Consider the following 144,179-nt stretch of genomic DNA (forward strand, 5'->3'; position numbering starts at 1 on the left):
ATAAAGTAAAAGTATGCACAATCTCCTGTGAGGGCTAGGTTTAGGTGTAGGGCGATAGAAAGCACGGTTTGTACAGTATAAAAACCATTACGCCTATGGAATGTCCCCATAAAACATGTAAACCCAACGTGTGTGTGTGTGTGTGTGTGTGTGTGTGTGTGTGTGTGTGTGTGTGTGTGTGTGTGTGTGTGTGTGTGTGTGTTTGTGTGTGTGTTTGTGAGAGTGTGTGCAAGCAGCCCTAACAATCATGTTTTCTCAGCTTGTTCACCTCTGACCTTGTTTTGTAATGGCCGTGTCTGTGTCTATGAATGAGTGTGTTCTCAGACATACCTCCATGAGTAACCTGTAATCTGGCGGAGGCAGACACCTCTCCGAAGGCGTTCCTGGCGGTGCATGTGTACACACCTGCATCGTTCGGACCAACTCCTTGAATCTGGAGCCAGCCGGTCAATTCAAAACGCCGCGGACCTCCACGGGCCTGTAATTACACAAACACACACCATCGCACATTTAACAAAACCAGAACTGTTTGAGATAATGAGACTAAAATGCAAACCTGCAGTTTGAAAGGTCATTTAAAATATTGTTTACTAAGAAATAATTGAAGAACTGTTCACTTAAAGGATCTTTGGGGAACCAAAAATGGCTCTCCTATTACATTAACTGTGTGTTTTTTTGTTCAAACTTCAATTATATGGACAATGCATTGAAAAATACTAAAGATTATGCCACTATCATGCTGTGCAGACTAATGACAGTTTAAATGGTGCTTGCCAGTGTATTTGTTATTATGTTTTTATATATATTTTCCAATTTTATTGTCTATCAGGTACAGATTATTGCATGTGCACATACCTGTACAGCTGTGCTTGAATCATCAGCGGGAAAAGAAATAACGTCCCCTTCTTTACTCCACTGGATGGAGGCCAATGGATACGACGACACCTCACAGGAAAAGATGACATCACTTCCTTTGGTTGTGACGACGTCACGTGGAGCGTAAGTGATGACTGGTTCTGTAAAGTTCACAGAAGATAGACAATGTTGAGCTTTTTAAACTCTAGAGTAAATATAAAACATATTTTAGGGTAAAAAGCATTCTGCTACTGGATGCTTCTTTCACACCATCTTCTGTATTTACAGTAGCCATTTGTGCTGTGTTTTCTTTAGCTTGGTTAATTATTTTAAGGTGTGAGATTGGACACTTACGAGCTGCTAATCTTAAACATGACTTAACGGCTGACTTATTATTCCCACGGCTGAACAAATGGGTTTTCATTTGGCCTTTTCCATGACAAAACTTTTAAATGTGGTGATTATGTTGGCACTTCTGAAGCACTTCTGCACTTCTGTCCATGACAATGGTTCCTCCTGAGAGGACATTTGCATTTATATGTACATTTACATTCGCATTAGCAGATGTATTCATACCAAACTGATGTGGCCGTTACTTTGGCTGAGGTTGCTGAGTAAGTACAATTACAATTACTGAAACTAAACATCAAATGACAATGAGATAAACAGATGCAATACAATTAAAAACATTTTAGAAGGGTAAATCTCTGTCAGGACTTGTCTTGGCCATACTGTCGTTGCCAAAAGCAAAAGAATAAATAATCATGTTTGTAATAGTCATAGAAATTATCATATTTTGTTGAAAGAAATTGAAGCCTATTTTAGGATGGTTGTAGTTGCACATTATTTTTTTTATTTACTTCAATGTTTAATATACAATATTTAATCATTTAATTTTATCAATGTAATATTTAAAGTAATTTATAAACTATAAAATGTATATTTTAATATAAATACACAACCAGTCAAAAGTTTTTGAACAGTAAGATTTTTTGTGTTTTTTTTTTTAAGAATTCTTTTTTGCTCACCAAGCCTGCATTTATTTGTAAATAAATAACTGTAACTTATTCCTGTGATAAAAGCTAAATTTTTAGTGTCATTACTCCAGTCTTCGGGAAATCATTCTAATTTGCTGATTTGCTGTTCAAGAAACCTGAAAAAAAACTACTCAGCTGTTTTTGAGCAGCAAATCAGAATATTAGACTGATTTCTGAAGGATCATGTAACACTGAAGACTGGAGTAATGCTTCTAAAATTCAGCTTTGAAGTCGCAGAAATAAATTACATTTTAAAATATATTAAAATAGAAAACTGTTCTTTTAAATATTATAAATATGTTGGACTGTTTTTGCTATACTTTAGATCAAATAAATGTAGGCTTGGTGAGCAAAAGAGACTTTTTTATAAAACATTAAAAATCTTGCTGTTCAAAACCTTTTGACTGGTGGTGTATATATAAATAATGTTGAAATGTAATAATTTTTAAGTGTTTATACATCACTGTAGTATTAGTTGTGCTGCCTTAAATCCATATTAATTTTAATATTATCTGTAATGAATATGCACTTTAAAAAGTTAGCAGTAATGAAAATCACCATTGAGAATAACAAAAATTACAATTAATCTGCACATGGATATATTAACATTTAATCATAGTACATTTAGAGATACTTACTTGTCTTGCAGGGTCCGTGGTGCACCATTGTCAGCATTTGACCATTGCCTTGCTTGTGTTGGGCTGCCCGAAACTGGCATATGTTTTTATATGTCTTTCCATCAGAACCGCAGATTGCTTCCTGCTTGCTGCACACGCAAATGGCTCTGGGTTCACCTGAAGGGTTTCTGCGTGGAGCTCTGCAGCGCAGACCTTCAGCACAGCGGCCGTAGAAAGTAGACCCAGATCGGGGTTCTGGGTCACACAGTTGCCCTTCATCATTTCCACATTCCAAGCAACACCCACACTGGTCACGAACCAGCCCAGCTGGACAACCCTGCAGCTGCCTAACATCTGGACACCGCTCGGGGTGGCACTTTTTAGGGCATCCCTCACCTGGTCGAATGCTCTTTTGCCAGTCAAAGCGACCGAGGTGCTCCAGATGAAAAGACTCAGATACTGAAACTAGCATCAGTACTAGGCTAACTAGTAAACAAGCCATTGTCTGAAGTCAGATAGATTTAAAAAGTCTCTGATAGCAGAAATAGCTTTTATATCAGTGTAGAAGACCAACAAATGCACTCTGAAAGGGCATGAGTGTTCCTCACCAGTCACTAGGCCTGAAAATCCGAAAATATAGTGTTTTCAGGATTCCTGTGATTACCAGCCAAGCCTTTTCTCCTTGCGCAGTTCTTGAAGTATCCTTATAAACTGATCTGTGTTGGAGTGTCACAAAAGTGCAATGAGCTTGAAGGTGGGAAAGAAAACACAGAGGCAGCTCTAACTTTGGTGACCCCCTCTTAAACTGCAGGGTGCCTCCCCCCATTTGCCCAACAAAAGTGCAAAAAAGGTGTGAGCTGGGAGATGAGCAACAACCAATCAAAGCGCTCAGTTCTTGAGTTGGGGTGGGGGTGAAACTGTGAGTTTGAAATTGTGGGTTTTAAACCAAACTGGACACAGAAAGGGTCATAAATTAACCCTCACAAACTTAGTCTCAGGTAGTAAGTGATTTTTTTGAATACCTCACACTCCCCAAGCCTGTTTTTCCACATAATATGTGAGATAAATGGTGGGATAAAACAACAATTTATAAAAAAATATTGTATAGTTGTGTAACTCATCAGATTACTTTTTTCAAGTAACTAAAGTAATGCATTACTTTTCAATTTACAAGAAAATATCCAAGTTAATTTTTCAAATAAGTAACTCTTTGTTTTCCCATTTATTGAAAATGAAAAAAAATCGGGTGTAAGTGCAGGGGGATGTTCTGTAAAAAATGGTGTTACTGTAGTTCTAAATGTATTTACTAAATGCATTTACTCATCTCACTTGGACAAAAATAGATTTAGTATTTCTCAAAATGAATAAAAAAGTGAAATGCAAACTCAGAATATGATGCAAATCTGCAATAATCAAATATTTTAAATGACACAAATATCCTGCATTCAGTCCTATTTTATTAACCAGTGTCTCACCATGCTAATAAGCAAAAATGACTTTAGATAAACATAACATTTGTGTTCTTCATGCAATCCAGAAAGACTGAAGCTTATTTATGTCACTTTTGGTGTGAAAATGCTTTTACATTTGCTAACGTTTATTTTCTTTAAAACAAACAAACCCAGCCCAAATGAGAAAAAGTAACGCAAAAGTAACGCAACGCTTGTAGTTACTTTTTAGGGAGTAACACAATATTGTAATGCATTACTTATAAAAGTAACTCTCCCCAACACTACTCGGAGCTTAAAGCTCACTGACACAGTCAAAGCGTTCCAAGTCACTTAGAAATATTTTTAGCCAATCACAAGAGCCGTAAATATCATGTGACTGATCACATTTACTGGCTCCATTTACTGGTATTACAATATACGACACATTTTACAGATTCGAGTGCAAGTGACTGAGGTAAACTTTGTTGGTAACGCACGAGGATATATAAAAACAAAAGAAAGAAAGAATCTCACCGTTTTAAAATGTCACAAACGTGAACTGTAAGTTATTTTAGAGATGTACCTGTGAGGAACTGAACTTAATGTGATTCACATGACCGTCAAAGATTTTGAGTGAAATCTTGTGCGTTTATATATAGGCTACGCGCTTCTACTTCAGTCTTGATTATTATGTTTTTCAGTAGGCTAATTATTTTGTTATTTTTAGATGGTTATTGTTAGAACACCGGCAAAGTGTAAACCCTGCGCGAGTGCGCGGTGATTGATTGACAGGTGAGTAGACGCCACTTTACTGTTGCTCAAATGCTTTCGACCAGCTGGTTATTTTGACCATATCGATGTTAAATTGCTCTGGTTTAAAACGGTTTTGAACCCTGTTTGTACTTGCACTTTAGTATAGAATTTGTGCTTGAATCTTTATTTTTCCCTAGTGACCCCATGAAATTGCGTGATAAGTGTAGTTTTCTTCATTTTATTTTCTATAGGCTAGAAACAGGAAGATATACCATGATTTGCAAAGTTGCAGGTTGTATAAAAGCAATGATGCACTCTGAATCTAGACAGCACCTAATGTATAAAAGCAATGATGCACTCTGAATCTAGACAGCACCTAAAGGTGAGTGATGAATATTTTTGGTCTGTTTTCCCAGAAGAAAAATTGTGAACTTTTAATTTGTATGTTTGTGTGTTCTACATACAGTTGAAGTCAAAAGTTTACATACACCTTGCAGAATCTGCAAAATGTTAATTATTTTACCAAAATAAGAGGCATCATACAAAATGCATGTTTTTTTTTTCATTTAGTTCTGACCTGAAGATATTTCACATAAAAGATGTTTATATATAGTCCACAAGAGAAAATAATTGTTGAATTTCTAAAAATGACCCGTTCAAAAGTTTACATACACTTGATTATTAATACTGTGTTGTTACCTGAATGATCCACAGCTGTTTTTTGTTGTTGTTGTTTTTTGTTTAGTGATAGTTGTTCACAAGTCCCTTGTTTGTCCTGAAAAAAAAAAAAAAAAATCCTTCAGAGCGCACAAATTCTTTGGTTTTTCAGCTTGTTTGTGTATTTGAACCCTTTCCAACAGTGACTGTATACTTTTAAGATTAATCTTTTCACACTGAGGACAACTGAGGGACTCAAATGGAACTATTACAGAAGGTACAAATGTTCACTGATGCTTCAGAAGGAAACACAATGCATTAAGATCTGGGGTGAACACTTTTTTTAATTTAAAGATCAGGGTAAATTTAAAGTGCCCCTATTATGCCATGTTTAAGGTAGTTAATATTGTTGTAATAGTCTCTTAAAACAGGTTTACATGTATGCAAGTTCAAAAAACACTTTAGTTTTCTCCAAAATTAGATTTAATTTTACCCCGTTTCTAAATGATTCGTAAACGACTCGTGTGAAGCAGTTCGAAGAATCAATCTCTCTAAACCCCTCCTTTCAGTGAGCCCTCACCGCTGTGATTGGTCAGATGGTGCAGTCCTTTTGGATTGGTCTACCGCTTCAGCGCAAAACGAAACGCCCATTGGCATAACTGAATGACAGCTGTGGAGACCTGTTAATGCATAGAAAAGATAGCCTCGATTTTACCCTATCAATTCGAGCCGGAGTCTGACGATGAAACGGTTGAAGTGGCACATCGACAAGAAACTGTTTTGCAAGCACGACTGGAGCAGGACGTTTCTCAGTGGGTGTCATATTATAACTGTGGAAAGTGCTTGCAATTTGCTTTTGTAAGCGAACCGGGCACACCTCTACGTTGTGAACTTCAACACTGTAACGTACAACCCATAACACTGTGTTAAGCCATCGTTTATCATTATCATTACAGTCAAGCTGCATCAATCACAATTTTTAGACTACATTGCACTCACAACAGAACTACAGAAACGCAAGTTAGCCGCTTACCAAGACATGTGCGGGGTTGTTACACACCATAACGTACAGAAAGACGTATTTTGAACGATCGCTAGAAAATACAATCATCAATTATTAATCATACTTACAGGTAGAAGTTCAGAGGAGCAAGCCGGTCCAAATAAACTGGGCACTGATCCATTTTTTAAAACCAAGCGTTTTGGTGAATCTCGCGTTGTAACGTTACTCCCCAAGATTGGAAAAACAGTCATCAGTAAAATGACGCGAACACAACACAAGATTGGCATTGGACTCCTGAGGTGTTGAAAAAATTAATGTTAACCACTCATTCTTGGTAGTTTCATCTTTCGGAAGGGCATACAAAACAAATTCACTCTCACAGTGCAGGGCGTCTCCTTGACATGATGTAACGTTAATCCACGTGAAAATGGTAGGCCTACTGTTTGTGGGCGGGCAAGTTGTTCGCGAAATTGAACGTGGGCGGACATTACCACTGATCTATATAATTCTCTATTATAGATCAGTGGACATTACGCAAATGTGTAGCTCGTGACGTGTGGCCGTTACAGAAAAAAGATTCGAATTGCTGACGACTCGTTTAGGCAAATGTGAGCCGACTCTTTTTTTTGTTAGACAAAAACTTAATTTATAGTGCACTGTCGGCGTCACAACTTTGCAGATAGTTTATGTTCACATACAGCTACATGACACACTACATGAAATATCATATTTGAAAAGGCATAATAGGGGCACTTTAACTTATTTTGTCTTCTGGGGAACATGTGAGTATCTTCTGTAGCTTCTAAAGGGCAGAACTAAATGAAAAAATATGATATTTAGGTAAAATACGAAAAATGTACACATTTTCACCCCCGGCTCTTAATGCATAGTTTTTCCTTCTGAAGCATCAGTGAGCATTTAAACCTTCTGTAGTTGTCCTCAGTGTTAAAAGATGTATCTTAAAATCATACAGTCATTGTTGGAAAGGGTTCAAATACACAAAAATGCTGAAAACTAAAGAATTTGTGGGACCTGAATAATTTTTCTGAAGAATAGCAGGCAGTTTAACTGTTCAGGACAAACAAGGGACTCATGAACAACTATCACTAAACAAAAAAACACAACTGTGGATCATTTAGATAGCAACAGTATTAAGAATCAAGTGTATGTAAACTGTATGTATGTAAACAGGGTCATTTTTATAAATTCAGCGATTCTTTTTTTTTTTGTGGACTATGTAAATCTCTTTTATGTGAAATATCTTATTCAGGTCAGTACTAATTAAAAAAATAACATGCATTTTGTATGATCCCTCTTATTTTGGTCAAATAATTAAACTCAACTCAGCACTGACGTTATAAGAAGATGACCTCAAAGCTAACAATTATCCAAAGTGATTTACAAATTATAAACACATACAGAAGCAAAACCAACACTGTGACATAATATATTGTTATGTATATATATATGGTGACATATGAGTAATGGTACCACATACCAAAGCATCAGAGTAGTAGCTATTATACCACTAGTGCAGAAGTGTAAGTGTGAAGTGTGAAGCCACAGAACTCTCAGTTTGATTAAGAGGGGACTAAAAAAAACATTCAGCAGATTTGTTGTTGCGGACCTACATGAAAAACAAAACGGTCCTCCATTACAAACGAGCTTATCTGTGCTGTGAAAGAAAGTGAGAAGACATTTAGCTCCTCGCTCTCTCACTAATGTCCTTAGTTTATCTGCTGCTCTCACCTCGCCACGTTAAGCCAAAACAAACAATTAGACGGCCATTAAGGGCCCATTGTTAATTGTAAATAATCCATCATTAATATTGATTAGCTGTGGCGAGCAGATCTCATTCACTTCTTACCTCCTAATGAGTGGGTCTTAGTGGGCTAATTGCTTCAGGCCATTTTCATTCAACACCGGAGAGGCTGCAGCGAGCTCTGGAGTGTGCCTCGAGTTTTACTATTAACTAACGCAGATTGAACGTCCATGATAAGATCAGACCCCACTCCAATTAACTTTCTCTGACAATCTTTCCCAAGGTTACAATGTGCTTTTCATATATGCTGTGTATATGTCCGAACATCACCATAAAAGCAGGACTCACACAACTCAAAGTCTTCTGCATCTATATGTAAAGCACAGAACATATAGAGCATTTTTATAGTGATTCGACAGCCTCTGGTTAGTGTGTGAGAACATTTTCATTGTTTGATATCCTTTAAGGGCTTTAACTGGACAATACATGTTGTCACGTTAATTAGACAGCCTTCAAAGACTGCATCTACAGTTTTTGTTAGAAAGTGATACGCAACCTGAAACTGTAGCGTCATAGGTTTTTGCATGAAGGCAAACCAGCTTTCTGTAATTGTGTGTGAAGTTTTCTTAAGATGACAGCAACAAAATATGTCATATTGTCTCTACATATATGAGTTATACACTACCAGTCAAAAGTTTTTGAACAGTAAAATTTTTTATGTTTTTTAAAGGTTGTATCGGCGATTCTAGGCTGAAACATGAAGTGTCAAATTCAGCTGACCTTTCTTCACGATCCGCTCGCTGCCTGCCCCATAAATCGGCTGTAAAAAAACTGCGTCTCTGTGGTCAGCCTAGGGTCCGAGATATGCCAAAAAAACAATCGGTGCTACGATTCCACAGAAAAACAAACAGTGTTCCAACCAATCACCGTCAGGGGGTTGGTGTTGTGGACTTTCGTTCTGCCTCCCTCACATCCCTGCACCAGTACGAAAGTCCACAACACCAACCCCCTGACGCTGATTGGTTGGAACACTGTTTGTTTTTCTGTGGAATGGTTGGTAGCACCGATTGTTTTTTTTGGCATATCTCGGACCCTAGGCTGACCACAGAGACGCAGTTTTTTTTTTACAGCCAATTTATGGGGCAGGCAGCGAGCGGATCGTGAAGAAAGGTCAGCTGAATTTCACACTTTATGTTTCAGGCTTGAAATCGCTGATACAACCTTTAAAGAAGTCTCTTCTGCTCACCAAGCCTGCATTTTTTTTGATCCAAAGTACAGCAAAAACAGTAACATTTTGAAATATTTTTTACTACTTAAAATAACTGATTTCTATTTAAATATATATTTTAAAATGTAATTTGTTCTGTGATTTCAAAGCTGAATTTTTAGCTTCATTACTCCAGTCACATGATCCTTCAAAAATCATTCTAATATTCTGATTTACATATAAAAAAAATAATAATAATAAAATGATACTGACTCCAAGCTTTTGAATGGTATAGTGTATAATGTTACAAAGCTTTTTATTTCAGATAAATGCTGATCTTTGGATTTGTCTATTCATCAAAGAATCCTGAAAATATTTACTCAACTGTTTTAAATATTAATAATAATAATAATAATAATATTAATAAATTTTCTTGAACAGCAAATCAGCATATTAGAATGATTTCTGAATGATCATGTGACACTGAAGACTGGAGTAATGCTGCTAAATTTGTAGCTTTGATCACAGGAATAAATGACCTTTTAAAATATATTCAAATGGAAAACAGTTATTTTAAATAGTAAAAATATTTCACAATATTACTGCTTTTGCTGTGTTTTGGATCAAATAAATGCAGGCTTGGTGAGCAGAAGAGACATTTGTTTTTAAAAAACTAAAAATCTTTTGACTGCTAGTTTATTTGTTATAGTAGTCAAAAATGTAAGCAAAAAAATCTAACAATGAGCTTAATTTCTTTAGTATTTCTTAAATATATTGATATAAAATATATGACACTTTCTCACAAAAGAACTGTATGTATATGTCTTTTATATACAGATTGCAAATATTAAAAGAATAAAAAGCCTTAATATCTATATTTATTTAAATATGTAATTTCCTTACAAAACAAAATATGTATGCCATATATTTTATCTACCAACTGTAGATATTAAAAAAATTAAGCTTATTTTTAGGGATATTAAGCTCTTTGCACTATTTTTCATGACAAGACTTTTTTTGTAATTTCAGTTATTCTCAGTGTTAATTCTTTTTATCCTTGTTAATGTAATGCAGCATTTTTTCGTATTATCTGTATTAGTGTATTTTTTTAATTATATAAAATCAGATTAAAGCACTAGAACAAATATCAATACTTCACCTCTGAATTTATTGTGCTTTCATGGAAACATTGTAGTGGCTAAAATATTAAAATATAATGTAAAACATAGGCTACCCCCGGTTTCACGGACAAGGCTTAAGCCTAGTCCCAAACTAAAATGTAAGTCTGAGCGGTTTCAACTGAAAGAAACTTGCACTGACTGATCTTAAAATATATCAGTGCTTTTGTTTTGTCTCAAGATAGACACCAGTTATGTTCTTTTCCAAGGCACGTTTATACAAATTACTTAAATGTCCTAATTGAACTACGGCCTAATCCTGACTTAGTTAAAGCTCTGTCTGTGAAACCAGGCCATAGTTTCTTATCGTGTTAGTCTTATGTTAGTGACTGAAGAAATGTATACCAGCAGTGTAAATGTAGCGAATGATAACGCAATAGATTAAAGTGATTACGATTAAAACAGCATTTATCAATGAGAATGATCAGATTGGCTCACCCAAAGAAAAGCAAATCTTCCCAGTCAAATATTCTTTAGAAAGCCTTTCATCGCCATTAGAGACCCACGAAAAGACAGCAAAACTTGATATGTAAATCATTCTTATTCATGTCAATTTCTGTTGTCTGTTTTGCAGTGTAATGGGTACTTTGCTCCTGTGATTTATTTCCAAGTGGACAGGCATGTCAGTTTCATGAAGATCAATTGCCGTATCCTGTCTGTCTGTCTCTCTCATGTGTCTCACACTCACACACGCGCTGTCTCACAGTCTTCATGGAGCCTCCGCAAATTCAATTCCTATAACAATGATGTCACCAAGCGGAGGTCACATATGGAGCAAATGCTTGTAAATCCAAATGGCTGTATAGTGTATTAAACAGGGCCAGCAATGGAATTACACGAGGTGAAGCAGGGGAGAGATTCAGCTCACCTCGGGGATTAGATATATTGGTTTGTGATAACACTGAAGCCATGAATCAGCGCAGTGTGAGCTCTTATCACGAGCCTTTAAATGATGATCAATAAGATCTTTATGTCACCAATTTACAGATTTACATGCTGTAATTCAATAAGTTTCTCTACAAAACTGAAATCATGCACCTCACGCAAGAAAGAGTCAGGGATTGTTTCAATTTTGTATTACATAATTGTGTATTTCTTGTTTCTTGAGAGAGATGATAGATAGATTTGTATATATATATATATATATATATATATATATAATATATATTTTTATGTATACACTTATAAATATAACATACACTACCAGTCAAAAGTTTTTGAACAGTAAGATTTTTAATGTTTTTTAAATAAGTCTCTTCTGCTCATCGATCCTACATTTATTTTATCCAAAGTACAGCAAAAACAGCAATATTGTGAAATATTTTTGTTTGTTAAAATAATTGTTTTCTATTTAAGTATATTTTAAAATATAATTTATTTTTGTGATCAAAGCTAAATTGTCCAGTCTTTAGTGTCACACGATTTTTCAGAAATCATTCTGATAAGCTGATTTGAGTATTATCAATATTAAATTAATAATAAAACAGCTGTGAACATTTTTTCAGGATTCTTTGGTGAATACAAAAATCCAAATATCAGCATTTATCTGAAATAAAAAGCTTTTGTAACATTATACACTAAACCATTCAAGAGCTTTGAGTCAGTATAATTTTTCTTTGTTTTGTTAAAGAAATTATAGAAATTAATACTTTTATTTAGTGTTTTAAATTGATCGAAAAATGATAATAAAGACATTTATAACGTTATAACATTTATAATGTTACAAACGATTATGATTTCTGATAAATGCTGTTCTTTTGAACTTTCTATTCATCATAGAAACCTGAAAATTTTACTCAGCTTTCAACATAATAATAATAGTTTTTTTTTTAACAGCAAATCAGAATACTAGAATAATTTCTGAAGGATCATGTGACTGGAGTAATAATGCTTAAAATTCAGCATTGAAAATCACAGGAATAAATTACATTTGAAAATATATTCAAATAGAAAACAGTTATTTTAAATAGTAAAAATATTTCAAAATTGTACTGTTTTTGCTGTACTTTAAATTAAATAAATGCAGGCTTGGTGAGCAGAATAGACATCTTTAAAAACCATTAAAAATCTTACAGTTCAAAAACTTTTGACTGGTAGTGTATAATTACATAGTTTTTACCAAATAATTCTGGCAGCTGTGGTTGCCAAATAATCTTGTAAAAAATACAGAGAAACACATTTATAGAACAAATTGTAAATTAACATAAAACCCTAATGTTATCTAACTGATAAAAAAAACTATTAAGAAACATGATTATTTAAACAAAATACTTTCAAATGTGGAGTGCCATGCAGGGAATTCTGGAAATATCAGTTTACAGTCTTTGACTATAAATTATACGTTGATTTGTTCTTTTTTACTTATAAAAAACGTACATATTAACAGCTTATTACTTTAAAATTACATGAAATGTCCGGTTAGATCTTTTTTCCCCCTGTATGTACTGATAACCTATTAACAGTTTTTTTCTGTAGTGTTTTTACAGTATTTTACAGTTAAATGACACTTTTTTTTACAGTGTACACGTACACACACATCTATTTATTGCAAAACCAGGGTTGTATCAGAATTCCAGTTCAAATTAGATTTAAATTTAAAGCACTTGAAGTTAAAAAAAATAAAGTAATTGCTAGGTAATTACACAAACTGACACAGAAACAGCAATACATTGAATTAAACATGACATTTTAAACTAGGAAAACTTAATAGTATTTAGTTGTAAAACATATTCCAATAATATTTGTTTCTTTTTTCTTTTAGAGCTGCTTTAATATCTGAACTGTTGATTGACAGCTATTTTGTGTACAGAACTTAATCTGTCTGGGAGCTGGAGATGGGCCTGTGAAAGAATATAAATCAGCCATTTACTACCAGATCAAACAACCTCGCTGGATGGAAACTTTTAAGGTAAGACATAAGGGAGACATTCAGCCTGTTACCAATAAGTCAATGGATTTAGTATCAACAAAATCCATCTAAACCAATCCGTGAAACTAAAGCCAGTTGGTAGCAGCAATTTTAACAATTTTATCCATCTATTATACATTTATGGAGTTTGGTGACTTGGTGGGGAGTGTTACAAACTAAAAGCACCAGTAAGAGCATAATTGTTTACAATTAGACCAGAAACATGTCATTGGATGTTGACTCTAAATTTAAAGAGATAGTTCATCCAAAAATAAAAAATACCCCATGATTAACTCAGCCTCAAGTCATCCTAGGTGTATATGACTTTCTTCTTTCATACGAATACATTCAGAGTCTCCATAGTTGAGTTTCCATTATTGATCCTGCCTTTTTTTATTACTGTAAAAATAATACAACACAAAGCGCTATATAAATAAAGGTGATTTGACGTTATAAAATATACTTTTACAGTGTGTATTCATATACCATATAGTTCTATTGTACTGTAAGGTAGTTGTTTTTGTCATGGTGCTCTTGCTAAAGCACATATTCATAACACCCTTTTGTTTTGTTCTCCCATATAAAGATGCATTTCCTTGAGAAAGCAATATAAATCCCATTCAGCACATCACCTGCTGTGAAATCACAGTACGGTGTTTTGTCGGGCTGCGTACGCATGCTGTGTTGAAGGTATTGAGTTTAGCGTAATGGATTTTGGAAAATATTTCCGTTGACGTTTTTGAACTGTATCTTAATTCACTTGCATCGTGTAGCCTGTTAGCGGAGGAAACAAGACTATTAAACAAAACAAGTCAAATACATGAGCGCAATCATTTTCTCCAGCCCATCTTTGCAAAATACACCAATCCACATTTATTGCACTTTCATTATCCATTATTTCCCATATTATGAAACACCTTATAACCTGTCAAGTCTTTTATCTCACCAGGCAGGTACTTAACTTCGGCGTTATTAACACGATCCAACTGCCGTAGACTCACCACAGGATGCTTTCCCTGCAAAGCGCACCCCTTGATTTCTTTTTAAATTGTTTTAAAGTGCCTTTATTTTCCTCTGACAGACATTAGCCTCACAGCGTTCGCCACGACTTGAGGACTTGGCACGCTAGGACATCGAAATGGTCAATCAGAGCAAGTAATATTGGTCAGGGTGGTTGATTCGGTCTCTTTGCAATCTTCCAGTCGGCATGAATTGCTGAGACGGACCATTTAAGCAGCATAATTCCATCATTTTAATAGTTTTAATGCTCAACAGGTACACAGATCTGGGCAGCGTGTGCTGTGTTTCCCAAAAGTCACACCCTGTGCCAAGCTGGACTTGAATAATTGAAGTGGTTTTGTGTGCACTCATTCATCTGAAGTGCTCTCTCATAAGTTTTTCTCCAGAGACGGATTTGAGCGGGAAAAGGCGGCACTCTTCCTACATTAATGAGAAGCTCTTTGCTCCATCCCAACCGTTAAAGAATGGCTATACGACCCAACATTGCACAGTTTTTACAGTCATTTATCACATAAATCAAAACTGACATAGGCCTACGTGTATGTGTGTGTACACATTTTGGTCATAAAAACTTGTCAGTATACATATTTTGATTCAAAGATCAAAATCTTTATCATTTAGGTGCAAATAATCAACTTTTTCACTTCTCTATGACAATAGAAATTACACATCTCAGATGCTTAGAAGTGCACTTCATGGCTTTGGTGCATTGAGGAAAGTGTGTTTAAAGAGACTTAATTTTCTAAAAGGACATAATGTGGCCACCATACTCATAAATGGATGTTTTATACAGTGAGGAAAACATAGCCTCATATTAAGGCCTGTAAATATACCAGAATATACCTTGGACCAGAAAAAACAGTCATAAGTAGCACATATATTTGTAGCAATAGCCAACATTACATTGTATGGGTCAAAATGATCAATTTTTCCTTTATGCCAAAAATCATTTGGATATTAAGTAAAAATATGTTCTATGAAGATGTTGTCAATTTCCTACCGTAAATATTTTTACTTAGTAATACGCATTGCTAAGAACTTCACTTTTCTCAATATTTAGATTTTTTTGCACCCTCAGATTTCAGATTTCCAAACTGTTGTATATTGGTCAAATAATGTCCTATCTTAACAAACTATACATCAATGGAAAGCTTATTTATTCAGGTGGTTTTTAAGTCTCAATTTCAAAAAATGGACGCGTGTGATTGGTTTTGTGGTCCATGGTCACATATGTGATAAAAACAGATAGAAATGAATAAATATCACTTGTGAACAGTGTGCGTGTGGTGTTCAGAAATGAGTAGGGAAAGTCCTCAAAGTTTTTTTTTAATAAACATTACTTACACTATCAGAAAAAGAAAAAAAATATATTTATATATAATCAATATTCTATTTATTAAAGTCAAGTATGAATCTAATCAAGTTAGTATTTTTAAGAATTTTACATTTATTCCAAAATAATAACTCAAGACAGCAACAATTTGAACAATATATTTTATTCGTAAACTTACATTCAGCTTTTCTTTTTAATAAGCTAGTTAACCTTTAACTATTAATACATTTTTTGGATCATCAGTCATCAAAGATCAGTAAATATTGGTCATAGACACAGAGTTTTACTTGCCATGTCATTTTAAGCCTTATTTAGAGGTAACAATGTGGTTATATGTAAGTGTGTGAGTTGTTCACTTTTTTTAATTAGTCTTCCCATTAACGCCAAAATATTGTTTATTCAGAATGATTTGTAAATGCAAAATGCACAAACACAAGAGGCGGGATTTATCGCATGAACCAATCAAAGCCGATCAGAACCAGTCATATCCAATTATATCGCGATGGAGGCATTGTCTCCTCTTAGGTGACTTTCCCCCATTCATTCTCAGTTAAACTCACTGAAAGCTTTAGGGTGTCTGTTAAAACATCTTTAGAAAAACAAGGATGTAACAATATGCGATTGCGATATGACGTCCACAATACCATATTTATTGTGATATTTAAAAAAAAAAAAAGACAAATTAAGACTTGAAAAAATAATATATATATATTTTTTTATTTTAAAGTTAAATTCTTCTAATGCACTTTGAGAGTTCAAAATTATAAGCTCCAGCCCATTGTCACAGTTCTGTCAGTTCATGTCTTTGGTTTATCCCATTTGTTTTTCCCCCCGTTGATCTGTGTCATTTGGTTTAGCCCTCATCATTATTTCTAGCACCTGTCCTTGTATCATTAGTCATCTGTGTCACCTGTGTCTGTTGATTAGTGTGTCTTTAAAAGTCTATCTGTTTTATGAGTTCACCGTCGGTCTTTGTTAATGTTATATGTTACTCGTGTGAGGACTATCATCTGTGTTCCTGCCTTGTTCATCTTTGAGAATTATATTAAAATAGTGTTTATTGTGTATATCGTCTCGTCTCGTCTCATCCTGCACGTCAAACCGTAACAGAAAGACCGACCGAAACAGTTTTTTCCGGCACCTTCCCCTACGTTTATTTTTTCGTTTTGTTAGCCTCAGTGTTTTGTTTTTTTTGGTTTTTCTTCATGGACCCCACAGTTCTCCTGATCCTCCTGAGGCAGGGGGAACGCTCTCTTGAGGACCACACACGTGAGTTTCTCTTCCTGGCTAACCAGTCACACTTCCCGGATAGCAGCCTATGCGTCCACTACCGCCTAGGACTGAACTCTGCCACCAAGGCGCTGCTATCCGGGGAGGGTCCTCAAGAGAGCCTGCCGGATGTCATCGAGTGGGTGTTGGCGTCCTGCCAGTCATCCTGGACTGTCGACATCGTCAAGGAGGACGTCAGCCCCACTCCAGACCCAGAACCCAGCCAAACATCACCCCGACATGCGGAGTTGCAGCCCGAACCCACCGCAGATGGAGAGCCAGAGCCGAGAGCGACAGAGCCAAAGCCTGACCCATCTGACCAGGTGCGAGAGCCGACTGCAACATCGGCGACGGTGGATTGCCACGTGGAGCGAGAGAGGGCGATAGAGAGCCCTGCCCACTGCACCACCACTGAGGGTGAGCTTGGACCTAATTCTGGGGACTTAATAGACTTTTTCTTGGATCTCATCGAAGATAACTCTGGTAACTTAATTGACTTTAATATGGAAATATCCGTCTGTCCTGTCTGCCCGGAATTCCCACCCACCCACCCTCTGTCATCTGATGCCATGTTCGTCTGGCCGCCGCTGTCCCCTGACAGCCCCTCAGCTCACCCTCAGCCCACCACCTGTGCAGTGGGCTCGCCGCGGGACTGCCAGCTACCATCAGCGTCTCGGCTGGAGGATCCCTCAGCTCCGCCTCCAGCCTCCGAGTCCTGGACTCCGCCTCGGCCCTTCGACCCCGCGGTTCCACCACGGCTCTCGACGCCCTCCTCTACACCGTCGCCCGTCGATCCACCAGCTCCACCGGGCTCCATCGTCTTTTCGGCTCCGCCCTGGTCAGTCGTCACCCCATCGTCACCTCAGGACTCTGCTCCTCCGGCTGTGCCTCGTCGCGCCGTCCCACCGGCTCCTTGGGACTCCTCCTTCCTGCGGGCACAGCCTCCATCCTCTGTCGCTCCGGCTCCGCCGCGGATCTCCGGGACTCCGCCTCCGTCTCGGGCGCCAGAGCCTGTTCCACCTTGGCCCTCCGGATCCTCGGCGTCACCCCGGATCATCGGCTCTCCGTCTTCGCCTCGGGCTCCTTCTCCATCTGCTCCGCCTCTGTCGGTCGGCCCCATGGAGTCGGCACGCCTTCATCCACCATGGTTCCTCCCTCCGTCGGCTCCACAGTGGGCCGTCATCATGGCTGCGGTCTGGGTCAGTTCCTCCTGCCTTACGCCCCACCCATGTCCTCCCTGGCTCCTCCCTCCGTCGTCGCCCCTCTGGACTGTACTGTCTTTCACCTGGACTTTTGTTTTGGTCCCCCTCCTGGGGTGGCGTCCTCCGCCGAAGCCACCATGGACATTTTCCTTTTTTTTCGCCCCTCTTTTCTGTTTTGTTTTTCTTTTTCTACGGCGCGAGGACGCGCCTATTCGGAGGGGGGCGTAATGTCACAGTTCTGTCAGTTCATGTCTTTGGTTTATCCCATTTGTTTTTCCCCCCGTTGATCTGTGTCATTTGGTTTAGCCCTCATCATTATTTCTAGCACCTGTCCTTGTATCATTAGTCATCTGTGTCACCTGTGTCTGTTGATTAGTGTGTCTTTAAAAGTCTATCTGTTTTATGAGTTCACCGTCGGTCTTTGTTAATGTTATATGTTACTCGTGTGAGGACTATCATCTGTGTTCCTGCCTTGTTCATCTTTGAGAATTATATTAAAATAGTGTTTATTGTGTATATCGTCTCGTCTCGTCTCATCCTGCACGTCAAACCGTAACACCCATGTTCTTAACTAAGAAAACTTAAAGGAGTAGTTCACTTTCAGAACAACAATTTACAGATAATTTACTCACCCCCCTGTCATCCAAGATGTTTATGTCTTTTTTTTCTTCAGTCGTCAAGAAATTATGTTTTTTGAGATAAACATTTCTGGAAATTTCTCCATATAATGGACTTAAATGGTGCCCCGATTTTTTAATCTTCAAAATGCCGTTTAAATGCAGCTTCAAATGGCTGTAAACAATCCCAGCTGACGAAGAAGGGTCTTGTCTACCGAAACATTCGGTCAATTTCTTAGAAAAATATATTTTTATATAACTTTTAAGCACTGAAACTCGTCCAGCACTAGGGCTTGTAGTGCGCGTTCCCGACTTTACGTACTCACGTCGAAAGGTCACACGTGACGTATGCGAAACTACAGACCCAGTGTTTACAAAGCGAACTTGAGAAGAGAGAAGTGCAACGCAATCAAATACTCTTTAGCAACAAGGTACAACATAAAGTACAACAATGTCGGACGACTTTGAAGCTGGAGGAGCACATGAGATGGAGTTTTTCACCGTTTCCTACCTTTTTGAGCCGGAATACACAGACGATGAACTCTGTCAGAGAGAGAAAACTGCGACAGCCGCGGCGGCGACACAAGCCTCGGGCAGACCGCGTTCAAACGAGACGAGATGGTGGTGCAAGTGTGGAAAATGCCAGCCATTTCCAACGGAGCAGGAATCTCAGTGCTGTCACGACTGGACCACATCTGTTCACTGTTACAAACAATCGGCTTCAAGCATTTGCTGCGTTGCAGAGCACGGTGGACGCAGTAATATTACCCGTTTAAAACCGCATTCAATTCATATTGCACTTTTTTTAAGCTTTTATTTTGACGCATTTATTCACTGTGAACTGAGCCGTTCTGAGGCGCAGAAAACACCGGAACACGAGCTGATCGCCTGAACGAAGTGTGCGCTTCACTTTGAAACGCACAGCGAAAAACAGACTTGATGAAGGGATTAAAGCATATTGTGCTTTCAGTTTTAGTTCATTTGACAAATACTTTGCCAAAGCATAATAGACACAACTTTAAAGACATTTTATGTTAGATTATTTAAAAATCAACACTTTTTGCCTGGAAGACCTATATTGTTTCATATTGTCATGTGACCACCTTAACATCAAGACAGTTTGCTATTGCGATACCACGATATTGATAATATCATTACATCCCTAATATATGTCTATCTATATAGGCACTGAAACAGACACAAGCCGCTGAACGCAGAACAGACACAGAGGACGTACTAACGCAGCACAACAGCAGAACTTCTACGGTTACACAAACTTTGCATTCGCCCCCTCTAAATCAAACCCCTTTACCAGCATCTGCCATCTGTTCCAGGAGAATCTGTTTCACTCCCCGAGCCAAGCAAGGCCGTTATTGGTCCTAATGGCGCTATCAGCTAAGCCGCTAAACCCAATTACTGCTTAAAAAGGGAGGCCACCCCAGCTAATCATGGCCGCCTAACCTGATTTGGCTGTGATGAAGAGATGGGATAAAGATCAGTTAATGCAGGGAGAATGATCTCACAAATACAAAAAACTCAATTCATTTCTCTGGGAGGCCAATCTGTCCGATTCAGCACTAATGGAGTGGAGTTTCATTAGACTCGAGGCGTGCTGCTCGCTCTTATCAGCCTGATGACAAATAATATCAAATAAGGGTGATCTTCATTAGTGACATGTGTCTCAAAAAGCTTCGATTTGTGGGGGGGATAAAATAAAGTATGTTGATATACTGATTGAGATATCATCATGGTGGGACATGACCAGCTAGGACGTTTCTAAGGTGTATAGTGAATATTACTACTATTGTCTAAATGGAATAAAAAGCTGACTTTTATTCATACTTAGACTTAGGGATTTGAGCAAAGCCTGTTTTATGTTTTAGCATGCATTTGTGTATAATTTGTGTTACAGAAAAAGCTTGCACAAAAAAAGTCAAGTTTTGAAGTGACTTTTTATGATCCATATATAAATGTTTAATTAAAGCAACAACCACTTATTTCGTAAAAGTACTTGAGAGAGGCTTCCAAAAACTCAGTGTCCTTATTTTGCCTTATGGTGAACATCTCAGCTTTTCCTCTGCGGCCTTAAAAGTCAAGTCCGCTTAACACACTGTTAAGCACACCATCTGTTAATAGGTCTGGTCCGACAGCGCGCGTGCGTGCGTGTTCACCTGAGGCTTCAAATTCATTTATTGGTCCGCTCTCATCTGCAGCCCTGCAGTAAGCGTGAGTTGTGCATGAGGCCGCGGGGCTGAAGGGCAGGTCTGGCCTAACAGAGCCGGGCCAGGCCTTACAGACGGACATTAGGCCAAACCGGAGTTAAAATCCTATTAGTTTCAGCTGGGAATCAGATTATCGTCGTCGAGAATCACTCGTCTGGCAACTAGGGTCTAATTTACGCCAATCAACAGCAATTATTGAGGGGAAGGGGAGCATCTATTAGGGAAGCTCATCCACTTAGGCTAATGAATGGGGCAGATTCAATCTCTTACTGAAGAGACGTATTTGGGAACTGCAGCTGGGAGCGAATGCACTGCATTCAAGGGGCACCACTGTTATCTGACTCTGTGAGTGTGTGTGTGTGTTTGTGGACCACATTCATTCGTATAGTGAGTTTTATTATAGATGGCAGCCGTATAGATCAGACGTTTCAGTTTTTAGGATTGCGTAGTATATTACCTTTGCAGTATACCTGGATCAATATATGACAAACTGCATTATTCGCTTTGTCAATATACTGTCAAACTGTTCATGAGAGAGATGTGGTTTGCCACAGTTAATGTAACCCTGCTAGACTGTGACTTATTACTGAGAAAGGAGAAAAAGTAGGAAAAATAAAGCGTTTTATTGTTTTATTAATTGATTTAATGGTTAAATAATATGGAGGGCCAACAAAACGGCATTGACATGACAGCTGAAGTTCTGTCTAGAGAGTTTGAGAGTTGGAAAGATGATGTTTGGAAATAAGAAGGTTTGTGGTGCCCTCTGGTGATTGAAAACAGTGTTTCCAGCACAAAATTCATTTCTGACGAAATAAGGAGTTCCTCACTATAGAATAAAAAGTTTGCACGCCACGATTTGATCAGTTGCCAGATGTGCAGCCACATTGTTCTGCTAATTTATGCTGTCTAACACTGGTGAAAAAACAGCTAAAACCAGCCTAGGCTGGTTAGTCAACAAGCCTGGTTTTAGCTGGTCAGCAAGCTGGTCTTAGAGGGGTTTTGGCCACTTTTCCAGCCTGCCCAAGCTGGTCTTAGCTGATCAGGCTGGGAAACCACCAGCTAAAACTAGCCTGACCAGCATGGCCAGGTTGGGAGACAAACTAAAACCAGCTACTTACAGCTTAAACTAGCCTAGGTAAAGTGGCTAAATCCAATAGAGAAGAACTTAGTAAGCAGGAAAGGGTGTAATATTCGGGCAAACTAAAGCTAATAGGTGGTTAAGATACGTACAAGCATTATTAATTAAGATTTTAGCCTAATATTTCACCTACCTGACCAGAAATGATCAGAACAAACACAAATGTTGTCAAGATTCTTGCCCTGGAAATCCTGGTCAAGTTTGGCCAACCACAAACTCATTTTATTAGTACAGCTGATTAGTACAGCCTAAAACATGACAATAATTGATCATATTCAGCAGCAATAATCAGCTAAATATGCGAGTTTCGTTAGGTTCAGTGGCATTGATTACATTCAGTGCCGCCAATATGACCGATTGATGACGCCTCATGAAAACACTCTATTCTGCATATTTTTAATATTTTTTTAATAATATTTTTTCGATTTTTAAGTCTGTCTCACACAATTGTGACTTTATTTATGACAAAATTTCAGGACAAGAAAAAAGTAAAATTGTAAGCGTAACCCAGAATTGTGAGGTAGTAAGACATACTTAAAAATGATCTCGTTTTTATCCTAATCTGTAAAAAAAAAAAAAAAAAAAAAGTCAATAAAACGTAAATACCTGCTAAGTTGTTAGTTTTACTGAAGGCTTTTCAGACTGAATCGTAGTTCATATTCCATAACGCAAGATGTCAGCCTACAACTAAAAAATGCGCCAAAAAAAAGCAAGTGAATAAGATGAAGATGAAAGGTGAGTTGTCCTTTGAAAACTCAAAAGGAACATAGATGCTGTACTTACCAGCTCTTCCACTCTTCACCGTTTAGTGTTGGTTTAACAAACGTGCAATATGAGGACGCTGGACTTTTACCTTAGGGCTTACAAATCGAAATGGTTAATACATAACAGTAATTAAGATTTATTGTACAAAAGAACACGCATTGATAAATATTTATAATATTTATATTGAATACGATATCGTGGTCTGTATCCAACAAAAGCTCTTTTGAACTGTATTTGTGGATAATTACACTTCTCCGATATTTTATTTTAGTTGGTGGTGTACATTAGTAAATTTTGAGTATGCCTATTATGTACAAGCAGTAAAAGCGATCCTCAACATCTAGTGACTAGTTTGATGCACTACTGCGCAACACGTGACCCAAAACGGAAATAGCTCTGGGGTGTCTAATTTCGTTTCTCTCGTGAGGTTCTTTGCTCTCCATCGAGAAACATCAGCAGCGTCTCAACATGGCGAATAACAGCACAGGCTAATAACGAGCTAGCGTTTCCCCTGTTCACCTACCGCTAAAGTCTGAAGAATAGTATGCAGCAGCCTTTGAAAATATCCCAGAAAGAGTTTAAATAATGGAAACGCGGGGGATTGAGCAGATGTTCGACTTCCAGCGGTAACTTATTCCCATTTCAAGCTTGAAATGATAACAGTTGCAGAGCTAATGTAATTAGCCGTAGCATGTTCAACATCAAACTCCCAAATACACAAGCGTATAAAGTCTGTAAAAGACTGTTGAATGATCTTCAGATACGTTCATATGAGAATGGATAGTATACATGAATGTTTTCTGATTCCTTTTTGTACTTATGTGATTTAATACAGCATATTTGCCATGAAGATTAATCATAGTTTAGGATAGTGCTATATGGTTTATGAGAGTATTGCAGTACTGTTTATAGTTCATTAAAATATGCTGTGGAATAACACGGTGAGTCTAATATTTGTAATGATTTATCTCAACAGTAAGGCCTGTTGCATTAAAAAGCTGATCTACATTAAATTCATAGTGCATGAATCGTATGTTAGCTGATTTTCCCACAGAAACTAAAAGGTTTTTCCATAACTCATGTTTCTTAGGTTTATCTTAGAGTAACTCATGACAGACATGACAGCAGAAATGATGCACTAGTTAGTAATCATCAGTTGAAATGTGTGCACTGCCCAGGTCTCTGACATGGAGAGATGGATGTGGTTTTTGGCTAATGGCTCTTGTCAGAAATAGACCCTGAAGCTAGTTGCTATTCCTGTCATCTCTTTCCACAGGTTACCAAATGATCGCTTCATCCTGCTGTTGTTGTTGCTGTACTCCCCTGTCGGCGTGTGTTTGATGCTACTGCGAATATTTATTGGTGTCCATGTGTTTCTAGTGAGTTGTGCATTACCTGACAGTATTGTCAGAAGGTAAGATGCCACACTGGATCATTAATAGTACAAATCAGAATAGCAAAATATTAGTATCAGAAATGAAATAATATCTAGTCGATATTATGTTGTTATAGTGTTATTTTAGTATTATTTAAATACTACTATAGTATTTATTCATATAAATTATGAATTAGCTTTTATTTTATTTTTTACTTCAGATTTCTTTGCAATTTAGCAATTTCTTCTATTACATTGGTATTAGTATTTTGTTATTTTAGTTTTTTGAATTTTTTGCCGTAGTGTGTCAGTAGGAAATATCAGTTTACATTTACAAACATTCATTTTGCCATTAATTCTAATAATCCAGAGACATTTGGAGTCTGTCAACAGCCAGTTCCCCACATAGACATCTAGTCTGTCTGGAATTGGAGACATTTCAAATTAAATCCAGAAGAACTGTGGCAACGTCTCCAAGATGCTTCAAGAGACCTACCTGCAAAGCTACCTGAAAAACTATACCCAAGTGCATCTAGGGCAAAAGCTGCTTTAAATGCAAAGGATGGTCACACCTAATGTTGATTTAATTTAATTAAGTTAATTGATAAACAAAATCTATTTATGCTTTGCAGATGGGTTTCCTGAAGCATCTTGGAGACATTGCCACAGTTTTTCTGGTTTTAGTCTTTGTTTGTTCTGTTTCTTCATGGCATTCCAGACAGACTGGATGAGGATGAGATCAGATCTCTGAGGAGCACTGGCTGTTGTCAGACTTCTTGGGCAAACGAAAATCTCACTGGATTATTACAATTAATGGCAAAATGAATGTTTGGAAATGCAAAATGATGTTTCCTACTGACACACTACAGCAAAAGACTCAAATAACTGACTTAAAACCATTTTTAGCTGGTGAAAATACTAGTGTTCTAATAATTTTGGCCACAACTCTAAGTGCTTTTTTATTTTACTAATTTTGAGTGTTTTAAAATATCTGTTTAGCTTTAAGTATTTATTTATTTATTTTTTCAGTTTTATTAATGTTTGTACTTAACTTATTTCAGTTTTTGACCAAAGCAGCATTACTTTTTTATCTACTGTTTACTTTTTATTTCCCAATTTTTTTTAATAGTTTTAGTTAACAATAGTGTGACATTCTCCAGATTTTTTTGAACATTCATATATATTTATTGCACATTCAGATTTACACTACCAGTCAAAAGTTGTTGGACAGTAAGAATTTTAATGTTTCTTTTAAAGAAGTCTCTTCTTCTCACCAAGCCTGTATTTATTTAATCTAAAAGTACAGCAAAAACAGTACAATTTTGAAATATTTTTACTATTTAAAATAACTATTTTCTATTTTCTATTTTTTTTAAACATAATTTATTCTGAATCTTTAGTATCATTACTCCATGATCCTTGGATCACATGATTCTTGGAATCATTCTAATATTCTGATTTGCTGCTCAAAAAACATTTACTGTTATATTGTAAACAGCTCAGTAGATTTTTTTCAGATTTCTTTGATGAATAGAAAGTTCAGAAGAACAGGATTTTTTTTTTTAGAATAGAAATCATTTGTAATATAAATGTCTTTATCGTCATTTTTAATCAATTTAAAGCATCCCTGCTAAATAGAAGTATTCATTTCTATCATTTCTCTTAAAAAAACATGCACTCAAAGCTTTTGAATGGTATAGTGTATAATGTTACAAAAGCTTTTTATTTCAGAGAAATTCTAATCTTTGGATCTTTCTTTTCATCAAAGAATACTCAACTGTTTTAAATTTTGATAATTATGGTAATAAAAAAATGTATATTGAACTGCAAATCAGCAAGTTAGAATGATTTCTGAAGGATCATGTGACACTGAAGACTGTAATGATGCTGAAAATTGAGCTTTGATCACAGGAATAAATTACATTTTAAAATAGAAAGCAGAAAGCATTTCAAATAGAAAGCAGTTATTTTAAATAGTAAAAATGTTTCACAATATTACTGCTTTTGCTGTATTTTGGATCAAATAAATGCACACTTGGTGAGCAGAAGAGACTTCTTTAAAAAAAACAGTAAAAATCTTACAGTCCAAAAACTTTTGACTGGTAGTTTATATAGAACGTAGGATTTTTATACATTTGAAACTTAATTAGTCACAGATAGGATATTTAATTTAATTGAACTTCAAACAAGCTAAAAGGTCTGTAAAAATGTTGACTTAACACCTAAAATAAAAACATTTCCTAATACATGTATATAGTATTAGTAAAAAATTAAATCATATCGCTGTTATTTGTTAATTTTGGTTTGGCAGATTTAGTTTTTGTGTTTGTATGTTTTTTCAGTATTGCTGGTTACACATTTGTCTTTGTTGTTATAGGTTCATAGTGAGAATAATGTGTTCAGTGCTGGGTCTGCATGTCCGGCAGAACAGTCCACGCTTACGGGACAAAACCGCCCGACTTTACATCTGCAATCACGTTACACATTTCGACCACAATATTGTCAACCTTCTGACCTCCTGTAACACGGTGAGTGCACCTCAGTGTTTTCCCAGCATGATGTAATCTCTTTCTCCTCCTCCTCCTCAGCTCTGCCCTTGACCTCTGTGTCTTTGGTTCTTTCATTGGTTTACTCACACAATGAGGTCTATTTCTCCTTTGGCAGCTGTGCTGACTTAATGTTGGGCCTGAGGCCAGTGAGTGAGGTTTAGTTCTCTCTGTTTGCTTACTTCAGATGATTCACTTTGTTTGGTTGCAAGGCAGCAGGAGTAACACAAATTCAATTTTTAAACGTTAAGTCATCCTGCTCGTCCTGAAATTCCAGTCTGTATGAGTTGACCTAGGTTTTAGTTAGAAAATAAATGTGTTTTTAAAAATATTTTAAATGTATATTACGGTTATAGATAATTTATTGTAAGTACATTACAATAAAATTGAAGATTCTCAGTTAGTCTGTTAAGTCATTAAAGGGATAGTTCACCTCAAAATGAAAATTCTGTCATTAATTACAAACCCTCATGTTGTTGCAAACCCGTAAGACCTTCGTTCATATTCAGAATACAAATTAAGATATTTTTGATGAAATCCAAGAGCTTTCTTACCCCGCATAGACACATTAGTGGTTCAGCCTTATTGTTATGAAGCTGGGAGAATACTTTTTGTGTGCAAAGAAAACAAAAATAATGATTTATTTAACCATTTCTTCTCTTCTGTGGCAGTCTCTGCTGCACGGTCATGAGAGTACCATGACACAACTATTAAATTAGCATTAAATGCTCAGTTAAAAACAATACAAATTTAGCTTACTAGCGTTCAATTTTGGGGTCAGAAAGATTTTTATTTATTTACAGCATTTTTATTCTGCAAGGACACATTAAACTGATCAAAACTGACCAAAATTACAAGATATTCCCATTTCAAATGTTGATTTTTAAACTTTCTATTCATCAATGAATTCTGAAAAATGACAGATTTCACAGATATATTAAGCAGCACAAGTGTTTTTAACATTAAAAATAAGGATCAGCTTTGCATCACATGATTAAAATTACATTTTAAAATACACTACCAGTCAAAACTTTTTGAACTGTAAGATTTTTAATGTTTTTTAAAGAAGTCTCTTCTGCTCACATATATTTTTACTATTTAATTTTTTTTTAAATGTAATTAATTCCTGTGATCAAAGCTATATTTTCAGCATCATTATTATTATTTGCTGTTCAAGGAACACTTATTCTTATTATTGTCATCCATATTTAAAACAGTTGAATAACTATTTTTTTCAGGATTCTTTGAATAGAAAGATCCAAAGATCAGTATTTATCTGAAATAAAAAGTAACATTTATGCACTACACCATGCAAAAGCTTGGAGTCAGTATATTTAGAAGAAATTAAAGGAATGAATACTTTTTTTTAGCAAGGATAATTTAAACTGTGGTGATTATAAAGACGTTTATAATGTTACAAAAGATTTCTATTTCAGATAAATGCTGTTCTTCTGAACTTTATATTCATCAATAAAACCTGAAAAAAATTTACGCAACTTTTTCAACAATTTTTTTTGAGCAGCAAATCAGAATATTAGAGTGATTTTTGAAGGATCAGGTGACTGGGGTAATAATGCCTAAAATTGAGCTTTAAAAGTCACAGGAATAAATTACATTTTAAAATATATTCTAATAGAAAAGTTATTTAAATATTACAAATATTTCAAAATGTCACTGTTTTATTGGATCAAATAAATGCAGGCTTAGTGAGCAGAATCTTCAAAAGCATTAAACATTTTACTGTTCAAAAACGTTTGACTACTAGAGTGTATATTAAGATTTTGATGTTTTTGATCAAATAAATGCAACCTTGGTAAGCAAAAGAAACTTAAAAACATCATCATTCTAAAATATTCTTCCCAATCACTTTCTTTTAGATGGTAATGTTTGATTTTACTCAGATGTATTTTAAAATGTACTTTTACCTTCTTCTCACAATGTTCCCTGCTCAATTCAGTTTCAAAACTAAAACACGATACATTTAAAGACTATATATCCCTTTGTATTCAGCTACATGTAAACATGTTTTTCTGTCTGTCTCTGTGTGTTTAGCCACTGCTGGAGGGCCCTGTTGGGTTCCTGTGCTGGGCGAGGGGTTTTATGGAGCTGGGTCAGGGTGTACAGAGCAGGACGGAGCTAACGGAGACACTCCACAGGTATTGCTCATCTCCTGCCGCTTTACCCCTCCTGCTCTTTCCAGAGGAAGACACCACCAACGGCCGAACCGGCCTCCTCAAGTTCAGGTACTTCACCATCACACATCTGCCATCACAACTATTTTCTTTCTTTACATTTGAGTAGTCAAGTCAAATGTACTTGTTAAGCTTTAAACAGAATTGTAATGTTAATACTTATATATAAATGTCTTCATGCTTTATAGTCACATGTAGCAAATTACAAGCCATCAAGTAGCTAATTGCTTTCTCTCGCTTTCTCTTTCTATATATTATGTATAATAAACGATATGAACTGCCATTTTAAAGGCTTCTCATACTGTATGTAACAGTAAAATCTAGGGATGCACGATATGAAATTTTTTTACCGATAGCCGATAAATAAGTCCTTCTTGTGGTCGATACCGATACCCAATACGTTAATATTTTTATGATAATTTTGTGCACCCAGGAGAATACAAAATCTAAGATAAACTAATGAAATGTATATTATATATCTGGGTCAAACAATCATAGCAAACATCAGTCCTGACTCTTCAAAAATGTTTTTATTTTTTGTGTAAGGCACCACAATTCTAAATAAATAAAATGCTTTGACATTTGTCAACCTGGAAAAAATGAAAAGTGCATCATGGAGTAACGTCAGATGTCCAAATGTCCGTTAAAGCTTATGTGTAGTCCAATTCTTATTGATCATATTATGAATGTGTGCAACAACCAAATCGTACAAGACGGGGAATAAAACATCAGAATCGAGATTAAAACATCTCAACTTTTCAGAATGCCGCAAGCCAAACGCAGGTCATGTGACATGAACCAACCAATCAACTTCATTCTTTCCCTTCATAACATTGAAAGCACTGCCAAGGTGGAGAAACAGCTTATCATAGCTGTACAGGAATAAACATTTTTAAATAAATTTAATAACAGAGCTACTGCAAGCGATTTTTAATGCTGAAAATCCATTTATCCTTTGCTGAAACTTCTGCGTCTTTATGGAGAGCGCAGGTCATGGTTGCTTAGCAACGGCAGACGCCACAGCAGACACTACAGAGCGGTTTGGAAAGAAAGAGAAAGCGGCGCACCTAGCGTTTTCCACGCATTTTTAAGGGGCGACATGTGAACGGCCCCTAAAACAGATTCACCGCGATGACGACCTCTGAAGTGAGATATATAAGATTTGTTGTGTTAAAACTTGACGGCTTTTTACCTCCTCTCAGAATCCTTGCTAAACATGTGTTGCAAATAGCAATAGCATCGTCCTCCTCTGCCACAGTGAAAAACTTCCAGACCGGCCAAGGCGATGATGACGACACAGATGATGACGTATTACACCCGACAAAGTCCGAGAGTCACTGCAGTCACTTGCACTCGGAAAGCAGATGAATCTCAGATAAACCAGACTGATTGATTGATTTACCAGCAAGAGTACTTTATCGGATCGGATTTCATTTATTTATCGGAGCAATAAAAATGACATCATTTTTACCCATATCGGTCGATAATTTATCTGTCCGATAAATATCGTGCATCCCTAGTAAAATCACTAAAAGATATAAAAAGTTATTTGTTTAACCAGCAGCCTTTCATTTATAGTGTAAAAATTAGGGGTGGGCATAGATTATTTTTTTTAATCTAGATTAATCTAGATTAAATTTTGGGATTAATCTAGATTAAAATGGCTAATTTGAATTCTGCTGAAGGCATTCAGAATATGCGTGCTACCCAAATAATGACTAAAAGTAAGTCTTCGAGAACGGGCCAGGTGGCGCATTAGATCAGGCGCTCATCTCCTGTTTTCAAAATGCATCACAAACTGCTTGACAATTGCATTTACAACATAATTACCTATACAAACTTGTGTAACCAAGTACTTCTGCGCAAAAGGCTGCACGACGTGCGCGTTGCCGTTAAATACACAGACGCGCACCGGCATGGATTTCTGCGTGCATAGTCTTCCATTAAACTGCGTTGCTTTTAGAAGCGTCAGTTCAGTTGTTGCATATAGTTTAATGTCTTTATTTCGGGATTATCAAAGTAAATTATAACTCACGTGCCCCAGTAAAAAGGGTCTAGTAACGCACCTGCCCTGAAGCGGCTTCATAGCTGCATCCATGTTTGCACGTCTCATTTGATGTGGTAATTTCACAGAAGTTGAAGACTCGTTCTCGCTTCCTACAGTGCAATTCGACTAGGTATACGTCATCCGTGCTAAAATATCAAGGTGAAAGTCATCATATCTTGCGTAGTTTAGACCCAGCTCCCAACCCAATTTTGAGAATAGATTAACGGCGATATTTTTTTTATCGCCCGATAAGAGTCTCACGTTAACGCAGCACGTTAACGCCGATAACGGCCCACCACTAGTAAAAATACTCTGAATACTGTTTATGTTATATCTGATCTGGTTTTAAATGACCATACTGTACACAGACAGTCAGGTGCCTGATATAAATAATGTCTGGTAAGGACCGCTGTAATGCTGAGTCTCTGGTGATTAAATGCGGATCTGTTCTGGGAGGGTTGCCAGGTCCTCTTTAAGCCGCCTTGAAGGGTCTAAGATGTGATCAAGCTTTACTGATCCTCAGGTTTAGCCTTTACTGCCTGTAAATCAGCTGACATGCTCTTTGCCATTAGCTTTTAGATGACAACATTTCCCTTTCTTTTTTTTAAAAAAAAGACGCCCATTTTAAAATACCAACTTCTGTTCTCTCCTCAGCTCTTGGCCTTTCTCTGTGTCTGACACCATCCAGCCTGTGGCATTGCTGGTGAAGAGGCCTTTCATAGCTTTGGTAATTACATTCAAATCCTCTTTTGTAATCCACTGTTGTCAAATGATCGGTCATTATGAATGTGACTCTTGCGGTTGTCGGGTATTTTTCTTGTAACCTTGTTAAATTCTCAAACAGTACTACAAAAAAATGTCATGTCAGTGCTGCAGTGCTTGTCATTTCTGTAAATCACTTCGCTGTAAAACCATCCACACAGGCATTTAAATGAGACTGAATAATCGCGTATAGAGTTTCCATATCTTTTTTTCATCCTCAAGTTCCTGTTAAAGCACACAAGAGGGTCTTTGTGAGAGTGTGGCTCATCAGGAGGATATTTATAGCAGCACTGATAATAAGTGATTCACAGTGCAATAGAAAGACGAACTGTCAAAGTCGACAGATCGGCTCATAGTGACCTCTTGCTCATATTACAGCATTGAAAAATGGGTTTATTTATTTTTTGGTGAACATTGGAGTATGCATACATTCCATTCCCTCAGCTGCTGTATAGCATCAGTGTTTTCAGTGTTTTAGATGCCACATACCCCCACTTAAGGTCATTTTAAAATTTAAAAGGCTTTCTTGCATCAATAATATTCTTTTTTTATTTTTGACTGACCATTTTCGGCCTCTTTGACTCGCTTTTACATGATGTTTGCATATAAATGTGTCATAGCAGTGTGTGGACACAACCACCCTACAATGACAAAAATCTATTTACTCCTTTTTTTAATCCCCAAAAAACCTAAATGCAGGGCTCTACAGTGCAACCATTTCACTCGCATTTGCAACTGAAAACTACTGCGTGCGACTATGAAAAATATTTAGGAGCACCATGTGCGGCTGACCCGATCAGCATATTTGTCTTTGCGATGAGGGGAGTTTCAAAGGTTTCTATGTGTTTTTGCAACGTTGAGTAATGTATCACGGACATATCTCATGAATCCTTTCATAGATAAGTGACATCTTTTAATGATTTTTAAGGGTGTTTGTAAATTATATATTGATTTAATACAACCGTTAAATAAAGTATCACAGATATATCTCACAAATCTTTTCATAAACAAAATGTAGAGAGAGTGTAAATAAGAGTTTGTTGAATGATAATTATGGAACTTTAGTGAGATCGCGATGAACTAAAATGAGTGACAACTTTTAATGATTTTTAAGGAAGTTTGTAAATGATATTGATTTAATACAACCGTTAAATAATAAGTTAATATTAAGTGGCTTACATTGTCTGACTTTAACACTATTGCTTGATTTTGCTCTATTTCATCATCAAAAATGGTCTGAAACAAGTCACAACTGAGCCGCTGCACATCTCCGTTCAAACAGCGATGTTTCGTTTTATGAATGAACGCGCGTTTTTAAACGAATATAGTGAAATGATTCAATTTCCCATTCATAAAGACAGTCACTTGCTTTAATCACTGAATGAATCAGCTGTTCGAATGAATCAAATGAATGATATGATTCAATAATTAAATTAAATGCTTGTCGCCACCTACTGGCAGATTTATTTTCATTTTTAAAGTATCTTTTCAGTTATTTAACTTATTTAATATTTCTCTATTCAAAATTTTATATTTTAAACATTAATCTCAACATGAATTCATGAATTTGATTAAACTCATGCCACCTCTGAGCCACATTAAATATATGTGACCCTGGACCACAAAACCAGTCATAAGGTTAAATTTGACAAAACTGAGATTTATACATCATATGAAAGCTCAATAAATAAGCTTTCTATTGATGTATGGTTTGTTAGGATAGGACAATATTTGACTGAGATACATCTATTTGAATGCAAAAAAATCAAAAAGACTGAAAAAATCACCTTTAAAGTTGTCCAAATTAGGTTCTTAACAACGCATATTACAAATCAAAAATTACATTTTGATATGTTTACAGTAGGAATTTTACAAAAAATCTTCATGGAACATGAACTTTACTTAATTTCTCAATGATTTTTGGCATAAAAGAAAAATCAAAAATTTTGACCCATGCAATGTATTTTTGGCTATTGCTACAAACAAACCCCAGCGACTTAAGACTGGTTTTGTGGTCCAGGGTCACATATAAAAATACAACTACAAGCCACTTTTGTGTTCTTCTGTGCCACCTCTGTAGTACAAATTAATTTTGGTAATACTGATTTTATTTGATTGGTAAAATTAAAATTTTTAAATAAGCTTAAAAATCTGTCATAAAAGATTACATATTTTTTTATAAAGTTAGAAAAATGCCATTACAAAGGTAAAAGCAAAATTCCCCTGTAAATCACTTTTGACTGTGCTCCTAAAACGAAAAGTAAGCATCTCGATTATCAAGCCATTTTGGTTTTCTGAGTAGTGTGACATCATATTGCTCAGGCCCCGCCCATGAACACTGACGGACTGTCCCGTATTCGCAAATCTCCGCCCTTAGCCAGTTGTATGGCGTCCGCCTTTTTCACAGCGCTCGAGCAGCTGTAGCGACAGCGATGTCTCGTAAACAATGCAGGTGTTTTGTAGTTGAATATAAAAGTAAACATAACTCTTCATTGTCTCCCGACATCAGAGTCACTGAGGACGCAGTGGATTAGTTTTGTTTTTGATGGTAACGCACTACCAAATACAAAAAGTGGAAGAGAGGGGCAGGGTGAGCAGTAACTCATTATCATTTAAAGAGCCATGCACTGAAACAAGTCGCTGTGAACAGAGCGGTTTTTGACAAGGTAAAAAGGGTGTTTTTTTTTCAAGACCGTTGAGGAATTTTAACTAAAGTATTTTGCAGATTTACGAAGGCTCTAAGGAATTATACCAACTTGTGGAAAATGGGCATCTGATGTCCCTTTAAAACACGTTACTGTAGCTTTAAGTCTGATATATGTAAATGACCTCTGTTACGATTTGCTTACCTATTTGCATCTGAAAACAGCTGGCGCTGCTCACACGGTCGTTCAGGACAGGATAGAGCATGTTGCTCAATACTGTATAGGTGTTTTATGTAAATGTGGCTGGTCATATGTTGATGTTTATGGTTGTGATGGTAATTCCCAGAAAATTTCTGAATGAGGTGCTTTTGCAACTCTGTAAATGATATCGGTCATCTAGAGAGGGAGATTTGCATTGTGAATGTGAAAGTATAATGAGTGTCAAGCCGTCGACTTGCACATAACTGTCTTCTGTCCAACATTAACATCTGGGATGATATAAAAGGTCTTTCTTGATTTCTTTTTTTCAGAACACACCAGAATCCTCATGGCTGACTGAGCTGCTATGGACCTTTTTTGTACCGTTCACAGTGTACCATGTAAGGTACTACATATTACAGTCTCTCCTTTGTCCAGTGGCAGTATTTTAAATGTACAATCCCCTATTGCTGATCTCGACAGACCAGCACTGGTAATACGACTATAATGAAGCTTTTTAGTATTTAATAGCCTCAGGAGTCTTAGGCATGCAGCTTACAAGAGCGACAGTTTCAGTTTTAGTCATGAATGTTTGTGCATACCGGTTGCTAAGTATGCTGAAGTTCCCTTCCAGAATAAAAATGTCCTGATCATTTACTCACCCCCATGTCATTCAAGATATTCATGCCTTTTTTTTTACTTCAGTCAAGAAGAAATTAAGGTTTTTGAAGAAAACATTCCAGGATTTTTTCTCCATGTTGTGGACTTCAATGGGGATCAACAGGTTGAAGGTCCAAATTGCAGTTTCAATGCAGCTTCAAAGGGCTCTACACGATCCCAGCCGAGAAATAAGAGCCTTAGCGAAATCATTGGTTGTGTTATAAAAATAAAAATTGGAATACATTTTAAACACAAATGCTCATCTTGCACTAGCTCAACCTCACGCATCACATTGGAAAGGTCACCCGTAACATAGGTATAAGCATTTTCAAAGTGAACGTGCAAAGAAAAGTCAATCTTTCTTTGCAAAAAAGTAAAACAACGATGCAAAATGTTTTTGAAGTTAAAGGAAATGAGATGGAGTTTTTCACTGTACCCAACCTTTTTGAACTGAAGTGCACAGGTGAAGAACTAACCATTAACGTGAACTTTCCAACGTAATTACCTCATTTTTAAAATCATTTTAACAATATAGCTGATCGTTTTGCTAGATAAGACCCTTATTCCTCATCTGGGATCAGGTAGAGCCTTTTGAAGCTGCAGTTTGGACCTTCAATTCGTTGGTGCCCATTGAAGTTCACGATATGGAGAAAAAAAATATTCCTCAAAAACCTTAATTTCTTTTCAACTCATGAAAGAAAGCCATGAACTTATTGGATGACATGGAGGTGAGTAAATTATCAGGAATTCTTTTTTTCAGAAAGTGAACTAATCCTTTAGTTGCATTACTGTCAGTATTTGGTGAGTGTTTTTACAGCATTGCAAACATTTTGTTTAATATAATGTTAACATTTAGAAGTAGATACTAATGTTTAATGATAATGTTTCATGTTGTAAATGTTAAGGGAATATAAGGAATCAGAAGCATTGTGTCTTCCTGAATAGATACATGTTCTTGCTCACTCTAGTTAAGTGTCTGAAACAAAAATGTAAGGTGTATTTGTTTTGAAATGCTCTCAACCAGATGGCTTCCACCATTGTCTAAAGAAGATGGTGAATCCCATCAAGAATTTGCCGGCAAAGTACAAGAGGTAAAACTCTTTTCTTTTTCTTTTTTTTTCTTTTTTTGTGTTGCATTCTGTGTGTTTTTAGATGTCATGGCACTTTGCCTTGATTGTTTTTGTTATTTAAACTAAAAAGTATGTTGCAATGTGCATTGATTGTAGTCACAAATAAATGCTGGAAGTCGAGCTACCATAATATTATCTACATTGCTATTCAAAAGTTTTAGATTTTTTTTTACCTTAATAAAAGAAGTTAAATTGATTAAAAGTGCCATTAAATATATCTACACTGCTGTTCAAAAGTTTGAAATCAGTAAGAATTTAAATGTTTTTTAAAGAAGACTTCTGCTCATCAAGGCTGTGTTTGTTTGATTAAAATACAGAAAAAACTGTAATATTGTGAAAAATGATTGCAATTTAAAATAGGGGGTTTCTATTTTGATATACTTTAAAAATAGAATTTATTCATGTGATGCAAAGCTGAGTAAAATCCAGTCTTCAGTGTTGAATGATTCTTCAGAAATGAAAATGCTTGAATTTTAATGTAGTGTTTTCAAGGTTTGAAAAATGCTTGGATTTTCCAATCGGGCTACAAAAATGTTTCAAAAAAGTAGAGGAGCTCCTGCGGGTCCTTAAACACTCCTCCGTTTAGTTGTATCAAATTTAAGGCCATAAAATATATAAATATTAAATATTTTAAATGTATTAAATAGTATAAGAAAAGGCTTAATTGTAAGTTTAAGAGGTCTTACAGTTAGGGACGGAAAGACGAGAATCACGATAGGGCTGGATAAAACTTCAAAAGGCAATGATGTCACGAAATAAATATGCACGCTGCAGGTTTCAAAGTCCAAACGCGGCACGGATGTCTTTATATGAATGTATCTGAAGGGAACCGACTGTCCTCAGAAACGTGTCGTTGGCATTTCCATTTAATGCCTGATAAAACAGCGTTAATGCTGCTTTGTGTGCAGCAGTTAGGCTACTAGGGAAACCGTAATATTTCAGAGCTCCTAAAGCGCCCCCTCGGGACGAAGAATGAATTTGCGAATTTTCAGCTGTTTGCAGTCTGATTATTATAAATATCGACCCATGTTTTTATGCAGCAAACACATAAGAGTTGTAAATGTGAAAGAAGTTAATGTGCTTTCTAAAAATCTAAACAATTAAGACAGTAATATTTATGCTTTAATTAAATATAATAAAATATATACTTGATTTATCCCTTTTAATAGTATAAAGGCTGAAATGCCATCGTATAAAATGTTTTGTTTTTGTGAAAATCTGAATTATAAATCATGTCATTTTATGGCTTAATATGTTACCGTACATTGTCCAACCCGCTCATACTGTGTTCATTTTACTTGTGCAGCTCTTAAAAAGGGTCATAAATTGCCTTCAATTGATATTTAAAAATTCTGCAGATACACTGTAAATAGTGAAAAAAAATCATTCCTTGATATTTGTTGATATTTGTGAATTGAAAATATTTTTATTGACATTTAGACTCCTATCTGATTTTCTATGATTAAAAAAAGGTATTTTTTATTTGGGCTAGTTATTTTTTTCTTTTTGACTACATTTTAGTAATTTTAGGCTGAAATGTAAATGTATTTGTGAAAAACTTTCAAGTTTTAGAATTTTAGTTTAGTATCATATGTTTTTACAGTCATTTTATACAAGTCATTAATATGTTACCATAGACATTGTGAACTGATAGATTAAACTCTTGCCGTATCCAGTCGGCAAAACAGCAAAAACGTCCTTCTTGCAGAGGAACGATACGAGTTTTCGGTTTTCTGTTCCTCTTTTATATGGAAAGCCAAGTCTAACTCGTTCATTGTAGCGCCCAAAGCCGTTTCAAATAACTTGTTGTTCATCTGATTCTGTAGCGACAGCGATCTTTCAAAGTTTACTACATGATTCGGACGTAGCAGTGCTGTCATCATCAGCTTAGCTCGCCTCTGGCCCGCCTACATCAGATACACCGATTTGATTGGTTCCCACAATTGCTTACGTATTGCAGTAACCTGCATCATTGCTCGATGCCAGAGTGTCTTGCAGAGACAATTCAAATTGTGCTCTCGCGAGACCTCTGGATATCCAGGGTAGCAATATACACTACCGTTTAAAGTTTGGTGTCAGTAAATGTTTTCTTTTTTTCTTTCTTTGAATGAAATGAATACTTTTATTCAGCAAGGATGTGTTAAATTGATAGTAAAAGTGACAGTACAGACTTATATTGTTAGAAAAGATTTATTTTTGAAATAAATGCTTTTTATTCATCAAAGAATTCTAAAACAAATATCACAGGTTCTAAAAAATATTCAACACAACTGTTTTCAATAATTTAGTATATTAGAATGATTTCTGAAAAAGTCATGTGACACTGAAGACTGGAATATAAATAACGGCTGAAACTCAGCTTTCCATCACAGAAATAAATTATATTCTTAAGTATATTAAAAATAGAAAACTGTTCTTTTAAATTGCAATAATATTTCATAATACTACATTTTTCTGTAGTACGGTATCAGTGTGTCCACGAAAATATTACACACATTCCCTTTTACACAATGATAATAATAAGAATGTCTTGAGCAGTAAATCAGTATATTAGAATGATTTCTGAAGGATCATGTGACACTGAAGACTGCAGTAATGATGCTGAAAATTTAGCTTTGACATAACAGAAATAAATTACATTTTAAAATGCATGCAAATTTAAAGCATTTATCTTACGTCGTAATAATATTTCATTGTTTTGTTAAAGCATTCCTAGAAGAATTATTGCATCATTCCTACTGAAACATTTGACGTGAATGCATTTACCGATCCTCTGCTTATAGCTTGTTTAAAGTCTGTGTCATGCTTCTGTAGCAATAATTGCTTTCTGAAATGCCTTGAAATTGAATGGATTTGAAACTACTTTCCAGTAATGACATACTTGGTTGAATTACCGTTAAAAACATGTTCAAACAAACCATTATCTTATTGTCCGCTGACACAGCTTTTCATCTACCTAACCTTCAGATCTGTTTCTTGTCCAGTTCAAAGCTTTGACTTGTTTTGCTGTGTCGTTTGAAGTAATGTCCATTGTGTCCCCCATCAGCTGCTGGCCACCGAGCTGGGTGTGATCTCCACGCAGATCACTAAAGCAGACAAAGCCGAGCACATCAAAAGGAAAAGACACACTGCCTCTCAGACTGCACATTCAAGTAAGAACGGATTCAATGGTGAGAAAGAAATTATGATGTATATATCCATAAAGTTAGATCACTGGATCTAGTAGATGTATTTAGTCTGGTAATGTAACATGAAACTATATTTTTGTCTTCAGATTTGGGTGCCAGACCTCGCACAGTGGCACAGGGTTTCCTGGGCACAAGTGCAGGAGCTGAAGACTCACGAATAGCACGTATGGCGCAGCAAGTCAAAGAGGTGCTGCCTGACATCCCTTTATCGGTCATCACCAGAGACTTGTGTATGTCATCCTCCCATAATGCTTTGCATTAACATGAATTATTAGGAGTTATTGAAACAAATAATGAAAAATTGCTGGAAATGTATTCACCCTCAGGCCATCCAAGATGTAGAAGACACCAATGGATCCTCTGCGGCGAATGGGTGCCGTCAGAATGAGAGTTAAACAGCTGATAAAAACATCACAATAATCCGTATGACTCCAGTCCATTACCTAAAATTATGTGAAGTGAGAAAAAAATGTATCATTAAGATGCATTTAACTGTTAGAACTGTTACATTTAAACAATAGAAGTCCATAATCCATAATATTGCTTCCTCCAGTGAGAAATTTCATCTTCTGTTGTCCTTTTAAATCAAAATCTATCAACATATTTGTTTAGTACTGTTTCTTTTTACTGTTAAGGTGCTTGATCAGTGCAGATTTCTCTCCTGATTCAGACAAGATGATCTGTTTCACTGAATAAAACAATATTATAGATAGAGGACTTGTATTTTTGTTGCAAGCAACAGTTTGACGTTAAAAACGTCTTAATGATAAATTTGTTTCTTAGGAACATGCAGCTTTTTGCTTCGCAAGATGTTAATTGAGGACTGAAGTGGTGTGGATTACATATGGATTATTGTGATGTTTTTATCAGCTGTTTAGACTCTCAGTCTGACGGCACCCATTCACTGCAGAGGATTCAGTGGTGAGCAAGTCATGTAATGATCCGTTTTTCCTAATGTGTTCAGATAAATCTGAATCTTAAGATGCTGTTTTAGTGCCACGTTCAATTTTTTTTTTTTAAACAAATCTAAGATTACAAGATTAAAGTCATTATATTTTGAGAATAATGTTGAAATTACAAGAATAAAGTCAAAATATTAGGCAATGAGAATAAAGTCAAAATATTTTGAGAATAAAGTCAAAATTACGAGAATGAATTTGTAGCAATTACAAGAATAAAGTTATAATATTTTGACAGTATATTCTAGCCTATTGTGCATGCAAATGTCCCGGATTGGGAACATCTGGAGAAATTCCTAAACATCAGCTTTCAAAATCTGTCAGTTTTATAGCGAAATACAAACAACAATGTGGTTTTCACGCTCTTTAATGTGGCGTGACAGATCGCTGTATTCGCCTCAGTTTATGCGGCGTGTGAATCATTCATCTTTCCGATTACTATGAGACATTAGGCTATAGTGTTTTTTTAGTTTCTTCTGATGTTTCTTCACACTTATATTTTGCTATAAACTTGAAATAAAGAGGAAAAACACATTTATAATTTGCGTTTTGTGATGAAACTGACCCAATTTGAAAGCTAAGCTGTTATATTAAAAGCAACAAATCACAAAATTATTGCGATTACTGGGTGGTTGGCACACTACAAATAATGAATGGAAGATATTAAATATTATTTCTAATCATTTGCTCATTTACATTACATTTACTGCATTATACCTGAATAAAACAGCTTGTAAATAGTCACTTATAGACCTCAGAAAAGACAACAATATAACTTTGTATGTTAATGAGTTGGAGTCCACTTCAACCTTTCGAATGTTTTATTGTTGTTTTTAATTAAATACTTATGAGGAATGAAAGATTGGACAACACAGACATTTTTGCAGAGTAGGTGGTGGAATTTTCACAAAGAAAACAGTATAATTTAATAAAACAGATGTCTTATTGTAATCAAAAAGACTTGATTCACATGAATACAGTGATCTGAGACTTCGTTTTATTTTAAAATTACCAAAAGCACAAAGCTTATTGCTATTATTGGGTGGCTGGGACACTACAAATAGGCCTAATAAATGCAATTGGAGATGTGAAATATTATTTGCAAGCACACTGTCCCACATGGTATGATTTCTGATGATAATCCCACATATATTCAAATCAATTCTGGTGACCTGGCAATTTCTCCTGGTGCTCCCAATCTGGTCCATTTGCATAATATAACTTTAATTGCTACGATTTTATTCTCGTAATTTCAACATTATTCTCTAAACATTTTGACTTTGATATCAAAACACATAAACTTTATTCTCATAATTTCGACTTTATATTTGAAACATTTCAACATAATTATTGTAATTTTGACTTTATTCCTGAAATATTTCAACTTTATTCTCTAAACATTTTGACTTTATTCTCAAAACATTTCAACTTTATTCTCTTAATTTTGACTTTATTCTTGAAACATTTCAACTTTAATCTCGAAACATCACAATTTTATTATCAAAATATTTTGACTTTCTTGATATTTTCTTGATATAAAATGGAATCCAGAAAAGTAATGGAAAAAGAATTTGCTAAAAATATAACTGTAAAACATTAATTAGACAGACTTTTTGATTAAAAAAAAAGAAAAATTATAACGGAAAAAAATAAATTTGAAAATGAATTGGATTTCATAGTACCCTATAATTTATCATTATTTTTTGTGTGGTAATACAAATAGATGTAAGTGAACAATAGCCTTGAAAAATTAAAATACAAATATAATACCAATGAGTTAATAATAATTAGTTCAAATAAAGAATCAAAAGCAAGAAATCATGGTTTTATTGCACATAACTGTTAAAATATGTAATGTATTATAAAGAATAGAGCTAATGTACATTACACATTACAACAAAGGCCTGCAGAGGGTGCCAACGGCCTGATGATTGTTTTTACATTTAACTGCGGGATCTAATCCTTGTTTAATATTGACTAAACAACATTTAAGTCAAATGTCCATTTTAATCTTTAATATTTGGCCATCTCTTTACCACAGAAACGGGGTCGAGTAAATATTCAGCAAATTGACATTTGTGGGTGAACTATTCCTTTAAGACTAGCTTCATTTGCTTCAAAAAGCATACGTGCCATTATACACTTCCGTGGCTCCTACATATACGTACAAATGCAAAGCTGATTCCTTGGGTTTAAGCAATGCAGTTTTAGCCAGTGTGGATTTGGTTAAGTAACTCCTTGATATTGTCTCTGTACAGTGCAGACCAACTGTGTGGACACAACCATAACCAACCTGCTAGAGAACCCTGACCAGTTCAGCTCAGAGGCGGCTGTGGGCACACCTTCAGCTCCAGCCAAACAAGCAGCTTCCTCCACCCCGCCTGTAACAGCATCCACACCCAATTTAAAGGTACAGCTGACCCTCTCATCATCCTTTCAAAAAAATGCAGGAGCAAATGAATCAGTTCTTTGGTCAGGATCTGTCTTGTCCCATATTAACAAAGCATTTCTTACACAAAATGAATAAAATTTTCAATATTCTATACCACATGTGTTTTGGATTTGACTTCATCCTGTGTACGAATAGCACAATGGCCTCCTTCTCGCATGACCTATATTAGTAAATGTACCTATAAATAGTACCATCAAAGCCTTTGTCAAACAGGATATTTATATAAATATGTCTATGTATTCATTCCACAGCCAGCTGCCAAATCTTTTGCGAGAACACCCATAGACAGACACATGTCTCTACAGGAGAGAAAAGAAGCCTTATATGAATATGCAAGAAGGTGATTGTTTTAAAAACCGTTTTTGAAATGTTCTGTGCCTGAAATCTGTTGTATGCCAGTATCCGTTACGTTTGTTGTATAGTAAAGGTATGTTGCGCTTCATTTATTTTGTTGAGTTGAGTAATCTGATTCTTTTTCTGTTCACCCCACCCGCAGACGATACATTGAAAAACATGGACTGAACAAACAGGACGATCTATGACCGTGGACAAAGACACACCTGAGGGATTGTTTAGAAAAGACAGCTGCTTCACACGAAATCCACATAGACAAAGAAGAAATTATAGAGTTGACCCAGAATGAAACAACATTTGTGTTCACCAAACTTGCTGAGAGAAGACTGGATTTTTTCCTTTCTTGTTTTTGTTTCTTTGTAAATCTTCTTGCATGGCAATCATGCATGTCTTTTTATTATTTCTCTCTGCAACAGAAAACAATTATTTTGGTAAATAATTTGTATTAAGACCCAGTGACCTTGGCACACTTCATATTATTTTTATAAGGTCCTTGGGTAGAGAATAGGGGATCGGAAATATGACGTGAGCTAAAACACAATTTGAGGTTCATTATGTTGTCAAGGATACATGTTGATGCAATATCAGCTTTTAAAGACATTAAAAATCATAGAAATGCAAAGACTACTCTCATTGTGTTTCTTAATACATCATCTGCCATCTATCTATCCAGCTTTTTCCATCTCACTGAGGGACTCATATGCGACTATTACTGGTTTAAATGCTTACTGATGCTCCAGAAGGACAAACGATGCTTTAAGAGCCGGGGGGTGAAAACCTTTGAAAACAATAAAAATGTGTACATTTTTATTATTTTGCCTAAATATCATATTTTTTTTATTTAGTACTGCCCTTCAGAAGCAACAGAAGATACTTACATGTTTCCAAGACAAAATAAGCTACATTTACCCTGATCTTCAGATTCCAAAAGTTTTCACCCCTGGCTTTTATAAGCATCAGTGAGCGTTTGAACCTTCTGTAATAGTTGCATATGAGTCTCTCAGTTGTCCTCAGTGTGAAAAGATGGATCTCACAATCATACAGTCGTTGGAAAGCGTTCAAATACACAAAAATGCTGAAAAACCATAGAATTTGTGGGACCTGAAGGATTTTTTCTGAAGAACAGCTGGCAGTTTAACTGTTCAGGACAAACAAGAGATTAATGAAGAACTATCACTAAACAAACAAATAAAACAGCTGTGGATCATTCAGGTAACAGCACAGTATTAAGAATCAAGTGTATGTAAACTTTTGAACAAGGTCGTTTTTATAAATTCAACTATTATTTTCTCTTGTGTGGACTATAAGTATTTTATGTGAAATATCTTATTCAGGTCAGTACTATATAAAAATAACTATATATGCAAAAATATGCATTTTGTATGATCCCTCTCATTTTGGTAAAATAATTAACATTTTGCAGATTCTACAAGGTGTATGTAAACTTGACTTTGACATACTGGTGCATATTTACCTTTTCAATGAAAATGTGGTTGTGAGAGATGGATGTACTATGATTAATAGATATGATACAATGTATATACAATGATAAATGGGTATATAGCTTGTCCAAACTTTAAAATACAAAGATTTATTATTATTATTAAAGACTTTTATTTCTTTATTGCGCCTATATAAATGAATTATCACCTTGTAATGGTCATGAAAGAAAAAAAATTCTAGGAGTAAACCATCAAAATAGCTCCAGTCCTGATTTAACTGTTCTTTATAAGCAAGTACGTTTTGAAAAACACCCCTGCAGCCCCTCCCGTTTCACAAAAATCTTCTGATTTTTTAGATACGGTGGCGTTTTGAATGTCGAGAGCCGTTATTACCGCGCTTCCAGCCAATGGCCATAAACCCTTTCTAGTGATGCTAGCGCCTGCGCGAACCAATCAAAACAATGAGCACACAAACGAGCCAATCAGAATGCTGGAGAGGGCGTATACCAACCAATCAGAATGATGGAAATGTAGGTGATTTCTCCAGACTGAATAAGTAGGAGCACATCTCATATTACGACCTCATTGTCGAGGGTTTTGAGTTAGAAGGGGTTCGTTTGGTTATATTTGTGTTACCAAGCAAGCAAATAAGCAACAATGAGGGAGATCGTGCATTTACAGGCTGGACAGTGCGGCAACCAGATTGGTGCCAAGGTAAGATCTGAACATATATATATATATATATATATATATATATTAATTGTAACGTAGTCTATAAAATACCATTTGGGATTTGGGGGGTTAAAAAAGATAATCCGCGACGTTTAGAACTGCAATCTGTTCTAGTTAAAGCAATTTCTCTTAGAAATATATTATGTGACGTACAATATGCTGGCATGGGTTTTGGTTATTTTTAAAATGTGATTATTAAAAGCTGTTTTGGTCTAAATACGGTTCTGGATTAATCTCGCACGCAACAAGTATTTAAATAAAATTGTGTTTTTAAGTCCTCAACCGAGAAGCGTCAAAACCCGACTTGAATTTGTAAAAAGGACGTTTATTTTATGCAAAATCAGAACGATTTGAATGAAGTAATGCTGAAACAATGCGTTAGTTTTAGGGTGTTGGCCGCGCCGGACCGGCGTAATATCCGATTCGCAAGTGAATCGATTCTTTTTGATGATTCGGTTGAGCCGAACTGCTCTGAATATTCGCTCCTCTGCAGATGTTACTCACTGTAGGGAGTGGTGACGCAAGCGATTCGCGAGCCGTTCAAAGGAATCGATTCGCTTGAAAGAATCACGTGTCGTAATGTGGCCGGTTGTATCTGGTTCAGCTCATGGAAAGTGCGGGAACGCTGATATCATGACGCAAATACCGTTCAGGCCCCATGCAGAGACATGTTTTGAATCATTTTGTACTACTTCGCAAGAACCTCAGTTAATATTCGCGACGTTAGTTGTCCGTTTCTTTAAGCTCCCGGTGGTGCAAAATGGCCCCGGTGACTTGGCAAACTCCATTTTACAAGTCTGGAGCGCATGTAACGGGAAGCGCCAGCCATTCAATAATGGATTAGCCCTTTTTTTTAATCGCTTCTATTTATTTCTTATGAACTATTTACATTAAATAAATTTGTCCAATGTCTAAAAGCGTCTTAAATCTAATCTTTCTTGTTTCAGTTCTGGGAAGTCATTAGTGACGAGCATGGAATTGACCCAACAGGCAGTTACCATGGTGACAGTGACCTTCAGCTGGACAGAATTAATGTTTATTACAATGAAGCCTCTGGTGAGCGGAAATCTGATGTATTTCGTAACGTTGGTTTACTTTATGACTGGCATGTAGACATTATAGCCTTGAATTTGTCTTATGGTTTTGCTTTGTTTTAAGGTGGGAAGTATGTTCCACGTGCCGTGCTGGTGGATTTGGAGCCTGGTACAATGGACTCCGTGAGGTCCGGTCCATTTGGTCAGATCTTCAGACCAGATAACTTCGTTTTTGGTAAGCTTTAAAGGGTTGGTTCACCCAAAAATTAAAATTTACTCACCCTTACGACATCCTAAGCGTCCTTTCAGAGGGATTCAATTGGAGTTGTATTAAATTGTCCTGCTCTTTCAAGCTTTATCATTGCAATAGGTGGGTGTTTCAAAACAAGTCCGATAAAGTACATCCATAATAAAATGCCTCTCACTGTCGATGCACTTTTTTATTTATTTTTTTTAAGAAAGACCTTTTAAAACGTAATTGTTGTTTTAATCTAGCTTGTGCTAACGGTCGTACACTGAAGCATCTCCAGACGGATAACACTGACACTGCGTATGCTCTGCTTGGAGTTGATTAACATTACAAGTCAATCTTTAACTTTTGGCCATATCTTTATATCTTTACCACAGAAGTATAGCCACAGTAATCTAATGAATATGTGAACTTTTGAGATCACTGTGCACTAAAAAGAGCTGGACACTTGGAGGATTTAAAACATCATCAACAAAATATAATACTATAGTGCATGTTTTAATATCATTGCTAAGTAATTTTGTTGACTAGATGCTGCATTAGTAGAGAAAGGACAACTGTGTTTGCTATCAAGGCTTAAAGTATGCGCACATTAACGGCTCCATAAGAGGTTACGTCCGACCCTAATGTTTAATTCTCCCACTGTATTGCCATCCAATTCATACCACGTCCTTTATGACATTTACAAATTACACAAACTTCTTTCATAATAGATTATACTGAAACAAAACTCAAATATTTAAACAAATGTAAAACAGAAAATTCTTACTTAAATGGCTACAACAATATAGATCGTAATACCTGCGAGTTGTACTTGCAATGCAGCACTGAACTTTGTGTGGCTAACATATTTTGTTATTTTGATTGGATAATCACAAGTGTTCTAGAATTAAAGCAGTTAAACTGAGTATACTTGCAAAAAATACTATGGTATTGTGTAGATATTTAAAGATGGCCATCTTTAGCATGACTGTTAATATGAAATGACACTTTACAATGAGGCCATTTGTAACATCAACTAAGATTGATGAAAGCTGTAGAATAGAAGTGGTGTTCCTTGTTAGTGTTAATTTCAACATTTACTGATATTAAATTTAGAAGTTTTTGTTAACATTAATGAACTATGAAATAACTTGTGTATCTAAAATATAATTAATATTAATATTTCTATTCATTTACAAAGTAAAAAAAAAAAAATAGAGCATTATTTTAGTTGCTGTTCAGTATCCATTTTCAAAAACTATTGGTTAATTAATCGGTACCTAGCTATCGGTAAAAAAAACAATATCGGTCAACCTCTACTGTGAACCGAGCTGCAGTGAGACGCACCTACACGTAAGTACATAATTGACGTGTATAGTAAACCTGCATCGCATATGTTTATTTAGCTGAATCGTAGCATTTGTGAATTCACGGTTATACTTAATGAATTTTAAACGGGCTTAATGTGTAATGCAGTGTAGAAGAAAATTTTGGATTCTTGTCCGTGAAGTGCGCTCTTTCGGATTTAAAATCAAAGAATTGTAAATATCTAATCGTCGATTCAAATTAAGAAATTGTGACAGCCCTTGGTGGATGCACTTTATTGGATTTGATTTGAACTGATAAAGAGAAACGCCTGCCTATTGCCAACTTTAAGTCCTTTTGGATTTGACTGTAGTCTTGCACACCTAGGATGCCTAGAGGGTAAGTAAATTATGGGCTAATTTTCATTATCAGGAGAACTAACCCTTTAATATTTGACTTGTTTAGCTAGGGCATATTGGAACATCTGATTTGGAAAAAATTGATCTTGCACTGGCTCAGAACAAAATTTGAATGGCAGATATAGATCTGGTTCCCTTTTGCGTAGATGTAACTTAACTCCCAACATTTTTTTTTGTTTGTTTTTTGATAGGCCAGAGTGGTGCCGGAAACAACTGGGCCAAGGGCCACTACACCGAAGGAGCCGAGCTGGTTGATTCCGTTTTGGATGTGGTTCGGAAAGAGGCGGAGAGCTGCGATTGTCTTCAGGGCTTCCAGCTCACTCACTCCTTGGGTGGAGGCACTGGCTCCGGTATGGGCACCCTCCTCATTAGCAAAATCCGTGAGGAGTATCCTGACCGCATCATGAACACTTTCAGCGTGGTGCCCTCTCCTAAAGTCTCTGACACCGTGGTGGAACCCTACAACGCCACACTGTCTGTCCATCAGTTGGTGGAGAACACAGACGAAACCTACTGCATTGACAATGAAGCCCTTTATGACATCTGCTTCCGCACTCTCAAACTCACAACCCCCACATACGGCGACCTCAACCACCTGGTTTCCGCCACCATGAGCGGTGTGACCACCTGCTTGAGGTTCCCCGGCCAGTTGAACGCAGATCTCCGTAAACTGGCGGTGAACATGGTCCCCTTCCCTCGTCTGCACTTCTTCATGCCTGGCTTCGCTCCTCTGACCAGCAGGGGCAGCCAGCAATACCGCGCCTTGACCGTTCCCGAACTCACCCAGCAGATGTTCGATGCCAAGAACATGATGGCCGCTTGCGATCCCCGTCACGGCCGCTACCTGACCGTCGCCGCCGTCTTCCGTGGCCGCATGTCCATGAAGGAGGTGGATGAGCAGATGCTCAACGTTCAGAACAAGAACAGCAGCTATTTCGTCGAATGGATCCCCAATAACGTGAAGACCGCCGTCTGCGACATTCCACCCCGTGGCCTCAAAATGGCCGCCACCTTCATTGGCAACAGCACTGCCATCCAGGAGCTGTTCAAGAGAATCTCAGAGCAGTTCACGGCTATGTTCAGGCGCAAGGCTTTCCTGCATTGGTACACCGGAGAGGGCATGGACGAGATGGAGTTCACTGAGGCGGAGAGCAACATGAACGACCTGGTTTCCGAGTACCAGCAGTACCAGGATGCCACCGCTGAGGAGGAAGGAGAGTTTGAGGAGGAGGGCGAAGAGGAGCTTGCTTAAGTTAACCATTCTATTTTGTCTTCCATGTCTTTTTCCTTTTTCGAAACTTGTCACTTCATGTTTTGTTTTTCGTACTGCATTTCCTGTCACTTAAAACCTTCCGTTGTAACTTTTCATGTTAATAAAACAAATATGAGAACCTAACTGATTTACTAGTGTTTCTCTATTCTTTGGAGGAAGATAACAAATCCAAATGGGTTTAAAAAAAAAAGTGAATTAGAATTTAAAACATGGGAAGGGTTGGTTAAGGCAGCTGTTTAGTGATTCTTTAGTGGCTACAAAACATGACCATGAATTCAAGGTGCACTTTTTCATTATGCAAAATGCACGTTATAAGCATTTTGGTCTTCTCACAATATTAGCACCATGTTACATATTATCAAGGACCTTTGCAACAAAATATGCAGATTTTTGTGTGCGCGAGAACCATTACACCTAAACTATATGACAATGCACAAAGAGCTGCCTGTTTTGTGGTAAAGTTTTTTGCGACCCAAGGCCTTGATATTAAAGGTACTACCATAAGGAAAGCCTAATTTTGAGCAGGTAGATCTCAATTTATGTGCATCCATGCTCTCCTTTTATTCATGGTAAGCTGGCAGTGATACAAAAAGAAAATGTGACCCTGGACCACAAAACCAGTCTTAAGTTCCGTGAGTATACAACCTCTGGCAAAAATTAGGGAATCACCACTCTTAGAGGTTATTCACCCATTTTTTTTACTTCATAGCAAATAAAGGAATCAAATAAATGAAATCATTCAATGTTGAGAAAAATTATAGAATCATTGACCAAAGAAAACAATTAGTATTTTGTTGCTCATTTATGAGGGCCTGAATTATTTAGGGCATGGACTTCACTAATGAATAACATTATTCTTTGTCAAGCTGGTTACAACAGATCAGCTTTGCAAGATTTTTTTTTTTTTTCAATTTTCCAACTTCTTTTGCCACACTCCATGATAGATTTCCATCTTGAAGGAGTTTTATAATCCTTTCCATCATTTCAACTGACAGCTTTCTTGTTGAGGACATGTTTCCTTACAATTAGCCAAGTTCAACAGCTCGTTAAGGTCTCTATGTACTCCCTTTTAACTGCTGGCTAATTAGCTTTTTAGATGTGTTTCAGAAATACAAACTACAAGTTGATTCAATATTTTTTTCCTCAACATTGAATGATTCCATAATTTTTCCTTCTACTTGAAATGGAAAAGAATTTTCCATTAATTGAACTGTTTGAATTTCATTTGTTTGAGGTTTGTTTCACATAACCAGTGTGTTGTATAATTAATCAAAAATTGTTTTTTGTCATATCTGTGATTAGTTTATTTGTTATAAAGTAACAGTGTAGTGTAGTGATTCCATAATTTTCGATTCCATTGATAATTTTATCAATTATTCTTTTATGCCAAAAATCATTAGGATATTAAGTAAAGATCATGTTCCATGAAGATATTCCTATACCGTAAATATATCAAAACATAATTTTTGATTAGTAATATGCATTGCTAAAAACTTCATTTAGACAACTTTAAAGGCAATTTTCTTAGGTTTTTTTTGCAACCCTTAGATTCCAGATTTTCAAATAGTTGTATCTTGACCAAATATTGTCCTACCCTAACAAACCATACATCAATGGAAAGCTTATTTATTCATCTCATCATTTATAAATTGTAATGAGTAAGCATTGTTGGGAAATTAACGTTCTCATTAAGAGGCAATATTTCCCCGCTGGAATTGATTTCTGGGGCATTTTTTACATTTGTTATAATCAGATTATAAAAAACCATACTATGTTGTCTTTAATGTCAAACACTTAAATTTACCCAGCTTTAGTAATATAGAGGGATTGCACTTACATCACAGTTTGGTCAGTTACCCAGATGCGCAGCCATATTGGCAATACTCGGATGTCAGTTCTGTATCAGTGTAGGGTTTTCAGTAGCATTTCCTAATGTCATCTGGCTTTCATTTGAATCCAACTTGTCCAGAAACAGCAACATGTTTAAACTTGATGTTTTGCATTGTATACAGTTTTTTTCCCCCCTAGTTTAGATCTAAATGTAGGCAGAGAAGATGATTTAAGTGGCACCAAGGTTTTAAAAATGCAGATTTGTATATTTTACAAACATGATTATAGGACATTCCAGAAATATACAAATATACACATACATAGCACACGCAAATCCTGCCTGGGTATACATATAAATGCACATACTGTGATGAAAGACGCTTCTATTCCATCTGCAATCACAGTGTGTAAACATTCATAAAGCATCTTTTGTAATTCCCTGATGCGTGTTAAATGAAACGGGTGTTTCACGTGAACGTCCGCTCTGAGGTGTTCAGTATTCATACAAGAGGAAGTGTGTATAGCCACTGTCTTCCTCTACCAAACACTTACATTTGCATGGACAAAAGCCCAGGCCACAATCACAGCTTTGTTCTGTCTTTAAGGCCCGTGGCTACATAATCATTTCTGATGACCTAATCTAAAAGTAAACTCAGCATGACAACATTTGATTGGACCACAGTAGCAATGGATTCAAATGAGAATAAATAGTAACGTTACGTTAAGTGATTAAAGTTTCTCTTTGTCCAGAGTTACGTGGTTATTGCAGTTCCTGGGTTACCTGGGTTCATTGGCAAAAATGTTAAGAGATCTTGTTGTTGAGCTGCCCGGGATAATGTTCAAACTCTTTCTCAGCCTCCTCGCTGAATGAATCACCTGGAAGCACAAATAATACAAATTAAGTTAAAATTGCCAGCCAGCAAGAATAGGTAAGGATTAAGCAAGCATGTCATTTCAATCCCATCAGATGTTTAATAGAATCAGGCAGGTCTGAAGGACCCAGCGAACAACAGGCCATCTCACCAAGATGACATTTATGCAACCAGACACGGTTGCCGTCGTATTTGCAGTTGCACCGCATAGCGTTGTTGGTGAAGTCACTCTCAGCTACCTCAAAGTTGGGGTTTATTATAACCTAAAAATGAGAAAAAGATAAGAGTGATATTGTTAAACCTGGTTGCATTGTGTAACCAAACTTGATCTAGCTAACAGAGCATAATCAGCAAAGTCTGTGGGAAAAAAGTGGACTTTATCTTAGTACATCTTAATCTGGGAGGGTCTTTCCCAGTAAAACCTCTACCCCCGCTCTGTGTACTTAAGGTTTATTACATCATTAATCAATCCAAATCCTATTACTCCTCTAACTCTTGCATTCCTGAACATGTTGGTGAGCGCTGTGACACATCTCCACCACTAGAGAGCAGAGCTGCAACAGCTCTTTGACAACTATTTGACCCGCTGAAAAGCCCAGACAATGGGGTCCTACGGGACCACGGTCTGCTCATGTAACAGTCTCTCTTGTTAGTGTGCTATCTATCTTATGGAAACACATTTCTAACAAAGTACCAAAGTGATTACTCTTTTTGAAACAAGGAGCACCACAACTGAATACCTGTAGAATGTAGTTTCCTGGCTTAACGTCCGTGATGTCAATCCACTGGCAGTCGATATCATGTCTGTACAAGTCCCAGCAGCCCACTGTGATGCCCTGCTCACCAAAGTTGGCACATTCGTAGTGTTTTGAAACACCTGGAACAAGGTAAGCAACACCTCAGTGGAGACACAAGGCAGTATTCCAGCTTAGGAACACCTTGAACTATTCTAAGGTGTTGTTCACACAGAATGTGTTTGTTTTTTTTGTTTTTTTGCCATGGCTTTTGCTTTCCACCGCGCTTCTTTTCCATAGTTTTTTTTTTCTATTTAAATATGACGGCCGTCTTTGACCGTTATGCTCGTGTCTCGCATCCTTTGCAGAATCTGTGGATGACACTGCATTCAAAAAAAGCGTTCGAAAATACAGTTCAAGTTTGAAAAACGCCCCTCGAGACTTTATGCGTTTTGTTTGAAAACATTATATTCTATACAAGGGCTATTCAATTAGATTCATCAGAGGGCCGATTATCGAACCGAAAAATTAAAGGGGGCCAAGGGTGGGGGCCGTCCCGATCTCTTTCTAGGAGGGGCCTATACAATTTAACTGAAATGCATATTCACTAAATTGAATTAATATTACCAACACCAACATCTATAAAAGGTTAATATAAGAGCTGTCTGTCAATCAATAAAAATAAAAAAAATCACACATTTTTCTGTAATTAATCATGATTAATCGCATATTTATATTGTCATAATTTCACACTGAACCTCCAAATTAAGGTAGAAACAATATAAATTTTAAATATGTGTTTAATGGCATCTTTTTACCAAGTAGCCTATTATTAAAGAAGTATTGATACTGCTACTAGTGTCTCTATTAAATGAAATTTTTCTCAGTTTTACATATTATGTCCATTCAACATTAATGTATAATTAAAAGCCAATATTTTCAACATTTAATAGGCTCTGAAATATATAACAACTTTTAATTTAAGTGATTTTTAAAACAATCTTCACATAAACTATAAATTGTTTATGCATAAACTACAGATTATTATTGCCATATACTGGTTAAAATTGTGATTTGATGTTATTTTTAATTTTACATAAGTGTTTGTTTACCACAAAGTATATTTTGGCCATCAAAATAACATTCAAATTGGATCATAAGAGCTTTAAAGTGGTAAAACTCTTGTGCAAAATGCTTGAAAGTCATTGAAAAGTGCTTGAATTTCTCTCTCAAAAGGTTGTATAAACCCTGAAATTAATACTGTAATAACATTCGACTTTGCTTAAGTTGGCGTTATTTCTGGTTTTCTGACATACATCAGCACTGTTTATAACAGGATTCTGAGCAGAATTTGAATGATTCTCACTAGGTCTTGCAGCAACCTTAATTCATTCTGTGCGAATTCAAACACTTTTCACTGGATCTCGCAGCACTGTGCAGTAACAGTGTCGCGAAATCAACTTTGGTTCCTGAGTAAAGGCTGTTCTGAGCTCGCACAAGTGTGTTTGCGTTGGGGTCTGAGCTGATAAACGCTTGGTTTCTCTTTCGTTTCGCCGTTTTATGTTTCTCATATGAATCAGAAATAGCAGTGCTTATGAGTTGAATAACGCGCTGGTCGCTCCAGTGCGACCGCTCACAAAATTTAGTCGCACCGGCAGAAAAAATGCGACCATTTGGTCGCAGTCTAGAGTAGGGTGACCACCCGTCCCGCGTAGCGCGTGCGCGCACAGCGTTTGAAGCCCAATTCATGCGTCCCGCAAATTGAGAGCATGTCACGCATAATCAATGCTTGCTCAAAAAAAAAAAAGTTGATCACTCTATATCATCGAGCCCCAGGCAGCCAAACGAACATTACTTGACAGTTCAGCACACTACTGTTGCCTCACCCACCCCTCACTTGAACTCCTGAGCCTGAGGGCTGCGTTTCCCAAAAGCATCGTAAGCTTAAGTTCATCGTAGACCCATTGAAACCAATGGAGCTACGATCAACTTAAGCTTACGATGCTTTTGGGAAACGCAGCCCAGGTTGTTGTCAACTTTTTCGTTGTTGTCATGACAGCGCTCTCACGTGCATACCAGACACACTGGGAAGGAACTTTTAGATGCGTGCTTTTCAATTTGAAAAATGATGAAAGAGACTTGCTGCGTCCCAATTCGCATACTATCCGTATTCGAAAATAGAATTAGTATGTCCCAAATCATATTATGTTAAAAAAAAGTATTCCAAAGTTTCGCGGATGGTCTACTACTTAACTTCAGAATTCGAAGTGCGGATCAATGCGCACTCTCTAACTGCTACAACACATTGCGCGGTGAATGAGGATTCGGTTAGAACTACAAACATGCATAAAAAGTGATAAAAAAACTACAAACATGGCGGATATGCGCGACCAACAGACAGGCAGAAAAAGGGGTTTAAGCACTGATCTATATAATGACTGGATTGCTCAATGCGTTCTAAACTGCCGTTAGGCAGTGAAGCCACCGGAAGTGTTCGATCCGCCATCTTACTATTCCCTACCTGCAGAGAGCGCCATTGAGTCACATGTAAATTGCTGACCTAAAATCACCCGATTTGAAGCGTATCTTTCACACAGGATTAGTTTTTAGGATATGTGTATGTAAATTAATTTAGATGTTTTCTGGAATGTTTATGGTCATTTCGGGCTGGATAAGCGATATATTGAAATCGTTCAGGTGGGTGTGTCAGCTGCGCACTTACAGAGACGGGTAACTGATCCAACTCTAAATATATTTCTTTATGTACCTAATTATGCAGGAAATAATACACAGTACCATATATCTGGTATTAGTATCTGAAATTGATTTGATTATACAGTGAATAATACAATACAAGTCTCTGTTACTATATTGCTCGTTGTATTGAAATTCAAATCTTTGAAATAAAGCTTCATGTCTTTAAGTCCGCACCATTTGTAGTCAGTGATATATTCTCCGAGTCATGGTGTGTATTTTTAATGTGCCTGACTGAGCAACATCTATTTCAGACTCTTCAGATCAGCAAATTCTGTAATGATTTACTAACATTACCGTTTCCATCTGAGTAAAATGCTGTGTATGTTGAATTAATTATTAATTTAACGAACAAATCATTAACGTTACCTGCTTCGAAATGAATAACGTTACTGTTAAGTATTGTTGAAACATGCAGTTAGTCTACTGTACGAATATAAACAACAAAACAACATAAACCGTGAATAACTGTACTAAGATCGTCCGATGTTTATGTTTATCTGATGTACGTGACTGTAATGTAGGCTATGAACATACATTTTTAATAAGCAGAGGGAATTCCCAACAGTAAACAAATAACCGTTTACATGCTTAGGACGTTTGCATTGTGAAAATGTACAGTGAGACTTCAGATATAAAAACGTTGACTTGTTATGCGATGTTTTCTCAATAAAATATTATAATTTCCTATTTATTCAATAGAATGTATGCGAATACTAGGGAATACTAATATGGCGGCGCGGTGGCTTCACTTTTATGACGTCATGAGCAATCCAGTTCTCTATAGACCTTTTTCACAGAAACCGGAAATACGCAATCGCAGGGTATGCAGACTTCCTATGTAATGTCAACACAGCAGAAAGCCGGGTAAATTAAAATTAAAATGGAGAGAGTCTACACAACTTCCCTCACTGTTGCCAAAGATAACTTTTGCCGACGTGATAAGAGTCGTGGAGGAAAACTCCGTCACAAAGAGGAACGAATTGGATAAAGGATATACATTTTTCCACGAAGAGTTTATCCGGGACGTTCTAAAACGCTTAACGTGAAACACGCTTAACGTACGAAAAAACGACCAGGACACCCCAAATTTCTGTCAAACCTTACTTGGAACAAACACTAACTACTATCAAAAGACAAACCCTTATTCCACAGATAAAGTGAATTATATCACGTTAAGCGTTTTCTCCCCCATAGAAGCCCATTATAAGGAAACTGCTTAACGTGGTTTAACGTACCTCAACAGCGACCAGAGAAGACCAAATTTATGTTAAATTTCACTTATAATAAACACTTGCTGCTCTCAAAAGAACGAGCTCTTATTCAGCATATAAAGTGATCGCCCCCCATAGAAGTACATTATACAAAAAAAAAAAGCTTAACGTGGCTTAAAATTTTACTTATAATAAACACTTTCTGCTGTCAAAAGAATGAGCTCTTATTCAGCATATAAAGTTAATAATATCACGTTAAGCGTCCCCATAGAAACCCATAAGGAAACAGTTTAACGTATCTTAACAACGACTGGGAAAAAAAACAAATTTCTGTCAAAAAATACTTATGTAAAAGTACTTGCTGCTGTCAAACGAATGAGATCTCATTCATCATATAAAGTGAATTATATCGTGTTAAGCGTTTTCTCCCTATAGAACTCCATTAAGGAAAAAGCTTAACATGGTTTGTTATAATGGACTTCTATGGGGGGCGATAACTTTATATGCTGAATAAGAGCTCGTTCTTTTGAGAGCAGCAAGTATTTATTATAAGTAAAATGTAACATAAGTTTGGTCTTCCCTGGTCGCTGTTGAGGTACGTTAAATCACGTTAAGCTGTTTCCTTATTATGGGCTTCTATGGGGGAGAAAACGCTTAACGTGATATAATTCACTTTATCTGTGGAATAAGGGCTCGTTCTTTTGATAGTAGTTAATGTTTGTTCCACGTAAGGTTTGACAGAAACTTGGGGTTTCCTGGTCGTTTTTTACATACATTAAGCCATGTTAAGCGTTTTTCACGTTGTTTAACTGGTTACCGGCATACCGGGGCGGAAATAGGTTTACACAGCAATTACGTATTTCCGGTGCAAAATACGGAAGTTGTGAGAAAGGTCTATTATAGATCAGTGGGTTTAAGTGATAAATAATCAATGTGTAACTTAATAGAAAACATGTTTTTAATGTTATCCACGGTATATTTCATGTGCAGCAACTTTTTGTCACCTTTGCAAAACGCCCTTCTCAATCGGACATGGAGGGGAATTGTGAGTTAAGACTTTTTTTTTAAACTTTTCCTGTGGTGTTGAGCAACTACAATTCCTGTTATTCCTATAATTTTATATTCTAATTTATTTAAAGTGAATAAATTGTAATGAAAATAAATAAAATTAAATAGCTAAAGTAAATCGTAAGTGGAAGTGCATCTGTCAATTCATTGATTGTTCAAAATATTATGAATCTTTATTTTGAAAAAAATACACATTGGTTGGCCTATTCATGAGCATACATCAGCAATCACACATGTTTAGGGGAATAGGGCATTATTAATATACCATTTAAGGTATTTTTAATATACACTGGTATATATTTAATATACCAGTGAGTCTGCCCATGGGTTGGGGGCACCGCCGCGCCAGGCAGTGTCCCACATTGTCCCTCAGAAACATACCCCTTGTCCCCCCTTGGGCTTATTAGCAGGTGGTCACCCTAGTCTAGAGCCCTATGAGCGCTTGTGAAATCTGCCATTGATGTTGCGGTCTACGTTAGATTGTTGTTGTTCTTGGCTTTCTTGCTTTTCTTTTTTGGCTGGCCCGGGCCAGTGTTGCCGCCTAGTGGACAAACTAAAAAACAATTCAAGCCATCTGCGCGTACTTCTCCCTCTGGCCGGTCGAAGATGATTGGCGGGCCGCCAATTGAATAGCCCTGTTCTATACTCTTTGACTTTGACAGTACTGAGCGCACATCTCAGAATGTGATTGTTTCTATAGCAACCGAAACTTCTAACGGCCGCTGCAGTGATGTACTGACTTTACTAATCAATGATTGGCTCTTTCATTTAGAAGGCAGGGCTTCGCGGCCATAATGAGCATTGCATTTGTCCCCATTCAAAACTATAGACCTTTTTCCTGAGTAAACGATGAGCGCCGCCATTACGAATTCTAACGTCAGATTGAATGCTTTTCTGTTCCGGTTTCCGTAGGAACCCATTCAAATAGCATCCATCTGTTTTTAATGTAGCTAACGTCCGCTGCTTCGTGTCATCTACACACTCATTAAAGTGAGGCACTGACAAATGACGGTCATTGCGACATTGCCAAGTGATGGCGCTATGGAGCCATGCGCTTTTTAAAAACATTTTAATAGCTTTAACATTAGTTTATTAGCTCGGAATATACCCTAATTTGACTAGAAACAATGTAGAGCGGAAATGCAAAGCATTCTTTCAGTTAAGAGTCGGACTTACTTCCGTGTTCAGGAAAAACGTCTATAGGAGTGACAAGTCTTGGGTATTCTATAGTCTTTGCTTCCGCCAATATGAATCAATGACATCACCCTGCACTTCAGCTTCTCATTAAAATTTCTGTCCAATCAAATGCTTTCTAGAATCCGCAGCGTCCCGCCCCTTACACTATAAATAGATGGTAGATAGTATTTTCTGTGCGGTGAATGGGACATAGTGCACTATATAGGGGATAGGGGACGACTCAGACAGTGTAAATATGCTTTCCTTTGGGGCGGAAAAAGTCTGGTTTCACACTGTGTCACGCAAACCGCTGCAGCACGCACACAGTCTGCACCAGTTCAGAAAAACAATCATACACAGAGCAGATCATATGCGTGATTCGGCACAGACCATAGATTGTAAAAAAAGATGGACGACGCATCTCCGCTTCATTCCACTATAGAAAAGTGAAGCCAAGCATCTCAATATAGCCGCTGCAATCTTGGGGGAAATTATGTCATTTGGAGCCAGAGTCTGCGCAGTAGTGTCGTGAGGCGGAGCTGCGGTAACAAAGTCCCGCCCAAACTACTGCAGACCCAATCGCAAGATCACAATCATGACACCACACCCCGTTTTTATAGTATCAAATAACCACCCTAAAGTGAACTAATTATAAAACTAACACTTGAACATGAATCAATCTGTCAAATGAGGCTTTACTGAGCACAATGTGATATAAGCGAAACGCTATTGGTTGAAGGGTGTAGGGAAGTTTTGAGCACTTTGGTTTGGAACGACACTTCAATATGGCAGCCATGATTGTTTTCACTTCGAAGTGCCCTTCGGAGGGCGATATATCCTGTTTGGAACGCACTGTATGTCGACACACAGAATAACGAGGCGTGTTTCAAAGGACTTCACTGGATCTTTAAGTATAACTTTTTAAATGGCGTTGAAAAAAGAAATGAAAGTGTGGCTCTCGTGTACAAGACTCTGCAAAAGACCCCAGATGCGAGCACAATGGACGAAATGGAAAACCAGTGCTGAGAAAGCAAAAAAAAATCTGTTTGAACAGTCTAGCTTAGCCTAGGTGGTTAGAGTGAACTGTTTTACTGGTTTTAGAAGGTTTTTAGATATTTGAAGACTTAGATCAGCTAAGACCTGCAAACTACCTTCGGTGGTTTAATGTCTTTAATATTTATTCTTCAAATTTAATGTATTAAATAACATACCAGATGTTTAAAGATGACAGAGCAGGTTTAAAGTATTGGTCACTGTCCAATAGAGATGCGCGGATGGGCTCAATCGTCACCCGAATCCGCAGCTTCAAATAAATTATCCGCCCGCCACCCACCCGCACCTATATTTTTCTCTGATTTAGATAACCGCACCCGACCCGCACCCGATCGTCATATTACACTTATTGTAATTCTTAGTTTTGCATGATGATATGATAAATTGATGGTTCATGTTAACAGCAGATTGATTCAGCTGATCTGCAAATCGCTGCACACTTATACGTTTATCACTCATGATTTTAAGCCAAATCCATGCAGAAAAGAATAACGTTAACTGACATCTGGATGCGACTCTCCGCAATCTCTGACGAAATCGGTCGGGTTTTCTCTCTATTAGAGCCGCTCTGAACTTAGTATTTGAACGCATGCTTGGACTGAAGTTTGCAGGGGTTCACCAGTTTAAGAAAGGTCTGAGCGTAAAAATCTGCTTCTTTTCATTTTTAAGGTATTGTTTTCATTATAATCTACTGATTCAAATAAGTAATCAATAATAATTATAGCCTACCACTGCGCGCCTAGCCTGACATGCTTTCGCGTAAGAATGAACAGGCAGCATGGACGCATCAGGCAAAATCGTCAAATATATTTCAAAAGAAGCTGGCGCCACGGTCCTGACCACATCACTGTCTTTACTGGGTGTTTTTAGGGAATATTTCAATTTATTAACATGCGACTGAATTAGCTATTCATGTGTTGGACTGTCATGATTTTGGCTAATGCAGGACACTTCTGAATGATGCGCATCAGAGACGTGGGTAAACGCAAAGCGACCAATGCACTACACCGCTGCATTACCGTGCTCAATAGCATTAGCACAGGCATAACTCCCTTCAAACTTTATATGGAATGTCAACGTTTCTGTCACCAAAAACTTAGAACAGGCAAACACACACACGCACACAAATGAAATCGTCTCTGCCTGATGAAAAACATATTTAAAACACGTTCAAGTTTTAGAAAATGTAGTTAATATTTGCATCATTATTGATTTATCTCATCCACCCGCGACCCACCCGCAAATAATCAGAATGCATTTTTTTATTACCCGACCCACCCGACCCGCGGATTATCCGCAGCGCCCACGGATATAACCGCCATCCGCGCATCACTACTGTCCAATAATTGTCAAAATAATTTGATTTTTATATAGAAGTTTAGGGACCCCTAGTGGATAAACAACTGCTTTGACATTACATTACTCCAAAAAAGTAAAAGGGTTCATATCATTGATAGCACATGACATTTTTTCTTAGATCTTTGGAAATAAAAGAGTTAGGAATGAAACTCTATTCAACAACGCCACTCTCTCGTGAACATGCACCATTAGACAGTTAACGGAAGCTAGAGATTGTGGTTTATAAGGTTTTATATATAGATATATTTCTGAAACAAACACATTTATTCACTTCAGAAGGCCTTTATTAACTCCCCAGAGCCGTGGGGAGTACTGTTATGATGGATGGATGCACTTCATTGGACTTCGAAATCTAAACACCCATTCACTGCCATTATCAAGCTTGGAAGAGCCAGGACATTTTTTTTATATAACTCCGACTGTATTTGCCTGAAAGAAGCAAGTCATAAACACCTAGGATGGCTTGAGGGTGAGTAAATCATGAAGTAATTTTAATTTTGGGGTAAACTATCACTTTTGGTAAAAAAAAATAAAATAAAATTTTAAACGTTGTGTCTTCATCATACAGACACAGCCAGCAAATGACCTTTGACCTCTGTCTTACCTTCATGGCACTCCGTGTCCTCCAGGCAGAAGCTGGCTTTGTGTCCATCTGCCACTTTGGTCCCATTTAGAGACAGCAGGTCATAATAGGTGAAGATATCCATACTATGATAGTGCCTGGAGGTTATAAACACACTCTGCTGAAATCTAACAGGGTTAAACCATCCAAAAACCATCACATATCACTGAAATATGATTGGCTGTACGGAATATCGTTTTTAAACCAATTTCAGCTTAACAATATGTATGTGTAGGCCTACAGTAACTGACTGAAAGCTATCCTGAATCCTGGATACAGCAAACTACAAATCTGTCATTTTCATAGACATAAAATGATTTAAAAGGCCTTGGAGAGCAGATTCAGTGCTGTAGGCCTACAGGAGGGAACTGAAGCCATAGAGTAAACATCAGCCTCTCAGACACTGGCCTTAGTCCCAAATCCAGCTGTGTGTGTGTCCTTTTAGCCTGAGCACATAACAGGTTTCCTCATCATCATTGTGTCGGGCAAATGCATTGGGAAACCTGATGTCTGCCAGGAAGCTTGCAGTGTAAACACAGACCACCACAAAGAGTTAAAGGAGACTATTCGGAGCTGCACTAATTCATGAATCACTGAAAAAAACTACGAAACTATGCTTCTACACAAACAAATGCAGACAGTGAGCAGTTAGTAAGACCAATGCACAGTATATCTGACATTGTAATTATTGTTATGGTAATCATTTTTTTCATCATTTTTTTCACTTGAACTTGTCTTGTGGTTGGACAACATCAACAAACATACAAAAGTAAATATAGCTGCAAGCAGCAATTACAACGTATTTGGAAACCTGTTCCAAATGTTGGAAAGGCATATGGCAGACCATAAATAACTATTAATCATCATATTCTAAAGCTATATGGAGCAAGCATGATATCAGGCTAAAAACTGTAATGTTATTGAGTATGCTTTATAAACTTTGGCCAGTAGGTTGTGCATCCACCACGAGATATACAGTGCCTTGCGAAAGTATTCATACCCCTTCATTTTATTTTCACATTTTATTACAATGCAGCCGTTTGTTAAACTGCTTTGAATTACTTTTTCTTCCACATCAACTACACTCCATAAACCATAATGACAAAGCACAAAACACATTTGTAACAACTTTGCAAAAAAAAGGTTAAATAAAAAACTAAAATGATTCCATTGCATAAGTATTTATACACTTATCTGGGACACTGACAATTCAGCTTAGGAGCATTCATATCGCTTGTAGATGTTACTACACTTCGAGTGGAGTTAACCTGTGGCAAATTTATTTGAATGAGTATGATTTGGAAAAGGCACATGCCTCTCAATAAAAGGTCTAACAGCTGAAAATGCATATCAGAGCTAAAACCAAGCCCTGAGGTTAAAAGAACTGCCTGTAGAGCTCAGAGACTTGATTGTGTCAAGGCACAGATCTGGGGATGAGTAAAAAACAACTAGGACACTTCCTAGGCATTGCTCATCATCTGTACAGTAGCATCCCAACAGTAAAGTGTGGTGGTAGCAGCCTCATGCTGTGGGGCTGTTTTTCAGAACCTGGTCCAGAGCTTTCAGAACCTCATACTGGGCAGAAGGTTCACCTTCCAAAATACAATGACCCTAAGCACAAAGCAAGAGTGGCTTGTAGAAAACCCTGTGAATGTCCTTGTGTGGCCCAGCCACAGCCTGGGCTTCAACCAAATCAAACATTTCTGGAGAAAAGTTTCTGACAGAGCTTGAGAGGTGAAACGATGATGAGAAGAATGGCAGATAATCGCTAAATTCAGATGTGCAAAACTTGTCACATCATACCCAAATAGACTTGGGGCTGTAAACGTGCTTTAACTAAGTACTGAGTTAAGGGAAACACTTATGCAATGTACTTTTTTTCAGTGTTTTACTGTCCCAAATGTTTTGTGCTTTGTCATTATGGTGTATGGAGTGTAGATGGATCTGGAAAAAAAGTAATTTAAAGCAGTTTAACATGAGGCTGCAATATAACAAAATGTGGAAAAAAATGAAGGGGTATGAATACTTTCGCAAAGCACTGTACAGTATGTGGAAATTGTAACTTTGGTTTGTCACCAGGCTTTTTGGCCCTCAGTGATTCTCAATAAGAGTAAACAATTTAGGAATTTCATTTTAAGGACTGCCATAGACTTCAATGTAGAAAGCAGAATACTACATTTTACAAATGCAGTAGTTGCTTCAAAATTAAGGAAAGAAAACAAGGAGAGGACTTTATAACCATGCAGACATAAAATATTAATATTTAAGCACTTAGCCCATGCTTTACCTCTGCATAGTTAAATGTTAGAACCGTGACGAACAGGAACCACTGTGAGACTGATATAACCAGCCCTGGATCATGGCACACATGTGTTCATTTAAAGCAGAGACCACTAACATGAACTTTCATTCACCCTGTAGGTTGTCCAGGGTCTGAAAGCTTCTGCTTTGGTTTGTAGGAAGAAATTTTATCAGTTTATGACCTCTGGATTCAGACGTTCAGCCAACATGACCAGTGTTAGTAAAGCCATATGGGTCCTTGGGGCTGCAGCTGGATCAGGATGGAGCAAAAGAAGATTCGGCAAAGCTGCCAGACGCTCAAAAGAAAAACACAGTTGATAGATCCCTGTTCAAACCAAACAAACCAATCCAAGTGCTCTCTGCGAACAACATTAGCATGAGTGAACATGAATCTATTTATGCATATTTCTGTCTGAGTTCAAGTGTTGATGCTGTCATGCTTAGGCCTGAAACAAACTATATGCAAATACTCAGATTTAGACATGAATGGTTGGCCAGTGTATTGAAACAGATTTAAAGGGATAGTTCACCCAAAAATGAAAATTCTGTCTTTAATTACTCACACTCATGTTGGCCCAAACTTGTAAAACCTTGGTTGATCTTCAGAACACCATTAAGATATTTTTGATGAATAGACAGCAATGCAACTGACACATTCAAATTGTTATTTTTGTTTTCTTTGCGCACAAAAAGTATTCTCCAAGCTTCATAACATTATGGTTGAACCACTGTCACATGGACTAGTATTGTCCTTACTACCTTTCTGTTCCATTGATTGTTTCAGTTGCATTACTGTCTATGCAGGATCAGAAAGCTCTCGGATTTAATCAAAAATGTCTTCATTTGTGTTTCAAAGATGGATAAAGGTCTTCCAGGTTTGGAACGACATGAGGGTGAGTAATTAATGACAGAATTTTTGGGTGAACTTTTTTTTAACCTCATGTTAAATGAGCATTTGCATACTTGTTTAGTGTATGTTTTTGGGTGTTGCACCACATGCAAGAAAAGACAAGATCTAGATCTGAAAATCAGACACAGTTTACCTATGGCATTCGTGCCAGACCCAGGAGTGGCGTCCGAGTCGTGGCCGAAAGTCAGCCTTGCCAATGTTGTGTATCTGAGAGGAGAAGCGTAGCAGGCGGCGTTGGCCGTACGGCCAGTTGGCTTGAGCAGCTGATTTGGCCAGGCAGTTTTCCTCTGCTGCGCAGTACAGCAAGTGCAGTGGTCGGTCCTCGATGTAAACAGTCTGCTCCACCAATGGAGCGTTCAGCACAAGGTCCGAAGCCGCTAGGGATTGTGGAGGAAAGGCATTACTATGATACCCAAATAAGATGGAATAACATTAACTATTGCTAACAAACTTTTGTTACAGACTTGCATGTCACTTACTGTCTGCGCAAATGACTCCAGCGGAGAACTGTGCTCCTGCTCTTTTACAGCTGACAACAGAATGATGCTGACAGTCGGTCAGAGTCATCTCATCTCCTTTACACTTCACTCCGCTCAGGACCATCTCCGTCACATTACTGCTGTCCCAGTACCACGTTTCCTTTACACAGGAGAGAGCTCATTAGTAGATGAATGAATATAGTAAATACTTAATTACAAATAAAGCAAGAAACATAATGCAAAGTATAATCAAACAGAATAGCAAAAATAATGGAAAATGCTTTCATTGGTCAAACAAACAAATTTCACACTATTGGTTGAGTGTTGCTGGTTTGCCATATTTTAAGCCACAATGTTTACAATTAAGTAAATGAACATGAAATGAATTGCTTTTCATATTTCCAACATACTGGACACACCTCAGTGTTTTAGTAACCTGATCTGGACTATTTTAACTTTCACTGCTTATTTGTCTGCTTAGTGGCAAAGTCTCTCATGTTAAGTAAGTTTGTATTTATTTGATCAAAAACAAAATAAAAACAGTAATATTTGATTTTATGTTATTGCATTTTAAAATGTAATTTATTCCTGTGATGCAAAGCTAAATTTTCAGCCTCATTACTCCATTCTTTGGTGTCACATTATCCTTCAGAAATCATTCTAATATGCTGATTTGCTGCTTAAGACACATTTTTTATTATTAACGTTGAAAACAGTTGTGCTGCTTAATATTTTTGGGTAAACAAAATATTCAAGAATTCTTTGATGAATGGAAAAAACAAAAGAACAGCATTTATCTGAAATGGAAATATTTTGTGACATCTAAAATGTGTTTACTATAGAAGAAAACAGTTTCACAGTTCTGACTTTTTTTTTTTTAATTGCATGATATATACTCACAATTGCGAGAAAAAGTCAGAACTGGAAGATAAAAATTTGCAATCCTCACAAATGCGAGTTTTTATCTCATAATTCTGACCTTTTTATCTTAATTCTAAGAAAAAAGTAAGAATTGTGAGTTTATATTTCACTTAATTTCTCAGATGTCTTTATTTCTCAGAATTGCGACGATGTCTCACAATTCTGACTTCATTTCTTAGAATTGTGAGTTTATATCTCACAATTCTGAAAAAAAAGGTAAGATTTGCGAGATATACAAGCTTCCATAGTTTACCGCCACATTTGATCAATTTAATGCATCTTAGCTGAATAAAATTATTTAAAAATTCTTATTGACCCCAAACTTTTGAACGGTAGTGTACACTTCACACATTAATAACTCACATTTCAGGCTAACATGGGATTTCACAACCAATCAGTCTCCAGTGCTTGATTAGCCAGTCCCATAGTGCCTTTCTTACTCACAGTGATAGCATGCAGGCAGTATCTGAGGCCTAACTGTCTGCATGCCACTATGGCTTCTCTTGTTGTCCAGTTGTCACTGCATACAGTTCCCCACCTGGACTTGACCTCAACCTCCACGCGACCCTCGTGATCCGTCCTGCCCCCCACTATACGGATCTGCAGACAGACCCCCACTGCAAGGGCTTAGCATGCAAAGTAGACTAAATACAGTGCTAACCAGGTATGAGCCAGCTATGCTAATACTTGAATTACAAAGTTATTTACTATTTTATACTATCTATTTGTAATTTTAGTGGATTACTGTGATCAGTCGCAGAGGCTAGTGAGTATCCCTGTTGAAAAAACAGCATATGCTAGATAGGTATGTTATAAAGCATGGTAGCTGAACAGGAGCTAGTTGCTTAGGACCCGCTTATCCAACTTTGTTTTCTGATTAAGAGTGGGTGTGGACATTTGTAAATGTTATGGGTATGGCTTCCAGTCTCATCCACATCTAGCTATTTTTAGCTATACAAAATAGCTTGTTTTGCTGCTTAATATTGCAAATTGGTGTGTATTATCTTAATTATGAACACATTGGTAGTGATTTTATATGTAAGTTAATGTACTGCTGGGCTAAGAGGTGTTAGCGCTGTTTTGAAAATGTATTGTTATGGTAATCAGTTGAAAACTTCCTGTCACAGCTGTGTGAACACCTACGCTGCAAAAAAATGATTTTCATCTTGTTATTCAGTGCAAATATCTGAACATTCCTAAATCAGGATATTAATTTTGATAAGCAAAACCATAGATATTAAGTTTTCCGGAGGGGAAAAAAATACAAAAATAAGTGTTTTTTTTGTTTGTTTTAAAATTAATTGTAATACATTTTCAGAAAACAATACTTAATATAATTAATATCATTTAGCTTCTTAGGTCTTTTTTAATATTGTTTAGATATTTGTAACGGAAAACAAGACTGTATTTCAGGGATGGCAAACCTATGGAAGGCAGTTTCTAACACTGAATAAAAAATAAAAAAGGTAACTGCAACTTTTTTCTCACAATTGCGTTATACAAATTCGCAAATTCGCATTTGCAAGAAAAAAAGTCCAAATTACAAGTTTTTATCTTGCAATTCTGACTTTATTTTTTGCAATTGCAAGTTTATGTCCAATTATTCTGACTTTATAACTCGCAATTGTGATTTATATTATGCAATTCTGAGAAATAAATTCAGAATTGCAAGTTTATATCTTGCAATTCTGAGAAAAAAAAGTCAGAATTGTGAGTTTGTATTATGCAACTGTGAGAAGAAAGTCAGAATTGTGAGATAAAAACTCGCAATTATACGGTGGCCGACAGAGGCCAACGCGCTGCAAACAAGAAAACACATGCAAACAGAAAAAAACGACAACAAATTAAGAAAACATCTTCATCAGTTTGACAACACAGGCGCTGCAAATCCTCGCAACGCAAACACAAATACGGAAACGCGCTGCAAATTCTCACAACACAACCAAACTCAGAAACGCGCTGCGAACACACGAAGGCGCTGCGAACACACGAACGCGCTGCATATAGCACGGACCACAACGGAAATGTTTCAGGGGGACCTCAAAAAGTGACGAACCCATCTGGGACCTGATTATTTTTTCAGTGGCTGTTGGTCAGAGCAGAGGTGTTATCGGTGAACTATCACCTTTTAGTGATAGTATAGTATCACTTAAAGGTGATAGTGATATAAATAATCAGGTAATATAGTGATATAAATAATCAGGTCCCAGATGAGTTCGTCACTTTTTGAGGTCCCCCTGAAACATTTCCGTTGTGGACCGAGCTATATGCAGCGCGTTTGTTAGTTTGCAGCGCCCTCGTGTGTTCGCAGCGCGTTTCTGAGTTTGGTTGTGTTGTGAGGATTTGCAGCGCGTTTCCGTATTTGTGTTTGCGTTGCGAGGATTTGCAGCGCCTGTGTTGTCAAACTGATGAAGATGTTTTCTTAATTTGTTGTAGTTTTTTTCTGTTTGCATGTGTTTTCTTGTTTGCAGCGCGTTGGCCTCTGTCGGCCACCGTACAATTACCTTCTTTATTTTTTATTCAGTGGCAGAAACAGACTTCCATACAAACCTGTGCATGAAGAAACAAATCTTATCACTGCTAATAGCCACACATCAGATGTGCAAAGCACTAACTTTTATGCCTAATTACATAACACAAAATAGTTTTCATGGATTTGAATTTTTCTATCAACCTACCTTCCTTTACTACTGGCAAGAAGCAACCTTTTCTTTTCAGATGTTAAGCTCATTCGGCAATCTTGTGAATTCAAAGCCTGCACAGAATTTGCGCCCACATAAAGTTCCACAGAAAACACTCACCAATCGTAAAGATTTTTTCCATATTTTCCTACATAATCAGCACAGAAAATGTGGAAAGTGTGCAGATTTCGTCTGGGTCTACTTATTACTAATGCACTGCAGATTAAAAAATATGCCAAAGCATGCAGTCACCACTTGATCTGTTGGAACTGTTTAAAAACATAATTTTCAGATTTTGAAAACCCCTGCAACAAACTGCCTGTCTGTCCGCCTTCCTGCCTAACCGTCTGTCTGTTTAGCTTCTCCTTACCGTGACACATTTCAATCTGATTGCTCTGTGTCTCTGTAGCTTTGATCTCTGTAAATGCAGTTTTTTATATATTACTTGAGATGCGGTTTCTGGCAACTCCTCTGACCTGAACTATCTATCATAGGTGTGTGCATGTGTTCTATGTTATACAGCGGTTATCTTACTCTCAGGCCACTGCTGGCATGTCCCAACCCCAGCTGTCTGCACACTACCATGGCCTCCCGAGACGTCCATCCATCCCCGCAGACCAAACCCCAGTCCCTCACCCCACTGCCTGTAGAAAGCAGCAGCTCAACTCTCCCTTCCAACCGCGTTCGACCCCCTGTCAGGCGAATCTGTGATGGGTTACAGAGCAAGCATGAGAAGGAATTAAAGGACTTAAGGACCTTGACTTTGATCATTTAACTTGATAAGCAGTGCAGATCTAGGGCTGTGAGAACTTGACTTTACCATGCATTGCATCAGCTATTTGAATAAATGCATGCTCGTTTTAAGCGACTTTACAGATTTCGGTGGAGCAATGCTTTAGTTTAGACCAGCCTTGAAAAGCATTGTTAGTTTTTAAAGCTAAGCTAAGAAAACGTTTATAACGTTTAATTATATTAATAGTTAAAAGCAGATTTGAGGCAGTTTTTTCTCAGAGCACATTATAGTTTACTTTAACAGTAGAGTTATCATGTATGTGTCTGACCGATTTCTCAAAGCCCATGTAGGGGATGTTGCAGATGACGGATGCATCCTCCATGTGTTTGCAGTCTTCAGCAGTGATGCTCTTATGTGGACAGTCCCACAGACTCTTCTCATCACCACGACACTGAATTTCATTCATGTAGATGGGACCCATACCTGTGGACAAGAGATAACAGGCTTTGAATAGTGGAGTGTATCTGTCTATCAATCTATTAGTCAGAAATGTAATTAAGTGTATCATCAAAATTCATTTTATTTTGTGCTGACGTAAATAAGATTTTTCACAAAAAAAAAGTTTACATATAGTCCACAAGAGAAAATAATAGTTTCATTTATAAAAATGACCCCGTTCAAAAGTTTACATACACTTGATTCTTAAAACTGTGTTGTTACCTGAATGATCCACAGCTGTGTTTTTTTTTGTTTAGTGATAGTTGTTCATGAGTCCCTTGTTTGTCCTAAACAGTTAAACTGCCTACTGTTCTTTAGAAAAATCCTTCAGGTCCCACAAATTCTTTGGTTTTTCAGCATTTTTGTGTATTTGTGTATGATTTTGAGATCCATCTTTTCACACTGAGGACAACTGAGGGACTCATATGCAACTATTACAGAAGGATCAAATGCTCACTGATGCTCCAGAAGGAAAAGCAATGCATTAATAGCCAGGGGTGTAAATTTTTGAACAGAATGAAGATGTGTACATTTTTCTTATTTTGTCTAAATATCTTGTTTTTTTCATTTAGTACTACCCTTCAGAAGCTACAGAAGACACATGTTTCCCAGAAGACAAAATAAGTTACATTTACCTTGATCTTTAATTTAAAAAAGGCACCCCCCCACCCCCGCACACAGATCGAAATGTTTGAACCTTCTGTAATAGTTGCATATGACTCCCTCAGTTGTCCTTAGTGTCAAAAGATGGATCTCAAAATCATACAGTCAGTGTTGGAAAGGGTTCAAAATACACAAAAATGCTATTAAAAAAAAGGATTTGTGGGACCTGAAGGAAAAGATTTGTGGGACCTGAAGGAAAAGATTTGTGGGACCTGAAGGATTTTTCTGAAGAACAGCAGGCAGTTTAACTGTTAAGGAGAAACAAGGAACTCATAAACAACTTTTACTAAACTAAAAAAAAAATACAGCTGTGGATTATTCAGATAACAACACAATATTAAGAATCAAGTATTAATAAATTCAGCTATTTTTCTTCTCCTGTGGAATATATGTAAACATCTTTTATGTGAAATATCTTGTTCAGGTCAGAACTAAATAAACAACAACACATTTTGCATGATCCCTCTTATTTTGGTAAAATAATAAACATTTTGCAGATTCTTCAATTGTATCTATCTATCTATCTATTAGTTATATGGAAGCCTACCTTGGCCCATTCTTGCTCCGGTCAGAGCCTCTTTAGCGGTGCCGAAGCCCAGCTCCCTACACACCACACTGGCAGACTGCAGGTTCCAGTGGTCGTCACACACCGTACCCCACTCACTCCCCTTCAGGACCTCCACACGACCCTCACCTGTCTTTGCCCCGCCCTTCAGACGCACCTGAGACTGGAGAATGAGAAGGAGTATGGTCAATGGAGGCCATAATGCAGGTGTTCTTTGAATAGGTGTTGTTATAAATCCTAATGATTAGGAATCAGTTCTTAAAGTGAGCTTTATCTGATCACCATTGGATGCAGCTTGGCTCTGTGAGCTCTGCCCTGTGTGAACAGCGGCCCAGGCACACAGCTGACAACAGCAGCTCCTCCATCGGGACAGGAGGCGCTAGAGTTTGCCTTATTGAACTCCATATCGCATACTGAAAGATGGGCCTCATTTCCTGTGCAGGCCACTGAGTGGATCCTGTACACACTCTGGAGACTGGAGAAACACAAACCAACCAATCAAAACAATAAGAATTTATTTCAGTCGCATTCTGTGGAAAGAATAATTACAGTTGTATGTGCAAGGCAACAATAACAGCAATTTATTATATACCGCATTCAGTATAATACACCATAAGATGAATTCTGAACTTTGCAATGCTCAGAAAAAGAACCCGAACAGAAAGCATGATGGATGCCTCACATTTTATCAGCTTGCTGAGAAATATTGTTCAGTCCAGTCTGAGCAAATAGTGCATGCTGACATTGCTTTTCCACTAAAGGCCTTGCCATGTGATGCAATGCTGAATTTTCAGCATCATTACTCCAGTCTTCAGTGTCAATGATCCTTCAGAAATTGTTCTGTGCTAATTTTCTGCTCAAGAAACATTTCTGATTATTATCAATGTTGAAAACAGTTGTGCTGCCTAATAATTCGTGAAAACTGAGATCAAGATGGCGCAGGCCAATAGGTTGTAACTGAATCTGATGTAATCTCATCATTATTCACATGGCACAGCTGATTGGTTTCTTTCGCAGCAGCAGCCAATGAGCTTGCTGCTCAACATTCAGATACTTGGTTAGTGTTTGCTGTAGCAGTTTCAGTGCACTTCAGAAACCTTCCACCTTCCCCAGCTCTACCTGTATAGATCTGCTATGAGGTGAAGTCAAACATTTACATACACCTTTCAAAATCTGCAAAATGTTAATTATTTTACCAAAATAAGATTGATCATACAAAAAGCATTTTATTTTTTATTTAGTACTGAATTCATAAAAAAATTACCCTGTTCAAAAGTTTACATACACTTGATTCTTAATACTGTGTTGTTGCCTGAATGATCCACAGCTGTTTTTTTTGTTTAGTGATAGTTGTTCATGAGTCCCTTGTTTCTCCTGTTAAACTGCCCACTGTTTTTCAGAAATCCTTTAGGTTTCACAAATTTTTAGTTTTTTCCGCATTTTTGTGTATTTGAACCCTTTCCAACAATGACTGTGTGATTTTGATATTCATCTTTTCACACTGAAGACAACTGAGGGACTCTATTACAGAAAGTTCACACACTCATTGATGCTACAGAAGGGAAAACCACACATTAAAAGCTGGGGGGTGAAAACTTTTAGAATTTGAAGATCAGGGTAAATTTAACATATTTTGTCTTCTGGGAAACATGTAAGTATCTTCTGTAAATATAATATTTAGGCAAAATAAGAAAAAATATACACAGCTTCATGTTCAAAAGTTTACACCCTCTTAATGCATTGTTTTTTTTTTTCTTCTGAAGCATCAGTGAGCATTTGAACCTTCTGTAATAGTTGCAAATGAGTCCCTCAGTTGTCTTCAGTGTGAAAAGATGGGTCTCAAAAATCATCCAGTCATTGTTAGAAAGGGTTCAAATACACAAAAATGCTAAAAAACAAAAAATGTGTTGGACCTGAACGATTTCTGAAGAACAGCAGGCAGTTTAACTGTTCAGGACAAACAAGGGACTCATCACAACTATGACTAAACAAAAAACAGGTCAGTACTAAATAAAAAATAACATGCATTTTGTATGATCCCTCTTGTTTTGGTAAAGTTTTTGGTAAAATAATTAAAATTTTGTAACCTTTTGACTTAAACTGTATACTTAGGTTATTTTATATATGTTATATGTGCAGCAGCAGCATAGCAGATCTATTCCACCAAGACCAAACACATTAACATTGCCATGTAAACTACCATCCTAAACTCTCTGAGAGCTGTCAAGACGGAAATACGTTTTTTTTTTTTTTTTTTTTTGAGCTTGGGGTGCTTTATTGGTCCTAAATGGGTTAACTTTCTTGCAAAAGATAATCTCTTATTTCTTTCTATTATCTGGTGAAATATGATCCAGACATGTTCTTAGCAGCTTTCCAGAGATTCACTCGCCTAGCATGTCTAGCTCACGCACGCTGCAGTATTTGCTTTATGAAAAGCTAGACTTTTACATTGGTTTGCCTGGTTTATGACACGTTCTAGACTCTCACGCAGGCGATGACAGGACCATGAGAAGTCTGGTATTGAGTAATATTACTGTACTGAGTGGCAGTATGAGGTCTCTGAGTCACTGAGGTTTTAACACACTCCTGAGAGAGAGGATACTTTCCGCTCATGCATGTGTGTGCGTTACATATTCTTTCCAGAGCACAGCTATCTGTCCAATTAAATGACAAAATAAAAAATTAAGTAAAATATTGGAGAATAAGATCTATGTGCATTGGCCCCAAAAAGTATTTAGACACTTAAAAATGTCTGAATGTCATTTCATAACAAAATATAAAACCAAGTGGCATAAACAAGTAAAATATAATATTTTTTGAACACTGACTTTGATTCAGAGATTTTAGGTGTGCCTTTAGTCTCTATAAATTGTAAAATCAGGCTTTTGTATTTAATTTCATCCACAGTCTTCTAAATGTGCAGAGTAAGCTAGCCAAGCACTTATGGCACAAAACCTGATATGAATGTCATAATTACAGAGATGAAGAGAAGTACAGTATTTTACACATTTCCTTTCAGTAAATTGTCTGAGCCTACAATCATTTGAAAGCAATGGAAAAGATAAATGGTAGCTTTTTTATCCACTGAAGATTACTTCTGTTTAGTCAGCCGGTAGACTTTAATATTATGCGACGTTAAGTGTAAATAAAATGGCTTTCTGTCAAGAGAAGATTTTTCAACAGTCAGAATGAAGAACAGCTAGCAGGAGTGTGTTTTTGGAGCTTAACTTCAGCATGCTGAGGACTTGAGCTCATGTCTAAGGAGGTATGAGTCACTCATTCAGTTTAATACACACAAAGAGAGCTCATTGGTGGAAATCATAGCTATTCTCGCAAACAATCAAGATGCACACGTGAATTCTCAGATTCTGGCCTGTTTTTCTGTCACAGGCTGCTTACATTTCACCATCTGCTGTGAATCGGAGTAAGTGTCACAGAGTTCAGATGTGGATGATTGTTCCAGTGCAGATGGAGGAGAGAAGCCGTACAAGCAAAGCAGAACAAAGCAATGTAATCACATTCAGCCTTATTACACCATCATCAAAAATCTGCCGCCACAAGCTGGGGTGTTTATTTATGGGTAGTTGCCAGAGCGTTGCTATGTGGTTACTAAGGTGTTTGGCCTTTTTGTTTAAAGGAATTCATTCAATAAAGGATTTTAATAGATTTGTAATCAATCTGAACTATTTGCAAATAATATTTTTATTTTAAAACAGGCATATGTGTATAAGTGAATTTGTGCATAATATGTTGAAAACATTGCAAAATGATCCTTGTCTCACCACATTCTGTTATATATCTCCATTGCATAAGTATTCATACCCTAATCTGGGACAGTTCAAATTGAGCCCAGGAGCATTCATATTGCTTGTAGATGCTACTATTAGAGTGAAGTTAAAGGCACACACATCTTAATAAAAGGTCTAACAGCTGAAAATGCATATCAGACCAAAAATCAAGCCCTGAGGTAAAAAAAAATGTCTGTAGAGCTCAGAAACAGGACTGCATCAAGTCACAGATTGGGAGAAGAGTTTAGAAAAATTCTGCTGCCTTGAAGGTTCACAGAAGCATGTAGTCTTCGTTACCCTTAATGGAAGAAGTTTGAAATAACCAGGACTCTTCCTAGAGCTGGCCTCCTGGACAAACTGAGCAATTGATGGAGAAGGGCTTTGGTTATAGTGGTGACCAAGAACCTGATGGTCACTCTAGTTGACCTCCATGATCATATGTGGGGATGGGAGAAACCTACAGAAGAACAAACATTACTGCAACACTCCACTGATCTGGGCTTTATGGCAGTGTGGCAAGACTCAATCCTCTCTTCAGTGAAGACACATGAAAACACACTATCTTCCAAATAAACACCTGAACGACCCTCAGACTGTGAGAAACAAGTCTCTGGTCTGATGAACCTCAGTTCCAATCATCATGTATGGAAGAAACCAGGCTCTGCTCATCACCTGCAGAGTACCATCCCAAAAGTAAAGTGAGCTGGTAGCAGCCTCATGCTGTGGAGCTGTTTTTCAGTGGCAAGGACTGAGGGACTCGTCTGAGTAGAAGAAAAGCTCAATGCACAAACATATTGAGATAGCCTTAATGAAAACCCACTCCAGAGAATTCAGAATCTCAGACTGAACACACAGCAAGAGCGGCTTATAGACAGCTCCTTGAGTGGCACAGCCACTGCCTGGGCTTGAACCCAATCAAACATTTGACTTGATAGGTGAAGAGCTAAGGAGAAAAATGGCAGATAATTGCCAAATTATGATGTGCAAAGGTTGTTGCATTATACCCAAAAAGACATAATGCTACAAATGTGCTTCAGCTAAGTACTGAGTTAAGGGTTTGAATACTTATGCAATGCACTTATTTCAGTTGTTTTATTTTTAATACATTTACAAAGTTGTGACAGTTCTGTTTTTGCTTTGTCATAATGGTGTATGGAGTGTAGATTAATGTGGAAAAAAGGTAATTTAAAGCAGTTTAACATAAAGCAGCAACATAAAACGTGAAAAAAATTTGAAAGGGTATGATTACTTTTGCAAGGCACTGTATAATTCTATAAAAAAAATGGTGGTTACAGCCTGGTTTGCAGTACAAATGGCGCAGGATCACATCAAATTATAAATTATTACTCAGTACATATCACTATGATATTAAATCAGATAAAATCAGAGAGACTAAAACAAAGTATGGAATTCCCATCAGGCCCTCCCTGATCCATATGGTACATTCTTCACTGGCACAATGATATAACTTCCACATCCCTCACACAGTTAAAAACACGTTGGCCAGCGGCCCAGTGGCCACACATGGGATTGATTTCACTTTCTTCAGGACTTTGTAAACATTTGTCATTACTTCATGCGACAATGCACAGAAACTGCTGTACGGATGGCCAGCAGAACAACATCATCCATATGACCCCACGAAACACTGGGCTCTGCAAAAATGAATCATTCTCTGACACTTCATTTATCCATCAGAATATGTGTGTGTGCATTTGCTGACTTGCATAAGCGGATTCTTGCAAAAGTCTTTTTGGCCGCAGCATGGGAAGTGTAGGTTGATCTATAATGATTTATTGGCAGAAGTTCATGAAATAGAGACACTTTCCATCTTTTTAAGAGTGCCTGAACACATGCAGTAACTATGCATCTTCTTAATGGTGCATGAGCTTCAAGGAAAACTATCTATGTGGCTTTGCAGTAAAAAGACAAGAAGACAATACACATTCAATCTGTTGAATGGATGCTTTGGCTAAATGCAAACATAAAAATAGGTTTCAAATAACATATACATAAGAAATACACAATAACGTCCCCTAAGAATCCAAAATAGTCTAGATCACACAGACAAATGATAATTTAGAGGAAGCCAGCCAGCCACAAATTAGACAGTCAGCTTCGAGGAATTCAAACCAAGATGCTTTTAAAAGACTGTTTTGATCGCAATCTGGCTTCAACTGTTGTGAAACACAATATTTATTTTGGTTTACAGCTATAAAATACCTGAAACTACCCCAAAAAACATTGAATTATATAAGAAAATATCAAGTGGTATTTAATATAAGGAAAGATACCATAAGCACCCTGTTTGAGAAGTTGTTTGAACAATAGTAGAAGGGCAGTTTTTAGGCATATTTCATAAATTAATTCTATTCTGAAGCACAGTATAAAAACTTAAATTAGATATTTGAAAAAGAGCTCTGATCAAAATCAGAGAACACTTACAGATACCTACAATTTTTTGGTATTAATCTGGCACCTGGTGCTAATTTCCTTAATTATATGACAAACCCTATTTAACTGGCAGCATTCCTCCAATTTCCACTAAGATTGCAAGATGGTGGGCCGCTCTAAGGTGACTGAAACCCTGTGACAGGAGGTTGTCAAGATGAAGACCAAAGGGATGACCCTTTCATCCACTGCAAGAGAAGTTGGTCATTCCAAATCTGAGATTTCTTCAATATTGCAGCTTTACAATGACACTAATTCATTCAAGTCCTTCAAAAAGGCTGGTCGTCCATGTGAGGCAATCCACGAGAAGACGGAATAATTCAGAGACTCTCAATGGGGAATCAGTTCAACACTGTAGCTTGAATTGCTTGCCAGTTCAGTGCTGAACAGGGTAAGGATCCATCTCAGCATGTTTAAGAATAGTCGAACTGAAAGCACACTCTGCAGTGACCAAGCCACTCATCAGAAGAAAGAATCAAAAGGCTAAGCTCACCTTTGCTGAGGAGCATATTGTGTGGACAGAGAAGAACTGGTCTATGATTTATTTGGGTCAGTGAAATGTGGAGGAAGTGTCATGGTTTGGGAGATGTTTTCTGCAGCAGGAGTTGGGCCTCTTATACAGATACATGGTAGGGTGCATGCACGTTTATCAAAACCCTATTTCATCAACATGTGGTACCTTCCCTGCAAGCATCTCCCAATCAGCTTGACAATGCCCCGTCACACTGCGAAACAGGCAAAGCAGTTTTTTTGGACAACCTAAACTAAATGTTATTTACCTGCTTGGCTTCTTTCCCATAGTTCTCGGTGAAGGGAATCCCATCATGCCACACACCACACGAGAGTTCTTGATGGTCCAGCCATTGTTGCAGATGTGACCCCATCCCTCCTTAAACTTCACCTCTATCACTCCCTCCATCACAGGCATACGGCCGGCATGACCTGGGAGTGGACGCAGACGAATCTTCTCCATTCGGTTTTCATCCACCTGCATCTAAAACATATATGCAGAACAGGTTAATTGGATTTGACATCAGTATGTACGTGCATGTCTGTGGTGAAGAACTCATCTAGTATGTCTTTCTGATGATTATAATAAGCCTAGGATATGTTTAAGAAGTCAGCTACAATCTCCTAATTCAATTTCATGCAGTATTCGATGAGTTTTTCATGAACAAGCCTGTCTCTTTGCCTCATGTTAATGTGTTTGGTCTTGGCGGAATTTATCTGCTACGCTGATGTTGTAGATTATTGCTGCTGCTGTGAAGCAAGTACAAGAACTTGCTACTGTCAATACGTACGCCGATACAGTGCTGTGAGTATTTAAGACATGCTACTGGTGCACAAATAGCTTGAAAAATAACCTGTAGCAGATCTACACAGGTGGAGCTGGGGAGGTGGAGGGTTATAGAGGTCTCAAGCAGGCTTGTGCACAATTCAGAATTGAATTGAGAATGACTCCTAAATTCCAATTCAATTCTTGAATTTGAATTGAATTTGAATTGATGTCAAAAACAGGATCTAGAATTACAATTCGAATCTGAATTAAAGGAAGCAGAATTGCAATTCAATACAAATTCAAAGAAATTCATATACATAAGCGAAGTGTTTAACAATGAAGCTTTACAATATATGTCAGATCGTGATTAATCGCATCCAAAATACAAGTTTTTGTGTTCATAACATATGTGTGTGTACTGTGTATATTTATTACATATATAAATACACGCACATGCTTGTATTTATTGAAGAAAAATGTTACGTTTACATATTAAATGTATTTATATAATATAAATTATATGAATATAAATATATACATGTAAATATTTTCAAAATATAAAACTTTTATTTTGAATGTGAATAATCGACCAGCAAGTTAGTACTTTTATAAGTGATAAGTGGACCAAATTTTTTACAATTAAGTTGAAAACCGAGTCATCTATAGAGACAAGATTATCAGTAAACAACCACCCAGCAACCAACCAGAAAAACTTATAGCAAACCCCATAGCAATATGCAAAAAAAGTGAGGTAGTGAGTTTTGCATGCAATTGTACCACTCACTATTTTTTCCCCCCCAGAAAATCTTTTTTAAACATCTGCATGTGTGAATACTCATTGCACAAAGATGCAGACAGTTGAAACAATGCCAGAGACTGAATGTTAAATAGTGAATCTGGTGCTCCGACAATTCTTTTGTCTATTTGTTTATTCCATCTGCACGTGTTTCTGGCTGTGTGTGTGTGGTTATGTCACATGCCTGCACTAGGAGTTAGATAACTGAAAACAGCCCCAAAAAATTGGCATTTCTTTGAACCAAATAGTATGCTAATTATAAAGTTCTTTGAGAAGAACATTCTTCTTGTCAATCTGTGTTATGAAAAACATTTGTACTTTGTAATTTGGACGTGAAATCATTCATTTGCACCATTCCAGTAAAGTCTGACACATCTGTAGTGAAACACACACACTGCAGAGGTTGCCAGAGGTTCGCCTGACACCCACTCGTGTTCTCTGTGTTCCCTCTGCCTTCGGGACAAGAACACAGAGAAACTTGGCACGTAAACTGAGCAGCGGCACTTCTGCACATACTCAGCTCTTCCTTCTCTTCTCTTCTCTCCTGCTGTTCAGTCTCGAATTCTCCAAGCTCTCATATCTCTACATCTGTCTCCTTTTTCTGGTGAGGTTCCAGTGCACAAGCAGCTCATCAGAGACTAATTTACAACAGAGCAAAGACTTTCAGTCGAAGCAGAGTGACATTAGCTGTGGACTTCATTCTTTGCATGTGGATGAGGAACGGAGAGAAAGAACATGGAAAGGGAAAGTGGCTGTCAAATGGAGAGAGAAGATGAAAAATGAAGTAGGATAAAACAGGTGAAGAGATAAAAGCAGTGCATGAATGTCAGAAATAAATGCATTTTAAACAAGGTGTCATACAGTTCTGGGTGGTGCAGGGTGGTTGTTTACTGATCCAAGACATAAAAACTGTTGCTTTTAAAAGTAACAGCCCACTTCTCCTTAGGATTTTAAACACCTCTCAATCTCAGTAAGCATTTTCATATTTATCTTTTTTTTGTAAGCAAACAGTTTTGAGAAAAACCACAGGCAAAACACATCAACAATAAAAAACAGTAAAATGGCTGAGATAGTTTTGTTATTTGACAGCAGCACATACAGTGGAGTCTGTTAAATCAGATTTCATTACAACATTATTATGGTTACTTGATGTGATAGAGTGCTACAAGGATGCCGTTATTTTGTAGGCCAAAACCCAAGTATTTTAGCACTTCTGGTTCCTTTATCCTGAAGTCAAAGGGTTTTTTTGAATAGATTTTTGGTTAAATGCCTGAAATAAGCCCTGTGGTTAAAACAAACTCAAGATATTTTCATTTTTAATCTGACACAAAATATATCAGTAATACACCCTTGTGGTTTCTTAAAGTCTTAATTTGTCTTGAAAAAGGTCAGTTGCTAACTAGTGTTGAAATAGGATAACATACGTTTCTGAGAACAGATAAACTCAATTCAAACTTTCATTGAAAATGTTTTTTTTTTTTATCTAGACTGAATGAGTTGTGACTGTAGTATAGTTTATTTATTGCCTACATTAAGCTTCTTTGTGTATGTAGGTTTACATAAATAAAATAAAAGCTGTGTAAGAATCATGAACTTTTGTTGGTCCCAAGACCTTGGTTTCTACAATAATCCAAAAGCCATTGAAAAAATTCGATTGGGTCATTCCATGTCAACTTGATCAGAGGTCCACGGCTCAAATTTTTGATTTTGCTTATATTTTTTCTAAAGAAAGATAAACCCAAATGATAAAAGCCAAAATATTAAATGTCACGGACGAATATTTACTGAGTCTGATTTTCACCTGAGATTCAGAGCCAAATTACAAGGAGGTTAAAAATGACTTCAGAAAGATGGCAGCACCATAATTTTATTTTTACACAGAGATCGGTAGGTCTGTTGACTTTAGCAATCTTTGTTGCATTATGTCCCAATGGTGACCACTCAAAAATGGGGAAACAACACTTTTCAAGTTTTTCTCCAAAGTTTGCATGCCTGAAACTATTAAATATATCTTAATGCCCTTTTTAGGTATTGGGTTTCAACAAACTTTCCTTTTGGCATCTTCATTTTTAAGGCCCTGTATGGTTCGATTCCAAACATTTTGGAATTTCAATATGGCTCCGGGAAAGACTTCTTTTCTTTTAAAGAGGAATGTCTGAAGGACAGATAATGTTGAAACTATCTTGTTTCCTTCTGTCAAAACAACTGCATTGAACATAGCTGTCTGAGTGCCATAAATATTCCAATGTTTCCAATGTTTCCGTGCCTGTAACTCAAGAAGTATTAAAGATATTGTTATGTGATTTTAGATTGTAGTTATTAATACATTTTCTTTTGGAATGTTTATTTTCAAGTCCCTACATCATTCAGTCCCTGAGATATGTCCAGATTGTTGAATATTACCCATTGTCAGTGGTCGAAAACTTATAGTGGATTATTAGTTTTGGAAATTTGGCTGATTTGACACAGAATTTTTTTTTTTTTGGGGGGGGGGGGGGGGGGCTTGTTGAGGAAACCAGGGTGATGATAACATCCAGCTGCCCGACAAAAATACACTCTATGAAATGGCATCAATGTTATTTATCGACGGCATTGCATTGGATGAAGGTGATCATCTACCTCAATGATGTTGGAGTCTGCAAATCCTGGGATTCTCTCATCTTTACAAACCACCCCTGCATCCTCCTGGTGCGTGCAGTCGCTGTTCCCCCAGCCACGGGACACACATTTCTCAATGCTGTTTTCCGATCCTCCACAAATTACATTATCCAGCCAGATTTTACCTGCAAGAACATGGATTTTTGACAAGTCAGGTCAGCTTACAACAGCACTTTCATACACTCTCGGAAAAAAAGGTATAAACTGGGGGGATTTCTTTTAAAAGGTAATAATATGTACCATTTAGGGACTGTTAAGGTCAAAGTTTGTATACACCTTGCAGAATCTGCTAAATGTTAATTACTGTACCAAAATAAGAGGGATCATACAAAATGCATGCTATTTTTTATTTAGTACTGACCTGAATAAGATGTTTCACATAAAAGACGTTTACATATAGTCCACAAGAAATAATAATACTTGAATTTATAAAAAAGACCCTGTTCAAAAGTTTACATACTCTTGATACAATGATTGTATGATTTTGAGATCCATCTTTTCACACTGAGGACAGCTGAGGGACTCATATGCAACTATTACAGAAGGTTCAAACGCTCATTGATGCTACAGAAGGAAAAACGATGCATTAAGAGTCAGGGGTGTAAACTTTTGAACAGAATGAAGATGTGTACATTTTTCTTATTTTACCTAAATATCATACTTTTTTCATTTAGTTCTGCCCTTCAGAAGCTACAGAAGATACTTACATGTTTCCCAGAAGACTATATAAATTAAAATGACCCTGATCTTCAAATTCAAAAAGTTTTCACCGCCGTCTCTTAATGCATTGTGTGTTTGTCTGAAGCATCTGTGAGCAGTTGAACACTTTTGACTTTAACTGTATATGTACATTAGATTCCTTTTAAGGTGCTAATATGCAATACCTAAACTGCACTCAGATGAAAATTACATGTTGCTAATAAGAATTTTAAACTAACCAGTGCCCGGTCCATACTTGGCACTGTGGGACCAGCTTAGTGCCTCCACAAACCCTAGATGGCGACAGAGAACATGAGCGTTGGCCAAGGTGAAGTCGTCATCACAGATAGTGCCCCACTCTCCGTCGTAAAACACTTCCACTCTCCCTTCGTTGTGCTTGCGGGGGTATCCGGCCAAACGAAACTTTATGTTTCCATCCTGAGATGGTGAGGTGGTCTGGGCGAGACAGGAGGGCAGCCAGACGCCCCATAGCATCATGGCAACCACCATATCCCACAATCCTTCTCTCAGCATGGCTTGAAAGTGTGAGAGATGAAAAAAGCAAGATAAACTGAAAGAGAGAAAGTGTATATACATTCATTTGCAAGGTTTTAAAATGTGCATGCAATTACAATAAAATAAAGCAAATCTCACTTCTTCAATGTTTCCGAGAAGCAGAGCAGGAATAAAATTACATCAAACACTGTTTATATTAGAAAATGTAGGAATTAAAATCCAAATATTTTTATCATTGTCAAAATATATCAGGTTGAGAAGTAAAATCTCCAAATATCACTAATTGTTTGTTTTCTTTATACATAATTATTTCATTTTTGATTTTTTTATTTGCTTAGAAACTTAAAATGTGCAAAAGTTAATTATATATTTCCATAGGAATGACAAAATATATCCAAGGAATGTACCATCATGTTTAAATTTATTTTTATGTTACTTTTCTATACTTGTGAAATGTGCACGCTGGATCTTACACTGTACTGAAGCAAAACATTCCCAGGTCTTAGAATGTTGTCTTAACAGAGTCAGGTTTAATATGACAACGCATTTATTTAACAACTGAATTATAACCCATTATAAGTCCACAATGAAGTCAAGTTTAATGTTTACTATATCCTATATAAGAATACTGCATGCAACTTTTGTAGTACTCTTTTTAAATAAAACTGTTACATACAAGTTTTTCTATATTTATTCATTTTTTCCCCATTGTAAAATGCATTTTGTCATTTTATTTATTTTCCATGTTATGTCCACTATAAAGTACATGCATGCATTTAAACAAAATTATCTTATTGCTATAGTGTCCATGTTCTACTTACCTGAATCCAGGAGACAGAAACTTGCACAGGTTTTCTAGTAAGTCAATTGGCTGTGGGCTCAGTTGAGATTTTTTCACAGTTTGATCAGTCAGTGGAAGTCCAGAGCACCAGGAGAAATCACAGGACGCTGTTGCTGTCTGCAAAAAGAGAGAGGGAGAGCTGGTGGGATGCAGGGGTTGAGCTGGGACTGCCGTGTATCTGCCTGGTTCACAGGTTTATGAGGAGGCAGGTCTTATGTAGAGGTCTCTCTCAGAGTCACTGAATGGAAATGTCACGTCATGTCCTCTCCATTTCTGGCAGATCTGTTTTTGCATAATCTGGAAAAGACTCTCTGAGTATGCACGTGTGCAAGCAGAGGGAGGGATGATCAAGCATTTCTCCACTCTTTCCTTTTAACAATATTCTATTTCACATGCATTTCAGATATACTTATTCTTGCATAATTTTAAAGCAATTTAAAGTTCAACAATTTTAGACAGCATCTTCTAGGTTTGAAATTACACACCTCACCTGTGTAGTAAACAATTCTCACCTCCAACTCAAGTCAGCTGACAGCTAAGAAACAGCGTCATCTCTTGGTCAAGAGCACATAGTGCAGAAGTTAATGCTCGTCAAAGCAAACATGGTTTAACGATATTGATATCAAAAAGAGAGATTAAGTCGAGCTTTAAAGACATTAGGACAAAATCAATATTTTATATCTTCAGAAGTCCTAGAGACCATAGTGGTTGTTTGTTTACTACTGGTTCCAACGGTCATTAAAAAAGCGCGATGGTTTTTAATGGCTTCTAAACTGTATAAAAAAATAATAAAATCAATATTTTCAACTCAAGCCAATATTACGATTTAATTAGCTGGTAAGTGGCTAGTGTTTAAATCATATAGGTTTTCAGTAGGCTAGTGAAACAATTATTAATTAATCAGCGGAATAATTTTCCATTTTCAGTTTTGAATCATTATAATTCGTGAATGATTCTTTTGAGTCGGTTCTTTTCTATGAAGACGTCAACACGATCTGAATCGATTCTCGAATTAGTTTTACGGTGCGTTCACACTACAGCGTCAAATCCACGCTCAGTGCCGCTAGCAACGCTACAACGCCACTGCTTTGGGGAGTGTCAAATTTAGGGCAGAGCACGCCTCTGAAAAACAATGTTCACACCCTATTTACGTTCCATCGTCTTCTTTTAACGGCGGTTCGCAAACTAAACTGTAGCGTATACTAACAACATGCAAAGTACATTTACTTTTGCGTGACTTTTTCAATAATATGTGATTTCAGCTCAGTAATCCACCAGTTTCGGAAACACGCGTCATAGTCTTTCCTTGCCAACTTCTCACACCGATTGGTTGATGCCGGCGTTTTGCGCTCGAAATTTGCATAAAGTTGAGGAATGCCCAACCTTTTGCAAGTACTCCTCGCTGCAGACTGTAGCGCGGTGACGTCAGGTACCTACGTCAGGTATGTGTTTACCGCGCATGCGCAAAGTGACGTATGGTATGCCTGTGTAATTTGCATTGCGTGGTGACGTTAGGCGTTTTCGCGTCGTTTGTGACGTAACGCGTCATTAAAACGCATGCGCATACTTAACATAATACTCTTATAAAATGTAAAAGTATTAAAAAAAAGCTAAGGTGAAAAAAAAGAAGGGGAAAAAACAGTAATATGTAGTACAGCACAAATCCATGATTTTAACCATGTCTGAGGTAAAATTATATGGAATTACAGAGTTTATTCTGTAATATTTGTGTAGTATTATATACAAGGTATTAACATTGTTGCACTTTATTTCACTGTGTATATTGTAACATTACTCTGCACCTTATATGTTTCTTATTTTAACCTTTCCTCTGTCATGATTCTTGTTTATTTAGTATAATTATGGACATTTTTCTGTTGCTTTGGCAATTCTGCCTGTGGAATATTTAAGCCAATAAAGTAGTATTAAGTTAAATAGACTACATACAGTATATTTTCAGTGTCTACATCCCATTTTATGCATGGTGCCTCCAAAAAACCAAACTGATAACAGTGATCTTTTATTGCAAACAACAAAACAAAATATAATTGTATATTACTGTGACGAGTCGGCTGCCTCCCCCCTAATTATCATCACCACCCCGTCCCTTATTCGCCGCCCTTCTCCAGGCTCCCAACGGGAGTGGGTGTGTATGGGAGAGGAGAGTCGCGAAAACATCCCGGGCTGGCGGTGTGTGATGAGGAGCACGTGAACTGAATGAAGCCTCATCACCGCCGCTGCGGATCCGGATGAGGACCGCACCCGTGACGGCTGACGGGCCAGGATGCCGGGCCGTTTCATCCCCCAGAAGTGCCGCGTAGGCGGAGGAGGAAGATGCCGCTGAAGAAGCCGCCGGCGCCCCGGACCTGAGCAGGCGCCTTCACGACGAGGACACCAGATTCCCCGTTTATTTGGACACATTTACCCCCTTGGAAACTTTTTTTCCTTTACTTTCTGTTTAATAAAAGCCTCTCCGAGGCCTGACGCCACACCCACTGTGTCTGTCGTTTGCTCCTCCCGCCACAATACATATATATTTTTATATATAATAATTAAAACTATAAACATGACACATGAGGACAAGAGAAAACAACAACAAAAATAGTTTAAAAAAAGTTAATGAACATGCACATGCGCACATTGCGCAGTAACGCCAGTAAGAATAGCGCGCATGCGTGTTATATACATACCATACGTAAACACATACGTGACGTAGGTACCTGACGTCACCGCGCTACAGTCTGCAGCGAGGGGTGTCTCACCTTTTGACGCTGTCAGCTGCTCTCAACGCTTTCTCCGCGCCGCTTCCAATCCCAAAATGCACCACGCGACCGTTTACGCGCAACTTCCATATGAATGAACTGAAAACGCTCGCTTCGCCCCGCTCGCTACGTGCCAGTGTGAACGCACCGTTAAATGATTCGCGCGATCATTTGAGGCGGCGTTTCACTCTCGATAAAATATTAAACAGAATGATAGAACACAGAAACATAAAGTGAATATTTACCTTCAATCTGAGGAAACTTGCCAATACTTAGTATCGTCTGTCAGCGATAAAAAAAAATAAAATAAAAAAGATTCAATTCAACGCCTGCGTGGGAAGCTGGTGAAGGACTATGCTACAGGTAAAGTTAGCCTAAACACAGTTTCCAATTTAAAAGACTGTATACAATACGTAATCTCTTAAAATATCGGTTATATTAAAGTACCTTAATATTACCTTGACTTGTACACGACAATAGGGATAATATTACATTTCTGAAGATTTTTGATTTCTACGCAAATGTACATTTTATTGACTGTTTTTAATATTTCATATATATAAAATAACAATATCTTAATTGTAGCAAATACAATACCTCTACTCTTCACTCCTTATTCGTGTACATACATATTCAGTGCTTGCACTTATGTCAAGTTTGGTCAGTTACCTGGATGAACGGCCATATTGGAGATACTCAGATGTAAACAACAGCATTGATTACATGATTAATGTACTATTGAATACGTTTTTATGCTAATTTATGGTGTCTAAAGGCGGGCGTACACGGTGCGATTTTTGAGGTCGTACGAGCTCGCATGCGATTTTTGTGGTTATCGGAGGGAATCGTCTCTTCTCGTATGGTCGGGGCTCGTATGGTGTATGACAACTTACGAGACGAGCAGAGTGGCTTACGAGCACTTCACGACCTCACGATCATTTTTAAACATGTCAAAAAACTTCGGGAGCTGTCGGATTGAAGACGTGACATGTGTGCTGTTGAACGAGCTGATTTGTTGAGCAAACTGCAAATGACCAATCAAAACCACAGAAGAAGATGAACATGACAGCGCCACACGGTGACTTGGACTATTGAGAAAGAGGATAACCTCGCTGAACATTGGCAAGAACAGTCAGCGAGCGCTGTATGAGGTATCGATCGGTGATCGATTACCTATTGTTTGCTACAGCTATTGCTAGCTATAGTGGTGGCCAACTAGCCCCCTCGACGTGCATAATATAGGTTAAAACATACATTACAATACTGTACAGTGCTGTAGCATTGCAGTTCCAATGTCTTTAATTTTATGCTTGTTAGCACTGCTGTAGAGGTGAAGTTTTGTCAAGTTTGCAACGAGTGTACACACGCAATGGTGATCAGACGGTTCCTGCATGTGTAGCAAAGTATCACAGCTCATATTTTTTATATGCAGTTATGAGATAGACAGAGAGCAGTTTTATTGAACAGTACATACACCCTCCTCTCAGAATGTGATTACCTCGGAAATCGGTAGGTTTTAAAATCGTGCCGTGTACCACTGCGTCCGTAAAAAAAGTCACTCGTGACGTGTGCGTGACCATACGGTCTTCCGACTGTCCGAATTCGCACCGTGTACGGCCGCCTTAAACCACAGAAAAAATGTGTGAAATTTGCTAAATCATATAGAGAAGGACTTAGTACGCAGGAAAGGGCGCAATATTTTGGCAAACTAAAATGAATAGGTGGTAAAGATACATACGAGCAGTATTTATTAAGATATTAGCCTAATATTTCACCTACCTGACCGGAAATGACAAGAACAAACACAAATGTTGTCAAAATTCTTGCCCCAGAAATCCTGGTTCAGTTTGGCCAAGCGCAAACCCTTTTGTTCCCCAGACAGTTTTTTTGCACTCTTTAATAACTTTTGGCAGTCTGTTGTACTCCAAATGTTTTTCCCGGTTCGACCGATTAGTACAGCCCAAAACATGACAATAATTGACCATTTTCAGCAGCAATCTTTTTAACCAAGTTTTATTCGGTTCAGTGGCATTGTTTATATTCCACCAATATGGCCGATTGATGAAGCATCGTGAAAAGACTTAACCAAGGTACATTTTCTGCGATACCTTAAGTGTATCTGAAAATTTCTTTCAACTTATTTTGGGCTGCATCTTACATTTTTGCTCTTTCTTGAATGATGCATTGAGACAGTTTGATATGATTGACACCTGTTAAAGGCCTTAGGGTAAGGCAAGCTCACGCTGAAGTATACCTGCCCTTTTTCAAATGTGTCCTCTCGTGCTGCCTCAAACCTTTTAAAACAGCTTGACAAGTCATGCTGACGACACCTTTCCTCTTCATTCATCTCAATGTGAAGTGTTGACTGCTGATCTTCAGAAACAGCGGTGTTGCTCTGCAGGAAGTCGTCTCACCCCAACCCGTAATTTAACAGCAAACGGGTGGGTGGCGGGGGGCCAGCGGCAGGCAGCGTCCCCTCTGATCGGCTTGTCTTCATTCCCCTCACACCGCCGAGGGAAAAGCAAGGCTGCGGCAAAGAGCTGTCATTCGCTGCTGTCAGTCACCGTTCGGTTTTGTATACACACCTCTTCAGGCCCAGAGATTTTCCAACCTCTGCTCTTGACTGTTTTTTTAACATTTTATTGAAAGTGATTGTAACAAATTGTTTGAGCTGCTTCATAAAAAAATATATTGTGCTGAATAATAGTGTTAAGGAACAGAGCCACAAGGACAAATAGTAAACAGCTTAAGACAACTAGATTTATACACCATTTTTACCCCATTTCTATGTCCCAATATAGTACCTTTGTTATTTTATTAGTGTTTTTTTTTACGATGCCTTGCGAAAGTATTCATAGCCCTTCATTTTTTTCATGTTTTGTTATGTTGCTGCCCTGTTAAACTGCCTCAAGTTACTTTTTTTACCACATCAATCTACACTCCATACACAATGACAAAGCAAAAACAGAACTGTCACAACTTCGTAAATTATAATTTTTAAAAAAAAAAAAAACCCTGAAATAAGTACATTGCATAAGTATTCATACCCTTAACTCAGTACTCAGCTGAAGCACCTTTACAGCCTCAAGTCTTTTTGGCTATGGTGTCGACAAGCTTTGCATTTGGCAATTCTTCTCCTCACCTCTTTACCTCACAAGCTCTGTCAGCTTGGATGGGGCCTGGCAGACATTTCCAGGTTTCTCCAGAAATGTTTGATTGGTTCAAGCCCAGGCTTAGGCTGGGCCACTCAAGGACATTCACAGAGTTGTCTATAAGCCACTCTTGCTGTGTGCTTAGGGTTATTGTCCTGTTGGAAGGTGAATCTTCTGCCCAGTCTGAGGTTCTGAATGCTCTGGAGTGGGTTTTCGTTAAGGCTATCTCAATATTTTGGTGCATTGACCTTTTTTTCTATTGTGACGAGTCCCTCAGTCCATGCTACTGAGAAACATCCCCACAGCATGAGGCTGCTACCACCACACTTTACTTTTGGGATGGTACTGTGCAGGTGATGAGCAGAGCCTGCTTTCCTTCAAACATGATGTTTGGAATTGAGGTTCATTAGACCAGAGAATCTTGTTTCTCACAGTCTGAGGGTCCTTTAGGTGTTTTCTGCAAATGCCAAGTGTGTTTTTATCTTGCCACACCCCCATAAAGCCCAGATCAGTGGAGTGTTGCAGTGATGTTTGCTCTAGGAAGAGTCCTGGTTGTTTCAGACTTTTTCCATTAAGGGTAACAGAGACTACATGCTTCTGTGAACCTTCAATGCAGTAAAATTGTTTCTGAACTCTTCCAGACATCTGTGCATTGCAAAAATACTGTTTCTGAGCTCTACAGGCAGTTATTCTGACCTTAGTGCTTGGTTTTTGCTCTTATATGCATTTTCAGCTGTTAGACCTTTTATTGAGGTGTTTGCCTTTCCAAGTCATACCCATTCAATTGAATTTGCAACATCTATTAGTAACATTTACAAGCAATATGAATGCTCCTGAGCTCAATTTCAACTGTCTCAGATAAGGGTATGAATACTTATGCAACAGATTTTTTTTTTTTTTTTTTTATAAATTAGCAAAGATGTTAAAAACCTGTTTTTTGCTTTGCCATTTTGGTGTATGGAGCGTAGATTGATGTGGGGAAAAAAAGTAATTTAGCAGCAACATAAAACATGAAGAAAATAAAGGGGTGTGAATACTTTCGCAAGGCACTGTATATTTAAATATTAATATATTTTTATATAATGTTGCCTTTGCAATGAAATGGAAAATAGTTTTTAATGTAATGTTCATATTTGATTTTATTTCAGCTTTATTTAAAATACCCCCAAAAATTGTAATCATTTTAGTAATTGTAATAATTTTTTAGTTTATTTGAGTTAATAATACCACCATCCAGCAGGCAAAAATGCTTTCCTTAATAACACACCTCTATTCAACAAACTGCATAATTTGAGACATTAATTATGTCCATTGCTCTAATGATGCATAACGATTTACACGCCAAAGCACTTAGTGTAAGAGGTTTAAAATTGTGTAGAATACTGAGTGATTTCATAGGTTTGTCTTTTTGCATTTGATTCATGAGAATTGTTAAAATTCTGCATGTATTTGTAGTCGGCATCATGTTAAATAAGTTGAGCTTTAAAAAAAATTGTGATCTAAAACATTATATTTCAGTGTCCGTACAGAAAACAGAGAAGTAAAATGTCATTATTTAAGCATATCTACATATAAATGTGCGGCGGTGGTGTTCTTTCTCTGGTTGATAAAGCTGTGCGCGCTGAATGTGACATTCAGTATGTCATTCACATGCACGGTGCTGCATACTTAACAGGCGGTTTACCTCATAAGCGATTATTTCAGAAGGAAGGTCAATGTCACTTCTATGCCTTCCACCATAAAATCAGCCACGCATGCTGTCTTAACTGGCTGATGAACAGCTCTGTGTGCAGGTCTGACTGGTGTCTATCGGAGTGTAATCATGGAGGGAAGTGTGGCCGTGGAGTCTCAGCAGAGTGTGATGGAGTCTAAATTAAAAAAAGAGGATGAGCGGTGTCATGGAGAGCCATTGAATCACCTGACAGGAGGGTGATAAGGTGAAGTCACACAAGGAGAGACCTCTTCTGGAAAAAAAAGGTGAGCGGTGATGTTATGAGTGGTTGCCAGGGTTATATGCAGTTGTTCTGAGTGGTTTTTAATGTGGTTGCTAGGGTGTTGCTTACTGGACCAAGTTTCTAGATAGATGTCTAGGGTCCTTTCAATGTTAGTCTATGGTTTTTATCATCCACCAAGCCTGCTGAGAAAAGTAATTGTCATAATGATGCTTTCCTGATCATTTTTCAATGAAAAAAAAAAAAGATGAAAAGGCTGAATGAGACAGAGAAAAAGAAAAACCGTGTGTAATATCCACCGCTGTTATCCCCACATCCAGTGTTTTTTGTTGAAAGATCTATGATTTTCAGCTTAGCATACAATTACACAGATAGAGGTCAGCTACAGCATTATAATTTACACTGCCATGCTCCAATTACCATCCTCTGCTCTCTTTGATTGTGGGTATTTGTCTGTGTACGGGTAAATCACTCACCATACATTGTCAGAAATAGGCCTTAACATGGGAATCACATGCAAATGCTGAATATGACTGCAGATCAATTGGTCCATTCATCAACAGCGTATAGTATTTAGACTCTGCAGAGACTGCGGTCTTCGGGATCGCAGTAATTACTCATTGTCAGCTCTCAGCCAGGTGATTAGCACAGAAAAACAATAGCCCTGCTTTTCAGTTTGTCCCTTGAGGAAGCCTATTGTTCCTCAGGAGGGATGGTGTACCTAGAATGACAGAGATAAATAGAAGTGCATTGACATTATCGTCATCCGGATCTCCTGAAAAGCCACGTTCGCTGATGTCCTTCAAGAATATGTCACCTCATAGCTGGATGTGTTTTGATCCCTTTGTTGAAGCTGCTCTAGAATATACTTTTTTCTAACGATTTGACATCTTTTAAAACTTAAACTTAAAACACTCAACCTGTAGCTTAAAAGCCTTGTGCTATTCTTTTAATGACCATTTTTGGGTTTAAACTTTCACTTTTTTCCCAAATTGTCATACAAGTTTGAATCTGAATCTCTAACCAGCCAATAAAACTATTAATTGATTACAAATTACATTAAGTTAACATTTTTTGTCAATGATCAATGTGTTTTTGAGGAAAACATTCCAGAATTTTTCTCCATATAATGGATTTCAATGGTGCCCAACAGTTTGAAGGTCCAAATTGCAGTTTCAGTGTAGCTTCAAAGGGCTCTACACAATCCCAGCCGAGGAATAAGGGTCTTATCTAGCAAAAACGAAACCATTTTCTAAAAAAATAAAAATAAATTATATGCTTTATAACCGCAATTGCTCATTTCAGCTCAACCTCACATATTATGTCACATATTATGGATAAAACATATATAAAGTAGTTTTTTTAGAAAATGACCGATCGTTTTGCTGGATAAGACTCTTATTCCTCAACTGGGATCATGTAGAGTCCTTTGAAGCTGCATTAAAACTGCAATTTGGACCTTTAACCCGTTGGCCACCATTGAAGTCCACTATATTGAGAAAAATCCTGAAATGTTTGCATCAAAAACCTTGATTTCGTTTTGACTGAAGAAAGAAAGACGTGAACATCTTGGATGGCATGGGGGTGAGTAAATGATCAGGAACTTTTTATTGTGGAAGTGAACTAATCATTTAATGCAATCTCATTTCAAAGAAAGTGCTTTAAAACTTTCCTCTCTTTTCTTCACTTTCAATCCCTGTTAATTTTCTTTACAGAGGGGTTCTTGAAGAGAGGAAATGCAAGAAATGACATAAACCATGTTTAATTATCTATCTGTGTTTTTCAAATTCTGTAAATGAATGAAATGTGTCAGTTAACAGAACCTCTCTATTAATATGTAAATTGGGATTTGCATTTTGCGGGGGTTAAGTGCAGTCGCTTCTCTATCCGATCACACTTGACACACACTGGTATGAAGGTGTAAATGCATTCGGCTAAAAATATTCAGATACAACCCTGATACAAAACCCATCTCAATGCCAGATGTAAGAGTTGGAATGTTTGCCATTTGCTAGTTAAATTTAGATTAACTGATCTGGTTACCAGAATTGCAATAATCTAATAAAAACAGATATGAATCAGTCACAATCCAACATTTATGTCAATATTTTACTTCAAAATGGTTAAAAATGTATCATCTCACTAATTACATTTTAACAGAACTGGATATTTTTGTACTGATCTGTATCTTTTTTGCTCTCAATGACAAACGTGACCAAATATACTTACATACAGCCCCTAGGTGGCAATATAGTCTACTGGGTGAGTAATAAAGCACCCCTCTCTCTGTCTCTCTCTTTCTCTCTCTTTTCCTCCGTTTTAATGGTTCGGCAGAGATAATGTGAGAATTACAGCTAATCTGTGTTTATTCCCATGAGACAATCACATTGTGTGCCTGTTCATTATTCACTGTGCCACAACATGCAGACATTTGAGTCCAGCTCAATTACACCAGATAGTCATTTAGCAAGATCATTATTCTACACAACAGCATACATGTGCGCATAACTAAAAGAACAAAACAAATTCACTTCTCATTTGAATTTTCTGCAGGTTTCTAACTTATCCTTTGATGGTGATTAATTGGCTGCATGCTTTTGAAGTGTGTAAATGATTGCGCAGCTGTCTCTTTAAGAGGCAGGACTGTGCGGCTACACCTCCACTCCCTCTCTCATTCTGTAGATGATGTCACTGTGGCTTCCCTTAGACCTTGGACAAATGATGTGGGTCTCTGTTTGGCGTTCCTCCTCTTTCCCACCCCTCTCTCTCTCTCTCTCTCTCTCTCTCTCTCCCTCTCTCTCTCTCCCCCAGTGTCTCCATCTCGTACTCCACTGCTCTCTTCATCAACAGAGGGACAGCAGCTGAGGAAACTTGATAGCACTCCATCCCCTTCTCTTCTCCTCTTTTCCCTTTTTTCTTAATCTCCCTCTCTTCTTCTCTCTATCCCTCTCTCATTCTCCAGCAGCGATGTAGTTCTCTCTCAAACTTTAACAGCTGTTTGGCACTGATTTCCATCACGCCAGGACCTCTATGGATTCGTTCCCTGCTTCTTTTTGAGATCTTTCCAGAGTCGCCTCTCTCTTCGTTTGTCTTCTGTTTACTTGTCGTGTCTGTGTGTTTGGACCATGGCCATGAAGGAAACCATACTCCCTATCAGCGAGGTGTCGAGTCCGTACCCGGAGGTCGTGGAACTCAACGTCGGCGGCCAGGTGTACGTCACCAAACGCTCCACCCTGGTCAGCGTACCTGACACCACCCTTCACACCATGTTCACCAGGTGCAGTCCTCACGAGTTGCCCCGGGACAGCCGAGGGCGCTACTTTATCGACCGCGATGGGTTCTTATTCCGATACGTGTTGGACTTCCTACGGGATCGCCAGCTTGTCCTACCAGAGCACTTCCCGGAACGGGAACGTCTTCAGCGTGAGGCAGAGCACTTCCAATTAGGAGAACTGCTTAGACTTTTAGGCCCACGTGTAGCCAAGCAAGGCTCGCTCAATGACGAAGGCTGCCAGAGCGACATTGAGGAAAGTTCGCAGAGTAGCGAGTTGGTGACTCGAACTGGAAACTGTGCCACCAATTACGCAACTTCCTCTTCCGCCCTGGACAAGAGGTCTGGGTTTATTACGATAGGTTATCGGGGATCCTACACCATGGTGAGGGACAACCAAGCCGACGCCAAGTTTCGCCGTGTGGCACGGATCATGGTCTGCGGGCGTATCGCCCTGGCGAAGGAAGTGTTCGGAGACACCCTCAACGAAAGTCGAGATCCGGACCGTCCACCAGAGAAGTACACCTCTCGTTTCTACCTGAAGTTCACGTACCTGGAGCAAGCGTTCGACAGGTTGAGCGAGGCTGGCTTCCAGATGGTGGCCTGCAACTCAACTGGAACGGCTGCTTTCGTTAACCAGTACAGAGACGACAAGATCTGGAGCAGCTACACGGAATACATCTTCTTCAGTAAGTGACAGAGCAGCTCTTGTGAACCTGCCGGTGCTGCACTTTAATTTGCTTTTCATGTAGCCGAGTTTTCCCAACCTTGTTCCCAAGGGACATGTCATATATTTCACAACCCAACCTCCAGCCTTTCCCCACCAAAAAAAAAGAAAGAAATGCTTTTTATTTTGTAGCTCACTGCATGCAAATTAAACCGAAGCAACATCTGTTGACAGTCAAACTATTTTTAATCTTTAATGAAGGCACTGCATTCCTTCAAGAAGGAATAATTGATATATAAATCCATTGCACATTTGTTCATCAATTTCCAAAATTTCATAAGGAATAAACAAGGACATTTCTTTTTGACCAAACCAGACCAGTTGATGAAAGTTATTTTTACACGCAGCCAGAAAAGACTCATGTTTTAGTTCAGACTGCTGTATAGCAGCTAATAGGTTTCTCTAAAATCAAGTACACTTGATGCCTCCTGGACAACTCTAATCTTTCTTTCTTTTCATTCCTGGTCCTCTCTTTCTCTATTCTCTATTCATCTGCAATCCCATTTCGTCTCCCAATCATACTCTTTTTTTTTTTTTCCTTTTGAACACCTAACTACCCACACATGCTCTTTTCTCCTGCTAGCTCCGCTTCGATATGTTCTGACTTTGATGCTGTAATTCATTGCAGTACATGTAAATGTGTGTCATAACTGGGACAGCTAGTGCCTTGGGCCTGATATACTGAATAGAGAGGATAGTAAGGCACACACTAGGCAATCCCACGTACCACTTGTGTCCAATCACAAAGAAGTCAAACAGATCAAAGCCTCCTGGGCCAATGTAAATCGGAGTTGGATTAAACGATTGCCGATTAGTTCATTCTTATTGATAGCCTCGGGTTTGTCGTTCTTAAGTTGTACAGACCCGCGCTAATCCACTGCAGGCTTATATGCTTTCACACTGCAGTGACTGTGAGTTCACTTTTACGAGGTGTCAACCAGAATGCAGTGCAGCGTGCGGTCTCTGACTGAGCTGATGCGATTGCGGTGGGCCGAACCGCATGCTGGTTTGATTGATCTGTGATTGATTAATGGCGTTTTCTTAAACTGTCTTTCACTGAGTTTGTACGCTCCTTGAAGCTGCTTGAAACATTTAAGCATGTTTTAGTGGGGTTTGTGCATGTGCACGTTTAAGCTGAGATAAGGCATAGCTGCATGGACAGGTGGAGAAGTGTGAAAACACGCTGATAAGGAAAAGAAGGACTGTCTAGGAGGAAGAAAAATCTCACTTTGGTAGACTTAAGCGAGGTAATGGAACTTCAAGAGCTAATCCTACCGCTGCATGTCGCAGATAATGAGGCTGTGTGTGTGTGTGTGTGTGTGTGTGTGTGTGTGTGTGTGTGTGTGTGTGTGTGTGTGTACCTGGTATTCATCACGTTGTGGGGACCAAATGTCCCCACAAGGATAGGAATACCAGTAGATTTTGACCTTGTGGGGACATTTCTCAGGTCCCCATGAGGAAACAGGCTTATAAATCATGCACAATGAGTTTTTTTGATGAAGTAAAAGTTTGCACAATCTCCTGTGAGGGCTAGGTTTAGGTGTAGGGTAGGTGTAGGGCCATAGAAAGTACGGTTTGTACAGTATGAAAACCATTACGTCTATGGAATGTCCCCATAAAACATGTAAACCCAACATGTGTGTGTGTGTGTGTGTGTGTGTGTGTGTGTGTGTGGGCATGTTTTTGTGACATATCAGGACACAAATGTGTGTAATAACATGGGTATGACATAGGTATTACAAGGAGAGGGTGACTTATGAGGACATTGCCCATGTCCCCACTTTTCAAAAGGCTTATAAATCACACAGAATAAGTTTTTTTGAGAATGTAAAGATATGCACAGTCTCCTGTGAGGGCTAGGTTTAGGTGTAGGGAAGGTGTAGGGTGATAGAAAGTACGGTTTGTACAGTATAAAAACCATTACGTCTATGGAATGTCCCCACAATTCACAAAAACACCCTTGTGTGTGTGTGTGTGTGTGTGTACCTGGTATTCATCACGTTGTGGGGACCAAATGTCCCCACAAGGATAGGAATACCAGTAGATTTTGACCTTGTGGGGACATTTCTCAGGTCCCCATGAGGAAACAGGCTTATAAATCATGCACAATGAGTTTTTTTGATGAAGTAAAAGTATGCACAATCTCCTGTGAGGGCTAGGTGTAGGGTAGGTGTAGGGCGATAGAAAGTACGGTTTGTACAGTATAAAAACCATTACGCCTATGGAATGTCCCCATAAAACATGTAAACCCAACATGTGTGTGTGTGTGTGTGTGTGTGTGTGTGTGTGTGTGTGTGTGTGTGTGTGAGCGAATGACTGTCTGTCTATATTTGTTTTTCACTGTGGTTCCTATTAGGTTTTAAAAGATACTTGATGAAGATAAGATGTCCGCTCTGTGAGGCTGCCAAATACTTTATTGACATAGTTGTTTAAAGATGATGTGTGCGATTATTTTGATGTTAAATTCTTCTCCAGACAGATTCAGGGGTACATTTTTACGTTTCCCTCAAATCTGGAATACGACAACATTACTGTGCAGAAACAAATAAATATTGTTGTTTTGTTTTTTTAATAGCACATATACCCAAGAGGTGATGAGATCCTTCGAAACAATAGGTGCCAGTGTGGAGAAAATATCAGAACTTAATTTTTTTTTTAATTAATCTTTACTTTTTCCTTCCCTATGTAAAATAATAAGTGTTCATTGGTTGTTGGTGGACTAATCAACAAAAACACCAAACAACCACTATCCAGACTGACTGGGTATCTCTAGTGGATTTTACGGCATTAAGACTTTAGGACTGACTTTAAATCAAACTGTAATTAAATGCACATTTAAAATGTATTTTATGTATTTATCAAACATCATTGGGATGTTTTTGTTCCATTTACTCTTTTATAGTTGAGTTCTCTTATTTGTATTTATTTTAGTATTTTTATTTTAAATAATTTTTTAAATTTTTAAATATATTAATAATATGCTTTTATGCTATATATTTTACACATACATTTATGTATACTAAATGTTTTGTATTTGTATGTGAGTATTTAATATTAATTAAATAAATATAAATAATAAATATAGAGAATAACAATAATAATAATAAATATTGTTTATTCGTATAGAAGTATTTTATTTTAAATAAATGTAAATAATAATAAATAAGAAATAAAATTTTAATATTTTATATATGCTTTTATGCTATATATTTTACACATACATTTATATATACTAAATGTTTATTTGTATAAGTATTTTATATTAAATAAATATAAATAATAACAAAACATATTTTTTATATTTTATATATGCTTTTATGCTATATATTTTACACATACATTTATATACACTAAAAGTTTATTTGTATAAAAAGTATTAAAAGTATTTTATATTAATTAAATAAATATAAATAATACATATAGAGAATAAATAGTAATAGTAATAATAATAATAATAATTAATAATAATAACAAATAGAATGTTATATATTATATATGCTTTTATGCTATATATTTTACATGTATACATTTATATAAACTAAATGTTTATTTGTAAAAGTAGTTTATATTAAATATATTAATAATAATAAATATTGTTGTATATTTTATATATGCTTTTATGCTAAATATTTTACACGTATACATTTATATAAACTAAAAGTTTATTTCTATAAGTATTTTATATTAAATAAATAATGATAAATATTATTTTATACTTCATATATGCTTTTATGCTATATATTTTACACATACATATGTATATACTAAATGTTTATTTGTATGTAAGTATTTTGTATTAGTTAAATATAAATTTTTAATAAATAGAGAGAATCAATAAATAATATTAATTAAAAATATTATTTATTTTAGATTTTATATATATGTTATGCTAAATATTTTATACGTATGCATGTATATATACTAAATATTTATTATTATAAGTATTTTATATTAAATAATAATAAGAATTATAATAATACATATTATTTTATACTTTATATAAGGTTTTATGATATATATTTTATACATACATTTATATATATATACTAAATGTTTATTTGTATATAAGTATTTTATATTAATTAAATTAAAAATATAGAGAATCAAATAATAATAAATATAATTGTATATTTTATGTTATGTTGTATATGTATATATATATATATATATACACTAAATATTTATTTGTATAGAAGTACTATATATTTATATTTACTAATATACTATATATAACATACAGTTAATTTAAAAAGTGTAAAACATTTTTATACAAATTTCATTTTTTATGAATTTTACTGTTATGGTTATATATATAAAACTTTTTCCACTAGTTTATTTTATTTTGGATTTTTATAATAAGATAAACCAACACCTTTTTCTATATTGCAGAAGTAAGCCTATAGGTGAGACTTCCAGTTCATTATCCACTACAGGGAAATAACGAAAAGAAGAACAACGTGCAGTAACCAGTAAAACTGTTAAAGTTTGAAGTGTTTCTCACATTTTATTCTAATTTTAAATGTATTTATTATACTGATGGAGAAAGTGTCCCTTCCCCTCTCTCTGTCTGCCTGTCAGTTTATGTTGTAACAATTTGCGTATGTGATTGCAGAGGCAGAACTGACAGAGAGCCAGAAGAAAGGCGGCAAGAAGTAATAAGTGGGAGAGAATGAGGGACGCAGTGTGTTGGGGCTGAGGGGGTGTAACGGTCACCAGCGGTCCCGACTGTAGCGGGGCTGTCGTTCAGGCTTAGCGTGATGTGTGTCCGCACCGCAGGAGCATCAACACCGGCTCCTTATCTCTGTCAGGATGCTAATCACAGCTCTGGAGACTCAGAAGAAAGATGCAGACATGCCTCAATGTGCCAGAGGGCCTTACAGTATAATGCTTACTAGTTAACAATAGCAGACCACCACTAATATACAATAACCTAACACTTGTCATCCAAGGACAGCAACACTGAATAATTAGTCATGTTTACTAAGATAAGCATCATTGCTCATACTTAGTTGGAATTTGAACAATCTATTAACCCTATAGTAATCAACTTTGGTGTGTAAATTATGCTAGGGTCATGAACGATTCCCGTCTTGTTGAGGAGAAGAGTATCATTACTTTACTAAGTCATCAGACTTAATTTTCACCATCATTACTCTAGTCTTCAGTGTCACATGATCCTTCAGAAATCATGAATCATGCATATGCTGATTTGCTGCTCAGGAAATATTTCTTATCATCGTCGATATTGAAAGCAGTTGTATTGCTTAATATTTTTGTGGAAAACATACAGTACAGACCAAAAGTTTGGACACACCTTCTCATTCAGGTGTGTCCAAACTTTTGGTCTGTACTGTAGATATGAATTCAACTGAAAAAACTTCAAATAGCAAATAGTGGAGCTCTGCAGCCACCTACTGGTAAAAGTTTTTTTTTTTTACTTTTAAAACTGGATTTTCCAAAAGATGGGCAAAAATCTTACACTAAACCATGTGAAATTATCCATGTTATCTCCATGAATTAAAGTTAGAAATGTGGGTCTTTTATAAAGTGAATTTTACATTAAAAAGCAGTTTTTGTATAAAAACCCATTAAAAAATATTTATTTATTCATTTATATATATATATTGAAAAAATATCACTAACCCACTGAAAACTGCACAAATGTAGAGTAAAAACTTTAATAAACAGACAAATATAATTTTTCTCATTAATATCATAAAATATCATAATCTCATTCATTTGAATGAGAAGGTGTGTCCAAACTTTTGGTCTGTACATTATCATTTAATAGCGCTGACATTTTCAGCATTGATAAAAATAAGAAACATTATTAATAAGTTCCAATAATAATGAGTAGTAATGGAGCACCAAATCAGCAAATTAGAATGATTTTTAAAGGATCATGTGACACTAAAGACTGAAGCAATGATGCTGAAAAAAATCAGCTTTGCATCACAGATTTTTTTAAATACATTAAAACAGAAGTTTAATAACATTTTAAAATATAGCTGCAAGCAGAAATTAAGGGGCCAAGCACAACAGAGGCAAAATGGGGAGCTAAGAATGGCACTGAGCATCAGACCAACAGCAAAAAGTAATTAAAGCCATTTTAGGATGATTTAGTCAAAATTGTTAAAAAGTCATAAATAAAACCTAGTATAAAACCCATAAATAAAAACTAGTGATATGATTTAATCAGTGATCACTTTTGACCAATATTTGGCCCTTTTATCAAATGTATTTGGTGTGTTCAGTGTGAGGTGATAATGGCACACACAAAGTTTGGTATCAGTATGTTTCAAATGCAGTTTGGAATCATTCCAGCAAATTCGTTGATGCGTTAAATGATTCGTATATAGATACAAAACTTTTTAGGCAGCATCCGTCTGCAGATAATCTGAGACAAATTTGGTAAAAATCAGACCAATAGTCTAGGAGGAGTTCAAAAAAGTAGGTTTTATTAATTAAAATGGTGGACATAAAGTCCACAAAATTGGTATCTATGTTTTCGGCATGACCCAAAGTATCTATTGTCATCACTTTCAATACAATAACCCGATTTATTTCTTTATTAACATTATTAGCATTTTTGGAAAAAGTTTAATGACATTTGGCCCGAACTTTTGACACATACCGAGTTTCGTAATGATAGACCAATGTGTTTGTAAAAATACTGCATTTTATGATAAAAATCTAAATGGTCGACGGCCGAAATGGCTGATATGGGGAAATTGGGTATAGTTCAACTCAGCAGCAAATCAGCTGCACTGAATCTAAAGAGACCAGTTTTGTGATTTTTGGCCAAACCATTCAGAAGTTATTAGCAAAAATTGCCAGTTTTAATATCTCCTGACTACTATGTGGTGCTGTGCTGAAACTGTGCAGGTAGCCTCAGGTAATGTTTATTATAACAGACACCAAGTTTGGTCTCAATACGATAAACCGTTGTGGAGATATAGCGTCACATCCATTTTTGCGTGTTCCTAAAATTCGCTCACATATTATTTAAGAACAATTTGACTAATCAACTTTATTTCCAAAACTTTTTGCCAACATGGTCTGAAGATGATCTGAAACTGGCATGAGCCAAGGAATCCTAAAAAAAGTCCTTCCAGACCTTAGCATAAACATGAGTGAAACTTTGGACAAGTGGTGGCACTAAAGAGTTTATCTGATGTTTATCTGCTTACCCTCAGGACATCCAAGATGTAGGTGACTTGTTTCTTCAGTAGAACGAAAACAAAGATTTTTAACTCAAACCGTTGCAGTATGTCAGTCATATAATGGCAGTTCCACGGCTTTGAGAGTCAGAAAACATACACAGACAAAACCAAATTAAACCCTGCGGCTCATGACGATAGATTGAGGTCTTAACACACAAAACAATCGGTCTGTGCAAAAAACTGAACGGTATTTATATCATTATTTACCTCTGATACACCGCAATGCCCAACTGTCCTAAGCGTTCACAACACCCGACACTTGACAAAGAGCAAGCAACCATAACTTCAAAAGTTGGGAGTTGGTGAAAAGTCAATACTCCCGGATGAGTTGCCATAGACTCAATAGCGAAAGAAACAGATGAAAAAGAAGTAGAATGCCAAAATATTACTGATTTTTAACTGTACTTTTAATCAAATAAATGGGTAAATACATTTTTGGGTAAATTGATTGAATTGTGACAAGTGGGCTTTACAACAATTGCACTTGTGAGTTTGCTAAAACAATGTCTAAACAGATGTTAAGGTGTTGGTTAACAACAGTTATGTTATAAAACACATGTACACCAGCAGGAAAGTTGTTGCAGAGGAAGAGCAAGTTGCTGCATTTTAATGAAAGATTATATAGGCAAATATTTTTTCCTTGGAATAGCATGCACAGATGAATCACTCACAATAAGACTAGTAACAAAGTAAACAAAGTGTCGATTTTGACTAAGTGAAAGACATTCACTGCGTCTGATTCATGTTTTAATATAGACCAGTGTTCAGATTAGCTGTAGGCTGAATTTGATCATGCATGTTTGCACTTGTCAGTATATTTGTGTGTGGGTGTGCTGTGAATGCGTGTTTCTCCACACATCCTCATGCGGCGCTGCTGTTGAGAGTCTGAGACGCGAGCGTGCGGGTGGTTCTCACTCTGTCCGAGGACAAATCAAACCGCTGATTGCGAATCCACGATGACCTTAACTTACGAATAAATCTCTGTCATCTGTCTGACGTCGATCTCTTGGTGTCCTCCAGACCTCTGGACGAAGGAGCTGAAGCCAGTCAGTCATCTCATGAACTGCTGGCTTTCAAGAAAAGTAAACAAGCTCGAAAGAAAATTGCTTTGTCTGTTTTCATCTTTTTCTTTGATTTTTCATTATGTCCAAACTCCCCAGGCTGACAAAACAAACTGAAATGTAAAATTTTCATCTGATTCATGTAATTTGGTGCCTCGGCACAGGAAACCGTGGAAAATACTGTAATTTTGACAGTGTTGTGGATGCTGAGTTACATCTCAGCGTTAACTGGCCTCCATGGGTATATATAGTTTTTAAAAATCAGAGCGGCGTAACTTAGATCAATGCCTGTCTGTGTTAGTGAAGGAAGCAAGGGGACGGGAGAATGAGCAGGTCAAGGTTGAGTTTATGCATCTGACCCGCATGAATATTTATACAAATTGATTCACATATTCAGCAAATATTAACAAGAGTTTAAACAGCTGTTACAGAGATTGTGAAAGACATAGAGTGAAACCAGAGATGGGATGGATTAACCAGGGATATGCCGTTACAGTCTGATGCTCCACAACACCACAACATATTGATAGTCCTGATAGACCACAGATATTTGACTCTTAAAGGGATAGTTTGTCCAAAATTAAAAATGCAAAGATATTACAAGAACTGTCTGATGATGATGATACAGAAGATGGTGTAGACCTGAAATTAAAGCAAACAAATTAAGCATGTAAAGGCTTGAATCCCACTAAAAATAGTGCTGTGATGTGTATGTTTACATAACTTTTATGCCATTCAAACCTACACTCTTAAAAAAAGGTTCTTTATTGGCATCAATGGTTCTCTGAAGAACCTTGAACATCCATGGAACCTTTTAAAGGCAGAAAAAGGTTCTTTATTGGCATCAATGGTTCTCTGAAGAACCTTGAACATCCATGGAACCTTTTAAAGGCAGAAAAAGGTTCTTTATTGGCATTAATGGTTCTCTGAAGAACCTTGAACATCCATGGAACCTTTTAAAGGCAGAAAAAGGTTCTTTAGATTTTTAAAATATTCTTCAAAATGGTTCTTTTAGGAACTGTTCACTAAACGGTTCTTTGGGGAACAAAAAAAAAAAGGTTCTTCTATGGCATCACTGCAAAAACACCCTTTTGGAACCTTTATTTTTTAATTGTTTACAGAGCTCTTCTGACATAAATTTCTTCTCATATATGTCATCAAAACACAATTATACTCTTGGTAGCTTGAGTGACATTATTGCAGCGACTTTCACCAGTTCTTAATGTGGCGATTGGGCACTTAAGTCACATAAATGAACTTTCAGAATCTAAAACAGATTGGATTTATTCAGACTGATGAAAATTAGTGCATATTAACATACCACATTGAGTCTAAACAATTAGACATTAGACCCCACTGACTTTCATTGTATGGACAAAAAAGACATTTGATGTTGAGTAAATTACACAATTTTCATTTTGGCAAATCCATAGGGAAATCTTGCAGTTTTTTTTTCAAAAGCAATGAGATTAAACTGAGAGCAAATGGTGGCTTTTTCACCTGAGACACATGTATGTTTCTTGCTTTGGAGTTTTAGAGGGCAAAATTATCAAAATGTCTGTAATTCGCAAAGATAGGGAAGGTAAGAGATCGCAGGGAAGCCAAAATGTTTATCATCCAGTTGACCAAATGATCTGAGCTATCCTATCTACATTTAATGTGTTGTCTACTCTTTCTATATCAATTGTCCCATTTGTGTCTTTTTATTTCTCTAAAGGGATTTTAGGGGAAACATCTGAGAAGTTTTTTTTTTTTTTCTAACTATCCATTCCAACCCCATTTCAAAATATTGAAGTATTAGTTTACTTCCAGAATTAAAATTTCCTGATAATTTACTCACTCTCATGTCATCCAAGTTCACATCTTTCTTTCTTTAGTTGAAAAGAAATTAATGTTTTGAGGAAAAAAGACCTGGATTTTTCTTCATATGGACTTCAATGGGGATCAATGGTTTGGATTTGCAGTTTTAATGAATAAGGGTCTTCTCTAGTAAAACGATCGCTCATTTTCTCAATATATACTGTCAAGCCCAAAATTTTTCATACCCTTGGCAAATTCTGACTTGAAGTTACTTTTATTCAACCAACCAATTTTTTTTTTGGACCGGAAATGACATAGGCTTCTCCCAAAAGATAATAAGACGAAGTACAAGAGGCATCATTGTGGAAAAAATATTACTCATCTTTTATTTACATTTGAACAAAAAGTGGCATGTCCAAAATTATTCATACCCCTCTCAATAATCAATAGAAAAGCCTTTATTGGCTATTACAGCAATCAAACACTTCCTATAATTGCTGACTAGCTTTTTGCATGTCTCCACTGGTATTTTTGCCCATTCATCTTTAGCGATGAGCTCCTACTCTTTCAGGTTGGAGGGTCTCCTTGACATCACCCTGATCTTTTGCTCCCTCCACAGATTCTCAATTGGATTTAAGTCAGGACTTAATGTTTTGTCTGCTAACTATTTCTTCACCACTTTTGCTGTGTGTTTTGGATCGTTGTCATGCTGAAATATCCACTGGTGCCCAAGGCATTATCTGGAGAAGTGGTGTCCTCCTTGGTCTGCATCCGTGGAACCCAGCGGTGTGCAGTGTCCGTTGGACTGTCTGCCTTGAGATGTTGCCACCAGCAGAGCCCAGATTCATCAGGATGGCCTTGGTGGTGATCCTTGGATTCATTTTTACCTCTCTCACTATCCTCCTGGCCAGCACAGGTGTCACTTTTGGCTTCGGACCACGTCCTCTGAGATTTTTCACAGTGCGGAGCATCTTGTATTTTTTAATAATACTTTGCTACTGTAGCCACTGGAACTTCAAAACATTTAGATATGGTCTTATAGCCCGTCCCTGACTTGTGAGCAGCCGCAATGCGCAGCCGCAGGTCCTCGGTGAGCTCCTTTGTCTTAGCCATGACTGTCCACAAACCAACAGCAGAGAGCTTCTGTTTTTCACCTGTTGAGTTGATTAAAACAGCTGTTCCCAATGAATCAGGGTAATTAGGATGCTTTAGAACAGCTTGGACTATTTGGAATGGTATAGAACTTTTCCCATAGACTGTGACAGTTTGCAAAGGGTATGAATAATTTTGGACATGCCACTTTTTGTTCAAATGTAAATAAAAGCTGAGAAATATTTTTTTCACAATGATATTATCTTTTGGGAGAAGCCTGTGTCATTTCCGGTCAAAAAATTGCTGGTTGAATAAAAGTAACTTTAAGTCAGAATTTGGAAAGGGGTATTAATAATTTCGGACTGTATATACTTTTTTAACCACAAATGGTCGTCTTGCACTAGCTTGACCTCACTTATTGGTTGATTTGGAAAAATGCTTCTGCCAAATGAATAAATTAAAATGTTAAGATGTTCCCATTTTACTTGTCAAACAGAATTATCTAACAAAATAATCATTTATAATGCCAAAATCTGATTTGATGTTTAACAAGCATTTTAAAAATATCAGTCACAATGTCCGTCTTGATTTATGGGGATATAATATAATGTAATTAGAAGCAAAGAAAGCCCACCAGAGCTCCATGACGGCCGCTCGTTTGTCTTTGTCACAGCACTGGGTTGTTGTGGTGTGTAAACACTGATGATGTTCTGTCATTATGTTTGGATGGTTTGAATGGTTTTGTCACATCATGTAAACAAATTACTGCTGGGGATGAGAGATTACAGTCACTAAATTACTTGAGCGTGAATTGATACTGTGAAGGCACGACAAAGAAAAGAGAAGAATAGCTGCATATTCATTAACAGGATGAGAGCAGTCACATCATTTGTTGTTCTTTGTTTATTAGTTGCTTTATTGGTTTTATTTATTTCATTTATTTCTTTGCTTGAAAAACTGTAGGAGCCATTTTCTGCAACAAATTCAAAAAGTGTATGTCTCTCATTATGTATTGTATATATCAATAACACAATTTAATTCAGATTTTAAATTTTATCTTGAAATTAAACTTTTTTTTTACTCTGAGACGAAAACAGGTTTCCATAGAAAAGAGCCTTCCAGTAAAGTTTTTACAGTTCAAACCTCTGAGCCGACTAGAGCAGATACTGTCATTTTTATCTAGCAGTTTGAGAAAACCCACTCAAGTTTCATCCATCCTCTGGTGAACTTATAAAAGCTCTCTCTATTTCTAACCCTCCGGGTGAATAAGAATATTCAGAATGAAAGAAATAGAAAAAGAAAGCGCTCTGACAAAAGAGCAGATGATAAGGTAAGCCCTGCTGCCCTGCAGGTGAGGAACTGTGTTCTTCTCTCTATGGAGGAGCCATAAATGGCCTAAAAAGAACATTGCACCATCAAATTCAACATTCTCTTAATATAAAGTAAGTTTTTTTTCACAGTGTGCATTTGTAGTAATTTTTCTGCTGTACTTCAGAACTGGGTTATGATGATATTTCAATATAATGATATTAAGTGCATGATCCTGAGCACTGAGTCTCTGAAAAAGCCACTGCTGCTGTGTAAGTAAGGAGTAAGAACATTTTATTCTGTACGCACAATGAATGAGTGTTAATGCATTCTTTATACAAATCAACACCTTTTTGTAGAAATACAGAAATACATTTTTGCATTTATGTATATGAGTTTATAGAAAATGTGTAAGTGCTGCCTATCCATTCAAAAGTTGCAATGCGATTGTGGGGCGTAGGTTTTCGGAGAGCTTTAAAGCACATGGCTGTGTGGTTACCAGGATGTTACCCTGAATGTTTTTTAATGTGTGTTTGCTAAGTAGTTTATACAGTGAGGTCAATAAGTATTTGATCACCCTGTGATTTTGCAAGTTCTCTTACTTAGAAATCATCGAGGGGTCTATAATTTTCAGCATAGGTGCATTTCCACTGTGAGAGACAGAATCTAAAAATAAAAATCCGGAAATCACATTGTATGATTTTTTAACATTTTATTTGTGAATTACTGTGTCAAATAAGTATTTGATCACTTGCTTATCAGCCCTATTTCTGACCCTCAGAGACCTGTTATTTTGCTTTTAAATAGTCCAGCTACACTCTGCTCATGATTCTAAATTAGTAGCCCCTGTTTGAGGTTGTTAGCTGTCATAAAGACACCTGTGCACCCCACAATCAGCCCAAAGTCTAAGTAGCAACATGGGCAAAACCAAAGAGCTGTCAAAAGACACAAGAGACAAAATTGTAGACCTTCACAAAGCTGGAAAGGGCTACGGGGCAATTGCCAAGCAGCTTGGTGGAAAAAAAGAACAACTGTTGGAGCAATTGTCAGAAAATGGAAGAGGCTAATGATGACTGTCAATGTCCCTCGGACTGGGGCCCCTCGGAAGATCTCTCCTCGTGGGGTATCAATGATGCTAAGAATGGTGAAGAATCAGCCCAGAACTACACGGGAGGAGCTGGTCAATGCCGTGAAGAGAGCTGGGACCATCATTTCCAAGGCTACTATCAGTAATACACTAAGACGTCATGGTTTAAAATCTTGCATCGCACGGAAGGTTCCCCTGCGTAAGTCAGCCCATGTCCAGGCCCCTCTGATGTTTGCCAGGGACCATCTGGATGATCCAGAGGAGTCATGGGAGAAAGTCCTGTGGTCAGATGAGACCAAAATAGAACTTCTTGGTCTAACTAAAGGATTAAAGGAGAGGAGGAACGGGGCCATGTATTGTGACATATTGGGCAAAAACCTCCTTCCCTCAGTCAGAGCATTAAAGATGGGTCATGGCAGGGTCTTCCAACATGACAATGACCCAAAGCACACAGCCAAGAAAACCAAGGAGTGGCTCCGTAAGAAGCATATCAAGGTTCTGGAGTGGCCTAGCCAGTCTCCAGACCTAAATCCAATAGAAAATCTTTGAAGGGAGCTTAACTCTGTTGCTCAGCGATAGCCCCGAAACCTGACAGTTCTAGAGAAGATCTGTATGGAGGAGTGGGCCAAAATCCCTCCTGCAGTGTGTGCAAACCTGGTGAAGAACTACAGGAACCGTTTTACCTCTGTAATTGTTAACAAAGGCATCTGTACCAAATATTAACTTAAGTGATCAAATACTTATTTGAAACAGTAATTCACAAATAAATTGTTAAAAAAAAAATCATACAATGTGAATGTACAGCCAATGTGAATCTACACATTTCCACCCAAAGTGAAGCCATTTTGTTTTTTGACAATGGTGTACCAGTTATAACATAGCAAAAGTTCAACCAAAGCATGCTAACTGTTCTGTCTTTGGCTGCACAGATGAGCACAGAACACTATTTAGAGTCCCAGCCTCAGAAGAGACAAGAGAGCAGTGCATTTATTGATCTATTTACTGTACGTTACAACGCTTCCACACAGATCTAATATAAACATGCAATTTCTTTCCCAGCTGTTTACCTTTACAGACATAACAAACTGTTTTCGTAACTCCTGTGTGTTTTTAATATAACCTTGTGTGTATTTGACGGTTTAAGCACAATAAGACATGAAACCAGCGTTTCCCACAGAATTTTGTAGATTGTGGTGCGTGGACCTCTGTCTCTCTAGGGCCTAAAACTAACTTTTTGCCACAGCTGCCAATGGCTAGTGACTTGAGAAAATGTCCCAGCCATAAATATTTTTTCCCGGACATAAAACTGTTTTGGCAGTTGCTGCTATACAACAATTAAACATATTTAACAATGGACCAAAGAACCAGCTACTGCATTTTAATCACGATACAAACAAAGATGAAACACACATGTAGCATGAGCAGTTTTTTTATTTAAATTTGATTGTATCATTTTAAACATTTGAAGCAAAAACAGAATGGTCTGACAGACTTTAGCTTTGTGAAATTATGCTAAAACCTACATAAAACAAAAACAGCAGACAGGCTGAATTTCACTCTCTGACAGAGAGAGAAACTAGGGAAAAAATGGCATCTTTTCTGAAGTCAGTACCCTTTAGAAATACATCCATATAAACCCCCAGCCCAATATTTATATTTTTCTTAAAAAATAAATAGTGAGGTTGCTCTGCCTGTACAGTATTTTCTTTGTGCTTGCCTGTTAATTTTAGTCCTTGCAAGAGATAAAGCTATGAGCTTTTTTTTTTTTAATGGAAACTGCAGTTGAGCTTTTAATTTAACGGAAAACTCCAGCTTCAGTAAAAACAGGTTTACAAACACATCTCATTACAAATCTAGAAAAATACTGTATTTGGCCATTAAAATATTAAAAATTATGCTAATGTGAAAACAAAGTGTGGTAGCCATTGCAATCCCAAACGTACGCTACATTCAGAGCACATTCAAAAACAGAGTTCATTGCATTTACTGTCAATCAAAGGAGCCGCTCTGACTCTGAGACGTGGCAAACACCAGATCACGAGCTGGCCACCACACTCTAGTTAATGAATGAGAAACATTGTTCTTAGTGGACTTAGTTTAGTACTCACATGCCGTGTGACAGCCATTTTCTGTGTTCACTTTGGATGTGTACACTCAGAAGTTTAAACTAATATGGTTTAAAATGCATGATTTCAACATGAAAGACATGATAATTAAAACCAAACAGATGTATTTTAGCAGAGTATCTGAGGTATGAGCTATAAAGGCACAGCTCTATTCTGGAAAAGGGGGTGGGGAGCAGTAGCTCAGTTGCATTTAAAGAGTTATGCATGAAAACAGTGTGTTTCTCCTTCCACTCAAAATAGGCATTTTCAAAATGATACAATAAATGATCTGTGGGGTATTTTAAGCTTTCTGGGCACACCTGAGACGTATATTACATCTTGTAAAAAGGAGCATAATATGTGTCCATTAAAAATGTCTTAAAAAGTTTTCTCACAAATTAAGGCCTTAACAGGTCTTAAAGGTGCCATAGAATGGAAAACTGTGTTTACCTTGGCATAGTTAAATAATAACAGTTCAGTACATGGACATAACATACCATGAGTCTCAAACACCATAGTTTCCTCCTTCTTATATAAATCTAGTGTTTGCAAAAGACCACAGAAAAATAGGTTAATTCCAACATAACACCGACTGTTACGCAATAGTCCCGGGATCATTAATAGTTACGCCTCCAACATTTGCATCACCCAATCATCAGTAATGTCAGCACATCAGTAAAACAAGGTTAGCTTAATGCTAGCGCTAGCCTGTTACATTGCAGTACAAAAGATTTAACTTACTACATAAACAGAGAGATGACTGCTCTGATGATGGTGAATGATGGAGAAATAACTGCCTGATGATGGCGAATGATTTACAGATCCCGAGTATCACTGACAAGCATCTAAACTTGTGTGGTAAGTAAGCACTTCCTCTGCATTATAACTTTACACAGAGCACATGCGATCACAGTAATCAGAGTAAAATGTCGGCGATTCAAAACGGCAGATTCAACAAACCGAATATTAAAAGCGGCTAGAGCTCGTAATTAAATATATATTTTTATCAGTGTGCCAGCTATAGAGATGAGCAGCTCTGTAAAACAGCCAATCAGAGCAGAGCTCATTAATATTCATGAAGCTTCCATATAAGGCAATAACAGAGCATTTCATTCTAGGGACAAATCCTAGGGTTGTAAATGGACCTGTAAAACCGTTTCTGCAGATTTTTTTGCCCATTCCTATGCCATATACCTTCTATGTAGATATCAGAGAATAATTTAAAATATTGTTTAAATGCATTCTATGGCACCTTTAAATTTAAGCATGGCGTTAAATGTTGCACGCACCCCCCGAAAAATATCTTTTTGAGTAGTTTTGTCTTGTTTTCCAGTACATTGAAATATCCTTAAAATAGGGTGAAAAATAATATGAAGTCTTGTTTTCTGGTAAATGTGACAAAATTAGGTGAGTTTATGCTTAAAAAAAACAAATATCTGTTGATGGGGTATGAAAACTTGTTTTCTCTTTAAATTGATTTTTCTGAACCCATTGGAAAATATGTGTTATTATTTCAATCATAAACTCACAAACTTTTATTGCTTCTTAAAGGAGTAGTTCACTTTCAGAACAAAAATTTACAGACAATGTACTCCCCCCCTTGTCATCCAAAATGTTCATGTCTTTCTTTCTTCAGTCATAAGGAAATTGTTTTTTGAGTAAAAAAAATGTAGGATTTCTCTCCATATAATGGACTTCTATGGTGCCCTCGAGTTTGAACTTCCAAAATGCAGCTTCAAAGGGCTCTAAACGATCACAGCCAAGGAAAGAAGGGTCTTATCTAGCAAAATGATGGGTTATTTTCTAAAACAAAATTACAATTTATATATTTTTAACATCAAATGCTTGTCTTTTCTACCTTGGCAAGACGAGCGCTTGACATTAAAAAGTATATAAGTTGTAAATGTTTTTAGAAAATAACCCATCATTTCGCTAGATAAGACCCTTCCTCAGTTGGGATCATTCAGAGCCCTTTGAAGCTGCATTTAAACTGCATTTTGGAAGTTCAAACTCAGGGGCACCATAGAAGTCCATTATATGGAGAGAAATTCTGAAATGTTTTCCTCAAAAAACACCATTTCTTTATGACTGAAGAAAGAAAGACATGATCATCTTGGATGACAAGGGGGTGAGTACATTATCTGTAAATTTTTGTTCTGAAAGTGAACTACTCCTTTAAGTAAATGTATCTTTATTTAAGAATCTTGACAAATTTCTACTTGAAAACAAGACAAAAATACCATAAAAGTTATGGTTATTTCCTAATTCTAATAATTGGGAACGATATTCAAGTCTTAAGCTAGTTTTTGTCAAATTAGTTCAAAAGTAATGGAGATCTGTTGGAAGTTGTATTTTTAAACATCCAAGTGTTGCTAATACAACTTCCTAGACATTTATAATAAGAGAACATATTGACATATTGTGTCCCCTTCAGTTTATTCTTTATATTTTAATTACTTGGTCTTAAAAAAACTTTAAAAAGTTTTACATTTACCATCTTAAAACCTGCATAAACCATACTTAAGATGGAGGCTTTTAAATAATGCAATCAAATTATAGCTCCTGCTTTAATATCTGCTTTCATGAGCCACATTCAAAGCTTGTAAAACAGCCAATATGTGCATTGGTATGCAGTATGTGACTTATGTGATTTCTATATTAATGCGACACATTGCTATGTTTTTAAACATAAAAGTTAGACTAATGATGTATATTACTTGGAGAAAAAAAACAAGAATATGTGCACAGGGCAAAGCAGCTTGGATTCAGCATTTAATTTAAATGTAATCAAAGTCTCGAACCTATTCTTGAACTTTTGTTTTTCTCCCTTGCAAGCAATGATATTTAATTCTGCCAATGCAAATCTTGTTATTTATGTCTTGTTTATATTATTTCTGTACCACAAAAGTTATGCTGGGTTTCTTGTACTTCCCCCATTATTGCTGTAGTCTACATTACACATTTACAAATTACAAACTTACACGTCAACTTTAAAATTGATAACTAAAAATATTGTACACTGTGCATCATGCCTAAAAATTGCACTTCATTGCATGACCTTTTATAATTTATTTACTAATTATTCACATTTAACAGCCATTTCAAAAACAGTCACAATGTCCATTATGATTTACAGGCATATAATGTAATTAGAAACTAATTAGAAAAGCTTCATTACAGCTGCAACCCTTTGCAAACAGTGATATGTAATTCTTGCAATGCAGATCAACAAAAGTAATACCTGTTTCCACTTAGGTTTTTCATGCACTGTCATTGCTCAGACAAAAAAAATATTTTATCAAGTATGCATCATGCTTAACAGTTGCATTGTAATGCATGGCCTTTTGGGCTTTTACATACTCAGGACAGACTATTAGAGCTCTCCCCAGGAAAGCAGGTTTGTGTCATGTCCTGATCTCATTCCCCATATCCTCCACTTTCCTGTCTACCTCTGCTATTCTTTCAATTATAAGCAAAAGCCCATAAATGACAATGAGAAAAAAAGGTGTTATAATAAAGCAAAGGCAGCCGAGCTCCTCCCGCTGGTTCTAATTAACAGAACAGAGATAAGAGGCACCGCCTCTCTTTCAGCCCACTGGCTAAATTGTAAAAAGCTTCTGGGCAGCAATAAATTTGCTCAATTGAAGTCATTTGGGAAAGAAAAGGCACCTCACACAGAGCAAAGGACAGTCTTCACCTGCCGTTTAGCTCTAATCTGTTTTGTATGTCCACTCCATGAAACGTTCACAATCACTTCAGTGGTCAAGACGTAAAAAACTTTCTTAAATCGATAATGGAAAGTCATTCCAGTGGAAAGTTGCTGCTGCAAATCTCACAAAGGAACATTTTCTCTCGGAGTAGAAGATGGCAGGACCATCGCTCATTTATCTGAACACCACAAGCCTCTATCTCGTCTCTAAGTAAAGAAGAACCAGGCTGTTGAAACATATGTAATGCTTTCAGTATCCTATCGGCCGCACTATCTTTTCCCTGGAAATACTGAATCGTTGTATGTTCTTGCCAAGGTGAAGAATGAGTTGGAGAGAATTTGTTGCTCCCGCTGTGTGTTTCTGACTCAGCCAGACCTTGATTTTCTGGGGTTATTTGTTGATTTTGCACAGAAATGTATCTAAAAATAAATGTCTGCACTATTTGTTTAAAAAATGTTATTTCTCCTCTTACATTATTTTGCATTTCACTGCTGCTCTACTTTAAACTTGCCATTGTGCACTATGAATATTATTGTCTCTTATCACAAATTGATTGTGATGTTCCTCAATTGTAAGTGGCTTTGGATAATAGCATCTGTTAAATGAAAAGTACATGTACAATGTGAAGTTGCAAAGAACGGATGGAGAGAATGTCCTCAAATAAACAAACTGACCACAAATATAGACATTTTAATAAAAAAATAATAATAAAGGCATTTATTGGCATCTTTGGTTCCATGAAGAACCTTTAAAATCCAATGAAACCTTCCATTGCAAAAATGTTTTTGATAGTGGAAAAGCATTTTTAGATGTTCTCACACTAAGAAAAATTGGTTCACACTAAGAAACATTGTTCTTTAAAGAGATAGGTCACCCAAAAATGAAAATCCCGTCAATAATTTCTTCTTTATTCAAGAATATTTTCTCTTCTGTGTCAGTCTTCATTCGTCAATTGTATTGCTGTCTATGCAAGGTAAGAAAGGGTTCAGATTTCATCAAAAATACCTCAGTTACGTGTTTGGAACAACATGAGGGTGAGTAATTAATGACAGACTTTTCATTGTTGGCTGAACTATCCCTTTAAGAACTATTTACTGAAAGGTTCTTTGATGAACCAAAAACGGTTCTTCTACAACATAGTTGCAAAAACCCCAATTTGAAACCTTTTTTTAACAGTGAAGGTTTAAACTAGTGCTATGGCCAATGCTCATCTAGTGTGTACACTTGTAAGACTAGTCTACAAGTTTCAAACCTGTTTGAAATCTGTCTGAATAGTTTCCAAGTGTACATGCTGTTCTGTCATGTCACTAGAGAGAGCATATGCGCAAAACAGCGAAAAAACAATAAATAATAAACTGCAAACTGCTCTGCACATCTCCCCAAGCACAATCTCATCCATGTTTTTGTCTTGTTTTCATCTTTCCCACCATTCTGTGCGAATCTGTATAAAACAACCGCAAGCTCTTCCTCCTGTTTACATGTCAAGAATAAACTCTCCCGTTTCTGTGTGCACGAGTTTGTGTGAGAATAAATTCTGGGATTGTAGCTTCAGTCAGGGTGGTGTTGTGTTGTATAGCGTGTGCTCCGACACGGCTCAAAACAAGATCCTGTGAGCCTGAGAGTGACGTGCTTCAGTCTTGTAGCATGCACTTGGCTTTAGTGTCAACTTCTCAGCTTGAAACTCCAACTCAGATTTACATGAAAGAAATCTCTGCTATTGCTCAATACTCCCTAATCCCTGTCTTCAAACTAACCTGGTTGTGGTCTGCTTGCTCTATTCAAGACCATTTAAAACTCTGTTTGCTGGCATTTTCAAATATGAAATGTTTTGAAGGGTTAGTTCACCCAAAAATTTAAATTAGGCCATTATTTACTCACCCTCAAGTCATACTTGGTGTATATGGCTTTCCTCTTTCAGATGAATACAATCTGAGTTATATTGAAAATTGTTCTGGCACCTCCAAGCCTTATAATTGCAGTGGGCAGGTCCAATACAAGTCCAATAAAGTGCACCCATCTAGAATAAAAAGCCTCCTGTAGCGCATCAATGCATTTTTGTAAGAAAAGTATCCATATTTAAAACGTAATAATCACTTTTCTCTAGCTTGTGCAAACTATTGTACATGGAAGCCGTTCCGGGCGCCTGTGAGTCTCGTAAAAGCCAACGTTTGTTTACAGGAGCAAAGGAAGCAAAGTTTCCTTATATTTGCAAAGGAAAACCGGTCTCCTATTGGCTTACATCAAAATCTTCTGACATTTTTCTTTACAAATCCTTGTTTTGTACTTTGTGTTTTGTTTTGTTCTCTCCACTGTGTATCCGTGTTCGTCACTTCTGAGCAGCGCAATGCAGACGTCCTACGTATTTCCCCGGAGCTGCTTCTGTGTACAGCAGTTAGCACAAGCTGGAGAAAAGTGATTATTAAGTTTTAAATATGGATATTTTTCTTACAAAAATGTATCGATTCACTACAGGAGGCCTTTATTCACCCTCTGGAGCCTTGTGAGGCACTTTTTATTATAGATGGATGCACTTTATTGGACTGTTGAAGAGAAACATTTTTTCTGATTGCATTTGTCTGAAAGAAGGAAGTCATATACACCTAGGATGCCTTGAGGGTGAGTAAATCATGGGCTAATTTTAATTTTTGGGTGACCTAACCCTTTAAATATACATTGGGGTCCAAAAGTCTGAGAGTGCATTCAAAATCTAGAATTTAAAATCTAGTTTGAATCTGGAAATAATGTAATAAAAAAATAATTAGGGCTTATGATTCCTTGCTTCAAACCAAGTACTCGATTATAAAAAATCCTCAAATGCATTTTGCCCATTTTGAGTAACCTGCAGAATACCAGAATACATCATTATCTTTCTAAACATGCTAATTGTTCATTGCAATTTCGAAATATAAGTTTAAACCCTAAATAAGAGTTTACACATTTTGATGTCCTCCACAAATTTAAGAAATTACAGTGACTGTAGCATTTCTGTCCTGAAGAAATGGCCCAATATTAAAAAATTAAGTGGGCATTTGAATTTAATAAACAAGTTGTTTAGTCAGTATTAAAAAAAGCCATTGGCACCCTCTGTAGTCATTTGATTATATATTAGAGAAACCAAAATGGTCACAGATTGTTTGAACTCCCTGTATATGTAATAAATAGTGTAACTCTGTATATACTGTAAATTATTATTGTTCATTTTTGCTTTAATCTTTCTTTAATGAAACTTTTATACAGTACAGACCAGAAGTTTGGACACACCTTCTCATTCAGGTGTGTCCAAACTTTTGGTCTGTACTGTAGATATGAATTCAACTGAAACTTGTGAAAAAATATCTTTCAGGTGGTCAAATAGCAAATAGTGGAGCTCTGCAGCCACCTACTGGTAAAAGTTATTTGTAGTTGTTTTTTTTTACTTTTAAAACTGGATTTTCCAAAAGATGGGCAAAAATCTTACACTAAACCATGTGAAATTTTCCATGTTATCCCCATGAATTAAAGTTAGAAATGTGGGTCTTTTATAAAGTGAATTTTACACAAAAAAGCAGTTTTTGTATAAAAAACCATTTAAAAAAATATTTATTTATTAATTTATATATATTTAAAAAATATCACTAACCCACTGAAAACTGCACAAATGTAGAGTAAAAACTTTAATAAACAGAAAAATATACAGTACAGACCAAAGGTTTGGACACACCTTCTCATTCATTTGAATGAGAAGGTGTGTCCAAACTTTTGGTCTGTACTGTATATTCTAAAAAATGTATATATTCTATTCTGAACTTCTATGACAACAATGACTGTTTGATCAAAATGATAGATCCTCTAATCTATAAAAAATCATTTTGTGAAACATTTCAGAGCAAATTTATATATATTATTTGTTTGTTTGTTTGTTTTGTAATTCACCTCTATTGCTGAACTCTACCTGGCATGTTGAATACATGTTCCTGGCCTCATTGTGCACAATTATTACAGCAATTTCAAAGTCCTTCTGTTTCATATCTTTACTTTCATTAATTGTTGATTGTAAATTTGCTCTACAAACTCAGTAATGTTGTCCAGATGGTCGTCAATTAGATTCGAGTCCTTGTAAATTCCCTCTTCATTTCTGTGCGAAGCTATGGGTGTGGATCAAATAATGTGTTTCCCTTTGTGTTCCCTGTTTTTCATCTTTTTTGTTTTCAGTCTTGGCATTAAATGGGGTTGGCCTCAAGCCTTACAATAAGAAAAATGCGTAGGTTATATTGATGGTTTATTTATATGTGGTTATAGTGGAAACTAAGCTTAATATTTCATTAATAACAATATGAATTATTATTATTTACATACATTGTTTTATGCATTTGGCAGGTGTGTTTATCCAAAGTGACTTAAATTTCTGTTTAGAGTTAAAAATGTTCTTACTTTTGAATGTTTCGAACATTCTCTAAAAAATAGTGTACAAAATGAATGCTTAAGGTGACTGTTTTTGTCTTATTTGACTACCTTGAAATCAGTTTGCACAAAAAATATTGTAATTAGATGTGTAGCCTTTGCCATCATCAAAGGACATAGGAAGCATTTTTCCTCTGTTAAAGTAGATGACCCTATTTATTTTTGCATCCTCTCTATGTGCAATCATTTGGCTAGTTGCTTTTTATTCTTTGCATTTAGCATTGTTTTTCCCTGCTGTTTGATCAGAACCTGTCTGTGTGTGAGTGAACTCAAATTTCATCATATTATATTCATTTCAGGCAATAGAGCCATCGCAATGTCCTGTTATAAAAAGAAAGTGAAAACAAGACGCCGTAGTTGTATTATTTACAGTGTGTTCCATCGTGCTTAGCGAGGCGGATGAAACTGAAAGGCGTAAATCATGGGCATCTGTGTCAACCAAAATATCTCATCAGAAATAAACGCTTCTCTCCTTTGAGGTTTGCAAGCGAAAATGAGAGAGGATGCGGAGATTTCTATGACAGTGGTTGTGGTGGAAACATGAGCACACACAATATGTTTACAATGTTTTCATGCTAATTATTTCTAGGACATGGTTTTCGGCCCCTAGAGAAACCCATGCATGTGAGGACATCTGCTGCTTCTCTGTACAGGTTATGAAGTTAATTGTAATGAAGTTTAAGGGACCGTTCACAACAAGAGCTATAACTATAAAGATAACTACAGTATAGCATCCACAACAACTTAGGATAATGTTCTATTTATTATGGATGGATTCTGATTGGCTGTCAGTGTTTTTATAATGCAGCCTAAATAGCAATCTGGTCTCATGACAATAATGCGAAATATGTAGGTTTCATGAAATATTTGATGTGAAATGTTCACTGGGTGGCACTAAAACAGTGTGTTTTTTCTACAGTCGTGGCCAAAAGTTTTGAGAATTACATAAATATTGGAAATTGGAAAAGTTGCTGCTTAAGTTTTTATAATAGCAATTTACATATAATCCAGAATGTTATGAAGAGTGATCAGATGAATTGCATAGTCTTTCTTTGCCATGAAAATTAACTTAATCCCGAAAAAAACTTTCCACTGCATTGTTAAGAAGGCTTCAGGGCGTCCAAGAAAGTCTAGCAAGCGCCACGATGGTCTCCTAAAGAGGATTCAGCTGCGGGATCGGAGTGCCACCAGTGCAGAGCTTGCTAAGGAATGGCAGCAGGCAGGTGTGAGCGCATCTGCACGCACAGTGAGGCCAAGACTTTTGGAAGATGGCCTGATGTCAAGAAGGGCAGCAAAGAAGCCACTTCTCTCCAAAAAAAAAAAACATCAGGGACAGATTGATCTTCTGCAAAAAGTATGGCGAATGGACTGCTGAGGACTGGGGCAAAGTCATATTCTCCGATGAAGCCTCTTTCCGATTGTTTGGGGCATCTGGAAAAAGGCTTGTCTGGAGAAGAAAAGTTGAGCGCTACCATCAGTCCTGTGTCATGCCAACAGTAAAGCATCCTGAGACCATTCATGTGTGGGGTTGCTTCTCATCCAAGGGAGTGGGCTAACTCACAATTTTGCCCACAAACACAGCCATGAATAAAGAATGGTACCAAAACACCCTCCTACAGCAACTTCTTCCAACAATCCAACAACAGTTTGGTGAAAACAATGCATTTTCCAGCACGATGGAGCACTGTGCCATAAGGCAAAAGTGATAACTAAGTGGCTCGGGGACCAAAACGTTGAAATTTTGGGTCCATGGCCTGGAAACTCCCCAGATCTTAATCCCATTGAGAACTTGTGGTCAATCCTCAAGAGGCGGGTGGACAAACAAAAACCCACTAATTCTGACAAACTCCAAGAAGTGATTATGAAAGAATGGGTTGCTATCAGTCAGGATTTGGCCCAGAAGTTGATTGAGAGCATGCCCAGTCGAATTGCAGAGGTCCTGAAAAAGAAGGGCCAACACTGCAAATACTGACTCTTTGCATAAATGTCATGTAATTGTCGATAAAAGCCTTTGAAACGTATGAAGTGCTTGTAATTATATTTCAGTACATCACACAAACAACTGAAACAAAGATCTAAAAGCAGTTTAGCAGCAAACTTTGTGAAAACTAATATTTGTGTCATTCTCAAAACTTTTGGCCATGACTGTACCTTTCTTACCTACCTGATTGTATGAACAAAAGCGAATGTATACGTAAAAACAGAATCGCAGGCATGCCGTTTTAGCTTGTTTTTTGATCTCTCATTTTTCAACTCTTTCAGCGTGAGTCATGTTTTTTATGGGATTCGTACCAAAGGATTCCACAGCCTAATCCTAATTATTTTATGACGAAAACGTACCTGTGGGAACTTTTTTGCAAGACATGAAATTCGTACCAATAGTACATACTCATCACTTTAGAGGCAGTAAAACAGTGAGCACTTGTAATCGTTTTCATACACAGTTATGATTACAGCTCTATATATCACTTTCCGGTGTTGACCCCTGCCAAATCACTACCCCCCTCAGGGGCGACTGGCCATTGGGAGAATTCGCAATTTTTATATATATATATATATATATATATATATATATATATATATATATACATTGTTGTTTTTGTTTCTGTCGGCTGACAAAATGTACTAAAGTGATTATTTTGGCATTCACCGTTCACTAATAAAACTCTAAATCGTAATCTGGTTAGTTTTGACTGACAATGCAACTCGCCTTGCACGTCCGCCAAAAGAGTGCAAGACTTGAGAATGGAGTGGAAGCGCCCAGGTGGAGCAGAGAGGCAAAAATGTCCTGTTTAGGACTTTAAGTACAGGTCAGATACATCTGTGAATAGACTATTGTAGTTTTGTCTTTGTTTACTTAGTTAAGCATTAAACTGCTTGCAAATATTAACAATAGCAGTCAGTTTGCTGCAAAATTAGCGAAATGACATAATTGTTGTAAAGGGTAGGAATTTAGCAGACAAATATTCACATCGTTTTATAACAGGTTTAGAGGGAGCTAAGGCAAACAACAACACAACCCTTACAAAAATTAACCATGGTTTCACTAAAATACAAAAACCATGGTTATTATAGTTAAACCATGGTAACCACAAATTAACAATGGTTTTGCTACACGTTATACTGTAGTTTCACCATGGTATTTGTAGTAAAACTCTAGTTATACAAATGGTAATCAGTCTGCCAAAAAAAACATAGTTATTACTATACTTTTGCCAAAGGTCTAATAAAACCAAAACAGGACAAAACATGACCCTTGATAATGCAAAAACATGTTCAGTATTAGAATTTCAATAAAGAGATATTCAAGATATCTAGGTAGCTATTATTGTAGGCTAATCATTTTGACATTTAGGCAAGATAAAACAATAGCACATGGTCCTAATGTAATACTTACATTTTTGTAAAATAAATGTATACTAAGTCCAAACAAATTACAACGAGGTGGTTGTTTTGCAACAAGGTGGTAGACACGTTAAGGAAAAAGTGACAGGTACAAGAAAATTAGTGAAAAAAGACACACATGAAAGACTGAGAGATGTCAAGGAAAATGAAGAGACTAAAAAGGTAAATGGAAGTTTAAGAGATAACCATTAATTAATTTGCACGGCACAAGCCAAGGGATTTAAACTTTTTTTTTAAGTGATAACGATGATGGCCATACAAAAAATATTGTTGGTTAAGGGTTAGGTATGGGGGAGGGGTTAGGATTAAGCAATCATGAAGAGATTTTAACAAGAGGGTGTAATACTTTGGACTTTGGACACGATACCAGATGTAACAAGCTTGCTCGGTAGCTCAGCCAGCACAGAACTGGACTTAAGATGCGGAATCCTTGGGTATGAATCCCGTGAAAAAACATGACTCATGATGAAAGAGCTGAAAGATGAGAGATTGAAAATCAAGCTAAAACAGCAAGCTTGTGATTGCGTTTTTACATCACATTTGATTTTGTTCATAATATCGAGTAGGTTTAGGTATAGTGCAGATGGTATGTTATTTTAAAGGGAACCCTGGGTATTAAGACTTTCATGGCAAAATAATGTAAATATTCTGCAACACAACTCGCAATACACACCTCGAAAAATAAAATACTGATACAATGACTACAGCTAATGAAAGAGCTTACTGGTGGCGATGGATAGAGGCCAGATACCAATTAAAACGAGTACCATTGATTTTCCCCAAAAAGAGTCTAAATGCACCTGGATATCAAGTGAAATCCGCGCTGAGAAACTCCTTCAGCGGCTGCGGCGTCATGACAGGCATGTTTACATCATTAGTAGGCTTTTTCAGTAGCTGTGCTCTATTAAAAGCCTCAAAGGCATCAGGGCTAATGTGGAGAGAACACAGATGTGGGCCTTTAGGAAGTTTGTCTACAGGCATCCCCCATTCGTTTCTTCTCTTGTTGTTGCTAGGAAAGCAGTGAAGACTTGCATCATTTCTCTTGTTGACGCGATCTGTTGCCAATTTTACCGCAGCATACTGTAACTCTGAACTTTTTTACAGTCTATGCGCAGAACACACAACTTGGAAAATAAGACATGATTCCATGTTTTGCCGGTTTTTGGTTGTAATTTTCAGTCAAAGGGCCACAAGAGAACCGTTGTAAGACTTCACTGCTTTCCTTTACTGCTTTCTCTGGAGCACAGCTACTAAAAGAGCTCACGAACGATGTAAACGTGCCAACTCCTGTCATGACGCCACAGCCACTGAAGCAGGGTTGCCAGGTTTTCACAACAAAATCCGACTGCTACTCAAAACTAGCCCAATGGCAATTCAAGGGGGGTCTCCTAGTAAAAATCGCGTTCCGGGGGATCAAATACAAATTTTTTCATGGGTTTTTTAACATAATTCAGTAAGAGACACCATTTACATTATATTTAGCCATACAAGTCTTAATACCCAGGGTTCCCTTTAAAACCGTCATGTAGCATTAGAGTTATAGCATCACTCAACGGACATTACTGCAGTGACACGTACAAAACCAACGTCACATAAAACGTACCACATTGAATATGTCACGAACGTACATGGCGGTACGTATTTCGCATCTTGCGAAAAAGTTCCTAGAGGTACGTTTTCATCGTGAGACCAGGTTGTACTTGCCTTGTCATTATAGTGGAAGTGAGCGGACATTTTATTGCATGGAATCTGAATTACCATGTATTTTGTTACACTCCCTCTGGCATTATCAGCTTCACAATGACATCTAGATAAAGCTCAGTCTGTTTCCTGCTTTCAGTGGAACACAATCTGATTGGCTGGTTTTATCACAGTCATCACGATTATATCATAACTACGCCAATCTATTGCATTATCACCGCCTAAACATATTTCTATCAGTGCGAGTCAGTCCTGAAGGTCACTTCCTGTAGTTCTCATGCCCTGCTGTTTGGCCTCCCGGCTGACGGCTAGACTCGCGTAATCCTGTGTTTTCCCCAGTGGGATTACGGCCTTATTGAAATCCCTATCAGATTTTTGCTTCTTTTCAATCCTTTTCTATTCCTTCTGCAGAAATGCTCTGTGCATCTCAATGAAATATCAGCATTGTGTTCAACTTGTCTGTTTTTTTCCCCCCTCGTCTTTTTCTCTCTCCAATAATCCATTCTCCCCAGGCAAAGGTCAGGGTGCGTTCAGTTGTGGCGGCATGGCACTGCCGAGAAATGCTAAACAGATGCGCGTGGGGAGTGGCAGAATTTCATTCCTCGACTCTGAAATCTTCCAGCTATTGCTAAAAGTTTGTGTGGCATCCCTGGAATGCTTTTACATTAGTATCAGATTAATTCACACTCATTTTGTGGACAAAATGTTTAGATATTATTAGTATTTTAAACATTCTTATTCATACATTTTGATGCAATATTAAAAATACATATCGTATAAATCAGTTATTATAGTAGGCCTATATACTACCAGTCAAAAGTTTTTGAACAGTAATATTTTAATGTTTTTTTTTAAAGTCACAAAGCCTGCATTTATACAGCAAAGTACAGCAAAACAGTAACATTATTATGAATTTTTTTTTTCACTATTTTTTACTATTTAAAATGTTTTCTATTTGAATATATTTTAAAATGTAATTTATTCCTATGATTTCAAAGCTGAATTTTTTGCATCATTACTCCAGTCACATGATTTTTCAGAAATCATTGTAATATTCTGATTTGCTGCTTAAAAACATTTGCTATTATTATTATTATTATTATTATTATTATGTTGAAAACAGCTGAATATAATTTTTCAGGTTTCTTTGATGAATAGAATGTTCAAGAGAACAGTATTAATCTAAAATAGAAATCTTTTTATACGTTATAAATGTCTTTTTGGTCAATTTAAAGCATCCTTGCTAAATAAAAGTAATCATTTCTATAATTTCATACCCCCCCCCCCCTCCCAAAAAAAAATTATACTGACTCCAAGCTTTTGAATGGTATACAGTAGTCAACATTCGAAGTGGATCAAAACCTTTCATCAAATTTGTCCTAAAACCAAAAAGAATACCTGTTCTTATCTTAGGACAACTTTTGATGAACTTTTTTGATCCACTTCGAATGTTGACTACTGTAGTGTATAATGTTACAAAAGCGTTTTATTTCAGATAAATGCTTATCTTTGGATCTCTGTCTGTTCATTAAAAATCCTGGAAAAAAATACTAATATTAGAAAAACTGTTTTAAATATTGATAATAATAATAATAATGCTTTTTGAACAGCAAATCAGCATATTGGACTGATTTCTGAAGACTAGTGTAATGATGCTGAAAATTGAGCTTTGATCACAGGAATAAATTACATTTTAAAATATATTCAAATGAAAGCAGTTACTTTAAATAGTTAAAATATTTCTTAATATTACTGCTTTTGTTGTACTTTGAATGAAATGCAGGCTTGGTGAGCAGAAGAGACTTCTTTAAAAACATTAAAAATCTTTTGTAGTGTATATTTAAAATTATTATTTCAACCTTATTCTTACCGATACTTTGTGATACAATTTCAAGATATATATATATATATATATATATATATATATATATATATATATTTCCACAGACATTTTATTGTTACAGTACTGAATTATGCAAGTTTTCATTTTGAGCTGCAATAATAAAATAAATATTGCTAGATTCTAGTGGAACTGTTCTGTTCTACCCCAGTAACTCGAGAAAAAAAAAAAAAGAGCAACTTCACTCAACATATTGGAATAACTGTCCATTATAAGAGCTGAATGAGCCGTCAGAATCCTTCTCAAAAGAAAGGATCCTTCTAAAGCGGCTCGTGTCTCTGCCAAAGCTAATTGGTCTTTATTTCACGAGGGCAGAATGAGGGATAAACCTGCGTCTCTCTGCCAACAGCATTCTGACAGCTGGGAGGATAATTAACATTTTCAGCAGTCATTATCCAACCTTAATGCGTGTGGTTTCACATTAGTACAAGAAGCATTTGGCGTATTTGTTTAGTTTTTGTGATTAATATTTTCATTATATATATATTTATTTATAATGGGGACCGAGGCTAGTTGTCACACTTTTTATTCCAATACGTGTTTCTTGGGGTTTGTTTATTTCTTTTTTGTTTTTGTTTTTTTGCGCACAAAGAGTATTCTTATAGCTTCATTACATTACAGTTGAACCACTGATGTCACATGGACTATTTTAACAATGTCCTTACTTCCTTTCTGGGTCTTGTACGTGTCAGTTGCTCTCGGTTTTCATCAAAAATATTTTAATTTGTGTTTAGAAGATGAACAAAGGTCTTACAGGTTTGGAACAACACGAGGATGAGTAATTGATGACAGAATGTTCCTTTTTGTGTGAACTATCCCTTTAAAATATTAACTTAGAGTAAAACTGTTTTGTATGAACTTATTTATATCAGTCGTTGCATCCTTGAATGAGACAATTGTATGTTATGGGACGGCAGTTTTAGTATTTTACCTCCTCTTCCATGATTTATCAGTCTGACCTCCATATGTCACAGCTCATGGCCTGGTTTGGAGATGTTTTACGACGGGACCGTTTTTTTTTACCCAGAGATCCAGTACAGTTATTACCTCGGCTTATTTATGTGTTCTTATGCATTTCATTAACCCAGTGACAGTTTGATATAGACTGTATTTACTCAAAGCAGAGAAGCTATTACTGTTTTCCTTCGGCGAAGGCACACCAGTAAGAGCTAATCTGTGGATCTACATGTGTAATTGTTTTTCAAGTGAGATGGCAAGTCTGTGTGTGTGATTTGAAGCCATTCATTAGCCCGGCTAGCTCGTTTGCTCCAGGCCCTGATGGTTATTGCTGTTGTAGAGATTATGAAGCAACAGGAGCAAGTAGGATGAACAGACTGTTAAAATGCCTCCGTCTCACCACATGTGCCTTAATGATCAGCTCACCATATGTTATTCAATGGCAGGATATTCGTTTTTAAAACGCCCAATCGCACAGAATGACTTCACAACCTCAAATGGCCAAAAACGGAGGACGTTCTGGAACGTTCCAGGCCTGTAGACAGCACTCAGGCTAATTCGGAATGGCAGGGGAGTGTAGATGGAACATCTGTTGAGTTTAATAAGGTCACGCTGTGCTCTCTACAGCTGCATCTGAGGCCCCTTGACCTCAGCAAATGGATACGCCGCTGCTTCAGATACGCAGCTATGCAATTTACAGCATGAAGGTTGCATGTGGTCCTCTGATGGGCGATTATGGTGGAATTGGGGTTTTGTTTCAGCCCAGTCAGTAGGTTTACTTAATAAGCTCAGGTTTTTAACTTTTTTTTTTTTACTTTGATTGTTTCTGAAGAAAATGTGAGTGATTGCTAGGTAGTTCTGGGTGGTTGTTAGATGGTTGCTTATAGACCCAAGACAAAGAGACTGTCAAGTTTCTATAATATTCTGGTAGATTTGGGTCCCTCTGAAGGTTTTTTGTCATTAGTTTGATACCTTTTCTACTTGTGTAAGTGTGTAAGACACTTTTACATGGTGTCTGCATATAAATGTGTCTTAGCAGTGTGTGGACACAACCACCCTACAATAATAAAAATCCATTCACTCCTTTATTTTAATCCCCCAAAACTTAAACAGTCTCAATTATCAAGCCGTTTTGATTTTCTGAGCAGTATGATGTCATAGTTCTCAGGCCCCGCCCACAACTGCTGATGGACTGTCTTGTATTAGTGTATTTACGCCCTCATCCAGTTGTACGCTGTCCGCCATTTTCTCCACACTCGAGCAACAATGTCTCTTAAGCTATGACAGTGTTTTGTAGTTGGATGTAAAGGTGAACATAAGAGTCTTCATTTTTTACGACATCAGAGCCACTGAGGACGCATTGAATTAGTTTTGTTTTTGATGGTAATGTGCAATCGAATACACAAAAAAATGGATGAGCAGTGGAGTGAGCAGTAGCCCATTAACATTTAATGAGCATGTTATTGACAAGGTCAGAAGATTTTGTTTTACACAACCATTGAGGAATTTTAAGCAAAGTATGTTGCAGACATTTCACGAAGTCCCTAAAGAATCGTAACATCTTGTGGAAAATGGGCAGCCGATATCTCCTTTAAAGCACCTTAGCTTTGCCATAAGCTTATACATTTGAGGTCAAAAGTTTACATACACCTTGCAGAATCTGCAAAATGCTAATTATTTCACCAAAATAAGACAAAAAAATATTTTTGTTGTTGTTGTTTTGTTTAGTGATAGTTGTTTATGAGTCCCTTGTTTGTCCTGAACAGTTAAACTGCCCGCTGGTCTTCAGAAAAATCCTTCAGGTCCCACAAATTCTTTGGTTTCTTAGCATTTTTGTGTATTTTGAACCCCTTTCCAACAATGACTGTATGATTATAAGATCCATCTTTTCACACTGAGGACAACTGAGGGACTCAGATATGCAACTATTACAGAAGGTTCAAATGCTTGCGGATGCTCCAGAAGGAAGCACAATGCATTAAGACTGAAAGGGGGGTGAAAACTTTTTGAATCTGAAGATCAAGGTAAATTTTACTTATTTTGTCTTCTGAGAAACATGTAAGTATCTTCTGTAGCTTCTGAAGGGCAGTACTAAATGAGAAAAAAAATATTTAGGCAAAATATGACAAAAGTACACATCTTCATTCTGTTCTAAAGTTTTCACCCTCCAGCTCTTAATGCATTGTAATTCCTTCTGGAGCATCAGTGAGAGTTTGTACCTTCTGTAATAGTTGCATGGTCCCTCAGTTGTCCTCAGTGTGAAAAAAATGTATCTCAAAACCATACAGTCATTGTTGGAAAGGGTTCAAATACACAAAAATGCTGAAAAACAAAAAAAAATTGTGGGACCTGAAGGATTTTTTTGAAAAACAGCGGGCAGTTTAACTGTTCAGGACAAACAATTGACTCATGAACAACTATCACTAAACAAAAACACACACACACAGCTGTAGATCCTTCAGGTAACAGCACAGTAAGAATCAAGTGTATGTAAACTTTTTCAGTCATTTTTATAAATTTTTATTATTTTCTCTTGTGGACTATGTAAATGTTTTTTTATGTGAAATATCTTATTCAGGTCAGTACTAAATAAAAAATAGCATGCATTTTGTATGATCCCTCTTATTTTTCTAAAATGATTAACATTTTGCAGATTCTCTGAAGTGTATGTAAACTTTCAACCTGAACTGAAAGACAGAATTTTTTCAAAAAATGGCTTATATACATAGACATTCCACTCATTCTGCCGTCATTTTTGTCCTCACCTTTTTTTAATGGCACCTTCTTTTAATGGCTCATTATGTGTGTTTTTTCCCCGCAATTCACTTAGCCCAGTTTGCTTGCTTTTCTTGTAAGATCTGGCAACACAAGTGCACCTCTAAAAGTTTAAGATTTTTTACAATGTTACTTTTCCCCACCTAACTTAAATATGGAGAAACAACTATAAGTAATCAATTTGTACGTTGATTCTGAGAAGTGTAAACTAAATTTCACAACTTTACTGAGTTGTTTCTTTTCCCTATTCTGTTGCACAAGTGTTACTAAATGTACTCTTAAAATTTTTTTTTGCAAAAATAAATTCATTAATAATTAAGTGATAAAAGCAGTTACTCTCCCTCTTCTGTTGAAAAGTTTATATCATTTGAGTTGTAAATCTGTCTAAATCATATGTTTTGAGGTTTGAAGTTACGTTAACATGGCTACAAAGTTTTACACATTTGGATATAACTTTACTCAGAAAAGGTTAATAACACATTGTTAATGTCTTATGGCTATAATATCGAAACAGTGTGTATCTCAACATTTAAAGACGGATTTTCTTCCATTGTACTCTCACTTTTACCTAGATTTTTGCCTTATTTTAAGAAAGAAAAAAGCTTTTATGGTAATCAACATTATGCCTCAAATATTCCCAGAATATTTCTGAAAGTTCTGTCATTAATTACTCACTCTCATGTCGCTCCAAACCAAGACCTTTGTTCATCTTCAGAACACAAATCAATATATTTTTGATGAAATCCGAGAGCTTTCTGACCCTGCATAGACAGCAATACAACTGACACATTCAAAATGGACATGTATAAAGTAGTCCATACGGCATCAATGATTCAATCGTAATGTAATGAAGCTACGAGAATACTTTTTGTGCGCAAACAAAACAAAAATAATGTCTTTATTCAACATTTCTTCTTTTCTGTGTCAGTCTTCGATGTGCGATAACGATGCGAAGAGCTATTGTGAACTATTTTTAGTTTCGTCAGTGTTCAATTCATACTGTAAACATTTCAGTGTCACCGTAGTGTGTAGTTAGTTTCACGCTGATTTGGTAAGTTTCCCAAAGGTCTCTTTGTCTGGGATCTCTCTCCAGCCAATGGTCAAGTGTCCTGTTCCCAGAGGGTCTCCTTCAATGATCTGTCCTGAAAAGCAGCTGATGGAGTCTTTGTTTTCAGCTACGCCTGCATATCCACATTTAATCACCAATTAGCAGCTCCTCTGCATCACATTAAGAGACTTGCTGAAGCGTGCAGCTACAGCTGGCTCTTGATTCTCTGCAAAAATGTATTATTTCATCATTATGAGCTAATTCACAAATAATAGACAAGAGATCATATGTAGTTAGTCGAGTTACTTGTGTTGGCCGTTTGTAAAGCTTCATGTTTGATTTCAAAATAAGATAAAGCCTGAGAAAATAAAAGCTGCCTCAAAGAACTCTGAAGCCTGGACAGCAAAGGACTTCTTATGAAGGAATTAAGATATTAACTTTAGGATTTGTCTTAATCTGTACAGTGTAAACTGCTTTTATATCCTCAGAATATATCTCTTATGTGTGGAATCACCACTGAGGCCTTGATGTTGCACTGAAATGCAGTCAGTTAGCATTTATGGATCACATTTCCATGTTTTTGACCCGGACCCAAGCACTTTGGTGTTTCGCTTGAGGCTGAATTGCATAACTGAGTACCCCTCTATCTCAAAATACATGCATGACATCCTTAAATCTGTGGTTAAGAGGGAATGCAGTAAGGGTTGTGTTGTGAATTAAAACACAGATATTTGTACTGAATGACTCCTTTTCTGTGGGTTGATGAAACATAATGCTGTTTAAAAATACGTCTGAAATCTTTTTGAAGTGTACTTCTAAATTAGAATAGCCATCTTGTTTTTCGGAAGAGTTATGCTCATGATCTTAATGTGAAGTGCTGCCTTTTAAGATCATGCAAAAAAAATCCTAGAGGTACATTTTCATACAATACAATACAATACAATATTTATTTATAAAGCACATTTAAAAACAACCAGAGTTGACCAAAGTGCTGAACATTGTAGAATAATAAAATCTCACACATAGAATTAACACACAGCAAGGTATCAAAAGTAAAAAGAGTAATAAAACGACAATGGCATTGAGGTCACGGAGTATTAAAGGCCAGAGAGAAAATATATGTCTTTAGAGCAGACTTGAAAGCAGAGATAGAGGGAGCTAATCTAACATGGAGCGGTAGACTGTTCCAAAGTTTCGGACCAGCAGTTGCAAAAGCTCAATCTCCACGTTTTTTGAGTCTAGCCCTAGGTACCACAAGTAAGCCAAGATCACTGGATCTCAAAGTTCTGGAAGGGGTGTATGGACGGAGCAGATCTGTAAGGTACTGAGGGGCAAGATTATTAAGGGCTTTATAAACAAATAATAGAATTTTAAAATCAATTCTATACTTAATGGGTAGCCAATGCAGTGAGAATAAAATAGGAGTTACTGACTCATACCTATGGGTGCCAGAGAGCAGTCTAACAGCAGCGTTTTGCACTAGCTGTAGACGAGAAAGAGAGGACTGAGAAACACCATAATAGAGAGAGTTACAATAATCTAATCAAGTTGTTACAAAGGCATGGATCACTGTTTGAAAGTTACTCTGTGATAAGAAAGGTTTCACTTTAGAAAGTAAACGAAGATGGAAAAAGCAAGATTTTACTACAGCACTGATCTAATTATCAAACTTCAGGATTTGATCAAACAGAATGCCCAAGTTTCTAGCACACTGAGTTTCATAAGGGGCCAGAGAACCACGATCAACATCTAACACAGAATTTTCTTTGTCCCCAAATAGAATTATTTCAGTTTTATTTTCGTTGAAATTTAGAAAACTTTCGGAGAGCGCCGCTCCACACAAAAATGAACCAAACTCAGCAGCATATGTACTCAGTCTTTTCCTTTCGTTTTGAAAATCTGTTAATTGGGCTATTTATGTCAAAGACTATGATTTAATAAAAACAGTCATTTTTGTCATTTTTAGCGTAATTTTTGTTGCTTGTCTGCGCTTGTCCGTCATTTTTTCTCTTCTCCGACTCCGCAGCTCTCTTCGTTGGTTTAGTGTTAGTGGCACCAGTCCAGGTGTTTCCAGGAGTTACTCGTGCTATTCCTCCATAACGGGAGTGTGTCCATCTCACAAATGTAGAATCCGTCTCTGCAGTCATCTCAAACATCAAATTCCAGCAACAGGAAGACAAAATATTTTACTCGTGGACTTTTTTTAATCCACAAATTAATTTTCAGTTAAATATGTTGATTTAACTTGCGTTACTGATATTATATTATTATACTGATATAAATATTATTACCCAAATTGTATTAGTAATGCGTTATATTACCACGTTACAGCAAAAAGTAATAAACTACTGTAATATATTACATTTGTAATGCGTTACTCCCAACACTGCTACTGTAAGAGCTTACAGGTGGAGATGGATATAAGTGTAGGCTTAAAGTGCATATTGCAGGTTAAAAAAAATTCGAGATAAACATATATTCATGAATGAAAATACTATACGAACCGTTAATGCACTATTTGAAAATACTTTACAAGACGTAAGGGCACAAATTTAGAAGACAAAGTGACGGTTTCCTTGACCGCTCTCAAAAACAACTTTTTTTCCACACCGCGTCATATGACGTCACGAGAGGGAGTCGTTCGCCTAGCTCTGTTGCTATTCAGTAGGAGCAGTCGTGAGTTAGTGTGTTTTCGGTAGTTATTTTTAATTTTAATTGATCATCGTCATGGTAAATTATTGTGTTTATGGAGGCTGCACAAACTCCAGCCTGTCAGGACATCGTGTCCACGGGTTTACTTACAATAAAAAGAACGGTGCTATCTTCCGTATCTGGGTGCGTTTGTGCGGATGAAGTGACGGGCCTATACTAATGCATCTGCTTCGAAAAACGCGTTCACTTTACACTGGAGGATTATCATCCCGGCGATATGATGCAGTTCAACATGAGATGCTGAAGCAAGAACCAAGTGAGGCTCAGAGCAGGTGCAGTTCCTTCGGTGCACACAGCAGCTTCATCGGGTCCGCTGTCAGACTGTGGTTCGTCCGAAGCCGTCAGAGATGCAGCTCGACGAAAACGTGAACTGCACCGTAAGTCTTGTTTTTCTTCTCATAACTTCTCATAAATACCAAATCCGTGAACATATTTATTTAAATAATGAGACAACGAGATGTGTATAAGTTTTTGTAAAGCACCGTAGCTAGCTTGTAAGCATTAGCAATATCATTTTAAGAACAGTGTAAAAACGGTACCATAGGAGAAGGCATTACTGGTCTGTTATCCTCAGTTTGTTAATATTATAATCATCAAGTCTAGTTACAGCTTGTTCACATTGTTTGCACAGCTAATTTGTAATTTATTGTCATGTGTTGTGTTTATAGGGCGTTGGGAGACATTGCAAGACATGAGGCTGTGTGAAGATCTGAAGCAGTGGAGGCCAGCTGTTATTAACCTTCTCTAATGTCACACATTAGTGTGATACCCACACTGAAAATATTTTTCTTTCAGTAGTATATGTTTTGTACATCTACATATATATATTAACAGTTGCAATGTTGTGTTTTAAGTTGGGTATTAACAGTACTATGAAATAATATTTATGATTTATTGCTGTATAAATTAAACTGAATTGAATTAGACATAAATGCAGATCTGCTTGATATATATGTTGTAAACTTCATAAAAAATGTTATACAGTAAGACAATTTGTGATTGTGATTATTTTTTATTGTTTGTCACCAAAATGGGGCCATTCAAAACCTTTATAAAGTAATCCTTCCTCTGTAAACTGTCTAATAGCTGACACAACACATGCAGGTGAGGGCTTCCTGATGAATACCAGCGCGCACAACTTGACTGTATGCTGTCAATATTAATTGTCTTATACCAATGGCATCAAAAAGTTTTACTTTACATGTTTTTGTCACCTAAATATTGTCAAACTGTAATTGAGATTAAATTTTACTCTTTATTTGTACGTACAAGTATTTAGCTCAGAGTAATAAATTATCTCTACCATAAACTTACTCATGTCTGCTGGCCTGGAGATGTCTATGCCCCTGCCTGAAATGCATATAAGCTATATGTGGAACCTATTTTGATTTCAGACAGCAAGCCTCAAAGCCTGGGTGCAGAGTCAGAGACAGCACATCAAGTTTGGGGGCATTTCCCTAAGCATATAATAAAACAAAAAGGTGTTTATCTCTCTTGTGCGCGCGGTAATAAAAACCCGCTATATCACGTAACGTTTGCGTCGGATATTAATGAGTATGACACGCTTGATCAACGATCATTCGTTTGTGTTACTGGTAAGTAGAATCAATACTTCTAGATGACCAATGCTATGATTTTGTCTGATTAGATATCGTCAGCTAACAGTGATCTCTCACCAAGACACCTGCCCTGTTCTCCTCACACCACAACTTAATTTGTCTCCTCTGGCCGTTGTTCTGTTTAATCCTGGCATGTCCCTGCCCTCTTGGCCACATAGCAGGCTCATAATTGTGTCTGTGGTTCGTCATACAAGTGTAAATAAACATTTTAAAAGTTCTCCGCGTCCGAACAGTCATTGCGATCCATTGTTTTCCTATGGTTTACACTGACCGCTCTCCCTCTCGTTACGTCACTACCGGTTTGCCAGTTTTTCAGATGCGGAAGTAAAATTCTCTCACAAAAACGACTCTAGAAGCCTTAATAGCGTATTTTGAAGTATATTTTAAAGAAAATCTGGTTCCTACATTATTTTTCTATACATCAATTCACCGGAGTCTCTAACCTGCAATATGCACTTTAAACCAAATGGCGTACGATTGATTTTTCCCCCAAGGAGTCTAAACGCCCCTGGAAATCAAGTGAAAACCCCGCTGAGTAATTCCTTCAGTGACTGCGGCGTCATGACAAGCATTGACATGTTTATATCCTGCCAGGATGGCATCTAGCGTTTCTCGTCTCTGCCATTTGTAAGCTCTTTCAGCAGCTGTGGTCTACTAAAAGCCTCAAAGGCATCAGGGCTAAAGTGGAGAGAACAAAGACGCAGGTCTTTAGGAAGTTTTATTCTACCGCAGGGATCTTCCCATTCTTTTCTCCTCTTCTTATTACTGGGAAAGCAGTGTAGACTTACATCACTTCTCTTGACTGAAAATTACAACCAAAAGCCATACAATGTGGCATCCTATCAGCATTTTATTTTCGGTGTTGTGTTGCAGTAAAAATAGCAACGGGTAGCGCCAGTAGCTCACAGAGTGCAACCATTTCACGTAAATGAAATAATGGTGCCCCCATAGTCCAAAATATGTATAAAATGATGTGGATTTTTTAAATAACAGAAATCTTTCAGAGGTTTTCTACTACATATTTCAGTATGAGACACCGTTTATGTTATATTAAGCCATATAAGTCCCTTCCCTTCCCTTCGATTCATTTATGCGTAAAGGGATAGTTCTCCCAAAAATGTCATCATTTACTTACCCTAAAGTTGTTTCAAAACTTATATGAGTGTCTTTATTTTGTTAAACACAAAAGAGGATATTTTGAAGAATGTTGGCTACCAGAAAATGTACATTGTTTGGTGACCAACATTCTTCAAAATATCCTCTTTTGTGCTTAACAGAAGAAACTCATACAGGCTTGCAACAACTTGAGGGTGAGTAAATGATGACAGATTTTTTCATTTTTGGGTGAACTATCCCTTTAAATTTGTGTACATTTAAGGTAAAATGTGTATATATATGAATATTCTAAAAAACATTAACCTGAGAAGCAAGCAAAATTGCATAAGAAAATAAGTGATGGATAAATAAAAATACAAGTTCATATTTTATGCTGTTGGCATTTTTTTTGTAAGCTTAAATGTTGTTTGATTTAAAAAAAGCAAGTCCTGTTGCAATTTTTTGCTTATCAACTAAACATATCTTTTTAAGGATGTTTGGATATTTTTGCAGTGTACGCATAACAAAACTAATGAAAAAAAGAAGAAGCAATGGATATTTTGTGATTTATTGCAAACGCTAACACAAAGCAGCTAAGCATTTCATCAATTCAGTCTGTGGGACTTTGACATTGGCCTCTAGGGGTTTCTATTGTTTTATCAGCTAATTTTTCTTTATCTATCCACCAGGACCTGCCTGCAAGTCAGCATCCCCTAAACTGGAGTGTGAGGAGCCCAAATCTGAGAAACTGCTGGATAAGGCCAGCGAGAGCGGAGCCTCGTTGAACGAGCTCTCCACATCCAGCTCCGAGACCCACTCAGAGGCCACATCCCCCCAAGACGGGGGTCCCATTCTGGTATCACGCGGTGAGGTCGTGGGGGGCTCGCTGGCGCCGTGTGGCGCCCTGCATTCTGTATCTCGTCCTCCAAGCACTCTTACTCTGGGCCGACCTCCCAAGAAAGGTTCCTCGGTGCAGTGGATGGAGCTGCCGGATAAGAGGCGGAACAGTGAGCTCTTCCAGTCTCTCACCAGTGGGGTTGGTCCACGGGAATGTGGGGGAAGCGGTCTAACCCGGAGGAAGACTCTGGAGAGGCCCAGCGCAGAGGAGGAAATGAAACAGTGTATCCGAGAATTCCGAAAGATCAAGATCCCTCCGGCGTTTCCAGAGCGCAAACGGCAGTGGCAGTCAGAACTGCTTCAGAAATACGGCCTTTAAAAGAAAACTCAGGATAGGTGACTAGTTTGAACTATCCAACCATTTCACAATCTCGCACAATTGATTGACTTTAAGCCCTCAAAGGCCTTGATTCACACTCAGAAACCTAACAGTATCGGAAAAGAGAAATAAGGAACTTGAGCCAACGAAACATGTTCGACTTTCCTCGGTTTTTGTTCAGATTGGCAGCACCATCTCATATCTTTAAACCAGACTTTAAAAACCTACCAAAAAGTGATGATGGAGCACGTTTTGATGAAAAGCCATTCCATCTAAACAAACCTTTCCATCGTCCAGAAGGTCTGCAAACAGGGCTTATAGTACTGTATATCAATATAAATGACTAAACTGACAGACAGCGTTGGCTATCTTTGGTGATGTAGCCAAAGTTGGAGAAGAAGTAAATCCTTGTTGTGTTCAAAAGAGCGGTGTCACTGTGCATTAACTACAGTAGTTCAGTTTGATTGTAAATGCGGTTGTCTTTACCTACCTTTGTTTCAGAGATGAATTTAGTAGTAGATGAAATGGTCTGTTTTTTGTATACATACAGTATATTAGGGCTACCAAACTATTTAAAATCTTAATCAATTACCATATTCTGATTAATTGATCAAATTGCAATTAATCACATATGTGTGAGCTTTTTGCTAAAAAAGTCCCAATTTTGCAGTCATCAGTCTGTCCTAGACTGTTCACATAGGACACTTACCTTCAATATGTGCCATTTCTTAAGTTTCAGACGGCTGTCTTTGGATGTTGCATCATTTCTTATGCCATATCTGTTTTTCATCATATGTCACATTCAAAGCTGTTTTATGTGTCTTGAGACACTTTCATTTGGTTACGCTCTCTCTTGAACGCAAAAAACGTCCTGTGTGAACGACTCTTGAGTCGTTCTGTGCTGCTTGCTCTTGGTTAAGTGTGGTGCTTAAATGTATTCATTTTTAAAATGAATTATGCTATATGGGTGTTAAAGTGTTAGTTCACCCAAAAATTACAATTCTGTCATAAATTACTCACCCTCATGTCGTTCCAAACCTATAAGACCATCTTCGATACTCTTTGGAACACAAATTATTCTCCCTCAATTACTCACCCTCATGTCGTACCAAACCCATTTAAGACCTTCGGAACACAAATGAAGATATTTTTGTTAAAATCCGAGCTTTCTGACCCTGCACAGATGGCAACACAACTGGACATGTTCAAGCATGCGTCGAAGACAGACATGGAAGGCTGTTTATGCAGGGTCAGAGCTCTTGGATTTCATCAAAAACATCTTCATTTGTGTTCCGAAGGTCTTAAACGGGTTTGGTACGACATGAGGGTGAGTAATTTATGACAGTATTCTCATTTTTCATCATAGTGTGAACTATCCCTTTAAATTAATATAATTCTATACAGTATAAATATATTTAAATATAAAAATATAGCTGTATATTTGCCGAGAATCATTAAGCTAGAGTACACATAATCTAAAATCCTAACTGGAATATAAGAGGTTACTGGAATTGTATATTAGCAATGTATAATGAGCACAGAAATATAATATAATGGATAAATTATCTTCTCATTCCATTCCTGACCTAATTGTTGCATTATTAGACCAATTTCTGACCTTTTTTGTCTGGTGGGAGAAAATTACAGTTTTTAAGCAGCCATCTATGGAAGCCATGGAATAAAAGAATAAAAAAGGTACATTTGTGTTTATATGTCAAAATTCTGACTTTTTCTCACAATTCCGAGATTATATCTCACAATTCTAATAAGAAAAAATCAACTCGTTATTCTCTCTTTTACCCTTGGCCTAGAATCATGAGTTTATATCTCACACTTCTAGCTTTTTTCTCTCAGAACCGAAAACTCGCAGTTGTTTGGTTAAAGGGATAGTTCACCCAAAAATGAAAATTAGCCCATGATTTACTTACCCTCAAGGCATCCTAAGTGTATATGATTTCCTTCTTTTAGACGAATGCAATCCAAGTTCTATTAAAAATTGTTCTGGTTCCTCCAAGCTTTATAACGGCAATGGGTGGGTGTTTCTCTTCAACAGTTCAAAACAAGTCCAATAAAGTGCATCCATCCATAATATAAAGTGCCTCACATGGCTCCAGGGTGTGAATAAAGGCCTCCTGTAGCAAATCGATGCATTTTTGTAAAAGAAACACACAAAAAAAACTAGATTTAAATGTAATAATTACTTTTCTCTAGCTTGCGCCAAATGTACGCGGAAGCAGCTTGTATGCACTTTATTGGACTTGTTTTGAACTGTTGAAAAGGAACACCCACCCACTGTCATTCTTAAGCTTGGAGGAGCCAGAACAATTTTTAATATAACTCCAATTGTATTTGTCTTAAAGAAGAAAGTCATATAAACTAAGAATACCTTAAGGTTGAGTAAATAATGGGTTAATTATCAAGGAGAGACACTGCAGGTGAATAGGGTAAAAAAACTAACTAACTAATAGTTATCACCTTACTTTCCCAGTTGATTGGTTACATAGATAATTGCAAACATTGTTTGTATTACAAGTTTTCTAAAATGTTAGGTTAGGCATTATTTAATATGCACTAATATATTTCCAGTGAAAAAAATCCAAACATTGGACAATTCTTGTATAATTGTTTTTCACATATTAGAGTCAAAAGTTTGAGAAAGATTTATGGCTCAGTGTAGGTGAAAACCCCATTTTGAGAAAACAGCCTTTAAAATGCATTGTAATTGAAATCTATTTACACAAATAGATAAAGTGCTATAAAATAAACACTAAACAGTGTTTTCCGGATGTTTTCTTTCCACTTGTCTGAAAAAAACACTTTATGAAAAACCAAAAATCCCAAAATCTCAAACTTGATAGGTGCATGAAAAAACAGTGTTTTTGCCTGCAGTATCTCCTCTTAAATCGAGTATTAAAATCCGAACTAACTTGCATTTGCGAGAAAAAAAGTGAAAATTGTGTGATAAAATAGGTACATTTTATGTAAAATGTTATAGGTTTAAATATGAATTAATTCTGTAACTGTAGGGCTAATAAAACATGTCCTCTATGAACTGCATATGCGAAAATAATGTCGACCTATTGTTTAAATCTATCTTAAATTTATGCTTTAAAAGTAATCACAGTTTTATCGACTAGTCTGTTTAAACATCTGCGATTAGTTTTCAATGGCATCTTCGATGACAGTATTCTATAAAAATGAATCAAATACAGTACCAATTCTGACATCCAAAGGCACAACGATACAGTTTTTCTCTTATTCCATGGATTTTTTTTATCCATTTCCCTCCACTTGTTACCAGCATTTTTCTGCCACCACAATGTGCACGCAGCTGCAAGTGACGTAACTGTGACGTCTACTCCAAATTGGTCTATATGATGGGCTACTATGAACATTATCTTTGCTCTGGTTCTTCTCTGTGTGAAGTCTCTCTGACTGATGCCTAGAAATTGTCTGTTGTTTGGGCGCTTTTGCTTTTTTTGAGTTTTGTGCCATTCGCTTTCTAAATGTTTGTGTTTGTTTGTGCGTGTGTGCTTCTGTCCATATGTGTGCACACACTTTTCATCATGCAAATTTCGATAGAGCCATTTGTGAAAGAAACGTTGATTTGGAATCACAAAAAAAGGAAGGAAAACAAGGAAGTGTGTTGCTGGTTCCAAAGCTGGATTATGGTTATGGAGCAGGCCAGAAGTTGACCTCCACGATTCGTTCTCTTACATTATTGTGAAATCGTCTTTAAGAATTGATCTTCTTGACACAGATGAATCTAAGTTTGAGCCTAGCGGGATTTATTTTTAAATGAAAATAGCCATGGCGTTGAGCCAGTAGCTTAATCCACGTGCTGAAAACGGTTCCAAGATATTGTTTATGGCAGAGCGTCGTTCCAGACTCGAGGAATGATCTTTCCATCTGCCGTAGGCTGCGTATCAAATGTCATTGAGCATTCACAGTGCATTTCCATCTCCATAAAGACTTGCATTTGAGAGATATTAGATGATTGCCCTCTAAATGATGTATACGGTGTTCTGCGCACGTTTAAAGCACAACATTCTGTAAATGCCGGTTTGAGACATGATATGGTCTCAATCCAGGACACAGGTTGGAAAAGCACAAGGCACAGTTGACTCTGTTATCCTAGAATTATAATGTTCAATGGGTTTAAATCAGGACTTAGTGTTAGTCTACTGTGAAACCTGAAATGCTCCAAAATTTGTGAAGACATTAGTTGTTATATCTGTTGATTTGCCTCAGTGTCCTGTAATAAAAGTGTCATGTTATGATGGGCGATTTAATGAGTTTACCTTATTTTTTACATCTCTTAGATGTTTGTGACCCTGAACCACAAAACCAGTCGTAAGGGTCAATTTTTTGAACATCATTAGAAAGCTGATCATAAATAAGCTTTCCATTGATGTATGGTTTGTTAGCATAGGACAATATTTGGCTGAGATACAACTATTTGAAAATCTAGAATCTGAGGGTGGCAAAAAAAATCAAGATATTTTTTGGTGAGAAAATCACCTTTAAAGTTGTCCAAATGAAGTTCTTAGCAATGCATATTACTAATCAAAACTTGTTTTGATATATTTTGATATTTGCACTTAATATCCTAATGAACACAGTGTATTTTTGGCTATTGCTACAAATATTCATGTGCTACTTAAGACTGGTTTTATGGTCAC

At 36.9% G+C, this 144,179-nt stretch overlaps 5 protein-coding genes across 6 annotated transcripts in view; 3 read left to right on the forward strand and 2 right to left on the reverse strand.

Annotated features, from left to right (window-relative positions):
• Positions 1-3,011, reverse strand: part of kazald2 (Kazal-type serine peptidase inhibitor domain 2) — an 8,077-nt gene extending 5,066 nt beyond the window's left edge. Inside the window, exons 1-3 of the mRNA XM_073820042.1 lie at positions 2,531-3,011; positions 856-1,016; positions 331-478 (exon numbers count right to left, since the gene is read on the reverse strand). Of these exons, the coding sequence (XP_073676143.1) occupies positions 331-478; positions 856-1,016; positions 2,531-3,011 (790 nt within the window). The remainder of the gene's footprint in view (positions 1-330; positions 479-855; positions 1,017-2,530) is intronic.
• A 20,413-nt stretch (positions 3,012-23,424) lies between these two features.
• aup1 (AUP1 lipid droplet regulating VLDL assembly factor) lies at positions 23,425-44,103 on the forward strand. Of its 2 annotated transcripts, none has more exons than XM_073820660.1 (12): positions 23,425-23,599; positions 24,250-24,387; positions 26,726-26,876; positions 28,947-29,137; positions 31,788-31,860; positions 35,071-35,144; positions 36,423-36,489; positions 39,575-39,698; positions 39,803-39,946; positions 42,934-43,085; positions 43,379-43,467; positions 43,624-44,103. In XM_073820660.1, exons 1-12 carry the CDS (start codon positions 23,559-23,561, stop codon positions 43,667-43,669), a joined length of 1,290 nt encoding a protein of 429 aa, XP_073676761.1. In that variant the 5' UTR covers positions 23,425-23,558; the 3' UTR covers positions 43,670-44,103. The 2 variants fall into 2 exon arrangements, with proteins under 2 accessions (XP_073676761.1, XP_073676762.1); XM_073820661.1 differs by having other exon boundaries at positions 39,575-39,680.
• Positions 44,104-45,482: 1,379 nt separating this feature from the next.
• tubb4b (tubulin, beta 4B class IVb) lies at positions 45,483-50,041 on the forward strand. The gene is made up of 4 exons (XM_073820013.1): positions 45,483-45,637; positions 46,603-46,711; positions 46,814-46,924; positions 48,837-50,041. Exons 1-4 carry the CDS (start codon positions 45,581-45,583, stop codon positions 49,895-49,897), a joined length of 1,338 nt encoding a protein of 445 aa, XP_073676114.1. The 5' UTR covers positions 45,483-45,580; the 3' UTR covers positions 49,898-50,041.
• A 1,952-nt stretch (positions 50,042-51,993) lies between these two features.
• loxl3a (lysyl oxidase-like 3a) lies at positions 51,994-85,642 on the reverse strand. The gene is made up of 14 exons (XM_073820711.1): positions 85,360-85,642; positions 84,262-84,593; positions 83,285-83,448; positions 79,370-79,584; positions 72,634-72,826; positions 72,334-72,514; positions 70,954-71,108; positions 70,427-70,597; positions 66,291-66,450; positions 65,945-66,188; positions 62,583-62,698; positions 53,361-53,497; positions 52,772-52,883; positions 51,994-52,624 (listed from the first exon to the last, which is right to left on the reverse strand). The coding sequence occupies exons 2-14, from the start codon at positions 84,554-84,556 to the stop codon at positions 52,551-52,553; spliced, it is 2,217 nt and encodes a 738-aa protein (XP_073676812.1). The 5' UTR covers positions 84,557-84,593; positions 85,360-85,642; the 3' UTR covers positions 51,994-52,550.
• A 10,184-nt stretch (positions 85,643-95,826) lies between these two features.
• On the forward strand, positions 95,827-141,527 carry kctd8 (potassium channel tetramerization domain containing 8). The gene is made up of 2 exons (XM_073821148.1): positions 95,827-97,205; positions 138,971-141,527. The coding sequence occupies exons 1-2, from the start codon at positions 96,371-96,373 to the stop codon at positions 139,495-139,497; spliced, it is 1,362 nt and encodes a 453-aa protein (XP_073677249.1). The 5' UTR covers positions 95,827-96,370; the 3' UTR covers positions 139,498-141,527.
• The last annotated feature ends 2,652 nt before the right edge of the window (positions 141,528-144,179 follow it).

The sequence above is a fragment of the Garra rufa genome, chromosome 16, assembly GCF_049309525.1.
Source record: "Garra rufa chromosome 16, GarRuf1.0, whole genome shotgun sequence".
Classification (NCBI taxonomy): Eukaryota; Metazoa; Chordata; class Actinopteri; order Cypriniformes; family Cyprinidae; genus Garra; species Garra rufa.

Bases quoted from the DNA above. Each gene is read 5' to 3' on its own strand.
- aup1 (XM_073820660.1), top strand. From the start codon at position 23,559: ATGGAAACGCGGGGGATTGAGCAGATGTTCGACTTCCAGCG. The intron at 29,138-31,787 runs GTACTTCACCAT...TTCTCTCCTCAG, and splicing joins ACCGGCCTCCTCAAGTTCAG to CTCTTGGCCTTTCTCTGTGT. The intron at 39,947-42,933 runs GTATGTCATCCT...GTCTCTGTACAG, and splicing joins GGTCATCACCAGAGACTTGT to TGCAGACCAACTGTGTGGAC.
- tubb4b (XM_073820013.1), top strand. From the start codon at position 45,581: ATGAGGGAGATCGTGCATTTACAGGCTGGACAGTGCGGCAACCAGATT. The intron at 45,638-46,602 runs GTAAGATCTGAA...TTCTTGTTTCAG, and splicing joins GCAACCAGATTGGTGCCAAG to TTCTGGGAAGTCATTAGTGA. The intron at 46,925-48,836 runs GTAAGCTTTAAA...GTTTTTTGATAG, and splicing joins ACCAGATAACTTCGTTTTTG to GCCAGAGTGGTGCCGGAAAC.
- loxl3a (XM_073820711.1), bottom strand. From the start codon at position 84,556: ATGCTGAGAGAAGGATTGTGGGATATGGTGGTTGCCATGATGCTATGG. The intron at 83,449-84,261 runs GTTAGTTTAAAA...ATGTTCTTGCAG, and splicing joins CAAGTATGGACCGGGCACTG to GTAAAATCTGGCTGGATAAT. The intron at 72,515-72,633 runs GTGATCAGATAA...CTCATTCTCCAG, and splicing joins GAGCCAAGCTGCATCCAATG to TCTCAGGTGCGTCTGAAGGG.
- kctd8 (XM_073821148.1), top strand. From the start codon at position 96,371: ATGGCCATGAAGGAAACCATACTCCCTATCAGCGAGGTGTCGAGTCCG. The intron at 97,206-138,970 runs GTAAGTGACAGA...TCTATCCACCAG, and splicing joins CACGGAATACATCTTCTTCA to GACCTGCCTGCAAGTCAGCA.